The sequence below is a fragment of the Aethalodelphis obliquidens genome, unplaced genomic scaffold (assembly GCF_003676395.1).
Source record: "Aethalodelphis obliquidens isolate GAN/ISIS:26980383/991018 unplaced genomic scaffold, ASM367639v1 scaffold40, whole genome shotgun sequence".
NCBI classification, from domain to species: Eukaryota; Metazoa; Chordata; class Mammalia; order Artiodactyla; family Delphinidae; genus Aethalodelphis; species Aethalodelphis obliquidens.
The window spans coordinates 6,632,902-6,745,579 of record NW_020837984.1 but is presented as its reverse complement, the minus strand read 5'-3'; the positions used below and the strand labels follow the sequence as shown (position 1 = coordinate 6,745,579).

The 112,678-nt window shown below is 36.5% G+C and overlaps 2 protein-coding genes across 9 annotated transcripts; one reads left to right on the top strand and one right to left on the bottom strand.

The window, feature by feature from the left end:
• Positions 1–3,721: 3,721 nt before the first annotated feature.
• On the bottom strand, positions 3,722–37,500 carry PEX13 (peroxisomal biogenesis factor 13). Its single transcript, XM_027131773.1, has 4 exons — positions 37,359–37,500; positions 20,276–20,970; positions 7,255–7,380; positions 3,722–4,910 (listed from the first exon to the last, which is right to left on the bottom strand). Exons 1-4 carry the CDS (start codon positions 37,448–37,450, stop codon positions 4,612–4,614), a joined length of 1,212 nt encoding a protein of 403 aa, XP_026987574.1. The 5' UTR covers positions 37,451–37,500; the 3' UTR covers positions 3,722–4,611.
• Positions 37,501–37,852: 352 nt separating this feature from the next.
• PUS10 (pseudouridine synthase 10) lies at positions 37,853–102,451 on the top strand. 8 transcript variants are annotated; one of them, XM_027131765.1, is made up of 19 exons: positions 38,148–38,162; positions 40,073–40,153; positions 40,875–41,015; positions 43,524–43,787; positions 44,531–44,617; positions 75,422–75,456; positions 78,690–78,801; positions 80,996–81,057; positions 81,354–81,399; positions 83,444–83,508; positions 85,023–85,108; positions 86,166–86,291; positions 91,305–91,361; positions 92,234–92,310; positions 92,404–92,459; positions 93,501–93,618; positions 97,115–97,257; positions 100,007–100,106; positions 102,216–102,451. In XM_027131765.1, the coding sequence occupies exons 3-19, from the start codon at positions 40,890–40,892 to the stop codon at positions 102,252–102,254; spliced, it is 1,599 nt and encodes a 532-aa protein (XP_026987566.1). In that variant the 5' UTR covers positions 38,148–38,162; positions 40,073–40,153; positions 40,875–40,889; the 3' UTR covers positions 102,255–102,451. The 8 variants fall into 8 exon arrangements, with proteins under 8 accessions (XP_026987568.1, XP_026987570.1, XP_026987567.1 ...); XM_027131767.1 differs by lacking the exons at positions 38,148–38,162; positions 40,073–40,153 and adding an exon at positions 37,853–37,975; XM_027131769.1 differs by lacking the exons at positions 38,148–38,162; positions 40,073–40,153 and adding an exon at positions 38,015–38,054.
• Positions 102,452–112,678: the final 10,227 nt, after the last annotated feature.

Genomic DNA, 112,678 nt, shown 5'->3' with positions numbered 1-112,678 from the left:
ATTATATTAAATGTAAATGGTAAAACTATAACACTGATAGAACAAGACCTAAAAAATACAAACAACTGGGGGCAAAATTTTAAATTTCTATTCCATAAAGGACACCAAAGACAAGAATTAATAAATGAAAAGCCTAAGTTATTTCCAACATCTGAACCTGACAAGGAAACATTATTTAGACTATATAAAGAATTTCTTGTACTATAATCAGCAAGAAAGAGAAAAGTCTAATAGAAAAATGGGCAAATTATAAGTATAGGCAATCCATAGACTGGAAAACCAGAATGACTAAAAAGCATATGCTTAGACTTATTAGTAATGAGATAATGCAGATTAAACAAAATACAATTTCATACATTATCAGATTAACAACAATCAGAAAATATCAAGTACTGCTGAAGATGTAGAGAAAATGAAATCATCATGTCTTGCTGGTGTAAGTGCAAATTGGTACAACCATCTCCAAGAACAATCCAGCATTACTAACTGAAATTAAATATGCATATACTCAAAACCCCAGCCATTCTACTCTAGGCCATATATACCAAAGAAACTACAGGGCAGGGTCATAGGAAGAAATGTACAAGTTTGTAGAAGTGGGAACAGCTGGAAATAACCTAAATATCTATGACTAGAGGAAAAGATAATCTATGGTATGTGAATACAATAGAATAATATGCAGCAATCAGAAGTATGCTATATACAGTAACATGAATAGTTCTTAAAAACCTAATATTTTATAAAAGTTAGAAGCAAAATGAAATTTATACCATAATATCATTTATATAAAATTTAAAATTTATACAAAATAAATGTTATTATATAGTTTTTCAAAGAAATATATCAAAAATTTGGAAGATGGCTTGGAAGGATAAACATTAAAGATAGTAGAGAGTGGGGAGTATGGAATTGCAGGCAGGAGATGAAGAAAAACTATTAAGGTAAAATGAAGCAGAACAAAAGTGTAGGTTTTCTAGACCAATGATACTGCTGTCATTAATAAAGAGTATAATTAATGATTGAGTCAATGCTGAGCACATGAAATCCTTAAAAAAAGAAACGATTTATATGAGGAGAGAAACATAGTTAAGTTAGACTAAAACATTTCTTCATTAAATGTGAAAAACTATCCATAGGGCATAATATAGTAAGTACCCCACAGGATTTGTGAGTTAGCTGTCTTTAAAAGAAACAGTTCATTCTCCCAAATAAGATAAGCTAAATAAAAACAACATACAATATGAAAGGACACTTAAAGGCAATGCTTAAAAAACAAAATTTCTTTGTGTTGAACAAATATTCCACTGCATTTTTCTAGGCTGTTCTGGTATTCAGCAAAATAATTTAAAATTACATTTTGGGCAAAGTTATAAGTACAAGTGAACTAATTTTAATTTTTAATTATGTGTGAATCTGAAATTTTACATTGATATAAATACCTTGTGACATTTTAACAGGATGTAAGAAGTTTAAATATACATGAAAAAAATTACAAATAAGTAGTTGTCATAATCTCTTACTTTTGACTGTGCTTCATATTTTTAAAAAAGCACTCTCATGTGAGGCAGATGTAGTAGCTATCTCCAATGTTATCAATGAGGAAACTGAAAAATAATCTTACAGTAAGTTAAGTAGTGGTGTCCAGACTAGAATCTAGGTCTCCCAAAACCTAGACTTGAGGCCTTATTTTTATTTAACTCACCTTCTAGATAATTTTTATATAAATGTAAATTTAATATTTTCTTCAAATCACAAGGAAATAGAGCAGACACATTGGTTTGCAGTAGTTAATATACACAATGATATGAAGAAAAATACAGAGACTTTTACATTAATTGCAATCCTGAAAAGAGTTGTTTGTCTTCAAAAAACGTCAATCAAGTTTAATATATTTTTATTTGTCCAGTAAAAGCAACTTAACAATCTATTAAAAATAAAATTTTAACTGCATTTAATATCATTCTTTTTTCTATTAAAGAAAGCACAAGATAAAGGACAGCAGTATTCAAGTAAATATATAATTATGACACACTGATAGACTAAATCAAGTACCTAAATGAAATGTTAAAACATGAAAATTTATAGTCCTCCTACCTTTTCCTTTCTACACTGATAAACTACAATCAGAAAAAAATTTTAAATGAAACCTGTTTTCTTGTTGTAACTTGTGATTTATTATTTTATTTAATTGAAAGTGTTTTAGTTTCAGTTAGTAATTTCTGTAAAGTAGCAGTCCTTAAATAAGTTCCTAAAAATAACAATATTGGAGCCTTAAACATTACATTTAGTCATCTAAAAAAGGTTACAAAATGTCTCTGCTTATTCTAGTCCTAAATTCCTTTTCTAGATTCTTAATAGAAAAGGAATTTTCAAACACAATAGTTACCAGTCAGATAATATACATTGCAATTTAGCATTCTTAACCAAAAACAAACAAACAAAACAAAACCAAAACACCCTAAGAAAAGTCAATTTTTTTCTTTTTTTGGTCATGCCATGCAGGCACGTGGGATCTTAGTTCCCCGACCACCAGGGATGGAAGCCACGCCCGCTGCATTGGAAGCTCGGAGTCTTAACCACTGGACCACCAGGGATGTCCCAAGTCAAATTATTTTTGTCATTCATTCTGTACTATACTCTTCTCCCTATACATCTTTTTTTTTTTTTTTTTTTTTTTTGCAGTATGCGGGCCTCTCACTGTTGTGGCCTTTCCCGTTGTGGAGCACAGGCTCTGGACGCGCAGGCTCAGCGGCCATGGCTCACAGGCCTAGTTGCTCCGCGGCATGCGGGATCCTCCCAGACTGGGGCACGAACCCGTGTCCCCTGCATTGGCAGGCGGACTCTCAACCACTGTGCCACCAGGGAGGCCCTCCCTATACATCTTTAATAGCAATCACAAGTACTATCTTAAAGACCCACCTTTTCTAATCCAAATAGCGCCGACTCAACATCTCACCTCTACTTCACTTCTAGTATTCAATTTAGATGTCTCAATGCTAAATTTAATAATTTATCAAAAGTTGTTTCAATAACAAAATTTCCATAAATTACTTTCTAACAAACAAAGCAGAACCTCTAATTGTAGAACACAAATGGAAAATAATATATAAGTAACTTAATCCCCTTAACTTGAAGGTTTGAAGAACCAGGTGTTAGAAAAATATGCCTAAGATAAACAGATTTTACTATCTTATTACTTTTTCTGCACGGGGTCAACATTTGTATTTTAAATGATATATTAGTTATTATATTGTCTCAAAAGAGAGATTCCCAAGAAGACTTTAGTAAAATTCTATGTTGATTATACACATACTTGGTTCCTAATGTTTTAGTTTGAACTGTTCTAGAATTACTTACTTGTTGAACATAAAGTCTGTAAGAAGAAAGATAAAAATACTAAATCAAAATCTTTATCAAATAATTCCAAGTTTTCAACAATATATGTAAATGTATTCTTGTACCCTGTATTTCTGATAGTATTATTTTTGTAGTATGATCACAGCAAGTACATGAATTTTCCAGTTTTGTGGGGAAATATTCAGTGTTCTGAAATTTAATTAGATTTAAAATCATTATTAAACAAAAAACAAGTCAAATAGCACTATCATATTCTAAATGGCAATTCAGCATTGTATTTATAGTCTCAGTGGTAAAAACCACACCTAAAAGAAATGTGTACCCAATGTGACACACTCTCAATGTTTAAAGAACAGCCTGAATATGGAATTTTAAAAAGTTAATTATATTAGGTAGAAGCAGAGAATCTATGAAAAGATTTAAAATCGTTGCTGCTGGAACTGAGTTGGAAACTCAAAGGACTTGAGTCTTGGCTGCAGGAAAACAAAGTAAATCTTTCATATATGTATTCTGATTCACCCAGGATGAAAACTAATCATACTGTAAAGGGATATGATCCTCTGAAGAAATGGAAATAATCTGTAAGAAAGATAAATTATAGCCTCTTTATTAGCAGGGAAAACTAAATTAGGGCTATATGTCACCCTGGAACCATTTCCTTCACAATGCTTCTAGTGACTTTTCCAAGATAAATTTTTAAAAAATACAATAAAAGATAAAAGTATCAATTGTCGGTGGATGAAAACATATTACTACTGCCTAAAAAACCCAATACTGGATGTAATACACATCAGAAAATTTTTATTATTCTGTTTAAAGTTGTAGAAAAATTAGCCTTTTTGCCTGTTCTGATATTTATATGTTGTCACTCAACTTCTGAGGATTCCAAGTCAATTAATCTAGAATTTTAAAATGCATTAGTGATCCCTACTGTAGCAAACTGTGTATTCTATAGTTCATGAATCCTATTCTTTCAATAAACACAGGGTTTTAAATAAGATGGTAATGATAGTCTCCATAATCTTAAAATCTAGGTAAAACAAATATCCTCATGGTCCAATAACAACTCGTAAAATGTAACCAGGTCACTAGACCAACATACTAGTGTACAACTTTAATAATTTCTAGCAACAAAACATCTGGAATAGCCATTAACAAATGTTTTCATTGGATTGAAGATGAATTTCTTTGTAAGAAGAAACTTTTTAAAAGTACTCTGAAGTATAGTTCAGCTGCAGGTAAACATGAAAGTTATCAAAGATCTTGTTTATCGACATTTTTCCCAGTGGAATCAAGTGCAACTGGAACCTTATTAGTTTCAACAAAAACAGATTCAAAGGCAGCTTCCTGTTCATCCAAAGAATCAGCAGCTGTTGCTCCTTTAATTAGTGTTGTGTTGGTAAAAGACTGTTGCTGCTTGGAAATTTTACTGGATTCCACTGTTTTTCTACCTCTTCTTTTACCAAGAATTTTGACATAATTAGCAGGTATAAGTCCTGTTGTTTGACCATCAAGACTGGCCAGAAGCCAACCACGCACTCTGGGTTGCTGTTCTGATGGAAGAAAAGACAGCCTTGTAATTATCACATACTTTGAGGGTCCAACAGAATATTGATAATAAAATGTTAAGTAAAATCTCTGTTACACTTATATAATAAAATACATAAACAAATAGTGTACATGAATATTCAAAAAATCAAGATGAGTAGGTTTAAGTCTAGGATCCCTTCTTACAACTTACACTTTTAATTTTATATTTACTAAATATTTTTTCAGCCTTGAAGAACATGAAGTTTACATCAGTTGGTGCATTCATAGAGTAAAACGATTCAGTTCTATCAAAAGATGAAAATTAACATCAATGTCTTTCATATTTTAAATTGAAATTTAAGGAATGAATATCTCATTACTTCTCAATAGGATAAGTTAGGGGTTAGTATAGAAAATAAATATATACATTTACATAAGGCAGCTTTCTTTATATATTTTTAGCTGAAATACAAAATTCATTCTATATGATTGTGATGTATAATCCTGAAGGACAGTGAATGTTAATTTTAATCCAAGGTGGGCAAAAATTGAAGACCTCAGTTACCTATAGCCACATAAGAAAAAGTTAAAGGCAATACTCTAAGCTTAAAGTAGGAAAGATTATTTAAATATTCAGTTTTGTATTTTGATATTCTCCCACCTATTTTATCCATGTCTTTAAAAACCTGTATAACTGTTAAGTTTTAGTTCAACACTATAATTTAGGCACAATATGACATTTTCATGTTTAATACTACTCTATAATAATAATTTAAAAAAGTTAAATTAACCATGTCTGTGACTGATTTTGTTCTAAATGCCCACACATATTTTAATTGAGCAATGGAGGAAAGCAACAAAGCAAAGCCAAAGTGTTAAAAGGCACTATTAGTTGAAGAATAATCTGATATAAAATTTTTCTGGAATATTATAATTTAGTTGAAAGAAACCACATTTGATCTTTATTCTTAGATTTATTAAAACTAATTATCTGTATTTTCCTCTAACAATAAATCTTAAAAAGAAATAATTCTTTTGAAATCTAAAATAGTAAGTTACTATTTTCACTAGAAGAGAAACATGAGTATAATACCTAAAAGCCAGGATTTTTGAAAAGTTACATTTTATTTTATTATTTAAAAATTTTTCTTGGAAGCCTAGGTTGTGTGTGTGAAGAGATGAGGCAGAGATTTAGCAAATTTGATCCAAATTTTTCAATTATTTACACATTAAACTAATGATTTGAACATTGAAGGTATTTTTCCCTTATGTAAAGAGTGACTAACACCAATAAAAGGCTAAAGTTTCCATTAATAGATCACATGGAAATCAGCCAAAGTGGTTAAAAATACAAGTTCTGAAGTTAGATAAACCTAGGTTCATAGTCCAGCTCCAACACACAGGACAATTTACTCATTCTGAATCTCGCTTTCCTCATGTGTAAAACAGGAACAGGATAATAACAGTACTCACTTTACAGCATTATTATAAGGTTTAAACGAAATATGTAAAGTACAGTGTCTAGTACATTTTCTTTTCTTCTTTTTTGGCCGCCCCATGGCTTGCGGGATCTTAATTCCCCAACCAGGGATTGAACCTGGGCCCTTGGCAGTGAGAGCGTGGAGTCCTAACCACTGGACCGCCAGGGAATTCCCCCTAGTACATAATAAACAGTCTATAAATGACAGCTGTTATTATTGTTATTAGTATCTTTACCAACAAGATGTGACTTTTTGTGGCAAACCTGAATCCCAACAAATACACAAAAAATCTTTTTTTTGTAAATCCACAAAAATTCTGATCATTACTGGGGAAAGGTGGAGGAAAAGGCCATTTTGTCTGGAGCCATTAAAAACTATTAGTGATCTCGTCTGAAAATTAACCTGAATGCCTATAAATTTCTTGCTGAGGTTCTTTAATAAGTCATGACAGTAATTCCTAAATATTCATGTTGAAGTTTCTAAAGTAAACATTATTCAAGTAAAAAAGAAAGCAATACTAGTCCCAGCAATAAAAGACCAATAGGGATGCTTAGATGATGCTAGACAATTACTTTGGTTTATTAGATTTGTTACACTTAGCGCTAACCTCATGTTTTGGGGTGGTGATTAAAAGTGTTTTGAGTTTGGAAGAGATTATATAAACAAAATCTTTCCTTATCTCAGTGAAATATTATTGGAACAACTCTGTTGGGACATTTTTCTCCCACTCCCCCAGATTTAGAAGGTCTACACTGACAAAGAGAAATCCTAGTAACTACTTCTGAGTTAACTAACGGTGACCAAGATCCTTTAATGCAGTTTTTAATATTACATTTACAAATTCTAAAAATGCACAGATAATTCCAATTTATTCATGTTTTGTTACCTTTGAGAGCTAAGTTTAGCATATCACCAGCACGGAAAGAAATTTCTTCTTCGGATACAGCAACAAAATCATATTCTGCTCTAGCAACTACATGGTCATCCTCACCACTTGCCCAGTTGGTATTGTCTATAAACCAAATTAAGAATTAAGATTAGGTTAGTAAAACTTACAAAAAAAAGAAAAAAGATATTTCAGTGGCTATGTTTTGCAAACTGTATAAACTTATTTGCCAAGAGAAAAGTTCCCCTCAAAGTAAATTCCACAATTAACACCACGTAAAATCAACAATATGTTCATTACGATACCTATTATAAACTTTTTCCTATTCTTTAAGCTCCAAATCCTAGTTCCCTTACTTTAAGCCAGGGGTCAGCAATTTTTTTGTAGAGTAAAAAGATTTTTGATAGTAAATATTTTAGGCTTTGTAGGCCATGAGGCAAAATTGAACATGTTGTGTAGTTTCTTATATAAAGAGAGAAAAAAATTTTCCATAAATTTTATGAAAAATTCAAAATATAACAATTGAATTCTTTTTTTGTAATATAGGTCTACTACAAAGAACGGAATCTTTTTGGGATAGGATAATATTTCACTTAATTTGGGGTTCAAATGTAGTGTTTTCTATCATCAATATCAATTGCAAATATTCATCTGTTAATGCTAATTTGTAATGAGATTTGAGGTATTTCATTTTGAAATGTTTTTTCCCATAGATATGTATTGCCAAATTCTGATATCAATACATTGAACATGTGGTTTTAATTGAGCATATTCATCCTAAGAAGATGAATAGAGTAGAATTCTGTTAAATTCCTTCAATGTTAACCTTTTAACATGTCCTTACATTAGATACTAATCACTTCCAAATAAAGACTAAATGGAAACCCCTCAACGGCAGTTAAATGGATTTTGAAATATGGACATTTCCTTCGCACTTGCATGGAGGTCCAAAAACACTTCTGAATTGTAGTTTGAGCTTGAAAGGTCTATCTGCTACAAATTTATGTGGGAAGGGAAATCTTGTTTCTTTAACTTTTGACAACCTGGGTGGGGGGTGTATAAAGCAGTGTGACATTATTTGTGATTCAAACAATATTAGTTGTTGTCAAAATAACTTCACTCCAATGTAAGTTTCAAAATATAATTGCTATTCTGCCTTACAGTTTTAGGTTGAATTCATTAAGATTACCAAATCTGCAGCAAAAGCTGATTTCCAAAGCCATTAAACGTTTTCTAAGAGTGGCTGATGGTGGTTCTTGTTTTTCAGAAAAATATCAGTCTTGGCCTTGATCCCTCAAAAAGAGTAATAAAACTTAACCACTGACTGCTTAGCCATCTAACTGCTGTGTGGTAGGGCAAGTCAGGATCTTCAGCTTCTACTTCTGACAAAAATTCATAGAACTTACAATAGTTATGTCCACAAGGGTGACTGAAATTCACCTTTGACATTACTAATTCAGTAACACATGACAAATTCAAATATTTTCTGCAATGTACCTGCTGATGAAGAATACAATGAATAACTATAGGCTTTAAAAACCTTATATTTTCAAAACTGTAAATTTTGTCCAACTAAGCATTTTTCTGTTCCACACAAATTTTTACCACCATCAGTCACAACATATCTTTGCAGATTCGTGTTTTTTCCAAATTCTTTGAAGATATTCTTGTCTGTAGTTGTTCCATGCAGACTATTCACAGAGGCTACATCTTCAGCCACTTCAAATTCAACACTGACTCTTCCAATAAACCACTGAGCAGTAACAGTATCTACTGGGTCATCATGAGCCAAGTAAATCCATTTGAATTCATCTGCCTTGTTTTAAAATGACTATTAAAATGATGTTTCAAATACTCTTTAAGAAACTGTTCTCCCTGAAAGGTTAACAGTCTTAAACAAATTTACTTTCTCTGACACATTTCCTTGGCTGTTGCAATAACCACTGGTAAACAGATTTCCTTGCTAATCTGACAAATGAGCCTCTCAGAAACTTATTTTCGTTGCAGGCTTATTTTTTCTTCTTTTGCTTATTTATTTGTTTATGGCTGTGTTGAGTCTTCGTTGCTGCGTGCCTGCTTTCTCTATTTGCAGCGAGCAGGGGCTACTCTTTGTTGCAGTGCACAGGCTTCTCATTGCGGTGGCTGCTCTTGTGGAGCACAGGCTCTGGGCGCGCGGGCTTCAGTAGTTGTGGCACACGGGCTCAGTCATTGTGGCTCGCGGGCTCTAGAGCACAGGCTCAGTAGTTGGGGCACGTGGGCTTAGTTGCTCTGTGGCATGTGGGATCTTCGCGGACCAGGGCTTGAACCCATGTCCCCTGCATTGGCAGGCGGATTCTTAACCACTGTGCCACCAGGGAAGCCCCTTCTTTTGCTCCTTCCCCTGACCCCTTTTGGGTGAGGAAATTCTGCTATGATGAGCTATTCCATTTTAAATTTTCTAATTTTTCTGACTGTTGACTTCCTGTGAGTTGGGAATATTGTGATGAGTGCTCAGTCTGCTAATGTTGATGTACTGGGTTGGCCAAAGAGTTTGTTTTTTTTCTGTAAGATAGCTCTAGTAGTGCTTAGTTGTCTTTAACTTCATTTGAAACAATTTTGTTAGACTGTTTTGTGACAGCTGTTATATTAGCAAAAAAAAAAAAACTTATCAAATTTGGTGAATTTTTGTGTAGCCATTTTAATATTGAGGATGGAAGGAAAAAAGCAACGTTTTCGGCATACTATGCTTTATTATTTCAAGAAAGGTAAAAACACAACTGAAGTGCAAAAAAAGATTTGTGCAGTGTATGGAGAAGGTGCTGTGACTGATCGAATGTATGTCAAAAGTGGTTTGCGAAGTTTCGTGCTGGCGATTTCTCGCTGGATGATGCTCCACGGTCGGGTAGACCAGTTGAAGTTGATACCCATCAAATTGAGACATTAAGTGAGAACAATCAATGTTACACCACGCGGGAGAGAGCTGACATACTCAAAATACCCAAATCAAACGTTGAAAATCATTTGCACCAGCTTGGTTATGTTAATCGCTTTGATGTTTGGGTTCCACGTAAGTTAAGAGAAAAAAACCTTCTTGACCATATTTCCACATGTGATTCTCTACTTAAACGTAATGAAAATGTTCCGTTTTTAAAACAAATTATGATGGGCGATGAAAAGTGGATACTGTACAATAATCTGGAACGGAAGAGATCGTGGGGCATGTGAAATAAACCACTACCAACCACACCAAAGGCCGGTCTTCATCCAAAGAAGGTGATGTTGGGACCTCTCTGGTGGCGCGGTGGTTAAGACTCCACACTCCCAATGCAGGGGGCCTGGGTTTGATCTCTGGTCAGGGAACTAGATCCCACATGCATGCCATAACTAAGAATTCACATGCCACAACTAAGGACCCCATGTGCTGCAACCAAGGGGTGGGTGAGCCGCAACTAAGGAGCCCGTGAGCTGTAACTAAGAGCTGGTGCAACCAAATAAAAATAAATAAATATTAAAAAAAGAAAAGAAAACCAAAGAAAGTGATGTTGTGCATAAGGTGGGATTGGAAGGGAGTCCTCTATTATGAGCTCCTTCCAGAAAACCAAACGATTAATTCCAACAAGTACTGCTCCCAATTAGACCAACTGAAAGCAGCACTCTATAAAAATCGTCCGGAATTAGTCGACAGAAAACACATAATCATCCATCAGGATAACGCAAGACCACATGTTTCTTTGATGGCCAGGCAAAAGCTGTTAGAGCTTGGCTGGGAAGTTCTGATTTATCCATGGTATTCATCAGACATGGCACCTTCATTCAGATTTCCATTTATTTCAGTCTTTACAAAATTCTCTTAATGGAAGAAGTTTCAATTCCCTGGCAGACTGTAAAAGGCACCTGGAACAGTTCTTTGCTCAAAAAGATAAAAAGTTTTGGGAAGATGGAATTATGAAGTTGCCTGAAAAATGGCAGAAGGTAGTGGAACAAAATGGTGAATATGTTGTTCAATAAAGTTCTTGGTGAAAATGAAAAATGTGTCTTTTATTTTTACTTAAAAACCAAAGGAGGACTTCCATGGTGGCGCAATGGTTGAGAATCCGCCTGCCAATGCAGGGGACACAGGCTCAAGCCCTGGTCCGGGAAGATCCCACATGCCGCGGAGCAACTAAGCCCATGTGCCACAACTACTAAGCCTGCGCTCTAGAGCCCACAAGCCACAACTACTGAGCCCATGTGCCACAACTATTGAAGCCCATGTGCCTAGAGCCTGTGCTCCTCAATGAGAAGCTACCGCAGTGAGAAAGACGTGCACCACAACGAAGAGTAGCCTCCGCTCACTGCAACTAGAGAAAGCCTCCATGCAGCAACAAGGACCCAATGCAGCCAAAATAAATAAATAAAATTTAAAAAAAACACAACAAAAACCAAAGGAACTTTTTGGCCAACGCAATATATTGTAATCCTTTAACATAGCTATGTTGTCACTGCATAATAAATGTAATAATGGTTTACCACCTAATTCAGTAACAAAATAATCCAGACTATACTGTGCCTTAAAAGTGTGACTTTCAAAGTCCACTTCACTCTTCTTTTCTTTGTGGCATGTACGTACTCATAACAAAAATATATATTGCAGTATAACAGTACATGTGGCACTCAACACATTGCCAAGTTATGTTACTGAGATCTGCAGTGTGCAGAACAAGTGCAAAGCAATGAGAGTGCCAACATAGATAGGATCTCTATGTTACAAACTACTCAACTCTGGTCTTTCAGTACAAAAGTAGCCATAACAATACATACATGAATGAATGTGGTTGTGTTCTAATAAAACTTTACTAATGGACACAGATACTTGAATTACATATAATTTTAACATGTCACAAACAGTACTCTTTTGGATTTTACTGTAAAAACCATTCTTAGTTTGTGGGCTGTACAAAGACAGGAGCAAGGCAGATCTTGCTGACAGGTTATCGTTTGCTGACCCCTGTCCTAAGCAGCTAAGAAGTCATAGGGCCTAAGCTTCCTCAGTTCCGCTTTTCCTCAAAAATCTCTTAGTATCATTACCCATTGCTCCCTCTTTGGCCTCAGATAAAAAAATTGCCCCTCCTTTTCACCTGCCTTGGATCGTATCTTCTCCCACCTCTTACAGGAGGCTTCATCTTTTGACTCCTGTTTCTCCCTCCTCGACAATCAATCCTTCTCTACAGACTCCTTTCTTTCAGCCTAAAAACATTCCCAGATTTTACTTCATAAAACACAAAGCACAACAAAAAAACGGAAAACTACCACATCAACTTGCTTTTACCCAAGCAGCCTGTTGATTTTTCTTCCTCCATTCATTGTTCATCTTTTCTTTTTTCACACCTTCTGATTTTATATACCCTTTATACTCTTCCATGGTTTCTGTCTCCTCTACTTTACTAAAATTGCTTGCTGGAGCTGATGACCTCCAATTGCCAAATCTGATGACCTTTTTTCAATTCTCGATCTTATCTTACTATAGCATCTGACACCAGGCATCATCCTTCTCCCCCTTCTTGAAATTTCCTCCTTTCCCCTTCACTTCTATAACACAGGATTAACATAGTTCTACTTCTGCTCTTCCTGGTTTCCATCTTAGTTCCTCTTTCTCTCTACCACTGTAATATCATCCACTAACACTATTTCAACTCTCACTTTTATGTGGATGACGCTTAAATATTTCATTTTTCACCTCTTTCCTAAGATCCTTTCCTGCCTTTTAAACTGCTTTCTGAAACTTTCTCAAGTTCCATTTGAATGTCCCACTGGCACAACCAAACTCAATATAGCTCTAATGAAATGAATGATAATCATTCACAAACCAGTTGTTCCATGTGATTTCTCTGTATTTATTTTATTGACTTTACCTTCAAATAAATATCCAGAATGTGACCCACCTCAGAACCTGCATCACTGTGACCCAGAGCCAAGCCACCACCATTTCCCACTTGAATTATTATAACGGCCTCTTGATTCTCCAGACTGGTCTCTTTGGCCCTAGCTCTACCTAAAATTCATTCTCAGGAAAAAGATTTTTTTTTAAACCTAAGTCAAATCATATCACTCCTTTGCTCAAAATTCTGCCATGGCTTCGCATTTCAGAATAAAAGCCAAAGTTCTTTAAAATGTCTACAAGGCTTATACCATCTACACTCTGTACTCTTCCCTCCTTCATCTCCTGGTACTCTGACTTTGCTCCATTCGTCCTGGCCTCTTGTCATTCATGTGACATGCCAGGCACACTGCCACTTATGCAGTTCTGCTGTTCCCTATGCCTCCAGCAGTTCCCTCATTCAGCTTACCCCCTTTATCTCCTTCAGAGAGGCCTTCCCTGTGTGTAGCTCTGTAACCCCATTTCCTACCACTGGCACTCTGCAACGCTCTTCCCTGCTTTATTTTCTTCCTATGGCACTTATTACCTTGTGACTTACTATATATTTGACTTAGTTGTTTATTGCTGTCTCTACCCACTAGTCACAAGGGCAGGAATTTTTAAAATCTGTTTTACTCACTGCTATATCCCTAGATCCTAGAACTGTGTCTGGTATGTAGTAGGCACTCAACAAATATTTGTTAACAAATAAAACATTATCCCGCTCATAACTCAATTTAAAAGGTCTAGGGCATTTCAATTACTCCCTTCCCTTTACGAACTCCATCTAGCTAGTAACTAAATCTGTTACGTCTATTATATTTTTGCTGCTTTTCACATACCCTAGTTCAGGTCTTCATTATTTCTCATCCATTCAAATGCAAAAGCATCATAAGTGATGTCCCTAAATTAATAAATATTTATTAAGCACCTTGGATATGCTGGTCAGGTTGTTAGCTTTCGGGAATACAATGGTAAGTATAACCCAAAATTGTTTATTAATCTTACCATCCAATTTCAACCTGTGTTAACCTGCACTGACCTATTTTAAACACTTAAGACAGACTGACCTCTTTACAGCACTGTTTATATGTACGTCACAAGCCTGCTTTAAAAAACAAAAACAAAAGCAGACAACCAAAAAACCATCTTTTCCTTACTAAATGAAGATTAAGTATTGTCATGGAAATTAAGATCTTCCATTACTAGGCTCCAATCTAATTTCTCATCCTTACTTCTTAATATCCTTCTATTCAATACTATAGGACAGCTGATGAACAAATCTCATATTTCCTACCTATATACTTTTGTTCAAGCTACTCCATCTGCTTCAGTCTTTTTTTTTTTTCCCTATGTAACTGATGGAATGTTACCATTCTTTCAAAAATCTAACTTAGATGCTACTTCTTTCTGAATACGAAGAGTCAAAAAATGTCAGCTTCACTTCTGAGCTGAGATAATACTCTGTACCAGCTGACAGAGTAGAGGCTTAACAGTCAAATATGCCTGGTTTTGTTTCTGGTCTGGCTTATTAAAGATGTGACCTTGAGCAAGAGACTTCTCTGAACCTCAGTTTTATCACTTGTAAAATGAGGATAATTTCTCTTAGAATTGTTGTAAGAATTAAATGAGTAAAATACACAAAATACTTAGCACAGTGTCTTGCATATAAAAAAGGCTCAATAAGAAGGAAGAAGAACTACAGTCCTGCAGCCTGTGAAACAAAAACCACATTCACAAGATGAAAAGGCAGAGGGCTATATACCAGATGAAGGAACAAGATAAAACCTAGAAAAACAACTAAATGAAGTGGAGATAGGCAACTTTCCAGAAAAGAATTCAGAATAACAATAGTGAAGATGATCCACGACCTCAGAAAAAGAATGGAGGCAAAGATAGAGAAGATGCAAGAAATGTTTAACAAAGACCTAGAAGAATTAAAGAACAAACAAACAGAGATGAACAATACAATAACTGAAATGAAAACTATACTAGAAGGAATCAATAGCAGAATAACTGAGGCAGAAGAACGAATAAGTGATCTGGAAGACAGAATGGTGGAATTCACTGCTGCGGAACAGAATACAGAAAAAAGAATGAAAAGAAATGAAGACAGCTTAAGAGACCTCTGGGACAACATTAAACGCAATAACATTCCCAGTATAGGGGTCCCAGAAGGAGAAGAGAGAGAGAAAGGACCCAAGAAAATATCTGAAGAGATTATAGTCGAAAACTTCCCTAACATGGGAAAAGAAATAGCCACCCAAGTCCAGGAAGCACAGAGAGTCCCATACAGGATAAACCCAAGGAGAAAAACACGGAGACACATAGTAATCAAACTGGCAAAAATTAAAGACATAGAAAAATTATTGAAAGCAGCGAGGGAAAAACAACAAATAACATACAAGGGAACTCCCATAAGGTTAACACCTGATTTCTCAGCAGAAACTCTACAAGCCAGAAGGGAGTGGCATGATATACTTAAAGTGATGAAAGGGAAGAACCTAAAACCAAGATTACTCTACCCAGCAAGGATCTCATTCAGATTTGATGGAGAAATCAAAAGCTTTACAGACAAGCAAAAGCTAAGAGAATTCAGCACCACCAAACCAGCTACACAACAAATGCTAAAGGAACTTCTCTAAGTGGGAAACACAAGAGAAGAAAAGGACCTACAAAAACAAAAACAAAACAATTAAGAAAATGGTAATAAGAACATACATATCGATAATTACCTTAAACGTGAATGGATTAAATGCTCCAACCAAAAGACACAGGCTTGCTGAATGGATACAAAAACAATACCCATATATATATATATATATATACTGTCTACAAGAGACCCACTTCAGACCTAGGGACACATACAGACTGAAAGTGAGGGGATGGAAAAAGATATTCCATGCAAATGGAAATCAAAAGAAAGCTGGAGTAGCAACACTCATATCAGATAAAATAGACTTTAAAAAAAAGAATGTTACAAGAGGCAAGGAAGGACACTACATAATGATCAAGGGATCATACAAAAAGAAGATAAAACAATTATAAATATATATGCACCCAATGTAGGAGCACCTCAATATATAAGGCAACTGCTAACAGCTATAAAAGAGGAAATCAACAGTAACACAATAATAGTGGGGGACTTTAACACCTCACTTATACCAATGGACAGATCATCCAAACAGAAAATTAATAAGGAAACCCAAGCTTTAAACGACACAATAGACCAGATATATTTAATAGATATTTATAGGACATTCCATCCAAAAACAGCAGATTACACTTTCTTCTCAAGTGTGCACGGAACATTCTCCAGGATAGATCACATCTTGGGTCACAAATCAAGCCTCAGTAAATTTAAGAAAATTGAAATCATATCAAACATCTTTTCTGACCACAACGCTATGAGATTAGAAATCAATTACAGGGAAAAAAACGTAAAAAGCACAAACACATGGAGGCTAAACAATACGTTACTAAATAACCAAGAGATCACTGAAGAAATCAAAGAGGAAATCAAAAAATACCTAGAGACAAATGACAGTGAAAACACGACAATCCAAAACCTATGGGATGCAGCAAAAGCAGTTCTAAGGGGGAAGTTTATAGCTATACAAGCCTACCTCAAGAAACAAGAAAAATCTCAAATAAACAATCTAACATTACACCTAAAGGAACTAGAGAAAAAAGAACAAACAAAATCCAAAGTTAGCAGAAGAAAAGAAATCATAAAGATCAGAGCAGAAGTAAATGAAATAGAAACAAAGAAAACAATAGCAAACATCAACAAAACTAAAAGCTGGTTCTTTGAGAAGATAAACAAAATTGATAAACCATTAGCCAGACTCATCAAGAAAAAGAGGGAGAGGACTCAAATCAATAAAATTAGAAATGAAAGAGGAGAAATCACAACTGACACTGCAGAAATACCAAGGATTATAAGAGATTACTACAAGCAACTCTATGCCAATAAAATGGACAACCTGGAAGAAATGGACAAATTCTTAGAAAGGTATAACCTTCCAAGACTGAATCAGGAAGAAATAGAAAATATGAACAGACCAAACACAAGTAATGAAATTGAAACTGTGATTAAAAATCTTCCAACAAACAAAAGTCCAGGACAGATGGCTTCACAGGTGTATTCTATCAAATATTTAGAGAAGAGCTAACACCCATCCTTCTCAAACTCTTCCAAAAAACTGCACAGGAAGGAACACTCCCAAACTCGTTCTATGAGGCCACCATCACCCTGATACCAAAACCAGACAAAGATACTACAAAAAAAGAAAATTATACACCAATAACACTGATACATATAGATGCAAAAATCCTCAACAAAATAGAATGCAACAATACATTAAAAGGATCATACACCATGATCAAGTGGGATTTATCCCAGGAATGCAAGGATTCTTCAATATATGCAAATCAATCAATGTGATACACCATATTAACAAATTGAAGAAGAAAAACCATATGATCATCTCAATAGATGCAGAAAAAGCTTTTGACAAAATTCAACACCATTTATGATAAAAACTCTCCAGAAAGTGGGCATAGAGGGAACCTACCTCAACATAATAAAGGCCATTTATGACAAACCCACAGCAAACATCATTCTCAATGGTGAAAAACTGAAAGCATTTCCTCTAAGATCAGGAACAAGACAAGGATGTCCACTCTCACTACTAGTAGTCAACAGTTTTGGAAGTCCTAGCCACGGCAATCAGAGAAGAAAAAGAAAGAAAAGGAATACAAATTGGAAAAGAAGAAGTAAAACTGTCACTGTTTGCAGATGACATGATACTATACATAGAGAATCCTAAAGATGCCACCAGAAAACTACTAGAGATAATCAATGATTCTGGTAAAGTTGCAGGATACAAAATTAATGCACAGAAATCTCTTGCATTCCTATACACTAATGATGAAAAATCTGAAAGAGAAATTAAGGAAACACTCCCATTTACCATTGCAACAAAAAGAATAAAATACCTAGGAATAAACCTACCTAGGGAGACAAAAGACCTGTATGCAGAAAACTATAAGACACTGTTGAAAGAAATTAAAGATGATACCAACAGATGGACAGATATTCAATGTTCTTGGATTGGAAGAATCAATATTGTGAAAATGACTATACTACCCAAAGCAATCTACAGATTCAATGCAATCCCTACCAAATTACCAATGGCAGTTTTTACAGAACTAGAACAAAAAATCTTAAAATTTGTATGGAGACACAAAAGCCCCGAATAGCCAAAGCAGTCTTGAGGGAAAAAAACGGAGCTCGAGGAATCAGACTCCCTGACTTGAGACTATACTACAAAGCTACAGTAATCAAGACAATATGGTACTGGCACAAAAACAGAAATATAGATCAATGGAACACGATAGAGAGCCCAGAGATAAACCCATACACCTATGGTCAACTAATCTATGACAAAGGAGGCAAGGATATACAATGGAGAAAAGACAGTCTCTTCAATAAGTGGTGCTGGGAAAAGTGGACAGCTACATGTAAAAGAATGAAATTAGAATACTACCGAACACCATACACAAAAATAAACTCAAAATGGATTAGAGACCTAAATGTAAGACCAGACACTATAAAACTCTTAGAGGAAAACATAGGAAGAACACTCTTTGACATAAATCATGGCTAGATCTTTTTTAATACACTTCCTAGAGTAATGGAAATAAAAACAAAAATAAACAAATGGGACGTAATGAAACTTAAAAGCTTTTGCAAAGCAAAGGAAACTACAAACAAGACGAAAAGACTACCCTCAGAATGGGAGACAATATTTGCAAATGAATCAATGGACAAAGGATTAATCTCCAAAATATATAAACAGCTCATGCAACTCAATATTAAAATAAAAACAACCCAATTCAAAAATGGGCAGAAGACCTAAATAGACATTTCTCCAAAGAGGACATACAGATGGCCAAGAGGCACATGAAAAGGTGCTCAATAACACTAATTATTAGAGAAATGCAAATCAAAACTACAATGAGGTATCACCTCACACCAGTTAGAATGGGCATCATCAGAAAATCTACAAACAACAAATGCTGGAGAGGGTGTGGAGAAAAGGGAACCCTCTTGCACTGTTGGTGGGAATGTAAATTGATACAGCCACTATGGAGAACAGTATGGAGGTTCCTTTAAAAAAGTAAAAATAGAATTACCATATGACCCAGCAATCTCACTAATGGGTCTATACCCAGAGAAAACCATAATTCAAAAAGAAACATGTACCCTAATGTTCATTGCTGTGCTATTTACAATAGCCAGGTCATGGAAGCAACCTAAATGCCCATCAACGATAAAGAAGATGTGGTACATATATGCAATGGAATATTACTCAGCCATAAAAAGGAACGAAATTAGGTCATTTGTAGAGACGTGGATGAATCTAGAGACTGTCATTCAGAGTGAAGTATGTCCAAAAGAGAAAAACAAATATCGTACATTAACACATATATGTGGAACCTAGAAAAATGGTACAGATGAACCAGTTTGCAGGACAGAAATTGAGACACAGATGTAGAGAACAGACGTATGGACACCAAGGGGGTAAAGCAGTGGAGGGTGGTGGTGGTGGTGGTGGTATGATGGATTGGGAGATTGGGATTGACATGTATACACTGATGTGTATAAAATGGATGAGTAATAAGAACCTGCTGTATAAAAAATAATTAAAATAGAATTCAAGAAAATAATAATAATAAAAAAAGGCTCAATAAGTCTTATGTTTCTCCCCAACTGTTGTACTACTTACACTCTTTATGCCTCATTACAGTTACCTATTTATGTGTCTCACCCACCTCTCTTCCAGTAAGTTTTAGAAAGATAAAGGGAATATGCCCTGCGTTATCTTTGTATCTTCCACAGCATCAAGTTCAGTGACTTGTGAACAGTAGTTAAGTAATGTGTGCTGTTAAACTGAAGTAACAAAGAATAAATCAAGAAGCCTGTTTTTGCTACATGTTCCTCTTCCAGTTTTGAAGTTCTTAACTGAAAATATAACTGGATCAAAATATTAAATACAAATGCATAAAGAAAGCTAATTTAACCTATTCTTGAAATTTGAGATTGTTATATGGTTTTTGAACCCATTTTATTACTCTTACCTGTTACTTCGTCACTGTGAGTAGACAGCAGTTTCCAGATGAGGTAAGGACCACCAAGGATAACAGCAAAGAACAAGAATATTGGCCAAGATTTTGCTGAGTTAGTTGCTCTGTCCTCAGCACCAAGGCAAGCCACAGTTCCTTCACTTTCTGCCCACAGGTCCTCATTCTCAGAGTCTCTTCTTAAACCTATCATCCACTGTAACCGTCTGTAAAGATACCTTATAGTCCTAACTAATGCAAAAGCTGAAAATACTTTTGTGAAGTGTATTTTTAATCGGGAAAAGTGGTTTGCTACATCCAATACAGCCCTGAAACTGTTATAGACAGCTGAAAAGGTAGCATCCATCATCATGCTGACAGAGGCAAATGCATGCACAATACTTTCAATGGACTGAAATGCACCTCTGCTGCTTTCTTCAGCTTGCTGAACAAATCTACTAGGTGGAAGATCATCTATACGAAGGCGGTTATAGCCCAACCCATTATACCCATAACTATAAGGGCTATAGCTTCCATAAAATGAATTTCCATAGGCACCATATCCAGAAGAAAATGAACTGTAAGCAGGTCTGAAAGTGTTCACATTACTGCTTCCTGTCTGCTGGGATGGCCTTGGAAGAATAGGCGGTGGCACTCTGGTAAGTGTTGGTTGTCCAGGTCTTGTCAATAAAGTAGGACCCAAATCAGCAGATCTAAAACCAAAAAGGATTCAAAGTTGTAACTTAAGCACAAAATAAATTCATTCAAAGTAACTATTAAACACTTTGTATATACCTAGTGTTATGACAGATCCTACTAAAGATGTCTTAAAGTAAGGAATAGTCTCTAATATCCAGATGCTTAGAATCTGTGTTAAGACAAAATGGATAAGATAAAATAGCTGACTGAACTCTATATTCTTGTTTACTTATGCTGCATTATTAGTAGTATCTTCAACCTTTGGTTTCTTTTTAAGACACATGTCCATTTCCTCAGGGTTAGTTATAACTCGTTATCTGTCCATCCTTACACCTAAATGGCACTATCTTAATTACTGTAGTTTTATAATAGGCCTTAATATCCAATAAGACAAATCTTCCTACACTATTCTTCATCTTCAAGAGTGTCTTGGCTATTTGACCCTTTGAATATCCATATATATTTTAGAATCAGAGTTTGAAGTTCTACACTGTTCTCCCCACAAAAGCCCTATTGAGATTCTGGTTTGGGATTACATTAAATTCGTAGATTAATTTGAGGTAGTCGACATCTCCATTATATTGAGAGTTTCAACTCAATATAACATATCCTCCATTTACTTATGTCTTTTAAAGATTTTTCTTAATAATGTTTTTTTAAAATAACCACTGAGGGACTTCCCTGGTGGTGAAGTGGTTAAGAATCCACCTGCCAATGCAGGGGACAGGGGTTCGTGCCCTGGTTCGGGAAGATCCTGCATGCCACAGAGCAACTAAGCCTGTGAGCCACAACTACTGAGCCTGCGCTCTAGAGGCCGCAAGCCACAACTACTGAGCCCATGCACCACAACTACTGAAGCCCGCGTACCTAGAGTTTATGCTCTGTAATGAGAAGCCACATCAGTGAGAAGCCTGCGTGCACAATGCAACAAAGAATAGCCCCTGCTCACGCAACTAGAGAAAGCCTATGTGCAGCAATCGACCTAACACAGCCAAAAATAAATTAATTTATTAAAAAAATAAAATAATCACTGAGTCTCAATGTTTTACAGTTTACTGTGAGGTCTTTCTTTAGATTTATTTCTATATATTTGATTTTTTTGATGCTATTGTAAACGGTGTCTTTCTAATATTTCACTTTTTTGCTGTTATATAGAAATAATTGATTAAAAAAATATGGTCCTTATATCTAACAACCTTATTTTGGATTCTTCTTTTGTACTTTCTAGAATCTTAAGGATCTGCACTCATATTGTATGCGAATAACGATAGGTTATTTCTTCCTTTTTCCAATTCTTACAGCTTTGATTATTAAGGTATTGCATCTAGGACCTGCAGTACAATCTTGAATGGAAGGGATGATAGAAGGTATCCTAGTCTCATTTCTAATCTCAAAGGGAAAATTTTCAAGATGTCACCAATAATTATCATGTTTGTTGTAGGTTTGTTGTAGATTTAGTAGTTCCTTTTCTATTTCTTTTCGATAAAATTTTTTTTACCATTCAGAATGAATGCTGAATTTTATCAAACGATTCCTTAGCACCTATCAAGATGATTATATGAATTTTTTCATTTACTGTCTATGATGAATTACATTAATTTTCAAATGTTAAAGCCAACCTGCATTCCTGAAGTAGAATTAAGTAGGCCACAATATATTTCTGAATTTGGTTTGCCAATATTTTATTGAAGATTTTTTTATATCTATGTTCATGAATGAGACTGTCCTAATATGCTTTTATTGTAAATGTCTTTGTCAGGTTTGGACATCAAGGTTGAACTGGCCTCTTAAAAAGAGTTGGGTGAGCCTTTCACTCTTTTCTATATTCTAGAAAAGTTAATTATTTCTTCCTTAAAGGTTTCTAGAGTTTACCAGTGAATCATATGGGCTTGGAATTCTCCTACTGGGAAGAATGAATTTAATTTCTTTAGTATCATGCTACTTAAAATGTGGTCTGTGGACCAGTGCTATTTTATGAACCATTTTATACCAATCTCTAGTAAGTACAGAAAACGAGATTGTGTTTAAGTAATTTGACACTGCTATGATATTTTTACTGCATTTTATAAAAAGTATTGGCCACCATCACAAATATTTTGAGAAGCACTGCTTCAAGTGTTAAAGGACTATTTATCTTTTCTATCTGTAAAATATACCTTGCTTCATCCTCTAAATCTCTTCCCTTCCTTTCTGTATTTTCCTGTCCTTTTGTCTCTTTGTACTTCCTTCTAGATATTTTCTTCCCAACTATTCTTTTCTTTTTTATTTTAATTTTATTTATTTTTGTCTGCGTTGGGTCTTCATTGCTGCACGCGGCTTTCTCTAGTTGCTGAGAGCGGGGGCTACTCTTCATTGCAGTGCACGGGCTCCTCATTGAGGTGGCTTCTCTTGTTGTGGAGCACAGGCTCTAGGCACGCAGGCTTCAGTAGTTGTGGCACGTGGGTTCAGCAGTTGTGGATCGCGGGCTCTAGAGCGCAGGCTCAGTAGTTGTGGCACACGGGCTGTTGCTCTGTGGCATGTGGGATCTTCCCGGACCAGGGTTCGAACCCGTGTCCCCTGCATTGGCAGGCGGATTCTTAACCACTGTGCCACCAGGGAAGCGCTCCAACTATTCTTTAGGTCACTGCTACTCAAGGGGCCAATCTCCAAGATAAGGAACTTGCACTATAATGTAAATCAACAAATTCTTTCTTCACTGAGAAAGTTTTGCTATCAAGAAAATGCCACTTGAGGGCTTCCCTGGTGGCGCAGTGGTTGAGAGTCTGCCTGCCGATGCAGGGGACATGGGTTCGTGCCCCGGTCCGGGAAGATCCCACATGCCGCGGAGCGGCTAGGCCCGTGAGCCACGGCCACTGAGCCTGCGCGTCCGGAGCCTGTGCTCTGCAACGGGAGAGGCCACAACGGTGAGAGGCCCACGTACCGCAAAAAAAAAAAAAAACAAAAAAAACAAAAAAGAAAATGCCACTTGAGTGGTGGAGAGATAAACTGGAAGATTGGGATTGACATATACACACTACTATATATAAAATAGATAACTAATAAGGACCCTACTGTACAGCACAGGGAACTCTATTCAGTACTCTGTAATAGCCTATATGGGAAAAGAATCTAAAAAAGAGTGGATATATTTATATGTATAACTGATTCACTTTGCTGTACACCTGAAACTAACACAACATTGTAAACAACTATACTCCAATAAAAATTTAAAAGAAAAGAAAAGAAAATGCCAGTTGAACTAAATGGTATGCTCAGGGTCAATTTGTTCTACATTCTGACACAAATTTCCTATCTTGTTGTGGACTGTTACTACATAGTTCAAAAAATAGCAGCCAGCCCATAGACTCTCAGCAGCTACAGAACACACTTCGAGCAGTACTGCTCTAAGTCACTAATTCTCTATGTAATGGTGTCTAATCTGTTTCTAAATCCAACGAGCTCTCAATTTTGGTTACTGTATTTTTTGTTCTAGAAATTCCTTTCCTCTTTTAATAGTTTCCAATTCTCTGCCAAAATTCTTCATCTTCTCTTTTATTGCCCTCAACATATTAAAGATAATTTAAAGTTTCTGCTAACTCCAATATCTAGAGTCCCTATGAATTTGTTTATCCAGATGTTAACTTAGCTGCCATTTATGTTACATAATGTCCTCCTGGGTCGGGCTATTTGATTTTGCTGTGCGTCAGCAATTATTATTGTAGCAGTAATTTGAGATTCTGGATGATGTTCTCCTTCTCCAGATGTGTTTCATTCTGGATATTGTTTCTTTTCATTTTTTTAAAAAATTGAAATGTAGTTGATTTACAATGTTGTGTTAGTTGCAGGGGTACAGCATAGTGATTCAGATATATTTATTTATATACATACACACACACACATATAAAAGTGAATATGTATATTCTTTTTCAGATTCTTTTCTATTTTAGGTTATTACAAGATATTGAATATAGTTCCCTGTGCTATACATTAGTTCCCTGTGCTATACAATAGGTCCTTGTTGTTTATCTATTTTATATATAGTAATATGTATCTGGATATTGTTTTCTGAACTATTCTCTAATTTGGTTCAGGCAGGCTGCTAAGGCTACTATCAATTCATGATGTCCCTAATTTCAGGAATTGATGATTTGACGCTGGACTTCTGTTCCTATAAGGGCCTGTCTACTTCTTTTATACCCTTATATCTAGATGTATCTTTTATACCCTTATATCTAGATGTACCTAACATTAGGTATGGGTAATTTATCAGTATCTCGTCTTGGAGGACGTCTGAACTCCAACCATGATTCAAGAGTCTGTCAAGTGTTCTACTCAACTAGCTTCATTATCTAAGCTGCTTCTTCTGAAATCAGCAGAAGCTTCTATGGGAAAAGTGCTTTCAAAGGCAATGCTCACCTTTGTGAATTTTTAACTTTCCTGAATCTGGGCTCCATAAATCTTTATCCTCTTTTTTGCCCTATAATGCCTTCCAGATGTTTTATATTCTGCTTAGCTTTCTACTTGTCCTCAATGGTTTTTTTTTTCCCTAAAGTACTTATTCTGCCATCATCAAAAGTCCTTCCTATAATTCTTTGTCCATATTTTGTACAGTATCTTACATTTATTTATACATCTGACTCTTCCTGTAAACGGCAAGCTTCTCAAAGGCACGGGAGCTTTCCTTGTTTCTCCATCACCTAACTATAGTGCTTAGCATATAAATAGGTACTGATACAAACACTATACTGGAGTCTTTCATTAGTAAATATTTAATACACATATATCACACACTATTAATACAGATTTTTCTTTATATATCTTTGTATTATTTCATAAATTGTGATGAATATGTAACTTAAAAAATTATAGGGAATTAAATTTAAACATTTGGTAATAAAAAAATAAAGAGCTTTCCTCTTACTCTTGTGTTTTTTTTTTTTTTAATTTTGGCCGCCCTGCTCAGCTTGTTGAATTTCAGTTCCCTATCAGGGACTGAACCCAGGCCTTCGGCAGTGAACATGAGGAGTCCTAACCAGTGGACCACCAAGGAATTCACTCTTCTTTGGTTTTAATGCGGTCTGTTTCCGGCATACACAAGTGCATTCAGTGTGCATGTACAGTCTTGCTTTCTGTTACAACAAGCATAATGAGAGCTAAAGAAGCCTATGACTTAGAAGAACAATGATTTATTCTCATTGCTGAGTGTGCAAAATCTCCCCCACCCAATTTTTTATCTTGAAAAGTTTCAAACAGGAAAAAAAAAAAACTGAAAGAAAAGTACAATGAATATCCACATACCTTCTATCTAGATTCAACAACTGTTATCATTTTGCCACATTTGCTTTCTCTTTACCACTCTCTAGTCTTTTAAAACTTCTTGAACTATTTGAAATTAACTTGTAGACCTAATAAATTACTCCTAAATACCTCACAGGCATTTCCTAAGAATAAAGATATTTTATACAAAAACATAATACTGTTTTCCCATCTTTAAAAATTAATAATTCCATATCTATTACCCAATTGATATTCAAAACATATCCATTACTCTCAAATATCTTTGTCTAAACAGCTTTATTGAGTTAAAATTCACATACCATAAAATTCACCCATTTAAAGTGTAAAAAGCAACAGTTTTCCATATATTCACAGAGCTGTACAACTATCACCATATGCAACTTCAGCACACTTTCATCATCCCAAATAGAAATCCCATATTTATTAGCAGTCACTCCCCATTTCTTACCCTCCTCCAATCCTGGGCAATCACACTAATCTACTGTCTGTCTCTATAGGTTTGCCTACTTTGGACATTTCCTATATAATCGATTCTTATTATTTGAGATAGTTATGCTCTATAAACCTGCAAACAATGAATCAGCAAATACTGAATCACTGCTCCTGGAGGAAACAAAGAGTTAGGTTCCTTCAAGCCTCTGGTCACAACATTTTCATCTATCTACTGATCAATACATATACTTTTATGTATGTTTCTGTTTAAAGATACTTTATCTAATTACATTGTTGACTCATTAACAATGAATTCATGGCCAAAAGCACCACAACTCATGTCTGAACAAAGTTTATCTAATGCTAATATTTTCTCCATAAGGCCTTCTAGGAACACTTCAGCACTATGCTTAGGGGCCATTTAAAGACAGTGAAATCATCAACAAAAATGTGAAAAACGTGGCTGGCACTTAACTGATTTTGAAAAGGACACCTGTTTACAGTATGAGAGCTGAAACAAGCCAGAATGTTGCTTTTTCTTCACCCTTAGCTGAGAGGTGACTCAGATCTTTCACTGCTCTATGTGTGTCTGAAAAGATCATGAAAATGCTTCAAGTACTGATTTTAGGGTTACAAATAAATTTCATCGAGTAGGAGAGTTTGCAAATACTGAATCCGCAAATAATGAGGATCTACAGTAAATGAAACTTACAATATGTAGTATTTTGTGACTGGCTTCTTTCACTTAATGTTTTAAAGGTTCATCTATGTTGTAGCATGTATCAGTACCTCATTCTTTTTTATTACTATATTATATTTATCCATACATCAGCTGATAAACATTTGGGTTGTTTCCACTTTTGGGGTATTATGACTAATGCTTCTATGAACATTTATGTACAAATTTTTGTATGAACATGTGTTTTCATGTTTCTTGGGGATGATACTGCTGGGTCATATCATAACTCTGTGTTTACCCTTTTGAAGAACTGCCAAATTGTTTTCCAAAGCAACTGTATAATTTTACGTTCCCACCAGCAGTGCATGAGGGTTTCAATTTCTCTACATTTTGTCAACACTTGTTATTATCTGTCTTTTTTACTATAGCCACCCTAGTGGGTGTGAAATGGTACATCACTGTGGGTTTGATTTACATTTCCCTAATGGTTAATGATATCGAGTATCTTTTCATGTGCTTATTGGCCAGTTTTAGATCTTCCTTGGAGAAATGTCTATTCACATACATTGCCCATTTAAAAAATTAGGTTATTTATCTTTTTATCATTGAGTTGTAAAAGTCAAAATGTCTTTTTAGGTTTTTTTGAAACAAAAATTCAATTAAGTCTCACATATTGCATTTGGTTGGTTGTGTCCCTATTCTCACCTAAACAGAACAATAATGTCCTGGACTTTTTGAAGACTCCAGTCAATTTCTTCTAGAGTGTCCCACATTCTGGATTTGTGTTACCCCCAAATGTTGTTTAACTATCCCCTATCCTCTATACTTCCAGTTAAACTGGAAGTATAAACTGGAAGTATGAACTGGAAGTATAAACTCTAAGTATGCATCTAAAGGTTTGATCTAAAGGTTTTGGCAAGCATAAATCATGAGCGAAGTTGTTTACCTCAGATTGTATTACATCATAAAAAAAGGAATAAAACTTTAAAAAGGGTCAGTAGACTACCAAATAGTGTAGTATATTCAGGTTTGGATGAAGCAGCTCTGAGGGTAAGTGCTCCACTCAAATGAAACTAGTTCATTGCTTGAGGCTGGGGACTGGGAAGTGCCACCTTGCCTCATAAAAATTTGCTGCCAGTGGTAAAAGAGATTATATAATTTGCTGACAACACTTTAGGATTTTTAGAAAGTTACAAAACTAAGAATGGGGGAAGACTCTGATAAAGCCTCAAACTCAGAAAATGAAACAAGTTAACAACTGACTCAATGACTTAATCTGTGATATCCTTAATCTAAGCCACTTTATACCAGATTCTTACATGGAGAGTGGATGCTGAGAGGGAGGTACAAGCAACAGGAAGCCTATTAGATAGAAAGAGCTGAATGTAGAAGGAAAAGTGAGACAACAGAACCCCAAAATTCCCACTCAAAATGGACATATCAAAAATACTACACACAAGAAGGAAAAAAAAACACAAAGAGACCAAAATAACAAAAATTAACAATAAGAATGAAAAGTCATTCAAGGAAAAACTAATTTTATATAATAGCTCATCAAAGATTCTAAATATGTTTAAAATGGTCAAAGAGATAAGCAGAACAAGAATAATATGAGATTGAATGAATGGATTTAAAAAAGTCAAAGAGAGAAATGTAGCAATAACATCTGTGAAATAAAAATAGAAAAAAACCATGTAAATATGAAAAAAATTTCATTAGAAATCTTATACACAATGCCCACAGCCACAAGGCATCTTGTAACTATGAGGCAAAAAGAAAATTAGTTGTTGTACACTAAGGAACAGAGTAGAAATATGGAACTTGTGGAATTCTACTTCAAGTGATGGTATTCTAGGTAATCAGACCAACTCTTTCACAGAAAACAATTAGAAAAGCTAGAAAAAATATAAAATTATCTGTTTAAAGCATGAGAAGACAAGACACTGAGGAATTAGAGTCAAGATCCAGGAGTAGGAGAAAATCTAGAGAGCCCATTTTAGATGTTTCTCAAGGGAAGAGGGCCAATTCCAGAAGAGATGGCTGACAGGATGAGAAGTTGAGTAGAGCTTTTAATAGACTCTCTGGGCTAAGGAGACAAAAACTAGAATTCAGAAGTCCCAAAAGAGGGACAAGATAAATGCCCACACTTCAGACTGGGACTTTAAACAGCCACATGCTAGGAGTAAGGGGAAAAAGGTTAACAAGAAATAGACTAGCCCTGGGAGAAACTGAAAACCACAATTTCAAGTTAGCTCAAATTTGAAATTATTAAAATGATCTTAGATTGCTAGTGGCCCAAGGTGCCTATCAAAAGTAAAACTCTCTGGAGGAAGAGACCATCCTAGGCCTCAAATCGCCTTAAATTATCTATATACAATGCCCAGCTCTCACTGAAAAATAATTGAGCCTCTATGATGACAAAACTACATGTTAAAAAAAAATGAGTGACATTAGCCAATATAAAATGATCCATATGGATCCAGATAATGGAGTTATCAGGTGGAGACTTTAAACAACTATGCTATACATATTCAAGGAAAAAAAGGCAAGATTGAGATTTTCAGCAGAGAATAGAAACTACAAAGCAGGACCAAATGGAAATTCTAAAACTAAAAGAATAAAATACCTGAAACTACGAACTCAATGACTGATTCGTTTACTATCAGATTAGACACACTGAAAGAAAAATACTGGTGAACTAGAAGAGTTCAGAAGAAAATACCCAGAATGAAGCATGAGTAACAAAAGGATACATACAGAAATGAGTGTAAGATGGAGTGTATAGTGAAATATAGAGCATATATGTAATTGGGGTCAGAGAAATGAAAAGAGGATGGGCAGAAGAGATATTTAAAGAAATAATGGTTGAACCTTTTCTGAAATCAATGAAAGACATCAAGTCAGATTCAAGTATCTCTATGAATCCCACCAAAAATAATATAATGAAAAATACATTGAAGCCCAACAAAGTATAACTGCTGGGGAAAAAAAAAAAAAAAGAGAGATTCCTTTCGAAGGAGCAAGAGTAAGACAGAGATGACTGAAAATGCCAGAAAGCTGACAGACAAAAAGGAAGCCAAGAAAAATGTAGGTCCCCTGATGACAATGGTGAGTTAGCAGATCTCTAGACTTCTTGTCAACTAAACAATAAATGCCTCTATAGTTGAAAGCACAGAAAGTCAGATATTGTTACTTGGAGCAGAACTATTCCTGATATGTTTAATAGTAGTTCCAGAAGAAGAGATGGGAAAGAATAGTGCTCAAACAATATTTAAAGATAGGATTCGTGAGAGTTTTCCTGAATTAAAGACAGATGAGAATCCTCGGATTCAACACTGTGGGTACTGAGCATGAACATTGTAGCTGCTGAGCAGGAGGAAAATATATACATGTACATATGTATATCTGAATATTTGAACCTAGACAGAGCCTAATAAAGCTGTAGAGGACCAAGGTAAGGGAAAATCTTAAAGGCTGCTAAGGAGAACATAGTCTGTAAAGGAATAAAAATTAAACTCAACAGAAAAATTTCTGTAGCTACAAAACTCTGATACCAAACCAGATACCAAACCATATGTTCCAATTAGGAACATATATGCAAAGATCTTAAAATATTAGATTTCTACATTGTATTTTTTTTAAAAAATCAAAATTTAGCAGAGTTCATCCAGAAACGCAAGGATGATTCAACATTGGACAATTAATTGATGCAATAAACCACATTTTCATATTAAAATAAAAACACATAATTATCCCAACAGATGCAGAAAAGTTATTCATAAAATTTAATACCCCTTCATAATAAAAATCTGAGCAAGGTAGAGAGATAGAAGTTTGATAGGATATCTATCAAAAACAAAAAGCAAACATCATAATTTATAGTGAGACTTGAGAAGCATTCCAATGAAAGTCTGGAACAATACAAGGATGTTGGCAATTTATGCTGGCTTATTTGTAAATGACAGGATTGTCAACACAGGACTCAAAAGAATTTCAACCAAACCATCAGAACAAATTAAGAGTCTGACATTATGCTGGATATAATATTTATATCTTATAAACGATGGGAAAGGACTTCATGGAAACAATTATAAAACACTACTTAAAGCAAAAAAGAATGTCAAAATCTCACCAATTGCACCTTACACAATATTCATGGATGAAAAGGCTTACTTGATCTTTACATAAAAGTTCCAATAAAATATAAAGTTCTAATAAAAATCCCAATAAGTCTTTTTATAAAGGCTAAGTGCAACAAAGGCAATTATGAAGAACAGCAATGTGTGGAGGATCTTGACATACCAAATATCAAAACTTATTATAAAGACAGTGTGGTGTTAGCATAAGAATAGATAAATACAGCAACAGAACATATTATAAAGTCCCCCAAACAGAACCACACATTTAGGAAAACTTGGTGTGATATAGATGGCATTATAAAGTAGTATGGAATAAACTACTTAATAAATGGTGCTGGGATAATAAGTTATCCACATGGAAAAGAATTGAATTCTCTATTTCACACTGATTTTTGTACAACAAAGTCAGTTCCAGGTGGATTAAAGATATGAATGGGGGGCTTCCTTGGTGGCGCAGTGGTTGAGAGTCCGCCTGCCGATGCAGGGGACAAAGGTTCGTGTCCCGGTCCAGGAGGATCCCACATGCCGCGGAGCGGCTGGGCCCGTGAGCCATGGCCGTTGAGCCTGTGCGTCCGGAGCCTGTGCTCCGCAGCGGGAGAGGACACAACAGTGAGAGGGCCTGCGTACCGCAAAAAAAAAAAAAAAAAAAAAAAGATATGAATGGGAAATGAACAGTTAAAAGAAGATATAGAGAAAAATTTTCCTGATCTGAGGTAGAAAGGGTTTCTTAACCAAGATAGAAAAAGCACAAGTAAAAGATGAAAAATTTGGCTATATTAAAATTAAAATATCTGTACAACAAAAATGAACATGAATGTAAATAAAGCAATAAGACAAGCCAAAGATTGAAAGATAAAAACAAAATAGGATCAGTACAAACAATAAAGTACTCCTACAAATTGATAAGCAAAGATAAAGCCAACATAAAAGTGGGCAAAAGATTACCAACAGAAAAAATTTCAAATCAACATTCAAAAAGATCCTCAATTTTATTACTGATTTCACATCTATTAGATTGGTAAATACAGTACTACAAAATAACAACAAGTATTGGAAAAAATGTAGAGAAACAGAATACCTTGCTAGTGAAAATGTAAAAATTGGTATACGACCACTTCGAGGAGCACCTTGGTGATAGTCAGTACTTGAAGATAAGCATACCCTTCCAGCAAGCAACTCTCCTCCCAGAAAACCTCTTGGAAATGTGCACAAGGAGAAAGACACATGAATTTTGACTGCAGTAGCTTTAAATATTTAACAACTAATACTCTAATATCTATAACAGAACAAATAGTTTGCTTTTATATAACAGAATATTCTATGGCAGTTAAAACGAACTACAGGCATACCTCATTTTATGATGCTTTGCAGATCGTGTTTTTTACAAATTGAAGGCTTGTTGCAACCCTGGGTCAAGCCCATCTATCTGCACCATTGTTTGAACAGCATTTGCTCACTTCGTGTCTGTGTCGCATTCTGGTAATTCTCACAATATTTCAAACTTTTTCATTACTATTATATTTGTTATGGTGATCAGTGATCTCTTATGTTACTATTCTAGTTGTTTTAGGACACCATGAACTGTGCCCCTATAAGACAGCAAACTCTCAAAATAAATGTGTGTGTTCTGACTGCTCCAGCGACCAGCCTTTCCTCCCATGTCTCTCTCTCTTCTCGAGATTCCTTTATTCCCTAAGACATAAGAATGTTGAAATTAGGCCAGTTAATAACCCTACAACGGCCTCTAAGTGTTCAAGTGAAAGGAAGAGTCACACGCCTCTAAATCAAAAGCTAGAAATGATTAAGCTTAGAGAGGAAGGCATGTCAAAAGTCAGGATAGGCCAAAGGCTAGGCCTCTTGCACCAAACTGTTAGCCAAGCTGTGAATGCAAAGGAAAAGTTCTTGAAGGATATTAAAAGTGCTACTCCAGCGAACACGCTATTGATAAAGTGAAACAGCCTTATTGCTGACATGACGAAAGTTTTAGTGGTCTAGCTAAATCAAAGCAGCCATTAACATTCCCTTAACCAAAACCTAATCCAGAGCAAGGCCCTAACGCTTTTCAATTCTGTGAAGGCTGAGAGATGAGGAAGCTGCAGAAGAAAAGTCTGAAGCTAGCAGAGGTTGTTTCAGGAGGTTTAAGGAAAGAAGCCATCTACATAACATAAGAGTGCAAGGTAAAGCTGCAAGTGCTGGTGTAGAAGCTCCAGCAAGTTATCTAGAAGATCTAGCTAAGATAATTAACGAAGGTGGCTATGCTAAACAACAGATTTTCAATGCGGACAAAATAGCCTTCTATGGGAAGAAGATGCCATCTAGGGCTTTCATGGCTAGAGGGAAGGCAATACCAGGCTTCAAAGCCTCAAAGGACCAGCTGACTCTCTTGTTAGGGGCTAATGCTGCTGGAACCTGAAGATGAAGCCAATGCTCATTTACCATTCTGAAAATCCTAAGGCCCTTAAGAATTATGCTAAATCTACTCTGCCTGTGCTCTATCAGTGGAACAACAAAGCCTGCATGACAGCACATCTGTTTACAATATGGTTTACTAAATATTTTAAGCCCACTGTTGAGACCTAGTGCTCAGAAGAAAAGATTCCTTTCAAAATATTACTGCTCACTGATAATGCAACTGGTCACCCAAGAGCTGATGGAGGTGTACAATGAGATTAATGTTGTTTTCATGTCTGCTAGCACAATATCCATTCTGTAGCCCATGGATCAAGCAGTCATTTCGACTTTTAGGTCTTATTATCTAAGAAATAAATTTCATAAGGCTATAGCTGCCATAGATGGTGATTTCGCTGATGGACTTGGGCAAAGTAAATTGAAACCCTTTCTAAAAGGATTCACCATTTTAGATGCCATTAAGAACATCTGTGATACATGGGATGAGTTCAATATATCAACTTTAACAGGAGTTTGGAAGAAGTTGATTCCAACCCTCATGGATGACTTTAAAGGGGTTCAAGACTTCCGTGAAGCAAGTAACTACAGATGTGGTGGAAATAGCAAGAGAACTAAAAATAAAAGTGAAGCCTAAAGATGTAACTGAATTGCTGTAATCTCATGATAAGACTAACAGATGAGGAGCTGCTCCTTATGGGTAAGCAAAGAAAGTGGTTTCTTGAGATGGCATCCACTCCTGGTGAAGAAGATATGAAGATTGTTGAAATGACAACAAGGGATTTAGACTACTATGTAAATTTAGCTGATAAAGCAGCATCAGGGTTTGAGAAAATTTACTCCAATTTTGAAAGAAGTTCTACTGTGGGTAAAATGCTATCAAACAGTACTGCATGCTACAGAGAAATGTTCGAGAAAGGAAGACTCAACCAATGTGGCAAACTTCATTGTGGTCTTATTTAAAGAAACTGCCACAACCACCCCAGCCTTCAGCAACCACCTCCAATGAGTCAACATCGAGGCAAGACTCTCCACCAACAAAAAGATTACAACTGGCTGAAGGCTCAGGTGATGGTCAGCATTTTTTTAGCAATGAAGTATCTTTAAGGTTATATACATTGTTTCTTTATACATAATGCTATTGCACACTTAATAGACTACAGTAGAGTATAAACATAACTTTTATATGCACTGGGAAACCAAAAAAACTCATGTGACTCGCTTTATTGCAATATTCATTCGCTTTATTGCGATATTTGATTTACTGCAGTGGTCTGAATCCAACCTGCAATACCTCCCAAGTATGCCTGTACAGTTACAAGAATGAACAAGATAAATCTCAAAATAAATAATACTTAGTGGAAAAACACTTTGCAAATGATACATACAGTTCAAATATATTTAAAGTCAAAAATATACTGAATAATAATACATACATATATACATATGTAATGTACATACAAAGCTCAATAATGAAGTATAAAAACATTGTGTACAATAAAAACCAAATAGGGACAGTAGTTACCATAGGAAAGAAGAATGGGAGGGTTTAACTGTTGCTCTAATTTTTATTTTTTTAAAAATCTGAGGCGAATCTGGTAAAATGTTAATATTTCTTAAAGCTGGGAGCTAATACACAAGTATTCATCATCTTACTCTCTACCAGTCTCTAGGTGTTTAAAATACTTCACATTTTCTTAAAAAATGGGAAAATGGTTAATCTTACAAACAGAACTTTAACAGATGCAAAAATAAAACATCTCTCTTCTAAAGAGCAGTCCAAATTTTTAAAGAAGGTCAAACCACTCATAAAAAAAGGTAGCAGATGCTACTTTTATATTAGCAAAAAATGCTAATCTGCCTGCTAATGCAGGGGCCACGGGTTTGAGCCCTGGTCTGGGAAGATCCCACATGCTGAGGATCAACTAAGCCCGTGCGCCACAACTACTGAGCCTGTGCTCTAGAGCCCGCGAGCCACAACTACTGAAGCCCATGTGCCTCGAGCCCATGCTCCGCAACGAGAAGCCACTGCCATGAGAAGCCCACCCACCGCAACGAAGAGTAACCCCTGCTCGCTGCCAACTAGAGAAAGCCTGTGCGCAGCAACGAAGACCCAACGCAGCCAAAAATAAATAAAACAAATTTATTTTTTAAAAAGTAGCATAAAGTGTCATCCCAACTTAATAGCATAATTAAAGCTTACTACTGATATACCTTCATTATTAAATAAAGTAGCAATTGTGTTCAAACACCTTAAAAAAACATTACAAGATTTTAGAGCATAGCAGAAATACATTCCAGTATGTTGGGGATTTCTATGTAAGTAAACCTACCACAGTAGGTAGGCAATGTGACATTCGAGTCTCACCATCTGAATTAAGATGCCCAGATCCACAGACTTAGAGAACAGAACTTATGATTACAAGGGCGGAAGGGATAGATTGGGAGTTTGGGATTGACAATGTACACAGTTATATTTAAAATAGATAACCAACAAGGACCTACTGTATAGTACAGGGAACACTGCTTACTATTCTGTAATAACCTAAATGGGAAAAGAATTTGAAAAAGAATAGATACATGTATGTGTATAACTGAATCACTTTGCTGTACACCTGAAACTAACACATTAACCAACTCTGCTCCAATATAAAAAATTAAAAAAAAAGATGTCCAGATCCACCCAACACAAAACACGTTCTTCCTGGCAACAAGAACCCATTCTCTATGTGAAATTCTTCTCTTTTATTCTATTTTAGCCTTTTTTGAGTTGTAGATCCATTTAACACTGATTAAAACCAAACAAAAAACCACAGGCCTTAGAAAAAAATCACACACTATCTAGCACACAAAGGCCACTCGTAGGCCTCAGTTTTTTAACTCCCGCTTGTTGCTTTTCCAAATCTTTATCCGAAACATTGCTGAGTTATGCTGGAAAAGAACGCAAACAGTACAGGCTTGAGTTCCAGTTGTGTAAAAGTGACCTTTTGGGCTTTCACCAACTTGTCGAGAGATGGTTAAAAGCTTTCGAGAGACTTCGCTCCCTGACGAGCCGGGGCCGGGCAAATGCCTCTCTCACCTGCTACGGACCGAAAGTCTTAACTCTTTAAGGTAGGGGTGGCGGGGGGAAGAGAGTCGTGCAGTTCAGTCAGGGTGTCCCCCAAACAGAAGGGACAGGTGGTACCTGACCCTTTCTTCCAAGCACCGGCACTCAGGAGCCCAGGACTATCGCTACCCCTCCCGGAAACGTCGCTGCCGAGAGCCGCCGAGTCAGAAGCAGCTGTCTGACACCGAATTCCCCTTGCAGGCGCCCCGAAGGCACTTCGACCTCCCTTACGACTAGGGGTGTGGGTGGGGGCTGGTTGAGAGGGGGAGGGGACACTTCACACCCAACAACGGCCTCAACCGCCTCCTGCCAAGTCCCCGCTATGGCCCACAAAACTCGCGGCCTGAAAAATCGCACACTCACTGGAAAGTGGTGCCGGGTCCTGACCCCGGCCCGGCCCCCGGAATCCGGCGGGTCTCCCAGGGTTTCGGCGGAGGCGGCGGCTGGGACGCCATCTCCGCCTCCTCTCAGATCCCGCTCTGAGCTGGGACTCTCCAGGCCCGAAGACACCAGCCGCTTGAGCGCCAGGCACAACATGCAGAGTGCAGAGCCCTCCACCCGGCCCTCCCCTGCAGTCAGGATGTGGTTTGTGGTGCTTTGCTGGCTGGTATTACAGCCTAGGAGGATGCCACTAACCTATGGGAAGAAACGCTTTCTTTTTATTTGCCTTGGAAAGAACTTCCATTCTAAACAGAGGGTAAGAGCTCATCGATATTTCTGGTGGCGGCTATAATGTCCTAGACGTCAGAGTCCCAAGGAGGCTTCCCTGGGACAAGTCCTGCACCCGGCCGGAGTAATGCCCCACACACCACTCCTCCACCCGCGGGGCAGGCAAGGTGCGTGGCGGCCGGCCATGTATCTTGACTGGTTTCCCTGCAAACAAGCAGGGGAGAATTCACTCAGTCCTCGCGTGAGGGAGCTGGTACTTTTTGTTCTATAGCTCTCGTTTCCTCGGGGAACAGAATTGATAGACGCAATAGGTGCGTTGTCTTTAGTCTTCCCCGTTCCCTCTGAGGGCTGGAAGGGGTTAAATCTCTAGCTCCGGCGCCGTGGGAGAAGGTGAGGCAAGGGAGGTCTGAGGAGAGGGGGTGAGGACTGCATGCCGGAGAGGTGTGGATGGAGGGGATCGTTTCCTTCCTGTGGGAGAGGCTTTGTTAGCAAGGAGGGGTGAGTGGGAAGTGTTTGGGGAGCCGACTGAAGGTGAGAAGGGCTTCCTTGGTTGGCCAAAGGAAAGACTGGAGGTTAGACCTGGGGTTGAACTTTCCAGAAATCTAGAGTAGATTCCACTGCTGAGTGTATCGGTAGCGCGATGAAGTTACGAGGGCCTTTCTTTAAAAATCCACACCCCACCCCCACCCCACAAGACGAGTGACACCCTTCTGTATGAAAATGAGTTTTAAAAGATCCCGGGATGTGAGACTCAGCCTGGTTTTTTTGCCTGCTCCCGGCCTGTTTGTAATAAATAGTTTCTGTAATCGTCCGAGAAGTGAAAAGAAAAACCATCTTCTCTAGTAAACCAGAGACGGGGCTATTTACCATTGATTTGTGGAGCAGGGACTGGATCGCCGTAGGATCCTGACACCTGGGAAGAGATTCTGTTGCAATGATATGTTCCAGTTCTTTGGGTAAAGTAAACACGTAAACGAAAAACAAACATCTTAAAGGCAACCGACAATGAAAACCTTACAGTACGGGATGCATTTCTCAGGGCTTGGTTTCAAAGATAATAAATCTAATATGGAACAACTGATTTCTGATGTCTTATGAAATCCTGGCATTTCAGCGCTGTACATCAAGATGAAACAACCAAATTTAAGAACGTATTTTTTCCTAATGTTAACGCGCTTGGGAAGTCGCTAGATTGTTGCTAGGTGAAAGTGATCTTGAGAAATTTGTAATGCCATTCGATTACTAACATAATTACGGAAGAGGGTTTTGTTTTGCTCTTTTAAGACCTCTTCAAATTACTTAAGACAGGAGATTTCCTAATTCTGAACGGGTTTGGAAACTTTAGAGCCAAGAGAGTATAATGTGTCATTTATTGACTAGTGTGATACCTTTGTTCTAGTGAACCTAATGGAGAAACAAACATTGTCTTTAAGCCAACTGGGGGAAAAAGCATACATTTTAATACAACTATTTAACTTAAGTCTCCTGGGAAATCTTTGATACAAAGTGCCCATCTTAAGCACTCAGTCCTGGATTTATTTATTGGACAGGAGGGTTTATTGGTTTCTCTTTCTGAGTTAAAGGTTAATTCTCAATTAAATGAAATCCTTGGCTTTAGCTAATGGAAAGGAGGAGAAAAAAAGGACGAAATAGAAACAGTTTCTCTGTGAGGGGAATGCAGTTGGGATACACTTTAAATGATGATAATCAGCTCCTCAAAGAATCCCAACCCCTTATCAGCATCAAACTATTAGATTAAATGAGCTGGGGGAAGGGATTCAGATCGTTTGTAAATAACAATGATCACACAGAGCTTCATTATGCAGAGGTTGTTCTTTACATATTCTGTACTTTCTGGAGCTCAAATTTACTTAGGCAATCCTAATCAGTGTTTCCCAATCTGGGTGTCTGAAAGTTCTCACTGGTGTGTCCAGAGAAGCTTGGTTTTCTTCCCTTCCCCTCCCTGACAACTCACATATTTTGGTACCTTGAATTAGAACCCAGCCACAGGCAATCTGGTTTTTGTAGTCCTGCTTGCTGACCTTATTTTTATTGTGAAGAGTTCCATAGTACTATCTGTTTTCTGTCAAGGATCTATTCTTGATAAGTGGCCACAAACATTTAGAAACTTGAAAGTAAGTAGTGGGTTTTAAAGGGTTAGAAAACACAAACTAATTCTAAGAGTCACATCTTTATAGTAAGCAGTTGGTAAGAGCTTCACCCTCCACAAAAACTAAGTTCATTTGAATTATGAAAATGAACAAATTAAAGGTGCCACAATCTTTTATCTCTATGACCTCAGTACCATAACCATGCAATCACAGTTTTATAAAATATCACTAGTTCCTCATTTTAAAGTAATGTGAGCTGATTCATTAATCAGAAGACCTTTTTTTCCCTCCAAACAGAATGACTACGAAATTTAATTTTCATTACCCCACTCCTTCCTGGCAACAAGAACCCATTCTCTATGTCGTATTTACTTCCAAGTGAGTTTGTTCAAATTGCAAAAAAGTGGCAACTTGTTTTAGATAATAATTACTCAAATATTTTGCACTTTATTTGTTTTTGTTGGAGTTTTTACTTGTGTATGAAAGGAAGATTTTTCTCATTTTGCTAATAGTTGGTTTTTATTTAGTTATTATTTCATCAAAGTAAAATTGATGTTTTTGAATCTGATCAGTTTGCTTTGAATACTTGACTGCTTAACTATCATTAAGGGCAGTCAAGTATTACATAACATAGACTGATCTGATTATTTTTTCTAGCAAACTCATTTCTTATTTCTAACAGGAAAGTTTATTGAATTTACAACTCTGTGTTCTCAAACAATACTGAATGGTACAAAATAAAAAGCAAAATTACACTCTGTATTCTTGTTTTCATTACCCTCCTTAGAGACAGCCATTTTTTATTAGTTTTTATTTCTTTTGATTGATTTAGTTATGTTGATGCACTTTATCATAATCCAGAATGTTAAAGTCCTTGACAATTAGAAACTTTTACCTGATCCATCTAATAAATTGCCTTCAAGTTTTTGTTTCAATATGGATTTAATGAAAGGGACATTATTGGAGAATACCAAATAGTGATTTTCAAATATAAATGTTTTATCTTTAAAGATTTTTATCCTTAAAGGTGACCATATATTTGTCTGTGAAAGTAAAACACAAAAGGTGCTCATTAGTTTTACTTTTTCTTTTTTTCTAGTTGTAGCTATTTAATATGTTTCCACTGACTGTGGAAAACAAGCATGTGGCCCAGTTGTTGCTCAGTACTGGTACCTGTCCAAGATGTATCTTCAGATTCTGTGGTGTGGATTTTCATGCACCATACAAACTTCCCTACAAGGTAAGGGTATTTTCTTTCTTTCTTTCTCTCTTTCTTTCTCTCTTCCTTCCTTCCTTTTTTTTTTAAGTTAAGAAAGGGTCTTAAATCAATACCTGTGTATTTGAGGGCAAGTATCTGTTGATAACTCTTCATTAAATTTTTTTAAAAACTATAATAAAGTAGTTACCGATAATGGTAATTTGGGAATTGCCATTACCATATAAAATGTAAGTTCCTTCTTAAGTGATTATATTTAACATTTAATGTAGTGAGATCTTTGTGAAGCAATTCACTGGTGCATTTAATGTTTGCATAGATCTTTCCTAAAGAATATCTAGACAGAATATCACAAAATAGTGCATCTCACCAGATATTAGTAAAATGTAATGGGGGGGTGGAAGCATGGTGGGTTTGGTTGCCTTTTTTCTTTTTCTGTTTTCTGTATTACCACTTGTATTTACAAATAGGTGTTTGCAACTCTCTAGAAGTAAATGCTTATTATCACTTACCACTATTAATAGCAAAAGTAATATACTGAGGTCTTTGACATTTATGGTAATATACAGAGAGCTTTGACATTTAATAGAGTATTTCATATAAAATATATAACATTTTGTGAAATATATTTTATTCTAACAGTGATGTTCTTTTCAGAGGCAGATAGTAATTATATACATATGTGTAAATATGTACTTATAAACAGTACGAATACACCACACACACACACGCACACACACATGCACACACACACACACATACACACACACATTCAGCTTCCTATAATTAAAAAAAATTGCCCAGGAGTTAGCAATGGCAGTCATTTCTCCTATGTATTAGTTTCTATTATTTTGGAAATAATTATATCCAATATTCATATAGCATTATTATATGTCAAGCTCTCATATAATCCTCACAATAACCTATTAGGTAAGTACATACTATGATTGTCTCTATTTTCAGATGAAGAAACTGAGGCACAGAGAGGTTAAGCAACCTGCCCAAAGTTACACAGCTATTAAGTGAGCAAGCTAGGATATGAACTGTCTGTCTGAATCCAAAGCCTAGAATTTGGAGCTAGAAGACATGGATTTGAATCCCAGTTTCACCACTTTCCAGCTTCAGTTTTCTTCTCTGTAAATGGGCATGATGATAACATCCACCTCACAGGATTTTAAGGGACAATATCTAATAAAGTATGTGAAAACACTTTGAAAACTGGAAATGGTACATATGCTATGATGATTAATATATACATCTATATTTCTTGATACGCATAATGACTATGAAGTGATAAGATTGAGTTTGTGTAACTTGCCTTACAATTTTTTTCAGACACATTTATAATCTATTATTTTATACATATGTTGTAAGTTTTAAAATATATATTATAGAAAGACACTTAGTGTTGCCAACTTTTGTATCATTTTATATAAATATGAAAATATCTGAGGACTTTTCTGGGTAAATATATTTTGATATTTTCTATTCATGTGATATATGTACACATGCATGTATCTGTACGATGTTATATTGACATTATAGGTCTTAGGTAATAATAAACATATTTGTGTGGGCCATAATATGCCTGTATGTGTATATGTGTATGTATTTCTCTGTTAAAGATTTAATAGGAGAGCTCATGTCTTAATAAAATGAATTAAATTTGTTTGAGTGAAAGATTTTTCCCTTTAGAGTCAGTAAATTGTAATATGAGTGAATTTCAAAAGGATATTTATTCAACAACTGAATAATAAAACCTGCCCAATTTAGACAAAACAGAAGAAAAGTCCTCTGAGTATTTAGATGAGTGGAATGTCTGAAATATGATAGTGGTTTGAAAGGAATGCCACTTTTTACATTCCAATACAAAGAGTGACAGAAATTAGGCAAACCAGAATGTAGTAGAGGGCTTTTTTCAATTAATGCCTGTAAATGGTTTGTAATTATGATGCCAAATTTCAGCATTGCCAGCATCTGTTTGCCTTTGTTTAGTAAATTGACTAGAAATTATTTTTACTTAATAGACTTCTAATCTATGTAATTTTTCATATTTCATATTAAATATTGTACATATGAAGTTTTAGTGGTTGTGAGATTATTAAATAACCTAGCATAGATGGAAATTCAGTTTGCATTTCTATTTGCTAATAATTAGAATTGAAGTTGGGTTTTTTTGTTTTTGTTTGTTTGTTTTGCTGAAATTAGCAAGTGAATGACCCTCACAACAGAACTACAGGCCAAATTAATAAATTTGTTAATGGAGCCTTTCCATCTCAGATTTAGGATTTTAGCTTCACTTATGTATGAAACTCTTTTGAAAAAATATTCACACATATATTATAGGAATTAGGTATTCTCTTTTAAATTCTCCTGAAAGCCAGTGCTGGCTAATAAAACTAACTGCTCCAGAACTGATATAAGTCAGCATTGTATAAGTCTGTGATATATCATAATTTTCACACTTCATCTTACCCTTAAGGACATTGTTAAAGGGTCATTACTTTTTTTTTTTTTTAATTAACTTTCCAGGAGTTGCTCAGTGAACTGCAAAAATTTCTGGAAACTGCAAAAGATGAATTAATTTCAGAAGTTCCAAACCCACCTCCCAAGAAAATTCGACTACAAGAACTAGAAGATGGGATTGATGGGATGGATAATCTGAGTCAAAATGGAGAGGGAAAGATCTCGATTATTGAAGATGGAAGCATTGCTTCCAAGAACTCAAATTTAAATGTATGCAATGTATGCCTAGGAATTCTTCAAGACTTCTGTGAAAAAGAGTTCATTAAAAAGGTAAACTGTTTTTTTATTAATGTGCGATTCATAAAGATTTTCAGTTCTAAGGCCTAGAATTCTTGTATCCAAAGGAACAATGCCATTCGTTTCAACTTGTTTCACACAAATGAATCATTAGAACGTTTTCTTAATTTTTTTTTAAAAAAGCCTACTATTCTCAAATTACCTTTTTATCAACATGTCTGAAAATTAATGAAATATGTATCCATGTATTTCAGTTATGAGTGCTGTTCAACTGAACAAAAATGTAGCAATTTTCCCTTTGCTGTTTAACATAGCTAAGGAGTTAGAGAAAAGTTCTTTAGTCATACCTTTTAGTGTCTAGAAAAGACTAGTGTTACAGCCTTGAGGAAGGTACATGATTGAAGGTGGGATTGCTTTTTGTTTCCAGGTATCAGGAGTGCCTATTTAGCTTTATTTTGTTTAAGATCTTTTCTGAATTACCAGGTGACTTAATAGAAAAGTATTTTGACATTCAACAGGTTGTTCTGCAGGTGAGTCCTGGCTCTTTTGGCACCTTGTGATATCAGTCCTCAGGGTCATAGTTGGCAAATATTTGATTTCAGGATGTTTGTGAGAGTTTCCTACTCAAAGGTAAAAGTTTAGAAGTTTTGCAGTGTCATCTCCTGGACCAAAAATTCATGTTGTGAAGATTAGTGTAAAAATTTGAGCAATTCCTTGGAATTTATATAATACTTTTTTATGTAATAAAAAATACTTTTTATGTAATACTTTTTTAGGTGTGCCAAAAGGTTGAGGCCTCTGGGTTTGAATTCACCAACTTGGTATTGTCAATCTCCTTCCCACCACAGCTATCTGTAAGAGAGGTAAGGTCATTTACATACGTAAAACTATATGTGAAGTACACAATAGAAATTTCTAAAAAAATAGGAAAGTATAAATATTCCTTCCCATATTATATTTTCACATTTTATGAATTTATTGAATGACTGAAAGCATTACATTATTATAGTTGCTTAATGATGTTGAGTGAATGGATGAGAAAAGGAATTATTGGTTCAAGTTAGTTTATTCATCACAGTACTGCCATCTTTTTAAAAGGTCCTAATTCAGTAGCAACATTCATCGAGTGGCATGTTGGTCAGAGAAAGATATTTGACCAGGACTTCAGAGATCTTTTGGGGCAGATGTATGTGTTTTATAATGGTCCTAGGATAAGATCATTTTAATTTTGATGAGCCTTCTCTTTTCCAGAGTAAAATATAAAAAGACGGCACCTCTTTTAGTCAATGGAAAAAGGGAGAGAAATAGCCTCATATTTATTTTAACTTTTTTCTTTTGGTAAGTGAAAAAAATAATAGTAGTCATTATTGTAATGTTCCTGTGTGTAGAAACTGATGTGAAAACACAAAACTATCTTTGTTAATACTGTTAAATGTAGTATAGAGAGAATGGCCTCTGTAACCTCAAATTATAATGAGCTGTAAACACATCTATTTATATGTATGAGGTATATTTTCCCTAAGAATCCCAAAGCATCACCTTACATCTTATACCATCATTTTCTTTGGGTGAATATGTTTATTAGTCCCTAAAAGGCTAAAGATTGACTTAAGACTTGTTGAGGCTGGATAAATGATAGAGAAGAGCTGGGAAGTGAAAAAGAGTAGAGTGATTTTAAGTAGTATCTCTGTTGATGACAAGATAATGGAGCAAATGGAAGAGTAAAGGCAGTGATAATGATAATACTGAGGTTTATAAACACTTAAAGTCATTTTCTAGTCAATCATCAGTGCATTTCTCACAGATAGGTCATCTCCAGGGTCCAATTTTGGTGGAGAAAAACAGACTTCCAAAAGCTAAGTGACTCACAAAAGCTTTCAGTGTTTGAGTAACAAAAATAGGAAAAGAAATATATTTTCTAAGTGTGGTTATATATCTTAGTACCAATCTTCATCTCAAAGTTTATATTTTTACGTTAAAATTTGTATTGTCCATTTTTACCACATGTGATGATTTTAACAATATTAACTTTTGAATACTTATGAAGTATTTATATTCCATATTAGAAATAGAAGATGCTGTTTTAAAAAATAGAATTATTCTGCATAAACTCTTCTTGTTTTTATTTATTTATTTTTGGCTGCGTTGGGTCTTCATGGCTGCATGAGGGCTTTCTCTAGTTGCGGCGAGCGGGGGCTACTCTTCGTTGCAGTGCGTGGGCTTCTCATTGCGGTGGCTTCTTTTGTTGTGGAGCACGGCTTTAGGCATGCAGGCTTCAGTAGTTGTGGCTCGCAGGCTCTAGAGCGTGGGCTCAGTAGTTGTGGCTCACGGGCTTAGTTGTTCCACGGCATGTGAGATCTTCCTGGACCAGGGCTCAAACCCATGTACCCTGCATTGGCAGGCAGATTCTTAACCACTGCGTCACTAAGGAAGTCCTTAAACCTACGTTCTTATACTTGGGTTTAGAAAAACAACTGCCAAGTAAAGGATGAGGCAGGAGTGGCTTGAGCTATGTTTAATTGGAAGATTGGGATTGACATATACACACTACTATATATAAAATAGATAATTAATAAGGACCTACTGTATAGCATAGGAAACTCTACTCAATACTCTGTAATGGCCTATATGGGAAAAGAATCTAAAAAAGAGTGGATGTATGTATATGTATAACTGATTCACTTTGCTGTACACCTGAAACTAACACAACATTGTAAATTAACTATACTCCAATAAAAAAAAAAAGAGCTGTGTTTATAGCAATGGCTTAGGAGTTTTAGTTAGTAGCCCAATGAGAATTATGGGTGTGATTAGATAAGTTCTCTGGATTTTCATCCAGATATTAGAAGTATAGTATCTGAAAAGATGAAGGTGACAATCCTTTTTTACTCAGTGCTGACCATTCCTAGCGTACCATAGTCAGATGGAATGTTCTACTTTAGGAGGAGCAAATACAAATGGGAAGGCATTTTGTAGTAGTCCCCCAAACTTGTGAATATGTTATTTTGCATTTTTAAAAAAGGGACTTGGTGGAAGTAATTAAGGTTAAGGATGATGAGATACAGAGATTATCCTTAATTATCTAGGTGGGCTCAACCTAATCATGTGAGTCCTTAAAAGTACCCTTCCTGGCTGAGGTGATGGTAAGAGAAAAAGGTGATTGCTTAAGAATGGTCAGAGTGATGCAGTGTTGCTCACTTTGAAGATAGTGGGAGGGAGCCTTGAGCCCAGGAAAATGAGTGGAATCTGAAAGCTAGAAAAAGCAAGGAAACAGGTCCTCCTAGCCTAGAGCCTCCAGAGAAGAATATGGCCCTATCGACCCAGTGAGACCAGTGTCAGGCTTCTGACCTAAAGAACTGTAAGATAATAAATTTGTGTTTTAAACCACTAAATTTGTGGGAATTTGTTATAGCAACAATAGAAACAAACACATTTAGATGAGTGCATTTAGAATGTGGGAGACATCTGAACCCTGGTCACAGGAGCTGCTGCCAAAGGAACTTGGGTTATTTAATTTGGAGAATAGATGATTTAGTGGGACAAATTTGCCCTGCTTAAATATTTGAGGGGTTTTCTCCTGGAGAGATAGAGTAATTTTCAGCTGTAAGGAGGATTATCCAAAACAGGATAGACTGTTTTCAGGAATGGTGAGTTTTCTGTCACCAGAATGTTTAAGCCAAGGCTGGGCAACTACTTGGCAGATGTACATATATATATATATATATATATATATATGTAAGGAAGTTGTGAACCTATAGTTGGTTAGACTAGAGACTTTGTTCAGCCTTTACAAACTTCAAGATCCTATATAGTTTTAAGAAAAATATTTATTATAGTAATTTTTAAATGTTACCTTATATTCATGATTGATTCCTCTAAACTCCTACACCACATTACATTACTGCCACACTAAAATTACCATAGAGTGAATAACCCAGACTTATGCTAATATTAGGCTAACCTGGTATTGATGGGAAAAGAGCATTCCAAGTAGGTCCTTTTAAAAGTAAGCACTTTAAAGTCCTGTTCTTCTAGGTTTATCTTTACTAGTACAGTTCAGTAGGGGGCAATATTGTACTATCAGTTTGGCCTACTGGCCCCACCTCAGGAGCAGCGTGCGGGAAAGTTGTTTACTACTGGCTTTTTTGGGTTTTGTTTTTAATTTTTATTGGAGTATAGTTGATTTACAATGTTGTGTTAGTTTCTGCTGTGCAGCAAAGTGAATCAGTTATACATATATCCACTCTTTTTTAGATTCTTTTCCCACATAGGTCATTACAGAGTATTGAGCAGAGTTCCCTGTGCTCTACAGTAGGTCCTTAATTACTATTGACTTTGAATGTTAATTATCCCTTAAATGTTACTTTGGTCGTATGAAACACCTACTTCTCTATATGCAACTTGGTATAGTTTGAGTTTTATTTGTCAAATCAAAACCTTTTTTCTCTCATTTGTTAAACTTTGTGATATTTCCATGCTTTGCACTAAGTACTATAAGTTATACACAGCCCTAGAAAAGTAGCCAAAAATAAAAGCAGTACCATTTCTGTGGTAGCAGTTTATATTTACAAAGTTGTTCTTTTCTTAAATTCTGACAAATGGGTATTCAAAAGACTTTGGATTTTTACTTAAATCGGTGCGGTCTTAGCCAGTTTGGGACCATCATCTCATTAAGAATCTAAAGAAAGCAATGACTCCCTTGTCCTAAAAATGCATGTATTCAGAATTTTGCATGTATTTATATAGGCCTCTTAAACTCCCAGCCATTAACCTAGGATCTTTCTTAATTGGACACTCCAGTAATTTTCCCCCTCTGTAATTGATTGATGTGCTTACTTTTTCTAAAGGGCAATGTTTTTTCTAATTATGATTAGCTCATAGTACAGAATTTGATGAAATCTCTGACTTCAAGTACAGAGAGCTACACTTTCAATTTCATATTGTATGTGTAGGCCTGAGCTGGCTATCTTCATTCATTAACCCAACTCTCTAATTTAGCATGCATATTTTCTACGTTTTATTCATTTTCCGTGACTTCTCAATTTTTATTTTGTATGACAACACCTTGCTTAAATCAGTTTTTGTTCTCTCTTACCCACCATTTAGTACCAACTTAAGGTTCACTTCAATCGATAAACTTTCTGAGCTTACTAAGGAGTTTTCAGACTTTGTAACCCTATTTTTTGGTTAGGTTAGTTAGTTAAGACTTGCTTCAATCTTTATGTGGTGCATTTATCCATGCAAAGCATTTTTACAAGGTTGCTGAATGAGGCACTGAAAAACATGCAAAATTATAGCAATCACTGTCTCGGCCTCTTAGGGATTTTTCAGTAGATTCTTTATGGATGGGTTGGGGAATGTAACCTTGCTAATGTTTTGCATATACAGGCTGCAATATTTTAAGCCATTCAGAGGACATGCAGCAAACCCATCTTCCTTATGAGAGGTGACCCCAATAGCATACCTCTGTGAGCACAACATCAGTATATGGAAGTCTGCATGATCAGAATCACAGAATCATAGATCTGTAGGAGACCTTGGTGACCATCTAGCCTCATTGAAAAATGACATGTATATGGTTGTGATTTGTCAGAGCTCTGGCCATGCCACCATCTCAGGTATAAATCCCTTAAAACCTACTGAGAATCTCTGATGGAGTCCAGGAGTTCCCAACCTTTAAATCTCTGAAAATTTAACGGATCCCCAGTGTCTGTGAATTGGAAAGAAGGTATGTTTCGATGATTTTTTTTCAGCCTCACAGATTGGGATTACTTCACTAATCATCTCACTCATCTCATGTGAAGGGGGGAAGACCAAAGCTTGCCCAATGTGTCACATTTATTGGAATTTGGGTTTGTCTCCCTCATTCACGCTCTTTTTTTTTTTTTTTAAATTCACACCATCTCTCCATCTTTTATACTTAGGCATGTTTTATTTACTTAACTACCTTGGGTCTATAGGCATTGCCTTTTCTTAACTACTGCACTTGGTAAGCCATACACTCGAGAAGGATCAGGGAACAAAAGAATGATAAAATCTAGGCAGAGCTGTTGCATCAGGGGAACATGGGACTAGACATGGGAGCAGGTTCAGGATTCTGTTATTCCATCTACAATTGGGACGTGTGTTCCAAGGAAGAAAGGATGAGTGACCTGTGATTAGTCAAGGTCTTTGTAGAACCCAAGTCCTGGTTAGTTTAGGGTGGGCAGTCAGCAGTCCAGCTGTCAGGGAGTCAGAGCAGGTATTGAATAGGTTTAATAACTCACTATTAGAGGGTACAGTTGCAGGGAGACCAACAAATAAAGCAAGAACCCTTTCCTGAAGTCACTGAGCCTTGTAGCAAGGAAGCACAAATCATATTCCCGCGAATGAGATGCCATGGTGAAGTAGGACAAGGAGCAAGGCTAATTCTAAAAACCATCACAATAATGTATACTGGATTCAGGAATGCAGTTGGCGGAGTATTCAGACATATGTTTAAATACTTGAAGGTGCGTATGTTTACTTCCTAGCTTTGCTTTTTTCTTGGCCTGAACCAGCTAAGTATAGGCAGAGGAGGCAGCAAGAAAGAAAAGGTTGCTATGGCTAATCCACCAGTGTGGGTGGTTGAGAGGTAGCAGGGTGTGTTAAGAGCATGAGGCAGCCTTAAAATTTTGAAGTTTATGTTTTAATTTGTATGGTCTTATTCCATGAATTGTCACATTTTGCATCTTTAAAATTTTTAGTGAGAAATGGTTATATAACAGAGTTAATAGAAATACAAGATGAAGCAAATCCTTTTTCTATTTCCCCATCAAATGCAACATATTATCACATTGCTACTTACCAACTGTTGAGTTCCTTACCAAACTTTCCTTTTTTTCATTCAGTTTTAGGACTGCATGGCCTAGTGGACTAAGTTTCAGAAAAAGGGAGCTTCTAAATTAGACTCTATTTCAGATTTCTTTTGTTACATAGAGAAGTCATCTCAATTACCCTTTTTGCTGAGATCACCACCATGTTTTAGACTTACTAATTCTCAACTACTAAGTTATTATTTTTGAAAAATCATTCATAATAATTTATATATACAATATATGTATATAAAGTGATAGTTTATATGTGAAACAGCCACACCACCACAATGTGTGCTTATGTTTTAGGAGCAGTGAGATACAACCCCTTTCTTGGAAAAAACAAGGGGCAGTAGCTGCCACCATTTATTATTTGTAGGACAGTGTGCTGCCTGTGCTGTCTCATTTAATCATAACAACCCCTTGAAGTAGGCAGTGTTATTATTTCTATTTTACAGATGATGAAATTGAAACTCAAGGTTACACTGCTAATAAATAACAGAGCTAGGATTTAAACGCTCATGTATCCAACTCCAAAGTATATGCTTTTGATTATTGCTGTGCCCTACTTACTACCTACACTGTGATTTGGTCAGATAGATATCAGAAGTGGGTTATTGTGTATCTGTGTTTACAGGAGAGGCTTAGTCTAGGTTTTGACCTTTACACTCAAATGGTATAGTATCTTCAAAGTTAGGGAAAGGATTCTTGGTAAAAGTATATATATATATATATATATATATTTTAACAAGAGTAATATTTTAACAAGAGTAATAATTTAACAAACATGATGATAAACCACCAATTTATTTGGTGATTCTCTAAAATTACAACTTTGAAAGTAAAATTAAAATTACATTTTTTAGCACTTTCCCACCACACTTGAGGTCAAGTTTTGTTACCAGATGATTGGAATAGGTACAGAAGAGGTTTTAAATCAAATATCTTTTTACAGCAGATGTTTTAAAATAGAGGAATTTCCATTCACTTTTGTGAGGAGCTACTTCTGTTTTTCCTTTAATCTTAGAACGATTGATAGGTGTGTGTGATGATGAATTATTATGTTATTCCCTTAATAATTAGAAGTGGGCATGTCAGGATTTCAGCCATGTCCTTTTGTCATGTGTACTTCCAAATATCCAAAAAGAGGGAGCTGGTGCCACCCTGAAGTCAGACAAATCCAACTTCATTATTGACTTCTCAGAAATCTCTTCCTTTAGAAGTAGTACTGCTACTTTCTTACCTTTAAAAAAAAAAGAAGAATTAGTAGTATTGATTAATGGTAGTGCTACAGCTGCTCATGCTTCTTTTTTTAAAAAAAATTAGGTTGTACTGCTTAAAATATTGGATGTTATCTTTACAAATCTTTCCTTTTATTTTTTAAAATATTTATTTATTATTTTGGGTGCACTGGGTCTTAGTTGCAGCACGTGGGATCTTCGTTGCGGCACATGGGCTTCTTAGTTGTGGCATGCGAACTCTTAGTTGCAGCATGCATGCGGGATCTAGTTCCGCGACCAGGGATTGAACGCAGTCCCCCTGCATTGGGAGCACAGAGTCTTACCCACTGGACCATCAAGGAAGTCCCACAAATCTTTCCTTTTAAACGAAACTTTGTTTTTCCTTACCAGTATTAATACAGGATCAGTTTTAGTGGAATCTATTTTCTAGAGTAAATACCTTTCAAGGAAATGGTATCTGAGAATTTTTTTTCCTAAGAAAAACTGGGTATCTTTTTCCTTGCCATTATTTTTATTATGCAGAGTTATCTGATTTTGTTTAATATGATAAATATTTTTCAACCAATTTGGACACTCATCGTTTATAAAACTCTCATGTGAAAGGCCTTAGTTTAGCATTGGATTGTCATTTCACAGTGTTACTTCCTTTTTATTGCTTGTAGCTTTGGGTTTAACAGTTAGTGGGTCGGAGATCAGATGGGTGTATGGCTGTCTCTACAACCTTGACAAGAGTGCTCAGAGCAGGTACTGGCAGAAGGAAGAGGGCAAGTTTTTTATTTAAGGGGTATATAATTATATAAATTTTTATTTAAAAATTTATATGTATGGCAAATTAAAGAGTCATATATTATTTTTATTATCATTTAAAAGCTATTCAGAGAATTCCCTGGTGGTCCAGTGGTTATGACTAGGTGGTTTCACTGCCGTGACCCGGGTTCAATCCCTGGTCAGGAAACTAAGATTCCACAGGCCGCGCAGTGCAGCCAGAAAAAAAAAAAGACAAAGAAAGTTATTCATATAAGTAACTATTGAAGTATTGATGTGATTGAAACTCTTGATTCTTTTCTCTGGTGGAATCTCAGTTTATCTCTGAGGTGGTTGTTAAAATGTTATTGTGAGTATCTGGACAGGTATAATGTGAGGGGAACTAATTTGTGGGGAAAAATAAAATGGATTTTATTTAGATGCGGTCATGAAGTATAAAAAAGGAAATGAAATAATGAAATAGCTGCGTTGGTATCAACACAGGTAGCCCTTTTATTCTTATATAAAGAATCATGGGCTTCCCTGGTGGCGCAGTGGTTGAGAGTCCGCCTGCCAATGCAGGGGACACGGGTTTGTGCCCCGGTCCGGGAGGATCCCACATGCTGCGGAGCGGCTGAGCCATGGCCACTGAGCCTGCGCGTCCAGAGCCTGTGCTCTGCAACGGGAGAGGCCACAACAGTAAGAGGCCCACGTACCGCCAAAAAAAAAAAAAAAAAAAAAAAAAAATCACACCTATTAGAATGGTTATTATAAAAGGGACAAGAAATTGCAGGTGTTGGAGAGAGTGTAGAAAAAGGGGAACTCTTGTACACCGTTAGTGAGAATATAAATTGGTGCAGCCACTATTGGAACACAGTATGGAGATTCCTCAAAAAATTAAGACTAGAACTATGATATGATCCAGCTATTCCACTTCTGGGTATTTATCCAAAGAATACAAAATTACTAATTTGAAAAGATATATGTACCCCTATGTTCATTCAGCATTATTTACAGTAGCCAAGATATGGAAACAACCTAGATGTTCATTGAAGGATGAATGGATAAAGAAGATGTGGTATATGTACACAGTGGAATATTACTCAGCCATGAAAATAAGGAAATCTTGCCACTTGCAACACTGTGAATGAAACTTGAGGATATTATGCTAAGTGAAATAAGTCAGAGAAAGACAAAACTGTATGATTTCATTCATATGTGGAACTTAAAAAAACAAATGAACAAATAAAGCAAAACAAAAACAAACTCACAGGGGACTTCCCTCATGGTCCAGCTGTTGAGAATCTGCCTTCAAATGCAGGGGACATGGGTTCGATCCCTGGTCAGGGAACTAAGATCCCACATACTGCGGGGCAACTAAGCCTGCACGCCACAACTAGAGAACCCACGTGCCACAACTACTGAGCCCACGTGCTCTGAAGCCCATGCGTCACAACTAGAGAGAAGCCAGCACACCACAACGAAAGATCCTGTGTGCCACAATGAAAGATCCTGCATGCTGCAACAAAAAGACCCGACACAGCTAAAAATAATAAATAAATATTTTTTAAAAACCCCTCCAAACTCACAGATACAGAGAACAGATTGGTTGTTATCAGAGGGAAAGGGGGTTGCAAGATGGATGAAATGGCTGAGGGGGGTCAATTGTATGGTGAAGGATGGTAACTAGACTATTGGTGCTGATCATTTTGTAGTATATACAGATGTCAAATTATAATGTTGTACACCTGAAACTTATATAAGGTTATATACCAATTTTATCTCAATTTAAAAAATCAGGGCTTCCCTGATGACACAGTGGATAAGAATCTGCCTGCCAATGCAGGAGACACAGGTTTGATCCCTGGTCCGGTAAGATCCCACATGCTGTGGAGCAACTAAGCCCACACACCACAACTACTGAGCCTGGGCTCTAGAGCCCGTGAGCCATAACTACTGAAGCCTGTGTGCCTAGAGCCCGTGCTCTGCAACAAAAGAAGCCACCGCAATGAGAAGCCCATGCACCACAACGAAGAGTAGCCCCCACTCACTGCAGCTAGAGAAAAGCCCGTGTGCAGCAACGAAGACCCAACACAGCCAAAAATAAATAATTAAAATAAAAATAAATTAAAAAAAACTTAACTCATTAAAAAAAATAGAATCATAATATAAAATAGTTTCTATTTAGAATTCAGTTCACATCTAGGATTTAAATTTTTTGTGAAGCTGGGGTGTTATGTGTATTGATAATATTTGTTCATTTGGTATTATCACTATAAATTCATATTAGAAACTGTGAGAGAATGATTTTAGTGAGGCTTTGGATCGTATTTCTGAAAGCATTACCTGGTAGAATCTCTCCTTATGAAGAAAGTGGGCATGTACACTCAAGCCCTATTGAATAAATCAGTAACCAGGAACGAATGCTAAATTGGTATTCCAAAAGATTTTTTTAAATGCAGACATGTATTCAGGGCACTTCTTCTGGATACATTTTTATTCATGATGCAACCTGAGTTATTTTGTAAATAAGATTAAGATGCACCACATGTGTCTTTTGAAGGGCTTTTAATCATACTCACTACAGGTATAGTGTAATGAATCAGAGTGAGTGTTCAGATAAACAGTATTCAATTAGCATAGAGACTTTTTTCCTGAGCTTGTGATATAGTACATCTATTGGATAGCTTGTTGGACATCTTAGGTAGTCTTTTTCCAGTTTGTTTTGTCTTTCATGTTTCTCACATTTTAAGTAATTGCCTCATAGGAAACACAGAGATTACATGATGTGAGTCCTTGAAGTTGAAATCTATCCTGGAATAGAAATATTTTCATTTTCTTTTTAGCAATTTATGTTATTATATTCATCAGTATTTAACCCCTTCCTTCTCACAGATAACCATTGTCTTTACTCCGAAAGCTAGAGTTGAAATGGGCCTGATTTTGAACTTCATATAAAATGGAATCATAACATGATAAATCTTTTGTGTCTGGCTTCTATCATTTGATGTTATTTTTAAGAGATTCATTCATATTGCTATGTGGAGCTGTAGGTTGTCATTGCTGTACGGTATTCAGTTGCATGAATATACTGCAGTTTATTCATACTACTATTAACGGATATTGAGGACATTTCTAGTTTTTAGCTACTTTCAGCAGTGAAACCATCAACATTCTTGAAGCTTATCCTAGTGCAAATATGCAGGAGTTTATCTATGGTATATGCCTATGAGTGGAATTGCTGAGTCATAAGGAATACATTTCTTTGAGTTTATCAGATAATGCCAAACTATTTTCAAAGTGGTTGTACTAGTCTACACTCCCACTTTCATTTATTTTGATCTTTAATTTCTTTCAATAATGGTTTACAGTTTTCAGTATACAGATTTCACACATATTTAAAATAATTTGTCCCTAAGAATTTCATTGTTTTGGGTGCTCTTGTAAGTGGAATTGGAGTTTTATTGCATTTTCCAATTTTTCATTGCTGATCTGTAGAAATGTAGTTGGTTTTTGAAGACTTGTAACCTGCAATCTTGCTAAACTTTTAAAAATAGTTCTAATAGTTTTGTTGTAGATTCCTTAGAATATTTGACCATGTTTTTTTTATTACAAATTCAGATTCTTCAGTTGATAGTGGGTTATTCAAGTTTCCTATTACTTCTTCTGTCAGTTTTGGTAATTTGTATCTTTTGAGGAATTTGTTTCATCTAAGTTGTCAGATTTATTTTCATAAAGTTTTTCATAATGTTCCCCCTTCTTATGGTTTAATGTTTTATTCCATGACAATGGTAATGTGTGTCTTCTCTTCTTTTCCTGTGATCTGTGCAGCTAGAGATTTACCAATGTTATTGATCTTTTCAAAGAACCAGTATTTGGTTTCATTGATTAATTCTGTATATGTTTATTTTATATTTCATTGATTTCTGTTCTTTATTATTTTCTTCCTTCTACTTATTATGGCTTTAATTGTTCTTTTTCTGTCTTCCTAAAGTTGGGAGCTTAGATAGTTTATTTTGGGTTTTTCTTCTTTTGCGCTACAATAGCAGAGTTGATTAGGTGTGCTAGATGCATATGTCCAGCAAAGCCTAAGATATGTACTATCTAGTCTTTAACAGAAAAATGTTGCCAAGCTTTGCTCTAGGGGCTATAATAACCATCTTTATCTTAACTCAATCAGGAATATTATAATCTTACAACATTATATTTCTGTTTTACTGTTCTTAGTGCAATTGTATATCTGTTATGTCTGTATACGTTTTAACCCTACAATACTGTGTTATAATTTTTGCCCTGAAATACATATCTTTCAAAGAAGAGTTGAAAACAATATGCCTACCTATTATATTTACCACAAATTTACCATTTCTAGTGCTCCTCATTTCCTCTAGATCCAAGTTGCCATCTGGTGTCATTTCCCTTCATGTGACTCATGACCCCCACTGAAAAGACCCTCATTTTACCTTCTCCAAAAAAAATAAGTAGTCCTTTAGAGGAGTTAGGGCAGGTCATTCACCTGGCTAAATGAAGTGATGTGGGGGATTTGAAGAGCTACCTCTTTTTTCAAACAGATTTTCAGTCAAACTTCCTTATTTTGCTCCTTCTATCCCCACTTCCAGAATTCCATGGTGGTGTGTTTACTCCTCAGACTTTCGTTGATTGTGGCGTATGAGTGCCAGTTTAGGTTTCAGCTTTTTGTGTGTGTCTCTGTCCTTTACGATTCCTCTGTCTGCTTTCCAACTTCCAGATTTCTAACTACACTCCCACTGTCCCCATCCTGGTGGATTTTATGCTCTTTTAACAAATCTCGTTATTTGTTGTTTTAGAGGATTAGCAAAAGTACATACCTGAATTTGATATTCTCTCTTTACCCAGAAGTCCAAATACATTTGCTTACTTTTAAAATATAATTTTTGCATTTGTCTCATTTTAATTTTTATTATAGTTACATTATTTTTATTTACTACATTAAACAAATTACCAAAATCAAAGTATACTGTCTAGTTTCTTTCATCTGTGAGGTTAGAAATACTTTTTTATGCTATAAACAACCCTAATGGAAATCTGTCAATTTAGTTTTTATTTTACAAATTAATTATATGGAAAAATATGAGAAAAGATATTCTTGAAGAAATTTTATATTCTTTTTTGGCAGTTAATAGTAGCGTTCATACCCAATAATGACATTTACAATGTTTGCATATTTTAAGGTTATATAATGGAGGAGTGGTAGGTGGAAGAAAAGGGTAGAAAAAATTCGTTACCAGTTAGACTCTGAGTATATTTACTAATCATTTTTGACATCTCATGAACTTAGGCCTTTTTTATTTGTTTAGTTATTTTAACTTCTATTTTTATATCATATTGTACAAATTAGTGGTAGTATATGAATAACTCATCACACTGCCATTTTCTAGAAATGCACTTGAAATATCCCAGCCACCAAAGCCTTGTCATTAGATCTTGCCATTAGATAGTCTTCACCAAATTATTCGTAGGAATCTGTGGTTCCTTCTTCCTTCTTTTTCTCTCACTGTCTCCATCTCTTTCTCCCCCTTTCCCTCTCCCTTACCTTCCTGCCTTCCCTTGCTCCCTCCCTTCCTTCCAAATACTATATCAAGGTGTCCTAATAAAGATATTGGCAGGATTCAAACTGGACAAAATTTAAGGTCCAAGGGCCCCTGCCTTTCTCCTTTCCCCAGCGTCATACTGCATTTTGTTGTTGGGTATATGGTTTGATCTGCCTTGATCATTTGCCTTTATGTTTTGCACACCCGTTAACTAGCATTCATGGCTAGAAACTGGCCCAGTGCAGGTGATGTTCCATTCTCAAATTCACAACAAATCACCTTTCTTAAACTTTTAGACTAAAACTAGAACTGAAAGTTTGGAAGGGGCAAGGCTTGAGGAAATCCCCATTTTTGTTTAATGTGCATTACTAAACAGAGTTAGGAGACCTGCATTATAAAAAACAATTAACATTTTGGTATAATATCTCATTTAAACTTCCAATTATGCAAGAAACAGCATTCTCCCTGTTTTACAGACGAGGAAACAAACACCAAAAGGGCATTTAATTGCCCCAAATTACTTGCTGCTAAGTAGGAAGAGAACTTGAACCCAGTTCTTTCTATTTCAGACTCCCATGCTTTTTCCAGGATTCTTTTTGACCTTCTTCCCATCCCGCCTCTGACACTACTTAGGCAAGTTCCTGGAAAGAAAAAGTGGTAGGCACACTAAACCTTACCAGATCAGAGGAGTTTGTCATTTATTTGGAAAGATTTTGTTTGAAGTTTTCAGGACATTGTTTTAATAAATTTAGAAAGCCTCCAATATTAATACCTTGACACATAAGCTATTTCTCAAATTATAATAAAATTCATTAACTTGGAGAAAGATTTTTCTCTAAAAATAAGATCGTGTTATATGGGGTGGGGGAGGGTGTTGTGTGTACATTTTATAGTTTACAAAACATTCATTCTGTCATCACAGCACTTCTAAAGATAGCTATTGTATTTATGGGGAATGAGGTTTACATTTAAAATGGGCAACTCTTCTCTTTGAATTGATTAAAATTTTGATAAGTATTTCCAAATTGACCTCCTAAAAGATGTTACCAGTTTACAACAGTGTATTACAACCTTGTACCCTTGCCCAAACTGGGCATATCATACTCTTTCGTATTCTAAACCACGCAAAAATTATCTTGTTTAATTTACACTTGTTTGATTTTCAAGTGAGGTTTCACATCTCTTTTGCATGTTTATTAACCATTGGGGTTCCTTTTTATTTGGTTATTTGGCTCTTTAAAATTGATTTGTAAGAGCTCTTCGGACATATGGTTATTGATCCTTTGTCTATTTTATTTCTTTCAGCCTGTCATTTATCTTTGTTTATGGTCATTCAACAAACTTAAATTTCTAATTTTTGTGGAACTTTTCAACTAGGAACAAATTTCTCTACATTTTTTCAATTCTTTGTTTGGGCTTACAATTATTTTACAGTTTTCATCTCACATTTCATAAATTTATTCGTATGTGGGTTTTTTTAACGTGTTTTCATTTTTTATTTTAATTGTAATCTGAGTAGGTTTTTTTTTTAATAACATTTTCTATTTGGTTACTAGGAAAGTAATGTGTGTATGTTTGTGTGTCTTGATATTTATCTTGTAACTGCCCAACTTTCTAGCCTCTATTATTAATTCTAGTGATATTCCCCTAATAATAATTCTATTATTAATTAATTCTGAATTAATTCCAATTCAGTTGGTTATCTAAATATGCTGTTACCTTATTTGCAAATAATGATCATTATTCTACTCTTTTTTTCCTACTATTTATGTGTATATTTATTGTATATGTGTGTATGTATGTATGTATGTGTGTGTATTTATCTTATAGACTTGACTAGGACCTCCAAAACATGTTACCTAATGGTAATACAAGTGACTCTTGTCTTAACCCTCAATAATAGGAATGTTTCTAGAGTTTAAATATTAATTATGTTGTTAACTCTTTTCTGATACATACTCTTTATCTATTTAAGGAAGTTTGCTTCCATTCCAAGTATAGGAAGTTTTTTGAATCAGGAACAGATATTTTGCAGACATATTTTTCTCTTTTTAGCTATTATTATAGTCAAGTAAATGAATTGATTTTCTTATGTTGAACTTTTGTTGTTTTCCTGAGATAACATTTTTCAGTCATTTTATTTACATAAAAATTTGACTTATTAATATTTTATATAGGATTTTTACATATATACATAAATATGTATATATATATGTAAATAAGAATAGCCTATTATCTACCATTTTTATGCTACCTTTGGTTTGGGTATTAAATTATGCGATTAGATTACATATTGGATTATGGTTTGAATATTAGATTATGTAAGCTATGTGGATTTAATTATCAGGCTTTCTATCATTTAAAAAAATTTTTTAAATTTATTTATTTTTTATACAGCAGGTTCTTATTAGTCATCAATTTTATATACATCAGTGTATACATGTCAATCCCAATCGCCCAATTCATCACACCACCATCCCCACCCCCCCCGCGGCTTTCCCCCCTTGGTGTCCATATGTTTGTTCTCTACATCTGTGTCTCAACTTCTGCCCTGCAAACTGGTTCATCTGTAGCATTTTTCTAGGTTCCACATACATGCGTTAATATGCGGTATTTGTTTTGCTCTTCCTGACTGACTTCACTCTGTATGACAGTTTCTAGAGCCATCCACGTCTCAACAAATGACCCAATTTCGTTCCTTTTTATGGCTGAGTAATATTCCATTGTATATATGTACCACATTTTCTTTATCCATTTGTCTGTTGATGGGCATTTAGGTTGCTTCCATGACCTGGCTATTGTAAATAGTGCTGCAATGAACATTAGGGTGCATGTGTCTTTTTGAATTATGGTTTTCTCTGGGTATGTGCCCAGTAGTGGGATTGCTGGATCATATGGTAATTCTATTTTTAGTTTTTAAAGGAACCTGCATACTGTTCTCCATAGTGGCTGTATCAATTTACATTCCCACCAACAGTGCAAGAGGGTTCCCTTTTCTCCACACCCTCTCCAGCATTTGTTGTTTGTGGATTTTCTGATGATGCCCATTCTAACTGGTCTGAGATGATACCTCATTGTAGTTTTGATTTGCATTTCTCTGATAATAGGTGATGTTGAGAGCTATCATGTGCTTCTTGGCCATCTGTATGTCCTCTTTGGAGAAATGTCTATTTAGGTCTTCTGCCCATTTTTTGGTTGAGTTGTTTGTTTTTTTAATATTGAGCTGCATGAGCTGTTTATATATTTTGGAGATTAATCCTTTGTCTGTTGATTCGTTTGCAAATATTTTCTCCCATTCTGAGGGTTGTCTTTTCGTCTTGTTTATGGTTTCCTTTGCTGTGCAAAAGCTTTTAAGTTTCATTACGTCCCATTTGTTTATTTTTGTTTTTATTTCCATTACTCTAGGAGATGGATCAAAAGAGATCTCGCTGTGATTTATGTCAAAGAGTGTTCTTCCTATGTTTTCCTCTAAGAGTTTTATAGTGTCCGGTCTTACATTTACATTAAACTCCATTTTGAGTTTATTTTTGTGTATGGTGTTAGGGAGTGTTCTAATTTCATTCTTTTACATGTAGCTGTCCAGTTTTCTCAGCACCACTTATTGAAGAGACTGTCTTTTCTCCATTGTATATCCTTGCCTCCTTTGTCATAGATTAGTTGACCATAGGTGCGTGGGTTTATCTCTGGGCTTTCTATCTTGTTCCATTGATCTATATTTCTGTTTTTGTGCCAGAACCATATTGTATTGATTACTATAGCTTTGTAGTATAGTCTCAAGTCAGGGAGTCTGATTACCCCAGCTCCGTTTTTCTTCCCTCAAGACTGCTTTGGCTATTCGGGGTCTTTTGTGTCTCCATACAAATTTTAAGATTTTTTGTTCTAGTTCTGTAAAAAATACCATTGGTAATTTGGTAGGGATTGCATTGAATCTGTAGGTTGCTTTGGGTAGTATAGTCATTTTCACAGTATTGATTCTTTTAATCCAATAACATGGTATATCTGTCCATCTGTTGGTATCATCTTTAATTTCTTTCATCAGTGTCTTATAGTTTTCTGCATACAGGTCTTTTGTCTCCCTAAGTAGGTTTATTCCTAGGTATTTTATTCTTTTTGTTGCAATGGTAAATGGGAGTGTTTCCTTAATTTCTCTTTCAGATTTTTCATCATTAGTGTATAGGAATGCCAGAGATTTCTGTGCATTAATTTTGTATCCTGCAACGTTACCAGATTCATTGATTATCTCTAGTAGTTTTCTCGTGGCATCTTTAGGATTCTCTATGTATAGTATCACGTCATCTGCAAACAGTGATGGTTTTACTTCTTCTTTCCCAATTTGTATTCCTTTTCTTTCTTTTTCTTCTCTGATTGCTGTGGCTAGGACTTCCAAAACTAGGTTGAATAATAGTGGTGAGAGTGGACATCCTTGTCTTGTTCCTGATCTTAGAGGAAATGCTTTCAGTTTTTCACTATTGAGAATGATGTTTGCTGTGGGTTTGTCATATATGGCCTTTATTATGTTGAGGTAGATTCCCTCTATGTCCACTTTCTGGAGAGTTTTTATCATAAATGGGTGTTGAATTTTGTCAAAAGCTTTTTCTGCACCTATTGAGATGATCATATGGTTTTTCTTCTTCAATTTGTTAATATGGTGTATCACATTGATTGATTTGCATATATTGAAGAATCCTTGCATCCCTGGGATAAATCCCACTTGATCATGGTGTATGATCCTTTTAATGTGTTGTTGGATTCTGTTTGCTAGTATTTTGTTGAGGATTTTTGCATCTATATGTATCAGTGTTATTGGTGTATAATTTTCTTTTTTTGTAGTATCTTTGTCTGGTTTTGGTATCAGGGTGATGGTGGCTTCATAGAATGGGTTTGGGAATGTTCCTTCCTCTGCAATTTTTTGGAAGAGTTTGAGAAGGATGGGTGTTAGCTCTTCTCTAAATGTTTGATAGAATTCACCTGTGAAGCCTTCTGCTCCTGGACTTCTGTTTGTTGGAAGATTTTTAATCACAGTTTCAATTTCATTACTTGTGATTGGTCTGTTCGTATTTTCTATTTCTTCCTGATTCAGTCTTGGAGGGTTATACCTTTGTAAGTATTTGTCCATTTCTTCCAGGTTGTCCATTTTATTGGCATAGAGTTGCTTGTAGTAGTCTCTTAGGATGCTTTGTATTTCTGCAGTGTCTGTTGTAGCTTCTCCTTTTTTCATTTCTAATTTTATTGATTTGAGTCCTCTCCCTCTTTTTCTTGATGAGTCTGGCTAAAGGTTTATCAATTTTGTGTATCTTCTCAAAGAACCAGGTTTTAGTTTTATTGATCTTTGCTATTTTCTTTGTTTCTATTTCATTTATTTCTGCTCTGATCTTTATGATTTCTTTTCTTCTGCTAACTTTGGATTTTGTTTGTTCTTTTTTCTCTAGTTCCTTTAAGTGTAAGTTTAGATTGTTTATTTGAGATTGTTCTTGTTTCTTGAGGTAGGCTTGTATAGCTATAAACTTCCCCCTTAGAACTGCTTTTGCTGCATCCCATAGGTTTTGGATCGTCGTGTTTTCACTGTCATTTGTCTCTAGGTATTTTTTGATTTCCTCTTTGATTTCTTCAGTGATCTCTTGGTTATTTAGTAATATATTGTTTAGCCTCCATGTGTTTGTGTTTTTTTCATTTTTTTCCCTGTAATTCATTTCTAATCTCATAGTGTTGTGGTCAGAAAAGATGCTTGATATGATTTTAATTTTCTTAAATTTACTGAGGCTTGATTTGTGACCCAAGATGTGATCTATCCTGGAGAATGTTCCGTGTGCACTAGAGAAGAAAGTGTAATCTGATGTTTTTAGATGGAATGTCCTATAAATATCAATTAAATATATCTGGTCTATTGTGTCGTTTAAAGCTTCTGTTTCCTTATTTATATTCATTGTGGATGATCTGTCCATTGGTATAAGTGAGGTGTTAAAGTCCCCCACTATTATTGTGTTACTGTCGATTTCCTCTTTTAGAGCTATTAGCAGTTGCCTTATGTACTGAATTGCTGCTACGTTGGGTGTATATATATTAATTGTTATATCTTCTTATTGGACTGATTCCTTGATCATTATGTAGTGTCCTTCCTTGTCTCTTGTAACATTCTTTATTTTAAGGTCTATTTTATCTGATATGAGTGTTGCTACTCCAGCTTTCTTTTGATTTCCATTTTCATGGAATATCTTTTTCCATCCCCTCACTTTCAGTCTGTATGTGTTCCTAGGTCTGAAGTGGGTCTCTTGTAGACAGCATATAGATGGGTATTGTTTTTGTATCCATTCAGCAAGCCTGTGTCTTTTGGTTGGAGCATTCAATCCATTCATGTTTAAGGTAATTATCGATATGTATGTTCCTATGACCATTTTCTAAATTGTTTTGGTTTTGTTTTTGTAGGTCCTTTTCTTCTCTTGTGTTTCCCACTTAGAGAAGTTCCTTTAGCATTTGTTGTAGAGCTGGTTTGGTGGTGCTGAATTCTCTTAGCTTTTGCTTGTCTGTAAAGCTTTTGATTTCTCCATCAAATCTGAATGAGATCCTTGCTGGGTAGAGTAATCTTGGTTTTAGGTTCTTCCCTTTCATCACTTTAAGTATATCATGCCACTCCCTTCTGGCTTGTAGAGTTTCTGCTGAGAAATCAGGTGTTAACCTTATGGGAGTTCCCTTGTATGTTGTCATTTTTCCCTTGCTGCTTTCAGTAATTTTACTTTGTCTTTAATTTTTGCCAATTTGATTACTATGTGTCTTGGCATGTTTCTCCTTGTGTTTATCCTGTATGGGACTCTCTCTGCTTCCTGGATTTGGGTGACTGTTTCCTTTCCCATGTTAGGGAAGTTTTCGACTATAATCTCTTCAGATATTTTCTCGGGTCCTTTCTCTCTCTCTTCTCCTTCTGGGACCCCTATAATGTGAATGTTGTTGCATTTAATGTTGTCCCAGAGGTCTCTTAAGCTGTCTTCATTTCTTTTCATTCTTTTTTTTTTTTATTCTGTTCCGCAGCAGTGAATTCCACCGTTCTGTCTTTCAGGTCACTTATCCGTTCTTCTGCCTCAGTTATTGTGCTATTGATTCCTTCTAGTATAGTTTTCATTTCAGTTATTGTATTGTTCATCTCTGTTTGTTTGTTCTTTAATTCTTCTAGGTCTTTGTTAAACATTTCTTGCATCTTCTCGATCTTTGCCTCCATTCTTTTTCCGAGGTCCTGGATCATCTTCACTATCATTATTCTGAATTCTTTTTCTGGAAGGTTGCCTATCTCCACTTCATTTAGTTGTTTTTCTGGGGTTTTATCTTGTTCCTTCATCTGGTACATAGCCCTCTGCCTTTTCATCTTGTCTACCTTTCTGTGAATGTGGATTTTGTTCCACAGGCTGCAGGATTGTAGTTCTTCTTGCTTCTGCTGTCTGCCCTCTGGTGGATGAGGCTATCTAAGAGGCTTGTGCAAATTTAGGCTTTCTATCTTTTGTCTTTGGAAAATTTTAGCAACAAAGGAGTAATCTGTTTCTGTTTCTTGAAGTTCTGGTAGACTACACTTAAGAAAACATTTTAGGGAGTACTAAGGGGAGATCTTTATTACTTTTTCTGTTTATTCTGTTGAAGGTTATTGGTCTATATGGGTTTGTTCATTCATCTTGAGTCAAATTTTAATTATTTGTATGTTTCTTCAAAATTGTTCATTTCAGTCACATCAGTAGTTCTCAGAGTGTTGTGTAGGGACTACTAGGTGTCCTTGCAAGAGATTCATAAGGCCAAAAGTATTTTCATAATATATATAATTATTTGCCTTTTTCATTCTCATCCTCTCAAGAGTATACAGTGGAGTTTTCCAGAGGCTACATGATATGTACTATTGCAGCAAATTGAATGTAGAAGCAGATATGAAAAAACAGCTATCTTTTATTAAGATATATACTGAGGAAATTGCAAAAATGTACTGCATTGCCATTCTTCTAAATTATTTTGTTTGAAAAATATAATATTTTAAAAATGTTAGCATGTAGTAGATTTATTACTTTGTTATCAATTTTAGATGAATTAATATTTTTAAATTTTTTAGTTTTAATTACTAATATTATAAATATTGATAGATATAACCAACATAAACAAAAGCTATATTGGGTTCTCAAAAATGTTTAATACTGTAAAAAGTCATGAAACCAAACTGTTTGAGAACCACTGATCTAGATTTAATAATTTAATTTTTTTGAAAATGCATGTACTTATCAGCTATGTTTCTTGAAATCTTTGAATAGAATATTCTGCCTTCTGCCTTATGGGTATGTTTTTATCTATCTATCTATCTATATATATATATGTATATATACGCACACACACACATACACACACATATATACATACATATATATATCTGCATCTGTACGTACACATACGTATTTGCTGCATCTTTGTTTTTTACATATTTATTGTGTGTCTCTTCATGTGTGCTTGTGAGCAGAACCCCAATGTAGATAGAAGAACTGGCCCACTTGGTATTTTGGATCTTCTTTGTGGCTGATTTTGTCCACAGGCCAAGTTTACAGAAGTGACTTAGATATGTGAACTGGAAGACTTCTGATGGTCGGCCTGGATGAAAGGCATGGAGTTCCTGATCTGTAGCAGAAAGAGTGGGAGGCTCTCCCAGGGAAGTTGCTGTCATAGGCCAGCCCTGTGCTCTGATGGTTACATTGGATTTCTTTTTTTGTGGTACATGGGCCTCTCACTGCTGCGGCCCCTCCCATTGTGGAGCACAGGCTCTGGATGCGCAGGCCCAGCGACCATGGCTCACGGGCCCAGCTGCTCCGCGGCATGCAGTATCCCCCCAGACCGCGGCACGAACCCGTGTCCCCTGCATCGGCAGGCGGACTCTCAACCACTGCGCCACCAGGGAAGCCCTACATTGGATTTCTTGAAACCCATATTGTGTCCAAGGTAGGAATCCAGAAAACTCCCTAGACTGAGTCTGCTATATACAGGATCCTGGCCACTATGAATCCCATGGTCAGTACTTTTCTGGGGCCTGCAGTCTATGCATGCCAGCTGTCTGTCCTCAGTGTACCCTCTTCCCCAATCCCATCAAGATGGACTATTTGATCTTCTTATCCATGATGACTATCTAGAAGCCTCTGGCTCTGAAGGCCAGTGCCTGTGGAGATGTACTGCAGGGCACAGATGAGATGCCTGGGCCTGGTACCTCCTACCTGCTACCTGTGCACTGGGAGCTCCTTCTTGGAAGGGAATAATCCAGCACAGTGAGGCATAGGGTTACAAGCCAAGACCTAGGACAGGGTTTTAGCTGTTAAAGCCTCAACTTATTCTTTCAGCAAAAGGGCTGAGGACTGTTGAACAAGGGTTAGTTTGAAGGCATTGAGATCCAAGACTGGAAAAGACCCTAATCCTTCTCCTTGCTGTACCTGTCAAAATCATTTCCTTTATCCAGAGGCAGGTTGAGCAATTGCTTGGATTTTTTCAGTAGCCTCCTAAAAGCTGTCCCTGCTTCCATGCTTGTCCCCTACCACTTTAAAAAGTAAATCAATTCATGTCCTTCCTTTGCTTACCCTCCTGTGTCTCCCCATCTCCCTCAGAGTAAAAGCGAAGTCCTTTAATTGCCTACAAGGTCCTGTACTGGCCCTGCCCTACCACTGCACCTTAGTTCTTTGACTTCATCACTTGATACTTGTTCTCTTTCCTGACTGTTCCAGCCACATTGGACACAACAGGCACACTTCTGCCTCAGGGCCTTTGCATTGCTATTCTCTCTGCCTAAAATATTTCTCCCTCAGATATATGTATGGCTTATTCCCTCACCTCCTTCATATCTTTTTTCCTTCTCAGTGAGGCTTTCCCTTACTACCCTGTTTAAAATTGCAAATTGCTCTTCTTCCATTCCTCTTTCCTGTCTGTTACTTTTCTCCACTGTATTTATCATTTCTCATTGCATTTATCACATAAAACAGCATGTGATTTGTTTACTTATTTTGCTTGTTTTCTGTTTGACTATAAATTTTGTAAGGACAGGGATTTGTGTCTGTTTTGTCTACTAATATATGCCTACCACACATGGACACAATGTTATTTGTCATTGACTATAGTCACTCTGGACCATATCCAGCATGTCTTACCCAGGTTCCCAGCAGCAGCAGCAGTGGCAATTTATATCTATCCAATGATCAGAGTAAGAGGAAGAAAGGGGGAATGGGAGGAAGGAGGTTTTTCCTTCTCCTCTGCTCCCCAGGGACCCTCATACTTTTTTTTTTTTTTTTTTTTTTTTTTTTTTTGCTGAAAAACACAAAACCTTTGAGGTTGAGATAATATCCTTAGAGAAAGAGAGAGAAAATTATGTTCCGCAGTAAATAACAGTTCTATACTTTTTAACATGTTATATAAAAAGAACAGAAAATTAGAAAATGTCTGGCTTCATTTTCGTTTTTCTCAACCCTGTGGAGAAAGAAAATGTAGAGGATTGGGGTGGGTTTTTAAATATGGCTAACAGAACATTTATTTATCAAAAGAGACATCCAGACTCAGTGTGTTAGTTTTACATCACAGGTCTGACATCCGAGATTCTGGGGAAAAGAAGAGTGGCAGGGAGGTGACGGTGGTGAGGAGACATGGGGGTAGCTAAGTGGAAGAGTCTAGAGGGGTTCTAGGAGGATATTCTCCCTACCTCTCTTTCTGCCACCATTCCTGACACCAAACCTGACCCAAGGTGAGGAGCGGGCAGATGTTCAAAGTGTTGCAGACTGCAGGGTGGGGAGGAGGAGGAGGAAAGCTCAGGCAGTTTTGCTGGGTAGGAAGAGGGAATAAGAGTTTCTATTGTTACTAACATCATTATTGAGCCTAGTTCCCAACTGGCTATTTGTATGCAAGAAAAATACATAAAAGAGTGTGTGTGTGTGTGTGTGTGTGTGTGTGTGTGTGTGTGTGTGTGTGTGTGTGTGTGTGTGTGTGTGTGTGTGTGTGTTGGGAGAAGAAGAAAGAGCAGGGCGTAGTACTTATAGCTGCCCACACAACTATTGTCATTTCCCTGTTGGTGCATGTCTATATTTGCTTTACCCTTGTAATTATAAATGAGTCCAAGAGATGTGTAGGATTCAAAAGACTTCAGAGTTTTAAGGGCATTAGTGGTAATTTAGAAACCCCAACACCACTGTCGATCACCAAGTCCTGCTGGTCTGTGTCTTTATTGTCTCTTACAGCTGCCCCCTCCTCTCCATTCCTACCGCCACTGCCATATGTGTTATTTCTTACTTGAATTACTGCTTTCGTTTACGAAACGTCTTCATTTCCCTTAGTTCCATCTTCTTCCTCTAGTTCCCACTGCAACCAGAGTGAGCATTCCTGATGACAGATGTGACCATGCTACTCCACTGCTTAAAATCCTTCTGTGGCACCATATTGCCTTAAGTGTAAAATCTAAACCTCTTAGCATGGGTACACTAGTTCTATGACCTTAGTCCTGCTTCCTCCTTTGCACTTCGCAGCCACACGTCCTCAGCTCTTTAGGGACCACTAACCTTTAGTTCCCAGAACCTTCCTCATGCTCCGTGACCTTTGTACAACAGTTTCCTCTATTTGGAATGTACTTTCCCCACTCTTCACCCAGTTAATTCTCAATCCCTGATTCTTCAGAGCTCAGATTAGGTGTCACTTCTTGATAACTCTAATGCCAAGGCTGAGCTGAGGATGCCCTAAGTGTCCACTCAGAATATGTCCTTGTCACAGCCCCCACCATTCTGTATTTTTATTTGTATTAATATTATTAATCATTATTATGGTTTTATTATCATTTTACTTACCTTTATTCTCTCCTAGTTCACGAGTTCCCTTATGGGCAGAAACTAGTCTTTCAGGTCTGTTTTCTCCGTAAAGATATCACCACATAGGAGGTACCCCCCAAATAATGAAGTGTTGAGCCCCTTTATCTTATAGTTGAGAAACCAAGACTCAGAGAGGTAAGCCACCTTGCAAAGTGCTCACACAATGTTTAGAGTCTAGTGTTTGTTTCCCTCTGTCAGGAATTACAGATTCAGGTGTCTGTAAGGGCCAGATAGGCAACAAATATGAGAGAAGTGGATTGTCTTTTTTACAGTCATTCTGACATTTTTCTGAACATATGCCTGTTTCACACTGTATTTTCCCATGTATAATAAAGAAATATTTTTGTACAAGAAATACTTTATTTTTCTCTTAAGCTACCGCATAAGAAAAACGATAGTGTGAATATGATGGTTATATTGTGACTTGATCAATTATAGAAGATCAAATGTGCTGCCATGGGAATTTGTATACACATAATGTGGCACTTCCTGTTATGGTTTCAATCTTTGGATTCATGCCCTAGCTTGGCACTCAAAATCTGCTGACCTTTCCAGTTTCATCTCTAGTCTCTGAACCCCTACTCACATTTATGTACACACATACATACCCCAAGCTCCAACTTTACTGAATTGTAGTTCCCCAACATGCCTTTTTTTCTTTTTATTGAAGTGTAGTTGATTCACAATGCTGTGCCAATCTCTGCTGTGCACCACAGTGACTCAGTTTTATACACATAGACATGATTTTCTATATTCTTTTCCATGATGGTTTATCCCAGGAGATTGGATATAGTTGCCTGTGCTATACAGTAGGACCTTGCTGTTTATCCATTCTAAATGTAATAGTTTGCATCTACCAACCGCAGACTCCCAGTCCATCCCTCTCGGCAACCACAAGTCTGATCTCTATGTCAGTGAGTCTGTTTCTGTTCTGTAGATAGGTTCATTTGTGCCATATTTTAGTTTCCACATGTAAGTGATATCATATGGCATTTGTCTTTCTCTTTCTGACTTCACTTAGTGTGATAATACTTGCATCCATGTTGCTGCAAATGGCATTATTTCATTCTTTTTTTACGACTGAGTAGTATTCCATTGTATATATGTACCACAGCTTCTTTATCCATTCATCTGTCAATGGACATTTAGGTTGTTTCCATGTTTTGGCTATTGTGAACAGTGCTGCTAATGAACATAGGGGTGCATGTACCTTTTTGAATTATAGTTTTTTCTGGGTATGTGCCAAGGAGGGGGTTACTGAATCATATGGTAATTCTAATTTTAGTTTTCTGAAGAACCTCCATACTGTTCTCCAGCAGTACAACTTACATTCCCACCAACACTGTAGGAGGGTTCCCTTTTCTCCACACCCTCTACAGCATTTGTTATTTGTAGACTTTTTAAGATGGCCATTCTGACCGGTGTGAGATAGTACCTCATTGTAGTTTTGATTTGCATTTCTCTAATAATTAGTGATGTTGAGCATCTTTTCATGTGCCTATTGGCCATCCATATGTCTTCTTTGGAGAAATGTCTATTAAGGACTTCTGCCCATTTTTCAATTGGGTTGTTTGCTTTTTTGTTGTTGAGTTGTATGAGCTGTTTGCCCTTGTCGGTTGCATCATTTGCAAATAATTTCTCCCATTCTGTAGGTGGTCTTTTCATTCTTTTTATGGTTTCCTTTGCTGTGCAAAAGCTTGTAAGTTTGATTAGGTCCCATTTGTTTATTTTTGTTTTTGTTTCTATTGCCTTGGGAGACTGACCTAAGAAAATATTGGTACGATTAGAGAATGTTTTGCCTATGCTCTCTTCTAGGAGTTCTGTGGTGTCATGTCTTATGTTTAAGTCTTTAAGCCATTTTGAGTTTATTTTTGTGCATGGTGTGAGGGTGTGTTCTAACTTCATTTATTTACATGCAGCTGTCCAACTTTCCCAGTACCACTTGCTGAAGAGACTGTCTTTTTCCCGTTTTATATTCTTGTCTCCTTTGTTGAAGATTAATTGATGATAGGTGTGTGGGTTTATTTCTGGGCTCTCTATTCTGTTCCATTGATCCATATGTGACAACATGCCATTTTTAATTCCTCCCCTTCTCTCTCTGTTCTTCCTTCCTTCCTTCCACCTCTGCTTGAATCAGCCTCAATCCCTGGCCTTACTGTAACCCACTCTCATAGTTTGGTGCTGGATGCACCCCCAGCTCAGAACTCTAAGCTTAAAAGCCATTCCCTGGACTTCCCTGGTGGTGCAGTGGTTAAGAATACGCCTGCCAATGCAGGGGTCACAGGTTCGGTCCCTGGTCCAGGAAGATCCCACATGCTGCGGAGCAACTAAGCCCCTGCGCTGCAACTACTGAGCCTGCACTCTAGAGCCCGGAGCCACAACTACTGAGCCCATGCACCACAACTGGTGAAGCCCACATGCTCTAGGGCCCGCGGGCCACAACTACCGAACCTGCTTGCTGCAGTTACTGAAGCCCACACGCCTAGAGCCTATGCTCCGCAACAAGAGAAGCCACCGCAACAAGAAACCCGTGCACTGCAACATAGAGTAGCCCCTGCTCGCCACAACTAGAGAAAGCCCGCACACAGCAACAAAGACCCAACGCAGCCAAAAAATAAAAAGGAAAAAAAAAAAAAAATTCCCAGGCATAGAGTTTCCATGATGTGTGTATACAGGTATATGCTTATGTGTGTGTGTCTGTATGTCTGTGTATGGCCAGAGTGCACAAGCACTTTTAGCAAGCACGTTATTCAACTCCCCCATTTAACAAAGCTGAGCCCAGGATTAAATTCTGTGGTTTCTGAATTTTCAGGAGGTGACATGCTGCCTTTGGTATCAAATTTGATTAAACTTGATAACTTTAATGCCATTTGGTTCTGTTGGGGAGGAAGAATTAAATTGCTTACTCTAGAGAATGAATTTTTTCCACTAAGGAAAAGAACATTTATTAAAATTATCTTGGTGACTGAAAGGGGGAAATGTACTTCTTTTTCCTCAGCAGAAGCAGGTCCAAGGCATTATTAGCACGTGATAAAAATTGAATAATTGAGCAACACTGACTACTTTGGGATTCAGGTTTCCAGCCCCTGCTGTGTGATTAGTTCAGTTCAACCTGCTGGCATGCTTAAGCAGGGAGCCTGCAAAGGATTAGGAAGGAAAAACCCTTTAACAAATCTCAGGTACTGAAGACATTTGATTTAATTTTACATGTTACAAAGGTAATCTGGTTTCCCTTGGCAACCTCCAGTTCTACCCTACTTTATAATCAGAGGATGGCAGGTAGATTACAGACTTGATGGCATCATCTGGAAGTGACCATAGGGAACAGAGTTTGCCTCAAAAGAGGAGAGAAAAAGGTCAACATAAAAGGACAGAAGAGTCTGAGTTCCCTTAAAAAAAGGACAGATAGTTCTCTATAGCTCAGATACCCATGAGGGTTTCATTGATGAGGGAGGTTCCAGAACTACTTATAGCAGAGCAGTTTGGGACATGAGGGAAAGGGATCAAGCCTTTTAAGTCTTTAAAGGGATAATAATTTTATTACTTGTGAAATACAGATAAGGTTTTAATTCAAAAATGACAGTAATAGTTACCATTTATTAAGTACATGCCAGGAATCTTACTTGATTCTTTACATACATAATTTCATTAAATCCTTATAATATCTCTGCAAGGGGAGTATTAATATCCCTTTACAGATGAGGAAACAAGTATTTATTGATCTGTTAAATAAAGTATGGAGGCTGAAGGAAGGTGGGGTAACATTGAATACAAGGTTTCAACTTTAGTCGATTTTTTAATTTTTTTATTATTTATTTTTTCTATGATCTCAAAGTCCTATAAGTCTTAATAGCCCCTGTTACAAAACAGTATACTAAGTAATGTCCATTAATGATGACCTTTAGCCATCCAGAAAATTTTAAATTATAATCATCTTAGTCTAACTCTCTTATTTTATACATTAGGAAACAGAGTGCCAGAAATCTGGTAAAGCCTAAAGCCAGGTCTTCTGACAACTCATAATTTGTGTATTACACCATGCCCATGCACTTTCAGAGAGAGCTTGAGTAAATGGAAGGCAAGAAGGAAGGGGTCTTGCAGCGCTATAAATGGTATTAGTTTGAGCTAGCAAAGTAAACAAACTAACAGATCGGAAGGTACTGATGAGACATTTAGGCATTGGGAACAGTTCTAGTTCTTACCTAGCTAGTGATTAATTTATTCTGCTTGGCTCATGTCTGAACAAAGTAATGCACATAATGTTTCCAAATGATCCTAAGTCTTTAGCAGTCTCTGGTGCCCCACCAGCCACTTGAAGTTTAAAAGGACAGGGTTCTACATATGAACAACAAAAGCTGTCTCTCTCTCTCTCTGTCTCTCTGTCTCTTTCTCTTTGTCTCCCTGTCTCTCTCTCTCTGTGTCTTGCTCTCTCTGTCCCTCTCTTTCTCCAGGTCTTGAAGTGGATGTGACTGGCCATTTTTGTGACATGTAGAAGCAGAGACTACTTATGGCATTTTATTGACTTACACACGTATGCTTCTGTCATGTTCACAGAATGCTGTATATACAAGGCAGGCCATGTATTACCTTTCTTTAAGGTGAAAGCTATGGGAGTCTAATGGCAAACTGAGAAATCTTAGTGTCACACACTTACCATGCAAAGCATTTTATATGAATTTCACTTAATCCTCATAACGACCATGATTGTGAATGTTATTGTTTTCATTTTAGCAACTTTTTCAGTTTTTTATTAATCCTTCCCAGAACATTCTCCCTAGCATTTAATTATGAGAATTTTCAAAACTATATTAAAGTTGAAAGAATTGTACAGTGAACACCCATATACCCACCTAGATTCTATACTTGTTGCTATTTTTCTTTATTTGCTTTATTATATACCTATCAATTTATCCAGCCACCCATCTTAGTTTTTGTTGTATTTCAAAGTGAGTTATAGACATTAGCACATTTTACTCCTAAACACTTACATGTGGATATCATTAATTAGAGTTAAAAATGTTAGCTCTATTAAAAAAACAAAAAAAACTGAGTCCTTCTTTGGAGACATAGTATGTACTCCTCAATTACTTTGAACTTTCCCCTATGAAATAGTAAGATATTTAAATATATATATATAAGTTACCCATATTAAAAAACACTTGTAACTCATTAATGAGAAATAGAAATCTGTGGGGAGGAGGGGGATACCACTGTTGAATTCATAGGCCACAGCAAGCCAGCACTACAAAGTGGCATCTTACCTCACTTCTGATTTTAAATGAGATTGAGGTCATTGCTGCATTTCTGAACACTAACTCCTCTCCTGAAAAGGAGAGTTTGATTAGCCAATTACTTAAGCAGTTTACTAATGATATTGGAACCAAATTTCAATGAACATTTTTTCCCTTTTCTTTCTGGGTGTGACTAAATTGCCTACAGCATGCTGCATGGTTGCTGGTAAAACAGGAAATGGGGTAAGTAATTTAGGTAGGGAATTTTTACTACCCTTTAAATATAAGCTACCTGATTCTTAAAGTACTTTTACTACTACTATCTCTTTTTTTAGAGGGAGTTCACTAGCTGCTAGAGAAATTGGCACAAAGAGGAAATTTTTATTGTGTATATTTAAGGTGTTAACGTTGTTTAATTGGTTTATTTGCACAGCATATTAGTAGTCTATTAAAGCAGACTCATTTTTTTTTGGTAGATTTATCATGAATGTAAATGCATGTAGTTTGGCAACTGATTTTAAAGGAACACATTTTACACTGGTTTTAGAAACTAAATTATAAAATTAATTATGCTATAAAAGATACATAGTAAAGTCCTAGTTAAGGCAGAACAACAGTGAGTTTATACATAGATAAGACATAGAAAACATAGGTCCACAATCCTTTATCTGAAACCCTTGGTGCCAAATGTGTTTTGAAATTTAGAATTTTTTAGACTTTGGAAATATAATGCAGTATAAATACCATATATAATATACCCATCTCCTCCAGGGTCTGGGATAGTACTATATAATCAAACATTAATATTTCTGCAGTGAAATATATGAATAGTCACAATAAATTTGATAAAGTCTAAATAAATAGCCTCACATGTTCAAGTCAGAGTTTGGTTGCCAACTGAGTTAAGGAAAAAATCTTTAATTTCCCAGAGCTTTCTGGATTTTGAAATTAAAAATTTTATACCAGTATGAAAAGGACCATGTGACTACTGGAGTTTCCTGTGTACTCTGGAAAGAAAACCACAGAGAGAAGTATAAATTTCTGTATCAGAATCTCATACTTGGTGTTTTATAGAAAATTAGTTGATTTGGCTTTTTTGTGTGTGTTGTATTTCACATCTGCATTTTTAAAAGGGTAATAACCACATATTTATTAAAGGTTTGGGGGTTCTGTTAGGTTATGTTAAATTAGTCTCAAATGCTTGTGATTCTGGCATAATAAAATTTGATCCTATGAGAAATTTGTTAGCATAGTCAAGTCAGAGCATGCTATTTTTTAAATGTTTCCAGTTTGCGTCTACCTTGCTTGCTGTTGTTATTTCTTATTGAAGGATTTTAAACTAAGCTTAGTTCTTCCAAAAGATCCTGATCAATATAGGGATACTAGAACAGAAAAAAATATAGAATAGTAGTCTTTTCTCTCAGTGTCCCTAGTTCATTCTAATATCAAAAGGTTGCGGAGGAATTGCCGTTAAAGAATTGATTCAAGGAATTTAGGAAAAAATGTATTGGATATTTTGGTTCATGTTTGCTTTAGAATGGTTATCCTGTTGTATCTATAGCAAAAGTGTGATCCTAATTAATATCCTCATCATTAGTTATCTAGCAGAGGAAAGAGGGAAATGCAGCTACTAAGTATTAAATTGGTACTGAATTTACCTTAATGACTACTGATTCCCCTAAAGGACCATCAGCCATAAGCTAAGGACCTTTGTGAAAACATTCACCCTAAATTATATTAGAAAAGCTATTAGCCACATTCAACTTGCAGGATTGAAAATATGGAGTTTTAAGTATTATATTTTTGCCTTAAATGTGAGGTTAAGGTTTCCAAAATGTCTCTTAACGCTTTCTTATAGCTCTTTAATCTGGAAGGAAAAAATTACTGTTGAAGTTTTTAAACTGGATTAACGTGCTTTAAATGTTTTTCAGAGACATGAGGGACTTAAAGTATCAGTTTTCTTAAATATATAATGAGTAATGTTTTAATCCATTTTTAGGATTGGCTTTGGCTACAATCCTTTGTACTCTCTAGAGTCTAAACAATTTTTAAAGGGTTTTCCATTCTTGTGTTTTCTGTTTCACCTTTTTATTCTTTAAAATGTGTGCTCATACCTTAATTATTTACTTTTCAACTGCGATGCTATTTTATGCAAACATCATTAGTTAAACTGTTGATACAATATCAAGATAGTCTGAAAATTTCTAAAATGTTTCTGATAGAGAACTAGGAACAGTTTATGAAGCTAAAACGCTCAGTGTTTGAACAAGTTCTTAAGTGTAAGGAAGTAACTTAATTTTTTTGTCAGATGTAGGGCTTATCAGAGTATTTCATTGTTAAACCACAATCCCAAAGCATATGAAAGCATTCTGTTTAACCAGTTATTCTCAGCTGGATAAGAATGGGTAGATCAACTATTTCTTAATTTGCATTTTTTAGAGGGACAGTGGTCTTTGTGTGTGTGTGTGTGTGTGTGTGTGTGTGTGTGTGTGTGTATTTAGATCAATTAAGTTTAGCCATTAGCTAAATTATTTTTTGTTTTCTACCTGTAATTCTTAGTGTCTTTTGGTCTTGAGGAATTAAATTACAATGGATATTGACTATATTGTCCTTTCTAATAGTGAAAATAGGACATTGAAAGAAATGATTCGCAAGTTGGCCTAAACACCTCTTTTGTTAAAAGCAGTCCTGTAAATAGCTATAGGACTGATTTGAAGTTTTAATTATTTGAATGATACAGCCTGTTTAATAGTGATACTGCAGAGTAGGACTGTTTAAATATTACCATACCATGTTTTTCTTTCCTTTTTCTTCAGTTCCTTTCTATCTCATTTTAGGTTACAAACTAAAAGCTAGAACTCATAATTGGGACTTCCCCAAACCTATTTATTGGCTCATGAGTAGATTTTGGGGGAATGTAAAATATTTATTGAGATATTTATATGTTGTTAAATTGATGAGCATTCTAGAACACTGATACTTTAGGATTTGATACTTCTTCTTTACCAGTAAAGAGAAGTACAGCTTTTACATTGATTTCCCAAAAGTAAGCCCCCATTATCAGGAAGAGAGTAGATACAAACATTTTTGGTCTGAGATTATTGTAATACACAGTTTGTAGTTTCTAAGCAATAAATAATCCTCTCTATTCCACCTTTCCATCTTCTGATGTATAAATCCTGGAATCTGGCAATTCTATCTCAGAAAAACCCCATTTGTATGCTTTTGTCTTTGAAGCTTCAAAAACTGTCTTATATGCCATTAAAAAAAAGCAGTTTCTTGATTCTACTAGAATATAGGTCCATGAACTGAGGAATTTTTGTCTGCTTTGGTCTCTGCTTTCTATTTAATGTGTACAATAGTGCCTGGGACATAGTAGGCACTCAATAATATATACTTTTTAATAATCACATAAATTCTTACTTTCATAAAAATGAAGCTTTTCATGTCAGTGAATTAATTTTTATGTTATTCAGAAAGCAGAGTCTGTCGCTGGAAAGAAATGATACAGTTCAGCTAAAAGAAGCCTACAAATGGATAACTCACCCCCTGTTTTCAGAGGAACTGGGTGTTCCCATTGATGGAAAGGTATTGGGTCATCAGCATTTTTAATTTTATTCTGTGGTTTTACTAGTTTTATTTCATTAAATGGCAGAGTTTTGGTTATCCAAAAGAATCTTCTCTTTCAATAATCCAATGAAGGATTTTTAAGATTTTAAAATGTTAATTTCTAACAGTCTTAAATTGAGGTTAAAGTTTTTCTTTGTTTCTTTTTTTTTTTTTTTAAAGATTTCTTTGTGATCCAAGACACTTATAACAGGTGCAGTGTATTCTAATTGACCTTAAAAGGTTAGAAGTGAATCTTTGCCTTTAGTATATTTATAGTTTAATTAGATAGATTTACTGATACAAAGCTAAACATAAATAACTAGGAACAAGTGTGGAGTCAGCTCTAGACTATTTAATTTTGGTTATCTGTGGCTAGTTTTGTTTTCAAATATGCAGACAGACCCTATTCAACTACAGTGAGCATGGGCTCAACCTATCCCACCTTGTTGGTATCTCAGGTCCCTCTGTTTAATTTTAAGCAGACTGCCTTTGAAACCAGAACACTTACCATCTCCCCTATTCCAAGGCAGACCTTGCCTCAGCCTTTGAAATGGATTGAATTTTAGGGAAGAGTTCAATAGGTTTCCAGAGATGGAAACAGGACATTTTCCCAGCTCCTCTTAAATTAGACTTTAATAGTATGGCCTCATTGCTTCATCATTTTGCATGAAGGAAACTCCCTGAATATCAGACACACCCCTATTCAAGTAAAGTCACAAAACCATCTTTCAAAGCTAAGTAATTAAAAAATTTTCCTCGTTCTGAATTACATAGCTCTGTTTCCCTCTGTTAGTAAGAGTAAGCTCTGTCCTTTAAACTGACTACTAACAGAATAGAGAATAAAACCACTTCACCGATAGTATGAAGAGGAAATGAGGTGATGAAAGTACTTTGGAAATTAGAGAAGTCATTGATGCAAAATATTTTAACCTCAAATTTCAGTTTGAAGCACAGATAATTTTACATGTTGAATCAGTGAGAACAGAAAATAAAAAACAAAAGATGTGGTAATGTTCTAATGGATTCAGGATGAATGAAGTTTTCTTGAGTAAAAAGAATGTGTTGCAATTTTAATTTTATTTTGTAGATTAGAGCAAAAATTTAGCTATTCACTATTGTGATTATAGAGTCGCTAATAGGCCTGCTGACGATCCAATGCAATCAGAAAATATAGAACACAATAAAAAAGGAAAAATTGTTATATGGTATGATATTTATATATTTTTCTCAGTGTGGAATTTTGTATAATCTCCATGGAGGTAAATGTATATAGAGTATGAACTTGTGCTTTTTTGTGTACAAGGATGTTCATTGTGGCATTTTTTAAAAACAGAAAAAACTTAACTACAACTTAAACGTCCAACAGTCCCTAGAGTGGAAAAGATGTTCATGATGCAATATTAATTGAATTAAGCAATTTTCCAAGTCTGTTTAATATACAAAGAAGTATATACATTTATGTTTATATTCATAAAAATGGCTAGAAGGAAACATGCCAAACTGTTACTGATTCTACCTCAGTGGAATGGGATTGAAAACCCATCCTGTTTGATTATTTTATAATTTATTATGATCACTTTTTTAATAAAACAAAAAATTAAGATCTTGCTTTTAAAAGTCAAATCCGTTAAGAAGTTTGAGCACTCAAAACAAGCCTCATACAGAGTTTTTAAGCATGTGCATAAAGTGCTATTTGCTTTGCTAATAATTCTAATCATAGTACTGACAGGAGTAATTCTTCATTTCTTTCAGTTATCCCTTTCCAATTCCCTGAATTCTCATTCATCTTCATACCTAATTGTACATTTATATATTTTTCTCAGTGTGGAATTTTGTATAATCTTATACAAAATTTATACATGTAGAAAAAATATACTTGTACAAAAATGTATACATGTACAAAAAATCATACAAATTTATTTTAAAATGTGTTTTAAACTTGTTTTTTGTGGGATCACTGATGATTGAGTTTTAGAAGTTAAAAAAAAAAAAAAAGATGATTTCCTTTACAGCTGCCCTGTGAACAAGCTGATTTGAAAACAGTAGTATTTCCAGTTTTTCTTGTCACTCTTTTTCTGAGCCAGTCTTTGAGAGTTAATTTCTGTTTCCATTCATAAGTTGTTAGATGTTAGTTTCCTTTTGCTCATCTTTAAACTGTCTTTATAATTTTTAGAGCTTGTTTGAAGTGAGTGTGGTCTTTGCTCACCCAGAAACAGTTGAGGATTGCCACTTCCTGTAAGTTACAATGTAAACAACAATGCCAATTGTGCAACATTGTTAATATTTTTTGATTTTCATGAAAATAGTATTGCTCTTCTTTCTAATGAGCCTGTCAGAACTTGTCATGTCTTAGTAGGTTGTGAGCTGTCTGACATAAGGGTCTAGGCAAACCAATGCAGCTCATAGAGGGATTCATTTTGTCTGCTTCTGATATCCTGAATTTAGCAGCCATGTTGTATAAAATATATTTGAATTTTATCCTCCCCAAAATAAACTCATTAATCTTTTATATTACCTTGAATTTTACTTAGACGTGCGATATGCCCAGATTGTTTCAAGCCAGCCAAAAACAAACAGGTAAGGATTCCTGCTTCTTACTCTTTAGTGAGTTTTGTCTGAGCTGAATATTCAAATTAACAACAAAAAGGATATGCATTAGAAATGTTGGCAATCTATTATACTAAGAATCAGTCTTTAAATATTTCCATTTGCTACATTTATTTCCATTTTTTCAATTCTCAACACCTTTGCCTTTGGCTGGGAAGTCATAACACACAAATGTTCTCATGCTTGTGTCAGTGTCTGGATTGTTTCCCCAAGATTATGTCATCTGGGAAAATACCTGTTCAGTATCATCACCATTCCAAACTTTTGTCTAATATTTATTTTCTAGAAATCGGTGTTTTGAAAATATAATCCAAAGTAAATTATTTTATTTAGAACAGTCCTGAATTAATAGAGCCTATTTCAGGCTACATTTGCCAAAAGGTATTTTATTTAAACTCTCCTTTACTGTCTGATGTGAGCTGGTCTTCATGTTAATGAGAAAAATTAGTTAGCATGTACTTTTAGTTTCTATTATGCCAGGATAGAATAGCATGGCATGATATTGGCAAGCTTTCACACCCCAGTTACTTAGCTGGTTTTGTGTAGACTCAGGCATTCCTAGTTTTACCGACGTCCATTTTGCTGTTGTGGTTGTTAAAAAGAATATAAGTTTATTGCCAAAGATACATCTTTTGGTCTTTCCTCTTGCCTGGGGTGGGAGGGGAGGGTTGGGGAGTTTGTAACATTTGCCAAATACCCTGTGTGGAAATAATCAGAAATGCAGGAAGCCTAAAACACTTCTTGCCTCCCTTTCTCACATCATGGTATACCTAGAACATTACCATGTTTGGCCAGCACCCTGAGGTTAACAGATGAAGTTGCTCTAAGTTGTAAGCAATAGGCCTGGGGGTTCTCATTGTTCCAGGCCCTGCCCCTCAGCCCTGGTGAACTAGAGGGATCTAGGCACAACTGTAGCCCAATTGGTATGCTTTGCCATACCAATTGGGAAGCTCTGCCCAAATGAGCTGTAAGCCATATTTATATTAAAGATCTAGTTTTATTTTTTGTTATCTTTGAGGAAGTATATAAGTACCAGCATCAAATAATAGAGTAAGGAAGTTTTTGTCAAACGATCATGGACACCACGCCATTTGGCCAGTAGGTGTTGTATAGTCTTAAATGTAGTTTTCCTGCCTTATGGCTGGGAATAATTTGAATGACCTTTTGAGATTCTTTCAGGCCTAAGATTTCATATCTTAACAAGCAGGCACTTAATTTTTAATTCTAACCCTAGGACACCTTAGGGTTCCCCAGAATATGGTTTAGAAAATCAGTTTTTTGATGATAAACTGTTTAGATACCTACATTATTCTTCTTTTCAGTCAAGTATAATTTCTCATAACAGAAGAAATAATTGTGATTTATCATAGTGACCACAAATATATGCACTAATTAGTTCTAGTATGTCTACCATGAGGTTTGGCTTTTCTTATTTTAAAAAACCCAGAGTGGGACATTTGTAGATGCCCTTTAATTCAGTATAGTGGATTAATTTACTTTCTCAGAGGTTGGTGAGTGATATTGAATTGCTAGATGCCAAGTCAGGCTGGTTGGCTCTGTTTTACCCCTTACCCTGGCAGCCAACTCCTAAACTATATACCGTGGCCCCTGAGGGATGTAGGGAAGAAAAGATAGATGGGTCAGTCTAAATTTCTTTTGAGGTCTAGGAAAAAATATTCAAAGCACACTTCCTGCAATGTCATCATTTTTGTATTTGAAGAATACCACATTTTGAGGGGAATGGGAGAGTGCAGTGAAGAAGACATTCTGCTAGATCCACCTGGTATTATAGACATAGACTAGATTGAAGAGAAGGGTTATAGGGTCTACCAATCACAGAACTGACAATATGAACACTTGTGCTTCATTTATTTTCTTGAAGTTATTAAGTATTTCTCCCTTTTAAGTATGGTTTAAAATGATATAATTTCTCCAACCATGTTCTTTGTTTCAACTCTGATGTTTTCTTATATGGGTGATAAAATGTCTTTTCTTTTCATTTTACCCTATATAGTCAGTATTCACTAGAATGGCAGTTATGAAAGCTTTGAATAAGATTAAAGAAGAGGATTTCCGCAAGTAAGTAGAATTATAGTAACAAGAAATAATCATGGAATTTTAGAATAAAGGGAATATTAGAAATAATCTGGATTATCTCTAAAACAAGACTGGATATATTTTAGGGAACAGGATTGTGTCTTAATCTTTATTATATCCCCAATCCCTGGCTCAGTATCTGGCATGTAGTGGTGTTCAGTAAATGTCAAATTAATATTTGAATTTATGAATCATGTCCAACTTCTTTATCTTTTAGAGGAGGATATTGAGGTCCAAAGAGGGAGTTGACTTGCCTAAGATTTCAACTGGGCAATAGAGAGTGGACATAGAGCCAGGTTTCCTGATTCTCCAGCCTACTACTGGCCCCATTACATCCCTTGTCCTGGATTTCCTGTTATTGTACATCTCCAGAAGAGGGAGAAAAGGGCTCCTGAGTTTCCTTTCTTGTTAAAATATACTGAACTACAGTAAATCTTAGATTTAATTCTCAGTGTGTTCATTTTATTTAATAAAATATTATCATAGTTATCCTTCCAGAAGAAGTTATGACGAAGGTTTCATATATTTTTCTGACTAAACATGAGTCTCAGAATGGAAATATTTTTATTAAAAAAAATTTTTTTTTTTGGCCACGCTGCATGGTTTGTGGGATCTTAGTTCCCTGAACAGGGATTGAACCTGTGCCCCTTGCAGTTGAAGCACAGAGTCCTAACCACTGGACTGCCAGGGAATTACCTATTAAACTTTAGGAAGTAAAGACAGTTACTCTCTACAAGCAATAGTTCCTGAGTTTCTAAGTGCTTTCTTTGTTAAGACATCTTGGGAAACGGAATGAAAACTTTAAGACAAGCATTTTGGATTAAGTCCACACCTAGTCATTTACAGGTAGATTCCATTCCATGGCTTTGGAATTTCTCAGATGGTGGACAGAGAATAAAGCCATGCATTGCTCTTTCTGGTCTGTCCTCAGCTGGATTGAAGTTTCTTAGCTAAAGGACAGAGTCTGCCATATTCCACTTTTTCTGGCTCTGTGGTCTGATTCCCAAGGTCATAGTTGAAATGAAGAGGAAAAAGAGAGAAAAATGTTGGGAGTACCCTCGCCATAGGTAGGACATGCTCATGTGGCTAGTCTCTGACTGCACACCAGCTTTACCCAAATGACTGAGGACCTTGTCAGCCAGCAGCAGTGTTCATGGATAGCAAAATAACCTGGAGAGGTTGCCACTACATATAGATGCATTTTTTTCCCCAAATCTCCAGGTTGATTTTGGAAACTGTCATTTGGGAACATGAGGCCTCCTGAGCATGAATGTTATTAGCGAGCCCTTATTTACTTAGTGCCACTCTCATGTATTAAAAGTGGTACTCCAGAGGCCTAAGAGACCCTTATGGTTCCAAAACTTAAAATTAGGGAGAGGCTTAGTCCTTGAGAGACTCAGGCTCTGTGTAACTCAGACAGTGTTGATTCATCTTAGTTATGTGTTTCAATATCATGTCTGGAAAATAGTAGCTGTAAAATTTATTTTGTTTTGCAGGCAGTTTCCTTGTCCTCCAAACTCACCAAAGGCTGTATGCAGTGTTGTTGAAATTGAATGTGCTCATGGTGCTGTTTTTGTGGCTGGTAAAATATTCAGTCCAGGATATACTTACATTGTCAATTTTCTCTGCTTTCTGAAAAACTCAACTAACTCCTCCTCTGTTTCCTTCTTACTGTTGTTATTAATTTCTGATTAGTTAACTCTTTTGAGAACTAGAGCTGATAACCAAGTTTATTGTAGGTTCTGTAGGCATTCTTAAGGGTCACTCAGGAGATTTGTTATTTAAAATGCCATGTTGAAGGGAAATGATACTTCCCAGGTTTAATAGTTTTCATCAGAGATGGCCAGGTAAAAATATGGGTACACGTACAGACCTCAGACTGGTCAGGAGAAGGGAGAGGATGTTTTATAACATGAAATCAATCCTGAAAAAAGTTATTTTGTTATCTGCAAAATGACTAAACATTTGGCTTCTGCCTGGAAAAAGAAATTGTTGCATTGACTTTCCCAAGAGGTAAATCGGGTAGACAGTTTTTGTTTTGAAAGCTACAGCTGTTTCATAGTAATAGCTGAAATGAAATTGCTCTTTAGTCTTGAGTATAATACCCTGCCCTGGCGTAATAAAAGCTACCTGCCTTGGAGTAGCTTTTTTCATAAAACAGTGAGTCATATTCTGTTAGGGTTTTTTTTTTTTTGCTTACAAAAACTTCAAAATTTCCTGTATTTGAATTCTTTGGAACACATTATCACCAATGACTATTACACTGAGAGTGTTATTAACCAGGCATAAAAACAGTAGTTGCTCTTTTTTTAAGTGATTCATAGTGTGTTCCATAATATTGTAACTTGTTCAGTCAGCCAAAAAGATTAATAAGTATATTGAGCATTCCTTTAGAACTCATTTGATGATTCATACCGTGTCTTTAGCCATCTCTTCTATTGCTACCTTAAATTTTTTCATTTAATTATGTGTATGTGTTGACTCTCCAAATTAGATTGTAAGTTAGTTGAAGGCTAAACCTTGTTTTATATCATAGCACCTAGGATACTGGCACTCAATAAATAGCTGTTGCTTTCCTTTTTATCCTGTTGTGTTAAGCACACCATTGCATCCAGGTGACCTTTATATTTCTTTGGCAGGGAGATATAATAAATACTCCAGGAATCTACCACAAACTCCTTGGATAATTGACGGAGAAAGGAAGCTGGACTCTTCAGTGGAAGAATTAATTTCAGACCATCTTTTGACAGTGTTCAAAGCAGAGAGTAAGTGTTATAATATCCATATTTTAGTTACATTGTCATTCATGAATAGACTTCTTGAAGGTGGCAGGAAAGATTTCTATATTTTGTAAACCACCACCAAGTCTGGGCCCCTTGGCTGGCAGCTTCCTGTGAACAGGGACCGCTGTGTCCTGAGCTCCTCTGCCCTGGGCTGGATTTGAGCCAAGGTGCCCTAGGATTTCTCTCCTCTCTCAAGATTACGCTTTTTCCTGGGCAAATTCAAAACAATTGAAACTACTTTAAATGAATGCACTTAAGCTCTGACCTTGGGACACCTTGAGCCTCTGCCTCTTTTTGGGAATATGAGGTAATTAAAATACAGCTTCCACATCAAGTGCTGTTCAAGAATAATCACTGGCAAATGCCCAGCTTCCATCTTAACGGCTAAAGTAGCCTAGAATAAAGTTCAGGCCTAGAGAAAATAGATCAATAGCTACCATTTTACAAAGACTTAATAGTAGTTGTGTTGTTTTAATTTCCTAAGTATTAATGAGCCCAGGTTTGTGGGGTGAGTCAGATCCTGTCAGGCATATGCTTTCTTTGCTCAATAGGGCTATCAGGTCAAAGGAGTAAAAAAACCTTGTGATTTCACCTAGGATTAGACTAGAGGAAAGGGACTAAGATTTCAATCACAAGAAACCATGTTGTACATCAGGGGAAACTGTAGACAATGAGTAAGTATATCATACTCTTTGGAGTGGGTCTCCTAGCATAATTAGAACACCTTTTAAAAAAATATTTATTTATTTATTTGGTTATGCCGGGTCTTAGTTGCGGCAGGCAGGCTCCTTAGTTGCAGCATGTGGGCTCCTTAGTTGCGTCAGGCAGTCTCCTTAGTTGTGGCATGTGAACTATTAGTTGCGGCAGGCATGTGGGATCTAATTCCCTGACCAGGTATTGAACCCGAGGCCCTGCATTGGGAGCATGGAGTCTTATCCACTGCTCCACCAGGGAAGTCCCAGAACACCTTTTTTGAAGGACCAGATAGACCAAGACATCCATCTTTTTCTCTCACAAACCTTGAGACAAGCCTGCTTTAGGAATGGCGAGCAGGTAACCAAAATGAGACATGGCTATCCCTTCCAGCTCTCTGCTTGTTAAGAGGAAAGAGAAGCACTTCAAAAACCATATCCCTCTTATAATTTGTTGCCTATCAGGTAGGTGGGCCCTTTTAAAAAGGGCCTTTAAGAATTGTTTACTGAATGGAGAAGAAAGTAACCTAGCAACGTAATATTTTTCAAAATCTTAGCTGTAAAGGGCTATTGCCACGAGCTTTTACCTACTTGATTTAATATTTACACGCTGATTATCTCCTAAGACTTACCCAAGTTACGAAGAAGTGAAAATAAAGCGTTAGCATGAAAAGTGTCCTTCAGACTCTTTTGGGGGGGCTACCTTATTCCCTTTCTGTAAGAAAATTCAAGATTTTGTTCTGATTATTTGGGTTCCAAGGAAGCCTCCATTACCAAGAGGGCTGTTGGGGGGCTCTAAAATAGCTATATGTTTCCCCCTTGAAATCTTTCATGAAGGTGATTTGTTGTCATTTTCCATTTGAGGAGGGAAAAAAAATTTCTCCAAACTGAAAATAAAGCAAACTGTGTGTTTAGCATCTGTAATTGTGTGCTGAGGAAATTTATTAAGAGCCGCTTGAGAAAAAGCAGACCTCTGGGCCTCTGTGCTAACTGGCTCCTTGTCGTGAAATAAAACCTTGTTGTTTGAAATGCCTGATTAATAGCATCGATTTGCTAAACTTGTGCTTCTCAGATACATTACTCGTTACCTCTGTGATTCACATCTGACAACTCTGGGAAAATGGTTCTGACTGTTGTACCTCTGTACTTTACAGCTCTATGAAAATAAACCAGTATTGCATGAAGCAGCCTAGCTACTTCTATAAAGCAGAAGTAACTAGTACTCCTTCCCCTCAGTGGGAGATACAAACTTGTTTCTCAGCCACTTCAGACTGACACATCATATTCTCTACTTGCCAGTTCTCTAGTTAATAAGTAAAACTTTGACACACTCTCAAAATCAATATGTCTAAGAAATGTTTTCCTAATACATTTATTACTTCACTTATGGAATAAATATTTGTCATGTCAGTTCCCCGCTGAAAACTGGTCAGTGACTAGCTACAGGGTAAAGTCCAAACTATTTAACTTGATATTCTGAGACCGTCATCATCTGGCCTCTGCCCATCCTTCAGTCCCATTGTCTATCTGCCCCCAGGTATGAGAGCCACTACAGACTATTGAACCCCTTGCAGTTCCTGATCATTCTTGCCCTTGGTTTTGTCCTTGTTGTTTGTTTGTTTGTATGTTTATCTGTTCCATTGAGCAGAAGTCTGTAGAACTCACAGGATTAGGGGGATAAGGCAAGGCGTAATGTGAGTTTAGAAAAATCAACTAAATTTTTCTTTTTTTTTTTTGCGGTACGTGGTCCTCTCAGTGTTGTGGCCTCTCCCGTTGCGGAGCACAGGCTCCAGACGCGCAGGCTCAGCGGCCATGGCCCACGGGCCCAGCCGCTCCGCGGCATGCGGGATCCTCCCGGATCGGGGCACGAACCCATGTGCCCCGCATCGGCAGGCGGACTCTCAACCACTGCGCCACCAGGGAAGCCCCAACTAAATTTTAAGCATATATTTCCTCATACTTAAGGCAGTGACTCCTTTTCCTTTTTTTGTCATTTATTATTCATGATTGCAAATTATTTTTTAAAGTTTGCCCCCTGAAGTATTTCTCAATGTAGGGTCCAAATTTGCAACATTTTTCTAAAAGATATAATAAATACCCCTTCTCCCTTAATCTGGATTTAATGTTTCTTTGGACTTCTCAAGAGCCTAGTTTTCTGTACTTTTTTCTTATTGATGGGCTGGAATTTGTGGGAAGTTTTATGGGCTAATTTATGAATTTGAGATTTCTGGTCTGATTGAGTAGTCACTAGTAGATCTACCTCTTTGTGTCCTGTTCATTCCCTCCACCCCTATCAGTCACAGGTTATGGCTTAGTCACTGTAGGGCCCTGGTTTCCCAGTATTATGCCTGGATTAGAGATGGAGGTGGGCAGGTATAAGACAAACTAGAGCCCCCCACCCCCACCCCAGGGAGTATCTTTCAGCTTTCCAGATGCCATTTTGAACTCTCCATGTAGCTATCCATCCCTAGTTAGCACTACTCTTGAGTCTGTTGACTCTGACTAGAAGCTGCTGATGTTGCTATAGGTTTATTAGCTGCTTGACAATGGAGTATAGACATGGAATGGAGGGTTCTTTGGGACTTAATCGTTCACAGAATCCTACTAACTGCCTGGTGTAGATTCTCCCCCTGGAGAAGAGCCTGACATTGTGCCCCTCATGGCCGCCCTCTTGGCTAGTCCCCAGGTGTTAACACTGCACAAGTTACCCAGACCTCTGAGCAGCTTGAATTCTAGGCCGACCTTAGATACCTAGGCCTTACCTAACCAGTCCTGGCTTGGTCCTCTCTGGGAGACCCACAGTTTTGGGCCATGTGGGGCAGAGAAGAGCCCACTTCACCTTGGCAGTGGGTGACAGGCAACAGCTTGGAGCCCATGTTTCCAACAAGCGTTGGCCTTGACTTGCTAAAGGGAAGTCTTAAAGGTGAAGGAAGGGTGAAACCTTACTTTCTTCACAGCTAAACATCCTAGAAAGGAGAGCTAATCTTCAGTGTAGTTTTTATAGCACTTTTCAAGCCTTTTAGCCTTCCTTTTTCTAAAATCTACATGGGACCTTTGCATATTGAACCTTTCCTAGGAGAAAAATGTCTGTCAAAATGGTACAGACCCTCCTTCCCTTCTACCTTTCCTGTCTGTCCTTCCCAGCAATCTTGTCCTTCCTCATCTTGTGCTCTCCAAAGTGGCTGAACTATGGATTGACCAGGGTTTCCAAAACATCCTAGTCTTTCCCAGTCCCTGGTACAAGAGGACTGATTGGTCTTGCTTGTCCCAGTTGGCACGAGTCTGAGCTCTTCCAGCTGTCTTTGTGGTGGTGCAGTGTAGACAGTGATTAAGAGACTCTGGAGCCAGACTGCCAGGCTGGTTCAAATCCTGACCCTACCAATTACCAGTGATGTGATCCTAGGCACGTTACTTATGCTGTCTCTGTCTCACCTTCCTTATAAGTAAAATGGGGATAATGATAGTATCTACCTCATAGTGTTAACATATATGAAGTACTTAGAATAATGCCTGCTCATGGTAATCTTTCCTGTGGTGAAATCATCAGTTATTTCTGTATCTAAGAAAGTTGTCATGGAACCACTTCCCCTGCCCACCCACACTGTATTGACCACTTTCCCATTCCAATATTTGCAGCTTTTAGTCTGTGATGATCCATCTATCTTAAAATGTATACTAGTTATATTGTGGTTCCAGCTTACATAATGAATTTCCTTTTAGAATCAAACCTTTTTTTCCCCCCTCCTCTTCCTTTCATAGAGTTTAATTCTCAAATAATGTTTTTATTTTGTTTTCTTTTGTTTTAAGGAAAAGACGAAAGATAGATTTTTCACCATAAGTTTGTAGCCAGGGTGGTAGTGGGGCCTTCCTCCAAACAGTGCTCTGCCTTTGGCTTTCCCATGGGATGGTGGGCTGGGATGATAAGTAAGGTCTGGCTTTGACATCAGAAACATCTACCTCTGCCATTTAATCATGTTCCCTTGGGAAGAGTACTTAACCTTTTAGAAGCTTGGTGTTCTTTTATTTAATACCTACCTCATAAGGTTATAATAAGGATTGAATGAAATAATGTATGCAGAATTTTAGCTCAGTACCTGGTATGTAATAAGTGCTCAATAAGTGGTATTTATTATTATCATTGCTATTTTTAGTAGAGATTGGGATTAGAGGTGTGATGATGACTATTCCTTGGGATTCTCTTGTAGATTGTTTAAGACAAATTGGGTTTCTACCAAAGGATGGGAATGAAAGTCTTAGCACTGTTATGTCTCTGATTTTTTTTTTCTTTATCTGCTTTCCAAAGGCTTTAATTTTTCATCCTCTGGGAGAGAAGATGTAGATGTGAGAACATTAGGAAATGGTAAGATTGTGACAATATCACTTGACTGGAACTAACTTTCAGATTATCACCCTTTTCAGACAGCAGCTTTTTTGTAGTCACTTAGTCATAATCAAAGTTGGCAGAGTCCAGAGCTTCTCCATGTGAGGAAGCCTTGTGGATTATGGAGCTACCCTTGTAAATTATATGACTATGTTTTAACAGGGATCATTTCTTCAGAGGCCATCTTTATTGAATACCTGTAGGTTATAAGGGACTTCTATGTGCATTAACAAAGAGGTGCCTGATTTTTTCCAAAACTTTGATAATTAATTGTTCCTTTTAATAACATTTCAGTACCAGTACAATTTTCAAAATGCACCTCATTTAAATTGCAAAATGTCTTCATTTAAAAAGTGCTTCTGCTCTCTTAGCCTTCATTTCTCTCATTTTACATTGTTGCATTACAAGAAGGATGATGAGAGTAATCCTGAGGTATTCGAGATTTATAGTCCCTTCTTCTCATGGAATCTCAGCTTTTCATTTCACTAGGCTAGGAGAATGTATTTCAATTTGGTATACCTGGGCATTGCTGCATGTGACAACATTACGTTAGTGTAACCAGGTCAATTAGTGGCTGTTTGGATTTGATTTTGTAATTAACACAGGCTTGTTCATGGACTTTTGGGAAAGCAGTCGTTTTTACATATTGCCTGTCCTGGGGTTTAGCAGCCCCCAAACAGCCCCTTGATTCTTTTCACACATTCTTCTCTCCCCCAGATGTAGTCATGTCACTAAACTTTCAGTCCTCTAGAGCTCAACTCGTTTTTTCACACCTCCTAACCCTCTTGCATTAGCCCAAATGTTAACTCCATCAACACGTTTCTGTTTCATGACGGGGTGTGTGCTGCCAGGAAGGCCCTTTGCAATTGAGCTGGTGAATCCTCATAGAGTACATTTCACTTCACAAGAAATTAAGGAACTTCAGCAGGTAAACCACTTCATGACATGGAAATTGTCATGTTTCTGCAACTCTGTAACTGAACTAGAGTTGCTAATTGTTTTTCTTTCTCTAATACTACAGAAAATTAATAACTCGTCTAACAAAATCCAAGTCCGTGACTTGCAGCTTGTCACAAGGTAAGGGTAGGATCACTGGAGATGTTTTCAAGAGGGGAGTTTTGGTTGTAGATCATTTATCTGATAAGGGATTTGTATCCAGAATATGTAAAGAACTCCTACAACTCAATAATAAGAAAATAACTCAATTAAAAATGGAGAGATGATTAAGTGAACATTTCTCCAAAAAGGATACACAAAATAACCAGTGAATACATGAAAAAATGCTCAACATCATTAGTCATTAGAGAAATGCAAATCAAAACCACAGTGAGATCCCACTTCACAAAAAGACAGAAAATAACAAGTGTTGGCAAGGATATGGAGAATTGGATCCCTCATACATTGCTGTGGGATTATAAGTGGTGCCACTTTGCAAAACAGTTTAGCAGTTTCTCAAAAAGTTAAATATAGAGTAACCATATGGCCCAGCAGTTCCACTTCTAGATATATACCCACGAGAAATGGAAATGTACATCCACACAGAGACTTCTGCATGAATGTTTATAGTAGCATTACTCATAATAGCAAAAAAGTAGAAACAACCCAAATATCTATGGATGAACAAAATGTGAATGTGGTATATCCATACAGTGGAATATCATTTAGTAATAAAAAGGGATGAAGTACAGATACATGCTACAACATGGATGAACCTTGAAAACATTATAAGGTGAAAGAAGCCAGACATCAAATACCACTTATTGTGTATTTTACAATATTCACATTTTAATATATGAAATGTTCAGAGTAGGAAAATCTATAGAGACAGAAAGTCAACAAGTGGTTGCCAAGGGCTGGGGGAAATGAGGAATGAGAAGTGATTGCAAATAGGTGCGGAGTTTCTCTTCTGGGGTGATGAAAGTGTTCTAAAGTTAGATTGTGGTAATAGCTGCACAACTCTGTAAACGTACTAAAAATCACTGAATCGTTCAGTTACACAGGGGAATTGTATGTAAATTATATCTCAATAAATCTATTTTTAAAGAAAGGGAAGTTTGGGGCAAGTCTTGTCTGTATTTTATATATTCAGACAAACTTTCTTCTATTGTTTTTGTTTAGAGAGGCAATAGGTCATATGAAAGAAGGTGAAGAAGAAAAGACCAAGACCTATAGTGCCTTAATATGGACAAATAAAGCAATACAGAGGAAGGACATTGAATTCCTAGATGACATAAAGGTAGTTCAGTGCTCTAATTCTTTTATTTTTCTACTGCCTGTAAAAGAGTCCTTTGTCTTCTCGTTTATTACCAACAAGTCATAGCGCATAGGCTTTGGGGACTGTGAGACCTGGTTCCAAATCTTGCCTTTGCCATTTACTAGCTAAATGACTGGGCAATTCATCTAACCTGTGTGAGAAGCAGTGTTGCTAGTGATTAAGAGTCTGACTCCAAGGACAGATTGTCTGGGTGCAAATCCTGCATTTCTTAGTTGTGTGACTTTGGACAAGTTGCTTAGCCTCTTTATGCTTCAGTTTTCTTCATCTGTAAAATTAGTTAGAAGAATTAAACGGGGTTAGCCATATAAACCTCTTAGAATAGAATCTGACACATAGAAAACACTCAGCAATGCTATTATTATATTTGGCCATTTGCAAAAAGGAAATAGAAAATAGAACTTATCTAATAGAATTGATGCTCAGATTAAGTGCATAAATAAAACATGTTGTAAATAGGGCTTCCCTGGTGGCACAGTGGTTGAGAGTCCGCCTGCCGATGCAGGGGACACTGGTTTGTGCCCCGGTCTGGGAACATCCCACATGCCACGGAGCGGCTGGGCCCGTGAGCCATGGCTGCGAGCCTGTGCGTCCGGAGCCTGTGCTCCACAACGGGAGAGGCCACAACAGTGAGAGGCCCGTGTACCGCAAAAAAAAAAAAAAAAAAAAAGAACAACTCCAAATGGCCAAGAATCATTTGAAAAGATGTTCCACCTCCAGATTGAAGTAACAATAAGACATCACTTTATTCTTCTGAGACTAAGAATACCTGTTGGTTGGAGGGAGGAGAAGGCTAGTTATATACATTTTCAGTAGAAATGTAAGTGTTTCAGCCTTTTTGGAAAACAATGTGGCAGTGACTGTAAAAATAAAAAATAGACTGGTCTTCTACCCAGTACTTCCACTACTGGCAGGACAAGAAATAAAACTCCAGTGCATAAGGATATGTGCACAAGGATGTTTGTTGACTTTGTTCAGAGTGACAAAATCAACAACAAAACTGGAAACAAAAGTGAATTTCCTTCAATAAGGAAATGGTAGAACACGTTGGAATATTATACTGCTGTTTAAAAAAACTAAAACTGCATGTGATCCCATTTAATTTACGTTATTGTGTGTATATATGCCTAAAACTGTTGGAAGAAAAGATAGAGGTAGGTCTACATCTAGGACTTGTAGGAACACCCATGATGTTACCGGAAAAAAGCAAGGTGCAAAATAACGTTTATAGTATGAGTGTTTTGGTGAAAACATACATGTCATTAACCTGCTTAGAGAAGTTTACCTATAAAATGAGGGGTGGACTAGATGATCCCCAGTGGGCCCTCCACTTCTCAGGTTCTGTGATTCCAAATCTAAGGCCTTCTGGCCTCTGGCCCTATTATCTAGGGTCTTTAGGATGATAGTTATGCTATAGACAGATATCCTTAAGATTGTAAAACAAATTTGTAAACCTCTATTCTATCACATGTGTACATGTATACAGCTCATTTAGAATGCTGTGGGGAAAATAAAAACTCATTTTAAAAATAGATTTACAGTTTGGGAGTAGCCATAGAGCTAATTCAGAAATGATGCTGAAAGATGATTGTTATAGGTACACACTAAGTAGTGAAAGGGTCTGATTTAATGGCCCACTGCCCAATTGGACTGATGAGACTAGGTGACGTCTAATAATTTTTTTAAAGTGTTAGGGTTAAAACATTTTTCAGATACTCCTATTGGCATCAAAAATAAAAAAACTGAGTTACTGCCCCATTCTGAGAAAAGGTCACTTCAAATTTACCACTTGCCTCCTTTTTTTTAAGGGCAACCTACTTCTAAGGAAAAAAGTCACCTACGTGTGTTTCTGAAAATTCAGTATGGGGATATGAAAGCGGTTTCCTTTCATTTGCTAGACACAAGCAACCAAAAACGACACGCAAGTGTGTTGATCTGAGTGTTATGTTGGAAGCAGTGGTGCATCTACTAGCTCAGTTGTACCTCCATTGACTGCTCCTGGGTCAGAGTCCAGGGGGTGACTCTAGGTAAAGGAAACAGAGGGGAAGGGAACACCTTAGCGAGTCACTCCGTTAAAGGCCAGCTGGTTCCGTGCTCTTAAGTGGAGGCCATATCTTTATTGATTCTATAATAATTCAGCCTTGTCCTTTTTTTGGTCTTTTTGGCCAGAGTAATGTTAAACGTTGTGGAAACAACTTATCTCATCAGAACAAAGTGCTTCTAAAAATCAAAGAATTATAGAATCATAAGGAGGAGTCACTGACTCACTGCTCTGATAAAAGCAGTCATACCATTTCAAGTGTAGTCTTTGTCAGAACCTGTTCTTCTTTCTTGGTACAGAATTTGGTAGGGGGAGACCAGACAGAAATTTTTCTTTTCTCAGCATGGCTTTAGGCACTCACTAATCATGTAAATCAGGCAGGAGTTGTTCCTACAAGAAAGTTCAGAGGATTCAAAGTTCTTATGAACCTGAGTTGCTGGTTATGCCCAATATCTTTTTTTTTTTTTTCCCGATACGTGGGCCTCTCACTGTTGCGGCCTCTCCCGTTGCAGAGCACAGGCTCTGGACACTCAGGCTCAGCGGCCATGGCTCACGGGCCCAGCCGCTCCGCGGCATGTGGGATCTTCCTGGACTGGGGCACGAACCCGCGTCGGCCGCATAGGCAGGCGGACTCCCAACCACTGCGCCACCAGGGAAGCCCAACCTCTATTTCTTAATTTATATCTTGTGACATAAAAGGACATCTCTAATTGTGAGAAAAACAAGACTTTGTCCCTAAAAACCTGAGTTGTAAAGAAACATGCAGTATTATTCTCAAGTAACCTGAACTGGGCTAACAAATATTGAGAGGTCCTGGCTTATTGTACACACTTATTTGTAATTATTATTTGGAAATACCACCCTAGACAGAGATGCAGCTGTTAATTTTCCAGATAAATCCTTTTGTATAACCAAAAAAAAAAAAAATCCTGTGAGTAGGTATATGGCTCTCGCTAAAACATGAACACTGCCCAGGCACACAGGTGATGCTCATGTCCCACCTTCTACACCATTTCTCACCTCAGTCTGAAATCTCCACTATTAGGTCACTCTGTTGGGTTAGGGAAAAAAAAGGTAAGAACATTATCTTTTAGAAGAGCTCTATTTAAAGGGCAGGATAAGACTCCAGGGTCCAATCAATTTGTTAATATTAGAGCAAAAGAGACCTTGGGTATCATTTACTTCAAAGCCTTTTTTTAATGGCATACTGGGGCCCAGAAAATGAGTAATTGTGGCCTAGGTTATAGGAAGTCTCACAGAGTCTGAACCTTAGAGGATACAATTTATGATAGTACTAGTTTCTATCCTGACACTGATAGATGGGGGTGCCTGTAGTGAGCCATGGATGAACAAAGGAGATGCTAAAATGGGCTTCACTGGGCGGCAAAGCTGACGCATGGTTATCATATCCTCCTCTAGGACTTAAAGATTGACCAGAAAACACCTTTACGGGTCCTTCACCGGAGGCCCCTGGCTGTGAGAACTCGCATCATTCACTCCATGGAGACACACTATGTGGATGAGCACCATTTCCGCCTCTACCTGAAGACTCAGGCAGGAACGTATCCTTTCACTGTCTGTGTAGCACTAATCTAATCAGAATCCTATTGGGCAAGTTCATGCTGCCCTAGAAAAGAGGTTCAACCTTATCTCGGAACAGTTCGGGAAAGGTTTGGGCTGGAGAAGAATCCTTTTTTTGTTTTTCGTTTTTTTTTTTTTTTTGGTCTGGAGTGTTTTTACCCATTAAATTTGTGTTTTTCAAGATGACATATTAAACCATGAGGCAGCAGCGAATTCAATGTGAACCTTAAAATTTTTAGTGTCTCACATCATGCTGAGGTGCTGAGGGCATAGTAAGTGCTCAGGGAACACTTTTAATTGATTCATTCATCGATTCATGTCTTTACACATTTTGCAAGTCACATATTCATGACCACATTTGAGTCCTTTCAGCATTTCGAGCATTTGCCCCAAATGATTAAACAGGGATGGTAGATGGGAATGGCCCTACTTTACATGTAGACCATCACATTATTTGGCCACTGGCCCAGAACAAGAGAATAGTCCCAGTTTGATCATTTGTTCATAACTTACCCTGCTTTGTGTGGTTTTGTATCATATCTTAGTTGCTGGTTAAAATATATCAGGGAGCTGCCATAGTCTTAGCTTTAGTTTAGTTTTCAAAGGTGCTCCTAGTTTTTGTTTGTTTCTTGGCTTTATATTATTTTGTGATCCAATAGCATGAAGCATGAAACCTTCTAATTAGTATAAAACTAATGACATACTTATTGGATACAATAGAGGGGAAAATGTCATTTTAATCACCAAATAGCATTCTCACTATATTGCTATAATTAATCTGCCTCTCCTTTCCCATCAACCTTCTCTCCCCTCTTCTTTCCCTACTCCACCCCAGGACTGACTAAGCTGAAACAGGTACAGGTTATTTACTCCTAAAATCTTCTAAATTTTTGCAGTTTGGATCTATTTAGACCAGTGGGCATGGAGCACATTTGCCTATTGTAGATGGAATGTGGATGGAATTTCAAAGAAATCACAGATTTTAAAAACATATTTTTACCTAATTTCAGCTTTGGTTTTGGTGTGCTAGGAAGAAATGCAATGGTCTTATGGAGAAGCTAATGTCTTTTCAATCTCATTAACATATTTTTAGAACCAGCCATGTACATGTACTTAAGGCATTAGCCAAGAAAGGCTATTTGGTAAAACTTTATTTTTTTATAAATTTATTTATTTTATTTATTTATTTTTGGCTGCGTTGGGTCTTCGTTGCTGCACGCGGGCTTTCTCTAGTCACGGCTAGTGGGGGCTACTCTTTGTTGTGGTATGCGGGCTTCTCACTGCGGTGGCTTCTCTTGTTGCAGAGCACGGGCTCTAGGCACGCGGGCTCAGTAGTTGTGGCTCACGGGCTCTAGAGCGCAAACTCAGTAGTTGCGGTGCATGGGTTTAGTTGCTCCATGGCATGTGGGATCTTCCCGGACCGTGGCTCAAACCCATTTCCCCTGCATTGGCAGGCAGATTCTTAACCACTGCACCACCAGGGAAGTCCCTATTTGGTAAAACTTTAGATACCATGTGGTTATACACAGAAGTATGTGAATTTTTTTCGTATATTGCTCAGTATAATGAAGTAGTTCATTTGACTTATACCTCATAAAAAATATTCTGGACCTTTTAACTGGTTATTCTGGGGCTTTTTGGTCATCTCCCCTCATCATTGCTACTTAGAAGTAGCACTCTCTAAAGAAGTGAGAGAAAAAGGACAATTGTTGAGTAATTATGAGTTTAGCAAAGAAGACAGTTAATAGATAATTATATGCCTTATGCTTGAGTCAAAACATTTGGTGAAAGTATAGTAAACAAACTATGAGAAAGTGAGGAGGACATAATGTCAGCATATTATGGTGTTAACTTTTTATTTATCATCTGAGAATAAACTTTTTTATATTCAAATTATATTAATTTTTATACTAAGTGCTGCTTTATAGACACAACAATGCTAAATGAGTGTTTACTGAATGCTGGCAAAAACACATCTTTCAGATAAAATACTGTTAAGATTATAGTAGAGTTCTGTGTAAGGAGTGTTAAGGTAATCTGAATAATTCTAGGATCAGTCATTGACTTTGAAATTTTGAAGATCTATGAGGAAAACACACACAAAAAGAATTAGGTCTGTTGCTAACCATGCAAGAATTGCAAACAACTAAAATTTACGTCCTTTGATGATCCTTCTGAAGGGCCTTCATCAAGTCTAAATTAATAAGTTCATTTTCTCTCCCATCCTGTTGCTCTTGTCACTGGGTCATGTTATAAGGAAAGCCATCATTGAGGTCGCTCTATGAGTGACCCTGTGAAAACCTACCATTTGGCAGCTGCCTACTGTCATTATCGAAAAATGATGAGACCAAAAAGATGACCCAATAGAATCTGTGGCAAAAAAGAAAATAGCTGAGGTTTTTTTTTACTATAGTTAATTTAAAAAATCCATATTCAAACCTTGGCACTTGGAGATGAGCCAAAAGAAAAGTCATGACTCTTGGGAAGTTTGACATGGGCCCTAGGTCCCAGTGTTAGCTGCCAGGCTGGTAGGAACCAGTTTGCCATCCTTAGTTTATTTATTGCCATAGCTGTAATTTCTAAGACATACATCCCAAGTCATGGCTCAGAAATAAACTCCCTTTTATAACCTTTCTGCTTTTGTTTGTCATTTCCCCTTCAACCTGTCAAATCTCATCAAACAGTTGGTGTTGCATGGTTATCTTCATTTTTTCCTTAAACAAAACCCAGCTACATTAAAGAGTTTGTACATGGAGACTTTGGAAGAACGAAGCCGAACATTTGCTCTCTGATGGATGTGACTGCAGACATTCTTGAGCTGGATGTTGAGGTAAACCATTTTATTGGGAAATGCCTGTTTGTACGCTGAATCAGCCAAGGTTATGCTTTTTTAGCATTAAACCAAATAGTACTATTCACTTTAATAGGTATTTGCAAACAGTCAAAATCTCACAGTAGCATTGAATTGCAGGGAGGGACTATCTTCAGAATTTTTATTTTTTAAAAAACACAAGGTCTCATTTATAATCCTTGCAAATATATAGCTAATTTACTAACTGTGCTTTACGTATGACATGAGATCTAAACCCTTAAACCAAGCAAGGAAATGAAGTTGTAAGTGCCCTTCATATATCCTTTGGACTCTCTTATAAAGAATTTAAGGCAGCCTCCTCAGAAACATATATTCAGGACAGGGATAGAAAATGGGATGAGCTAATTGTTATAAATAAAAGCAGTTCTATAAGGGTTCTGTGATGTGGTATAAGAGAAATTCTCTGCTCTTATAGTCTGAATTGAAATCAGATTACATTCTTAAGTAATTAGAAGAATGGAATGAATGGATCTTTCAGACAATTCTCCATAAACATTTTTCTCATTTGAGCATCAATAGGTATTGAGTCACGAGTTGTGCACTTTGGTAAATATCTGGTTAAGAACAGCTTCCCCACACCCCACACAAAAAAAGGAATTTTTGCACTTGGGAATAATCTCAGTATAAATAAAAAGAAGTGGGTATAATTGCCTAGTATGAAAACAGCCATGGTAATCAAATGATCACTGGAATGTCATTGCTTTACCAGCACTTCTCTTGAGTGCGTTCAGATTAGATTTTATACACCTGTGGTACAACCAGTGCTAGCATCTTCAAGGTTGCAGGGAGTCTTCTTAGTAAGACTATCATTTTGAGGAAGACAACCTTCTCTTAAAGAAAATCCCAAATGCATTCATCTTCTTTGACCTTAATTCTTAGGACAGCTTAGGAGTGTCAAAGAGCCGAAGGCCGGGGTTTCTCAGCCCTGATTGTCCATTGCAATCACCTGTAGAATTTTTAAAACCCTACAAACATGCCTACCTTCCCCTGACCTCAACACATACAAGATTGTGATCAGTAATGTTTGGTTTTCAGGCTTGAGAAACCACCCACTAATTTATATATGGGTGTTTGTTTTATGGCTATATTCTGAAACAAAACCAAAGTATTTCTTGGCATCTGTAAAAGATACACACACACACACACACACACACACACACACACACACACACTTATTTGGGCTTTTCTAATAAAAATTTCCAAATCTGGTAGTGACTCAGATTAATTTTAAAAATAATTTGTAGTAAATCATTTCAGGTTTTACACTTTAATTCTCAAAAAACTACATGGGTATGGTAGTTATTTTGTTTTTCTTTGTTCGTTTTTTGTATTTTTTTGTTTTAACTTCTAAATTAGGCCCTCTAGGGTAGTTAAGGCAAAGTGCAATTTCATACTTCTAATGCCTGGGACATGATTATTTATGTGGAGACAAATAGTCTGCTACTGTAATTCCATTATGACTTAAAGATCAAGGTTTCGTTCTAGAAGTGCCAAACCAGGATGAGTAGAGATAGATAAATTCAATTTTAAGAGAAACAAAAATTCTGCTGAAGTGACATGCAAAGATCTCTAATCCTTTTCTAGTTACAGGTGATCTTTCATAACCATTTATTTCACATTTAGTTGCTAAGTTACAAACAAGATTATAAGTATATAGACTACTTGAGTACTGTTAAATGCAAGATGGGAAAATGAAAACAGTCAGAAGACTAAAAGTTCCTGAGACTTCTGAGGGAAAGTTGGTGTTGGCCCTGCATTATTTGCTACTTTTCCCATAAATAACATTTGAAAAATTTAAACATACTCTAGTCTTGTATTGACCAAAAGGTACAATTAATAACTGGCTGAGTAACCAAATACTCAGTGAATTCAGGAACAGACCTCAGGCCCAAGAATCCCAGGTCCTAGAATGGATTTTAGAGTGTGAAATCGTGGTGTTCAATGGCTCTTTTCTTCCAATGCAGTTTCTTCTGTTGCATTATATTAAAACTACTAGACTTATACAGCATTACCGGCAAATGCTTACTAGAACAATAATGTTTTAATGACTTGTTTTCTTCTTTCTAGTCTGTAGATGTCGATTGGCCGCCTGCTCTGGATGACTAGCTTTCAATGGGAAACAAAGAGTAGGGTTTTCCAGCAAAATGTGGACGTCCATTCAGCATACACTGTAAGATGGCTGTTTTTACCCACCATAACGGTGTCTTGGAAACCATTTGGATCATGTTGATCTATCTATTTTTAAATTTGTTGTAACATCTCAGGATCTATGTACATGTATATTTTGTGTTGAATTGTCCTAAGGATGTCTTATGATTTTTCTCGTTCCTTCTCCAACCCCCCACAAGCCAAACTATGAATAATGAAATCATTCATTCAGAGAGGTACACAAACAGGATACATTCTCTGAAAATCTGAGAAGCTGTAATTTCTTTCAGCAAAATTGCCCTCCACAGGATAGATACCACTTTTTTTTGTTTTGTTTTTGCGGTACGCGGGCCTCTCACTGTTGTGGCCTCTCCCGTTGCGGAGCACAGGCTCCGGACGCGCAGGCTCAGCAGCCATGGCTCACGGGCCCAGCCACTCCGCAGCATGTGGGATCTTCCCGGACCGGGGCACAAACCCGCGTCCCCAGCATCGGCAGGTGGACTCTCAACCACTGCGCCACCAGGGAAGCCCAGATACCACTTTTTAAATCAGGTTTAAAATTTTTTAAATGATCTTGATAAAAGTTACATCTAGATTTATGCAGCACAGTATCCTTGTAATATCCTAAGATACCAAATGCAAATCTGACATCATTAATATTTTTCCCAGTAAGCTTCAAGCAAGCTATTACCAATAGAAGTGTGTTTTGGTACAATTTGTCACAAACTTTAATGACTCCAAGCTACTCTTTTGACAATCTAAAATTGTCAGTACATTTCCTGGGGGAGAGAATGTGAGACCTTAGGAATTGAGGCATACCATAAGAGACTTTCATAAATCTTTTAAATAAGGAGTCACAAGTGCCTTCAATGACTTCAATCCCAGGGATAAGATTTTGAAAAATTGACATTGCTAAACAAAGGTAAGCTGATATTATTCCAGAGTGCTTCAATGTATTATCCAATTTCAAACATCTTCATCAGGTAGATAGGGTATTATCTCCACTTTATAAATATGAAAACCAAAGAATAGAAGTGAACTGACTTCTCTAAAATTGTTAGTTACTTCCATATCTAGGACTAGGACTGAAGTTTCCCGGTCTCTAGGGTCTTTTCTAATAAATCTTATTATTGAGCATCTGCTACATGAAAGGAGGCAACCAAGAATGTCATTTTAATGGACATAACCATGAGAATTGACTTTTGGAATTTAGATACCAAATCAAGCTTACAAAAAAATTGCCCAAGTAAATTTCACGTGAGCTCATATGATTACCATTTGTTAATTAATCATTAGTTGGTACTACGAAGAGGAAAAACATTAAAGAAGCAAAGAAAATGGATAGATCATTAAGAGAAAAGTTTCAGAAAAGAGTCTCATTCAAATTTCAGATTTAAGTGCAGTTTCCATCACCCTGATTCAACTTTCTGAGCTTATTTTGGAACATATGACTTGGATAGTATTGGATTATTCAACTTCCCATCTCTACATTAAACATGATTCAGAGATACTAAGTTGTATCATTCACCTTAAGAATCAGGAAAACAGTTTAACTGACATGAAGAAATTTCATATGTGAATAATAGCAAATAACTTTTTCATTATTTTCAATGCCGGTAAATGAGAAAGGGATAATAGAAATAAACTTGATAAAAAGGTAAGAACGTTTGTGTGAATGTTTCTCAGTTTGGGGGGAAACTTTGCTACAAAAGAGATTTAAATAATTTGGGAAATCGTCTTTTGCAGGTTTCTTTTTGGCTCAGCTTTGAATTTAGTGGATCTGCAAATGGAAGAATTAAGAATCTCCTTAGCAAACTTAAATTAGAAGACTTGTTTCTTAAATTTCTATTCCTGGGATTATACAGAATTTCAAGAGTAAGCATTAACTGCAAATACTTATTCCAAATATCCATATGAGACATAGGTTGTTAAAAATTAATGTAGGTCTTTATTTAAGCAGAACAGAAGACATTAAGTCATGAGAGTACTACACAGTTTAACTTTTGCCTATATAAAAATATTTTTAAATTACTTTTGTGATCTTCTATAGCTTATTTAAAAAAAAACCAAAAAACACTTAAGAGAAAGGGCCTTTTGTACTTTTAGTATCTCTTTGTCCCAAATATAGTCTGTGGTTTAGTTTAGGAAAAACACCGAGTACCTGGAAAAATGGGGAAAAAAATTTTTGGTAAAATGAAAAATTTCCCAAGTAAGGTAACTGATTTCATTTACAAGTTATATGAAATCAATTTAGAAGTTAAATTTCTATTTCCAAAGAGAAAAAGGCATCTTACTTAGATAGATCTTTTGGGGCTTTATTCTTTGATTTTTAAGGCCATATGAGAATGAACTTTGATGTAAGCTTTCCTGAATTGATGTTTTTAAATGCTGCCCTTTATTATTATAGGGAAAATAAATTTTTCAATTCAATTTTTTCATTTTGAAATAATTTCAGACTTGCAAGAAAAGTACAAAGAATGTTTTTCCCAGAAATGTATCACCCTGAATGCATTAGTAATTCCTACAAACAAGGACAAATTCCGACAAACAAGGACATTCTTCTACTTCCTCACAATGTTAACTATCAAAATCAGATTAACACTAACATTACTATTATGTAATCCACAGGACCCCCCCCACCCCTACCCTGCTCAAATTTCACCAGTTGTCAAAAAATGTCCTTCATAGCCAAGGGATGATACTTTGTATTTAATTATGTCTCTTTAATCTTCACCAATCTGAAACAGTTTGTCTTTCCTTGACTTTCCTTACTTCAACATTTTTTGAGGATTTCAGGCCAGTTATTTTGCAGACTGTTCCTCATTTGGGCTTGCCTGATGTTTCCTTATAATTAGGTTCAGTTTGTACCTTTCTAGCAAGAATACCACAGAAGGGAGATTATCTTCTTGCATCTTCTCAGATGTCACAATTTTGATCACTGCAGTTACTGATGACTCGGCTTTGATCAGTTAACGAAGGTGGTGTGTGCCAATCTCCTTCACTTTTATAGTTACCCTTTTTTCCCTTTAATAAGTATCTTGTAGGGAGACCCTCAAACTTTCATTCACTAGTTTTAGCATTTATTGATGATTTTCACCTGAATCTATTACCACAATGATTATCAAATGATCTTCTAATTCCACCATTCCTTTTGGCATTACACTGAAAGGTAGAGCTTTCCCTTCTTGTGGATTCATGGCATCCTGTTTTATTTGATGGTTTATAATCTGTTACTGACATTTATTTTGATTTCTAAGTGTTGATGTGGCCAGTGGGTGCCCCTTCAAGATGGCTTTGTCCTTGTGGCATGTCCCCATCATTCCTAGAGCATGTTCTTACTTTCTAATACAAAGACATTCCAGGCTCATCTTGTATTTCATCTGCACCAGCCCTGGAATGGGCTATTTCTCTAAGAAAAACTGGTTCCTTTTCATGGAAAATGACAGAAAAAAGATCTGGGCACTAGGTGTGCTCACTGCTGTTGTGGCATTGCTGCTACCAAGCCCTCTCATGGCATGCATGCATGCACACACCCCTATATACTTATCTACATATATTGAAAATTATGAGTTTATACCAGTACTTCCGATTCCAACCTTCTTCTAGTTTTCCCCCTTTCCGCATTTGTAAGTCCTTTCTGACAGTGAGAAATCTGGGTCCATTAGCCTTAACATTTTCCTTAATAGATCATTCCCCCTCATAAGTAACCAATCTCCTGTTGCTGCATCCTTATTTCAGATCACTGAGACTCCCCTCCCTACTACCCTCAAATGTTCCCAGGCTCTACACTGTAATCCCACAATGGGCCACCATCTTTGCCCCCTGTGGCAATAGGTAACTGTACCTTGCTCAGAATAAGCAAACGACTTTTGTCCTGAATTGTTCAGGAAGGGAGAGAGACAGGCAGGAAATAAGTCAGGAAGGCAGAAAATGAAAATCTCTTTAAAAGGCATTTCAGTACTCTACAAAAATTTATTTTATTTATTTGATTTTTTGTGGTACGCGGGCCTCTCACTGTTGTGGCCTCTCCTGTTGCGGAGCACAGGCTCCGGACGCGCAGGCTCAGCGGCCATGGCTCACGGGCCCAGCCACTCCGCGGCATGTGGGATCTACCCGGACTGGGGCACGAACCCGCATCCCCTGCATCGGCAGGCGGACTCTCAACCACTGCGCCACCAGGGAAGCCCAAAAATTATCACTTTAAAGGACAGTTACATATGTAAGTATATTCAGATACAGCATTCCATAAAAATGTCTAATGTTTCTAAGCAACCAAAACTGCCTTTCTCTTTAAGGAGGATGCTATAAATACAAGAAAATCTTGATAATTTTAAAGTCAAACAGCAACAAATTTTTCTAAGGGTTTTAGAATTTTTTCCATTTATTATATTATCAAGAAAAAAATCACTGTATACAAGATATTACAAAAGTAATAAAATATTCTGTACAAAAGACATTTTGACATTTAAAAAATGATTTCAACTTTTAAGTATCACACTTAACATTAAATAATTGAACACTGAGAACTTTTAAAAATCATTTTTTTCAGTGCTTCCAAATTCATTACAGTCATTAAGAAGCATATACAAATAGAACAGTTAAAAAATAAAAATAGCAGTGCCATTCTTCAGGGATTCATCATAGTCAACAGTATTTTTAAGTACATTCTTTTAAAATGGAAGTCATCTCCAAAAGTGTTCATCTGGTCTGAACCATGCATTTAAGAATGCCCATTACCCAAAAACTTTGTGTTTTCCTTTCCATCTCATCTTAAAGCTATCTGAACTGTGCGCCAGCAACCAATATTTTTAGCTGATTACCCAATAAAATCAAGTGTGTCACTAACGAAGTCTCCTGAGACTGAATTCCACAAATGGGGTCCCCAAACACTCCAACTTATTTTTCACTACATTTTATGCAGAGCTGTAATGTTCTGATTAAGGTTTAATTAGAAAAATAAGCAAGATGAATGATACCTTTAACAAAGTTTATATTTTACTTATCTGCTGATATTCCTGAAAACTTGATTTACTGAAGCACCAACATTTTGTACTAATTACTGTATATTACTGTTCACACATAGGTATTTAATAAATTTTGGGTGATTCTTTAAATTTTTGAAGTCCAATAGTAAACTGAAATTGTAGAAATAAGAGATTAAGAAAAAAAAGTATGATAAATGCTACTCCCTTTAAGTAGATAATTACTAGCAGGTACTTTTTTCTAAAGCCACAGACATTTAGAATAGAAAAAATATTTAGAAGAAATAATTCTTTAAAAATTGTATCTGTGTTTTATTAGTGAAAGTAGTGGTGACATGATTACTTTTGAGACTTTACTGATGTTAAGTTTGTACTTTAAACTCTGCTGAGATGTATTAGTTAAGATATTAATTTGACCAAGTCTTAGACAAACAAAGGCATAAAACTGGGTACAGACAACTCATACATTTATCTCTGATTCGCTACCCACTCCTGGGCTTATAATGTTAAATAGCATGAAATTTTGTATTATTTGTGATGCAAAAAGCACCCTAATTTTCCCCCTCTCAATCTCCAGAAACAAAACAGATCAGAAATCTTCACGTGGCCACTTCATTAGCTATGATGAGACTCCTTCTTAGGAAGATAGTCATAAAACTCCCAATTCATAGTCAATTTTGGCAAAGAAATTAAGAGTCATAGAATTTCAGAACCCGAAGTCATTAATTGACCTTATCTTCACTATACAATAGGAAATGTTCTGGAAAGAATATGGCCAAATGAAAGTCCTCCATATTTGGGCAATAGCTAGCCACTCTAAAGAGGAAGTCATTCCAGGGTTCTTACTAAAGAATCTAATCCATAGTGATCTGCCACTCTGTGAACTGGAAGGAGTGTTTGGATTAGAGATTATCAGGGCCATAGGATATATGCATATGTTGATTTACTAACAATATTTGATTTGCATTATACAATTTACAGTGTTTCTTCTTATGCATTATTTTATTTAATACAACACACCTTGTGAGTTAAGTATGCTGGGAATTATCTGCATTTTATATCTGAAGAGACAGGCCCATAGAAAGTGTGATCTACTAAATATTAAATGACTTCTAAGTGGCAGAGCTGAAGATTCAAACCCAGATGTTCTGACTAAAAATTACTCTTTCCATTTCTCCATGCTATTTAACATCATACAGTAAGTTTTTAAATCCCTCAATAAATCAATTAATGATAGAAGAAATTATTTGGAGCTACTAGGCAGACTGGACCACCAATTCTAAGTCTCTCTTAACATGGACAGTATAATTAGTTTTTCTGAAGCATTAGGTTAGAAATTGACAACCCAGCTGTTTTTGTTCACTAAGGTTTTGAGTAGGGAAGCCCAGTTACCAATGTAAAAGGCCATTAAGATAGTAGGTTCTGATGACAGAAATCAGAATAGTGGTTTTGAGGAGTAGGTAGATTGGCAAGGGGCATGAAGGAAACTTCTGGGGAGCTGGAAATGATTATTTACATAAGTAAAAATTCATCAAGCTGCAAATTTAAAATTAGTCCACTTTATGCACTTTACTATATGTTATCCCTCCAAAGAAAAAGACTGACATCTTTGAGAGCAAGACTTTGTCTCATTCACCTCTGTGTCATTTCTAGCTCCTAACATGGTGCTTTGCACATTAGACATTCAAAAATGTGACTGATCACATGAATACTGGAGTTTCTGTGCAAGGGTAAGGTGCTGAGGGAATGCACCAGAGGGGAACTGAGATTAAACCTGCCACACAGAGGAGGAGTAAGGTCAGAGATATGAAACAGTCCTAGTAACTGTAAAATTTCTACGCAATACAGTTGACACTACAGGAGGCACAGGGTAAAGTACGTCACAAGCCTGGTAATCTTGGCATCGCGGCTTTTCCTGCCAGGTTAAATACCTTTCCCTTTAAAAACCATATCCTTGTCCACATTTTTTATAATCACACCTATGTCAATTTCACCCTTCCCTCTCTATCAGCACTACCATTTATTCAGCACCAACTGTGCCAGGCATTGCGCTAAGTGATGGAGTTCCAAAGGTGAACGAGAGAAATTTCATATAACTGTATAGTTCAGTGAGGAGTTCTGCAGTAGGGTGGGTATGTGTAAAGCTGTGCCTCAGCTAGGACCAAACTTCACAGAGAAGCCCCATCGTGAAGGCTGCTTGCTGTGGAGGTCAAGAGCAGAGGCAAAGTGGACAACATGCGAAAGGCATGGAGGCCTAGTGGCCTGAGAGAGTCTTCAAGGAATGCTAACTATGCAATACAGTGTATGGAAGAAGGGGTATTATTTTTAACTGGGGCAATACGGAAAAGAGTCTTGTTAGGGAAAAAGAATGAAGGCCTAAACTAAGAAAGCAGCAGGAATGAAGAAAGGACAAATACAAGAGATTTTCAGGAGGCAGACCCAAAAGGACTTGATAACTCTTTGAGTGTGAGGACGAAAGAGAATAAAATACGATTTTGAGGCTCCTATTAAATATCTTGGATGGTAGGGTAAATGGTAATGCCATTAATGAAAGTAGAGAATGCAACAGGAGCAGCCAGTTTATAAAGACATTCAGGTATCGTAAGAGAAAGCTGAAGCTTTCTTCTGAGCACTGATGAGGTAACCCAGGGGAAAAAAGTAGCACCAACTGAGCGCTGGGGATGAGACTCTGGAAAGAAAGTCAACCTCAGAGAGAGCATCTGAAGAGGGAGTGGTCGAGAGGATAGGTTATGGATAGGTCAAGCAGAGTGAGGACTGATAAAAAGACACTAGATTTGACAAGGGTGGGTGTCTCTGGTCACTTTTCCCAGAAAATCATAAGAAAATAGTAGGAGATAAAAGAGATAGGCTAAAGAATGACTGGGAAGTGAGGAAATGGAGGCTGAAAGCATTTTGTAAGTCTGGATGTGAAGGGAAGGAGCACGATAGTGGTAGGAAAGGTGTTTATCCTTTCTCTTTTAGGCTAGAGAAAACAGTTACCGTGTTTATACGAGAAAAGCACTAAATGGTAATATGAGGATACAGAAACAAGATGGGAGAGAAGGAAGAGGGATCCAGTATACAAGTAGAGTTTAGGAAGCAAGAGGTAATCTCCTCAAAACTAAAAGTAAGGTGATAAAAGAACAGATGAAAGTATAAATACATTTAGAGAAAAAGAAGCAGGTTACCAATTTTTTAAAATTATAAAATAAAATCTGTGATCAGTAAATAGCACCTGAAAAATGAAAAATCCTTTGGAAATACTCTGAACACAAACGTAGCCGGACCTTGATTCAACTTACATAGAAAAATAGCCCCGCAAAAACAAGTCAGTTGTTTAATTTAAAGTATCCATTTAGATAGCCTAACAGTCAGTGTTTAAGCTAAGTGCTAGTTACTACAAAATTATAGGATTCTGTATTAAAAAAAAAAAAAGTTCACCATCTATAAGCTACTATCTGGAGATATCTTGGGTACATTTTTTTTTTTTTTGCTATGAATTTTTTTTTTTTTTACATCTTTATTGGGGTATAATTGCTTTACAATGGTGTGTTAGTTTCTGCTTTATAACAAAGTGAATCAGTTATACATATACATATGTTCCCATATCTCTTCCCTCTTGCATCTCCCTCCCTCCCACCCTCCCTATCCCACCCCTCCAGGCGGTCACAAAGCACCAAGCTCATATCCCTGTGCCATGCGGCTGCTTCCCACTAGCTATCTACCTTACGTTTGTTAGTGTGTATATGTCCATGACTCTCTCTCGCCCTGTCACAGCTCACCCTTCCCCCTCCCCATATCCTCAAGTCTGTTCTCCAGTAGGTCTGTGTCTTTATTCCTGTCTTACCCCTAGGTTCTTCATGACATTTTTTTTTTTCTTCTTAAATTCCATATATATGTGTTAGCATACGGTATTTGTCTTTTTCTTTCTGACTTACTTCACTCTGTATGACCGACTCTAGGTCTATCCACCTCATTACAAATAGCTCAATTTCGTTTCTTTTTATGGCTGAGTATTGGGTACATATTTTGAACAGGGAAGAAATGCCTTCATGTTTTTTCTCCCTGGTAAGTTCTACTAAAGTATGTTATATGCTTATGATTTTTAAAGTTATACAACAGAAGTATTTCTTTTTGAAATCATAATTTCTAAGAAATATTAATGATAGTTAGGTGTCTTTAATCTTTTTCTTTCCAGACTATTCTGACCCCAAGTCTTATCATGCTCTCCTTCTCATTTCCCAGGATCATTCAACTCAGAATTGTAATTTTTATGACATTCACACATTCCCCATTTTGACAAAATTGACTAGCTTTAATCGTTCCAGTAAATTTATGGTTTGGTTGGATACTACACATAAGTGAAAAGACACATTGTTTCTAGCTAGAAATATGCTCAACATTTACGTACATTCTAGCTGTAAAATAAACCAGGTCTTTATCTTTAGCAAGTTACTTAGCATCATGATGATTCCATCACAATTAAGATTACTGTCCAAATTCTACAGTCATTTTGCCACTGGGATTACTTCGCTTTCAAACAATTTGGGTCACCATTATTAGTCATCAACCTGAATGTACATGATTCTGATATAATAAACTCAATGTCACATGAAGCAGAACTATAAAAATCATAAACATCTAATAATTAAAGCTATTCTTTCTTTCAAAAACCGAAGTTCTATTAGTAGTACTTTGAATGTTCAGTAAATGTTTACTGAGTGCGTAACAGGAAGCAGACACTGTTCTACAAATGTGGGATTCAACAAAAACACAAAACTTTGCCCTCACGGAGCTTATATTCCAGTATGGGAAAACAAATATAAACAAACAAACAGTAAAGTCAGATCATGATAAGTGCTATGGACAAATGTAAAGGAGGGGAGACATGGAGTGTCAATGTATATATAGTTATGGAAGGCCTTGATCAAATAACAGTTGAGTGAGACTGAAGGATGTAAGGCATGAGGTACACATACAACTGAGTTTATTTTACAACTAGTTCCCTTGTTGTGGAGCACAGGCTCTAGGCATGCAGGCTTAGTAGTTGTGGCTCACGGGGTTATCTGCTCTGTGGCATGTGGGATCTTCCCGGACCAGGGCTCAAACCCATGTCCCCTGCATTGGCAGGCAGATTCCTAACCACTGCACCACCAGGGAGGTACAAAGGGTCTGAGGCAGGAGTGTCCTCGGTGTTTTTGAAGAGGAGCATTGAGGCTAGAGTGCCTGGAGCTGAATGAGAAGGGGAAAATGGTAGTGAATGAGGGTAAGAGAGGGAGTGTGGGCCCGCTAATTTTAAGGATTTTGGTCTTTAAGTGAGATGGCGAGCCACTGGATGGTTTTGAGCAAGTGAATATGATTTTATTTCTTTTAAAAATAATCACTGTGGCTACTTCAGGG

Excerpts from the sequence above, each read along its gene's own strand:
- PEX13 (XM_027131773.1), bottom strand. The coding sequence starts at position 37,450 with ATGGCGTCCCAGCCGCCGCCTCCGCCGAAACCCTGGGAGACCCGCCGG. Across the intron at positions 7,381-20,275 it reads TCACAGTGACGAAGTAACAG|ACAATACCAACTGGGCAAGT; the intron begins GTAAGAGTAATA and ends TTTGGTTTATAG. Across the intron at positions 4,911-7,254 it reads GCTAAACTTAGCTCTCAAAG|AACAGCAACCCAGAGTGCGT; the intron begins GTAACAAAACAT and ends TTCTTCCATCAG.
- PUS10 (XM_027131767.1), top strand. The coding sequence starts at position 40,890 with ATGTTTCCACTGACTGTGGAAAACAAGCATGTGGCCCAGTTGTTGCTC. Across the intron at positions 86,292-91,304 it reads GACAGTGTTCAAAGCAGAGA|GCTTTAATTTTTCATCCTCT; the intron begins GTAAGTGTTATA and ends TGCTTTCCAAAG. Across the intron at positions 91,362-92,233 it reads TGTGAGAACATTAGGAAATG|GAAGGCCCTTTGCAATTGAG; the intron begins GTAAGATTGTGA and ends GTGTGCTGCCAG.